This window comes from Kogia breviceps, chromosome 6, assembly GCF_026419965.1.
Source record: "Kogia breviceps isolate mKogBre1 chromosome 6, mKogBre1 haplotype 1, whole genome shotgun sequence".
In the NCBI taxonomy this organism is placed as follows: domain Eukaryota; kingdom Metazoa; phylum Chordata; class Mammalia; order Artiodactyla; family Physeteridae; genus Kogia; species Kogia breviceps.
Genome location: NC_081315.1, coordinates 25,377,454 through 25,510,349, shown reverse-complemented (window position 1 = coordinate 25,510,349; position 132,896 = coordinate 25,377,454). Strand labels below are relative to the sequence as shown.

The 132,896-nt window shown below is 40.9% G+C and overlaps 1 protein-coding gene across 8 annotated transcripts; it reads right to left on the bottom strand.

Annotated features, from left to right (window-relative positions):
• Positions 1-15,038: 15,038 nt before the first annotated feature.
• SMAD1 (SMAD family member 1) lies at positions 15,039-115,767 on the bottom strand. 8 transcript variants are annotated; one of them, XM_067035607.1, is made up of 9 exons: positions 115,466-115,766; positions 114,255-114,422; positions 90,941-91,045; positions 84,302-84,879; positions 56,072-56,329; positions 53,403-53,519; positions 50,054-50,275; positions 43,771-44,027; positions 38,604-40,025 (listed from the first exon to the last, which is right to left on the bottom strand). In XM_067035607.1, exons 4-9 carry the CDS (start codon positions 84,699-84,701, stop codon positions 39,882-39,884), a joined length of 1,398 nt encoding a protein of 465 aa, XP_066891708.1. In that variant the 5' UTR covers positions 84,702-84,879; positions 90,941-91,045; positions 114,255-114,422; positions 115,466-115,766; the 3' UTR covers positions 38,604-39,881. The 8 variants fall into 8 exon arrangements, with proteins under 8 accessions (XP_066891710.1, XP_066891708.1, XP_066891704.1 ...); XM_067035603.1 differs by lacking the exon at positions 90,941-91,045; XM_067035605.1 differs by lacking the exon at positions 90,941-91,045 and having other exon boundaries at positions 114,325-114,422.
• Positions 115,768-132,896: the final 17,129 nt, after the last annotated feature.

The following is a 132,896-nucleotide window of genomic DNA, read 5'->3' as shown; positions in this document are numbered from 1 at the left end:
AGTTTTACAGCTTCTAAGGTCATAATTCTTGCCCTTTGAGGATGCTGGAAACCCGTTTCTGCCTCCCAGCAGGTGGCACCAAATCAATACTTGATAAGGTGCTGCAAAATCACTGTAATTTTCTCATCCTGGTAAACATTTTTCGATGTTGCAGACTGGCTTTTCCTAGCTAGAAGAGCAAAAAGAATATTGCCAGATTATAAGAATTTATATCAATTTATCAGCTAGTTGGGATAGTATATTTATGTGACTAAATTTTCTTAGATTGTTATATTAATGTCATCCCTTGTCTCTCACAGAACCAAAAATCCATTTGTAAGCAATTTTGTTGGAATAATACTCAGTAATGCCCTTATGTTATCTCCATAGATAAATAATACTAATTGTTTAGAGCCATTAATTGGCTGATAATCCATCAACAGCATAGTATTTTAAAATTTATGGGATACAGATGAAGTATTCTTAGAAGAAAAATTTATAGCATTCTCATTCCTTTATTAGAAAAGAAGAGTTAGTGATTTAAGTTGAGGTCAGCAAAATGATCCATGGGCCAGATCTGGGGCAGACCCTGCTTTTGTTCACCCTACAAAACTCTTAACAAAATTAATCAAAAAATAAAGAGACAAATTACCAGTACATGGAATGAAAGATCACTAAAGATCCTATAGACATTAAAACTCTGATTCTGTATCAGAGCTGTTTTGTCCCCAAGGAACATTTGGCAGTGTCTAGAGACATTTTTGGTTGTCTCACTATCAGCATGCAGTGGGTAGAGGCCAGGGGTGCTGCTCAACATTCTACAATGCACAGAACAGTCTCCCACAGCAATTTTCTTGCCCCAAATATCAATAGTACCGAGGTTGAAAAAGTCTAATTCAAATCATGAAAGGGGAATATTATAAACAAATTTAGGTCAGTATAATATAAGTTAGAATAAATGAACAAATTCCTTGAAGAACAAACTTTACCAAAACTGGCTAAGAATAAATAGAAAAGCTGAGTAGTTGTACGTTTACTACAGAATCTGAATTCATAATTAAAAACCACTTAACAAAAAAAACTCCAGGCCCAGATGACCTCAATGGTGAGTTCTTTCCACATTTAAAGAACACATAATGTCGATCTTTTATAAACTCTTTGAGAAAATAGAGGAGAGAATACTATCCAACAAATGTTATAATGACTGCATAACCCTGATAGAAATATCTGACCAAGACATTAGAAGAAAAAAATCACAGACCACTATCACATCTATGAATATAAATGCAAAAATCCTATACAAAACACTAGTAAATTGGACACAGCAATATAGAAAAAGGATAAAATACAATGGCTGGGTTTTTCCCAGCATGCAAGGTTTACCAAATCAAACAATGTAATTTAATGACACTAATAAAGGAGGAAAAAAATGTGATCATCTCAGTGAATTTAGGAAAAGCAATTTGACACAATTTATTTCCATTTAATGACAGAAACAGTCACAAAATTAGAAATTAGAACTGAGTTCATATTATGAAGATATCTACAGCTACTATAAGACCAATAGCTACTATCATACTTGGTTAGTTAACCCTAGGATTAGGAAGGTGAGAATGTCTGCTCTCACCACTTCTATTCAACTGTGTATCAGAGGTCCTAGATGGTACAATAGGCAAAAATTAACACAAATGATAGAAGGTATAAAGATTAGAAAAGAGTAAAACTTTCTATTTACAGTGGTCTTCATAGAAAATCTAATTTTAAACTATTAATTGCCTTTAGATTAATAGATTTATCTAGATTGTCTTGTTTAATATTATTTTTTACATTTATTTATTTTATTTTATTCTTTGGCTGCATTGGGTCTTAGTTATGGCACGTGGGCTTCTCTCTAGTTGCAGCGCGTGGGCTCCAGAGCAAATGGGCTCTGTAGTTACGGCGCGCAGGCTTAGTTGCCCCACGGCATGTGGGATCTTAGTTCCCCCACCAGGGATCGAACCCGAGTCCCCTGCGTTGGAAGGCGGGTTCTTAACCACTGGACCACTAGGGAAGTACCTAATTAATTGTCTTTAGATTAATAAGTTGTCCATGTAGAAAATCTTTTAAATCTACTAGAATTAATAATTGAAATTAGTGAGCTCATAGGATAAAAGATCAGTATATGAAAATCAATATTTCTATATATTATCAAGCAGCAATTAAAATATGAAATTTTAAAATGTACCATTTATAATAGTATTATAAATACCTAGGAATAAATTCAATGAAAGGTATGCAAGAGCTATGCTCTGAAACTACAAAACATTGCTGAAATGAAAGATCTAAGTAAATGGGGATATATACCATATTCGTGCATACAAAACATATACCACATTCTGGGGAAAAACACGTCTCCATTCATTCATAAGGATTCAAATCATGCAAAATTTGCTCTCTGTCCACGATGAAATAAAAATAGAAGTCAATAATAGATTTCTGGAAAATTCCCAAATCTCAATAATCAAAGGCATAAATTTTCAAGACTGCTTGCCTCAGAAGTTCAGGTTGACACTGAAGACATTTTTCTGCTTTGCACAGGCACTTGAATGACATAGGAATTGATTACGAACATATAAATGCCACATTCTAACCAACTGCGCTAACCTGGCACCGCCCTGAGCCTGGCTGGGTAGGCTGGGAGCAGCGGCAAACGGCTGTTACACACTGGGATACCGCACTGGGAAACAGTTACAGCGTATTTAAAATTCATAAAAGTGTTCCATTTCTTGCTTTCTTTCCCTCATAGTCTGAAAATGCTGATGGAAAATCTGGGAACAAGACTGTGGGTGTAGTTGACAAAACAGAAAATCTGTTCCCGGACAGCTTTTGATGAATTTAATAAGTAGAAAGATAATGAACATAGACTACATTTGCATAATGGCATAACAAAAACTTATTGAATGAGACGAACTGAGGAAACTGCGGTTTGAAAACTGAATGTAAGATTATGGTTCTGGGGACTTCCTGGGGTGCAGTGGTTAAGAGTCCGCCTGCCAGTGCAGGGGACATGGGGTCAAGCCCTAGTCCCGGAAGATCCCACATGCCGCGGAACAACTAAGCCCGTGCGCCACAGCTACTGAGCCCGCGGGCCACAACTACTGAGCCCATGAGCCCACAACTACTGAAGCCCGTGCGCCTAGAGGATGCTCCACAACAAGAGAAGGCACTGCAATGAGAAGCCGGTGCTCTGCAATGAAGAGTAGCCCCCGCTCGCCACAACTAGAGAAAGCCCGTGCGAAACAGCGACAACGAAGACCCAACGCAGCCAAAAATAAATAAATAAATAAATTTTATTTAAAAAAAAAAAAAAAAAAAGATTCTGGTTCTGGCAAGATTTCCCATTCTATTCAATCATGATGCATTGTTTTAAGGTGGGGGGCGGAATACCGCATATACTTTTTTCTCACTGATCTTAAGTATCTTTTCATCCTATTTTTCTCATCAAATAGTTAAAATTCATTTTTAATAGAAAAATGTCCAACATCCAGGTTTGTCCTAAGTGTATCTTTTCCAAGGATTTATAAAAGTAAACATTTCTCTTTAATAGAACTTTGAAAGGATTGGGGGCTATAAATCATTTTTAATATTTAAAAGATTTTTTCCACCCTTAAAAAGGATTTTAAGTTACTCCCCCCGCCAATTTTTTATTTTGACTGTAAATTATGGTTAATTTAGACATAATTTTCAAATTTCACTTTGTAGGTAGAGTTTAGAAGACATTTTTTTCACAAGTTCCCTTCCTTTTTTCTATAAAAGCATTTTTATTTAAATGTTTTTTTCAACATCAACATTTTGTGGCTTTTACCTTCATGCTACTTCTGATCATTCTAAAAATAATTATGCCATTTTGGTATAACTTTCTAAAAATCTCAGGGGAATTATTCTTTCCTGATACTCTTTTCTATCCTGGGTTTGGATGTAAAAGGAAAACCAAATGTGATGGTTTGTTAACAGCTAATGATAGCTGATATTATTGAACTGTTTGATGGCCATTGTGCTATTATCATAATAATAACTGCTTCTCTGAACATCCCTGTGAGATAGATGCTCCTGGTATCCCCATACTCAGGAGTAAACTGAGGTTCAAGGAGATTAACCTGGCACACAAGGTCATATCATTAGAAGTGGTTTGAGCCAGGGTTTTAGCTCATGTCCTTGACTCCAGTATCCGCATGCTTAATCATTGGTGTTTATTCGCTCCCATTTTGCTGTGTATTTACTAAACTAACAGAATTATTCCCGATCCCTCAACTTATCATGACCTCTCTAATTTCAGTGTTGTCTCTATGTAAGATGTGATATGGCATCGTGTCTCACTATATGTGGCAGATTTTCCCATGTGATACACAATTCCACCACATGATGGTGCCAGTGAAGTGAGAAGCCATGTGATCCTAGTATTTGACATTAGGCTCAGACCAAAAATATATGTCAACAGAATGTAATTAAAGGTGTTAAAAAAATAAGAATTTTTTTTTAAAAGAAGCCATAAAGAATTAGTCTAAAGTGTCTTTTTAAAACATAAGGAATGAAAAGATCACAACTATAAAAAGGGCAGGAGTAAATGACTCATGAAAGTTAAAAATAAAAAGATAAAAGATGAGCCTTTGTATTTATAAAGAAGTATGTGGGACAGATGTCAGAGACTTCCCACAGGAAGGAAAACACCAAAGGAAATGAATTAAATGAGAGCAGGGGACTTACCCAAAAAAATAATAAAGAAAGAAAGAGACCAGCTGTATAGTGATGGAGCTCCAGGGTCAAATGGATGCCTGTTCCAGTAAGATTCCACAGTAAGTGCAAATGGGTTAGCAAAAGCCAGTGACTAAAAGATTTTAGAGAACCTTTAAATAGACATCACTACTTCCTTTTCCAACCAGGTTAAGCATTACTATTTTTTCCCTGCAATATCAAAGATATAACCTACTGTGGAAGGAAGAAACATTGCTTCTCAGAAACTTATTGAAGCAAATCCTTATGCATTCTATTAATTACAGTGATTCTAGTGACTCTCAAAATGTGGTCCAGGCACCATCAGCATTACCTGAAGTTATTAGAAATGTGAATTCTTTGCCCCGCCCCAGACTTACTGAATCAGTAACTCTGGGCAAGGGGCTCTCCAGGTGCTTCTGATGCACCTGAAAATTCAAGGTCCACTGTATTACTGGAAAAAAAGAAAAGAAGAAAAATTCATCAAAGCATTATTAACAATACAAAGATATTGAAAATGATATTCTATCATTAAAGGAATATTTAGTAAACAGTAGAATGTTATCGAGGCATTTAAACATGAGCTTGATGGATAGTTTTTAAGAATGGAAAATGCCTATGATATAATACTGGAAAAATCAGAATACAAAATTGATCTCAATTGTGTAAAAACAATTCTTGAAAAAAATAGAAGGAAACAGGCAAAACTACTTAATAGTGGTTGCGTTGGAGTGATGGGATTATATGTACCTTTTTTTTTTCCTGCTTAATATTGCAGATGCTGTTTTCAAATTTTCTGTGAGAAACCATTTTATTCCTATTAAATTCCTATTTTATTCCTATATTTTATCAATATAATGATTAAGGAAGAAATAAAGAGAGTGAGGGACTTTCCAAAGTCAAAATACTAGTTAGAGATACCATTCTTGCCCAGTTTTTCCCCTAAACATATGTTTACTAGGAAAAGAGGGACACGGTGGCCATCCAAGGCATAAAGAAAAAGCACAGTCATCACGTTACCTACTGGAGAGACAAGACACAGAAAGACCATAGTTGACATGTATTCAACTGTGGCAAAGTTGATATGTATTTAGTTTGAAAGGGGTACAGGGAATAAAAATTTGACAGAGAAAATAATCTTGTTACAGACACTAACCATGTTTTTTACTCTTTCCAGTATCATTAGTTAGTGAAAATATTAAGTATTCTAAAGTAATGTAAAGGAAAATGTCTTCAAATTTAGAAAAGCATAGGCTTCAACGTGTTATCCCGAAGAAGATTCATATTCTATACCTGTGTCATTTGAATTAATGACCTGACAGATCAAGTAGGAAAAAAACCGCTCAGATGACTATAATTTTAAAGATTGGTATCTATCTATCTACCTGTCAACTATCTGATTATGTATATCTTGAATGTTAGACCCGATGTATCACTACTTCTTTTTGACAAGGATCTATAAAATATATGTTAAAATGGATATACATTAAGCCACCAAAAACCTCAGTAAATTTTTTTAAAATCTGAAACTAAACAGGTCACATTCTCTAAAAATAATAAAATACAATAAAAATTAATAATAAATGGTCAGGGACTTTCCTAGTGGGGCAGTGGTTAAGAATCTGCCTGCCAGTACAGGAGACATGGGTTCGAGCCCTGGTCCGGGAAGATTCCACGTGCCGCGGAGCAACTAAGCATGTGAGCCACAACTACTGAGCCCGCGTGCCACAAATACTGAAGCCCGTGCACCTAAAGCCCGTGCTCCACATCAAGAAGCCACTGCAGTGAGAAGCCTGTGCACCTCAACAAAGAGCAGCCCCTGCTTGCCACAACTAGAGAAAGCCAGCGCACAGCAACAAAGGCCCAACGCAGCCAAAAAAAGAAAAAAAAAAAAAAAGATGGATTCAGAGAGCACATGTTTAAAAATAATAATAATAATAAATGGTCAAACAAGAAGGAAAAAAGCAATCCTTTGGAAACTGAGGAAGGAAATTATTCCAAACAAGTCTTAGAACAAAAATGAAATCAAAACTACATAGATCCTTTACAAAAGAAAGATATGAAATAATAAAACTAATGGGATGCATACAAAGATGAACTCAAAAATAAATTCATTATTAAATATTTTCAATATTTTTTTAAAAAGCCTAGGGCTTCCCTGGTGGCGCAGTGGTTGAGAATCTGCCTGCCAATGTAGGGGACACGGGTTCGAGACCTGGTCTGGGAAGATCCCACATGCCACGGAGCAACTAGGCCCGTGAGCCACAACTACTGAGCCAGTGCATCTGGAGCTTGTGCTCCGCAACAAGAGAGGCCGCGATAGTGAGAGGCCCGCGCACCGCGACGAAGAGTGGCCCCCGCTCGCCGCAACTAGAGAAAGCCCACGCACAGAAATGAAGACCCAACACAGCCAAAAATAAATAAATAAATAAATAATTTTTTTTAAAAGCCGAAAAGTAAATGAACTAAGCATTCAAATCAATAAGTTAGAAAGAATTTTTTTTAAATGAGAAAGGAAATAAAGGTAAAACCAGAAATTAAAGAATCGTGAAATAAAAACTATTAGAATTATAAATAGACCAAGAGTTATACATTTGGAGGAAAAATAATACAAAAATGCCCTGGGAATTTCTAATTAAGGAACACACACATGCAAGCACATTAATATATTAGGAATGAGAAAGGGAATAGAAACACAGGTTGAATATAATCTTTTTTTTTAATTATAAAAGACCTCCATTTCCCATAATATGGAAGGCTACATTACTTAGACCAACCCTCCCAGCTGGAGGGAAGAACGACTTAAAATGATGAATAGCACATAAAAGCAAGTTCTTTAAAGCAACAGGCATTTGATGGGATCATAAGAAATTTCCAGGCCAAAATCTAAATAGAGAAGGGACCCCGGAACTATAAGCAGAGCACTTGAACTGCTTTTGCCTTAGGAGCATTTGCTAAACCAGGGAAATTTTGGCTTTAGTAGCTTTGTAGAGCATGGAAAAAGAAATGAAAGCCAAGGGTTTACCCAAGGTGAAGATCTAAAAGGAGATCCTTACCCCATAAAGCCAAGATACCAAAGGGAAGGACAAGCCAGCAGTGAACATGCCCACTTCTGCAAGGAAAGTTGCCTTGGCTCTGACCAGAGCAGGGGTGGGAAATAAAAAACATTTCTGAAAAGTTGTAACCATATATGAATGCTTCAGATCAACACTGATGGATCACAAAAACATCATATTTAGTGAAAGAATCTAGATATAAAATACTTTATGCTATATGATTTCATTTATATAAAGTTCAAAAATAAGCAAATTAAACTATAATCTATGGATATTACTTGGGTGGGAAAACTATTTAAGAAAAAAAGTAGAAAGGTGATTTTTTTCAAAAGTCAGTACAGTCTGCCCTCCATATCCATGGATTTCCAATACTTGGATTCAACCAATCTCAGATCAAAAATACTTGGAAAAAGAATTCCAGAAAGTTTCAAAAAGCAAAACTTGAATTAGCCATATAGCTATTTACCTAGCAGTTACATTGTATTAGGTATTATAAGTAGTCTAGAGGTGATTTAAAGCATACAGGAGGATGTGTGTAGGTTAATGTGCAAGTACTACACCATTTTATGTAAAGGACTTGAGTATCTGAGTATTTTGCTATGTGTAGGGGTTCTAGAACCAAACCCCTGTGAATACTTAGGGACAACTTTATTATGTTGCCTTTAGGAGTTGGAGTGGGTTGTGTTTGGGAAGAGCAATGAGGAAGGCTTCTGGGAATCTGAGAGCATTCTATTTCTTGACCTAAGTAGTGGCTATATGACTAGTTACATCATTTTTTATTATTTATTAATCAGTACACATATATTTCATGTACTTTTCTATGTTTATATTATATTTCACAATAAAAATATTTTTTACTATACAGGTCATGTTTCTCTGACATTTCAATTCAGTTAAGCTGAGAGGGCAATAAGAAAGTAGTAGAGGGAATTCCCAGTGGTCCAGGGGTTAGGACTCCACGCTTACACTGCAGGGGCATAGGTTTGATCCCTGGTCAGGGAACTAAGATCCCACAAGCCACACAGCACAGCCAAAAAAAAAAGGAAAGAAAGTAGTAGAAAATTCCCATATGTTTGCAAAATAAATCACTGGAGAAAATGTTATAGTGGAAACTAGAATATACTTTGAAGTGAATAATACTCAAAATAGTACATAACAAAAAGTGATGGGATGCAGATAAGCTATACATAGAAGGAAATTTACTGCCTTAAATACTCAGTATAAGAAATGAAGAAAGGGTGAAGATTAATGAGTTATATACATCATCTCAAGAAGGCAGAAAATACTAACAAAATAAATTCACAGAAAGTAGAAGGAAATAGTAAGAAGACAAGCATAAATAAATGAAATAGAAAACAAACATACAATGAAGAGAAACAACAAAGGCAAAATTTGGATCTTTGAAAAGATTAATAAAATTCTAAACCTCTGAGGAGAGTGATCAAAAGCAAATAGATATGGCACAAATGATCAATACAAATAATATAAAATAGAATATAAGGGAGGTTAAAGATACTATACATAATAATTAGAGGGTATTGTGAACATTTTATCTGTTATGTCAACAGATTTGAAAATTTAAATGAAATGATGAATGCTTTAAAAATATAACCTCAACTTACACAAGAAGAAATAGAAAACTTGAATAGTCCTATAGCCATTGAAAAAACTGAACCAGAAGTCATATATATTCCCATTTAAAAAAAAACCTTCAAGCCCAGATGTTTTCATCAGTGAGTTTCAGCAAACAATCAGAAAAAAAAAAAATCCAATTTCACACAAACATTCCCAGAGAATAGAAAAGAGGGAGAACTCCCATACTAATTTTAATAGGCTACCATAACTTGGATATGAAAATCTACCAAAAACTTTTCAAGAAGTGTATTTACAGACTGGTCTGAAACATGAACTTAAATGCATACATTGTAATTGAAACTAACATCAAATACAGCAATGTATAAAAAGTACAGTAATTCAAGACCAAGTGGAGGTTCTCCTAGAATGTAGATTTGGTTTTAATTAGAAAGTCAATTATTGTAATTCACCACATTGACAATTCATGAGAGAGATACTGAAAGCCAACATAAAACTTAAGGCTTATTCCAGAAATACAAAGATATTTTAATGTTGACTATTAAAACTACATCAGCTTGGTCATGTTAGGGAAGCATCTTATTCCTTGTTTACTATAACTTTAAAAATATAATCAAGAATGAATGATAACTGTTATCAAATGTCTTACTTTTTATCTAAACAGATGGTCATGTGGTTTTTCTCCAATGATCTATTTGATTTCCTATCTTACATTATATTTATAAGGTATAAATACTGACAAGGTGTGACCAAACTATTTTTATTTCCTGATGGTATTATTGTCTACCAAGAAAATTAATTTTAAAACTACTATTAGTTAGAGAGTATCGTCTGAGACTCTTGATAAACCTTATTATCATCAGCAGGTCAGTCTTCATTCTTTCCCACAGGAACACATGGGGTTAATAAACTGTGACACATTCTTAACTAAGTCACACTAAGATTTGTGTGTTCCTTCCCAGAAAATAAGTTACACATAATGCAACACGAGAAGATCATTTAATGTTTAAAATATTCTTGTTAAAGATTTTATTTGTCTAGAAATTGTGCTTCTTGCAATTTAACACTTAGAGTTTAGGTATACAGGTTAGCCCGAATGAGGTTAAAGTTGTTTTTGGAAATCACCACTGAACATGTTTCAGTGGTAAAAGTCTTGAGACTGAAGGATACCTTGAGCACACAGGTTCTGACCCAGAGGACGTAGTAACAGGGGTCGGCACAACCCCTTTTTGTGATGAGTAAGGCAGTGGTCCTAAGAAACCGCTTCTTCACAAGAAGACTGGAAGCAAGAAGGGGATTGTCTGAACGTGCTTGATCGTATGTGATGAGGAACAAAAGGGAAGCAGAATCCCTTAATTGGTCTCCATTTCTTCGTGTCATAAAATTTCCACACACTGTGACCAGATTTTAGAGCTGGAATAAGGCCTCACCGAAGATGGAGTAGCAGTTGGTAAGTTTGACAAGCTTTTTACATAGAAACTTTACTAAGGAAGCCAAAATAAAACAAATTGATAAACATTGATAACTTTCCTTTATAACAGCAAAACTAGTTATTAGGCACAATAAAAAATGCGTGATTCACAATATCAAAAAAAATTTGTGGACTTCCCTGGTGGCTCAGTGGTTGAGAGTCCGCCTGCCGATGCAGGGGACGCGGGTTCGTGTCCCGGTCCGGGAGGATCCCACGTGCCGCGGAGCGGCTGGGCCCGTGAGCCATGGCCGCTGAGCCTGCGCGTCCGGAGCCTGTGCTCCGCAACAGGAGAGGCCACAACGGCGAGAGGCCCGCGTACCACAAAAAAAAAAATTTGTACATAATAAAGGTGGCATCACAAATAAATGGGGAAAGGAAGCATTATGTGATCAATGGGCTGGGGAAAATGGGTTAATTAGGAAGGGAAGCAACAGCAAGGCATTATGTGAAGCTGGGTTGTCACTGTTCGTCCTCTTTGAGGTGCCTGGTAGAAAACAGAGAAGATGGCAGATATTTTTTTTTAATTTTTATTGGAATATAGTTGATTTACAATGTTGTGTTAGTTTCAGATGTACAGCAAAGTGAATCAGTTGTACATATACATATAGCCACTCTTTTTTAAGATACTTTTCCCATCTAGGCCATTACAGAGTATGGAGTAGAGTTCCCTGTACTATACAGCAGGTTCTTATTTGTTATCTATTTTACATATAATAGTGTGTATATGTCAGTCCCAATCTCCCAATTTATCCCAACCCCCAATTTATCCCAACCCCCCTTATCCCCTGCTAACCATAAGTTTGTTTTCTATATCCATGACTCTACTTCTCTTTTGTAATAAATTCATTTGTACCCTTTTTTTTAGATTCCACATATAAGTGATATCATATGATATTTGTCTTTCTGTGTCTGACTTACTTCACTCAGTATGACAATCTCTAGGTCCATCCATGTTGCTGCAAATGGCATTATTTTGTTCTTTTTTATGGCTAAGTAACATTCCACTGTATATATGTACCACACCTTCTTTATCCATTCCTCTGTTGATGGACACTTAGGTTGATTCCATGTCCTGGCTATTGTAAATAGTGCTGCAATGAACATTGGGGTGCATGTATCTTTCTGAATTATGGTTTTCTCAGGGTATGTGCCCAGGAGTCGGATTGCTGAGTCATATGGTACTTCTATTTTTAGTTTCTTAAGGAAACTCCATACTGTTCTCCATAGTGGCTGTATCAATTTACATTCCCAAGGACGGCAGATTTGAGAGTCTTCTGCCTCGGTTATCAAATCTCCCAGTAATGTGTGATTCCTAGATCTTCGTCTATCTAATTTAGTTATTTAAAGGTTGGAAGGGAATACACAGTGTTAGCAGTGGCTATCTCCCAGTTTTATGTTTTCACTTAATATGCAAAGAGCACTTTTTTACTTTTTTCAATGAAAAGTAACATTTAATAATGACAGCAGAGACATACTCTGCTTCTGGTTTCAGCAAGATGATGAGATAGCCTTGTTTCCCTCTGCCCCTCCCTGCTAAGGACAACTATAAACCCCAGACACAAGGCAAGACACAACCAAAGGAAAACTCTGGAAATGTAAAGAGGAAATGAGCTGATTTAGGACCCAGGAAAGGAGGACATCTAACACCTTTCCCCAGTGTTTCTTTGTTTTGTTTTAAATCAGAGAAGTCTGTTTCTAAGTAGCTCTAAGAGCAGGTAAACAACTTTACTGCAAAGAATTTTTAAGCAAAAAACAAAAAAACTCCACAAAGCCTAAATTAGGGTTGCCAGGTTCAGTATTTGTGTGTGTTGTTTATCTGAAATTCAAATTTAACCAAGCATCCTCTATTTTATCTGGCAACCTAACCTAAACTTAAATGCATTTTGAATTTATAGAATTTTGATGGTTACATTACCACAATTATTTCTTAGGACAGTAGTTCTTAACTTTGATGTCAGATTATAATCAACTAGGGAGCTAGAGTCTCAGGGGGCGGGGAACAGGGTATCAGTAATTTAAAAATTGACCCTTCTCCACCCTCTCCACCGTCCACCTCTCTCCCAACCAAGTGATCCTAATGTGCAAAGCTTAGAAAAACTGATCAATGTTTTCAGGTGCTTAAATATTCTCTAGATTACAGAAAGTTATGAAAAATCAAATTTCCAAGATAATTACCATAATCTAATTTGATGTCTTTAAATACATTGTCTTAACTGGACAGTAATATATGTGATATATGTGACATGACCACATCACTCTATAGGCAGCCTGTTTTTCACTACATTTCTCTGGAAATTTCAAGTTTTTTTCCCCCCTCTCATTTTGGAGAAAAATTGCTAAAGATGATGGTATAAAAGCAAGTAAAAACTCTTCCCTAAGTGGAGATGAAAAGCAATTCAATGTAGTTTTTTTTTTTTTTTTTTTTTTTTTTTTTTTGTAGTACGCGGGCCTCTCACTGCTGTGGCCTCTCCCGTTGCGGAGCACAGGCTCCAGACGTGCAGGCACAGCGGCCATGGCTCACGGGCCCAGCCGCTCCGCGGCATGTGGGATCTTCCCGGACCGGGGCACGAACCCGTGTCCCCTGCATCGGCAGGCGGACTCTCAACTACTGCGCCACCAGGGAAGCCCCCTATGTAGTATTTTTTAAATTGTATTTGGTGACGGACTTTTCTTTCAAGGAGAAGGAAAGAAATTTATAAAAAGCAGATTATGTTAAAAGTATGAGCCCTTGCCTTCTAGCATAATTCAATATTTATCAAATTCTTTGTGTATTTCTGCTGAGCTTGGAAAGAGTAGCTTTGGGCTTATGATTAATCAACTGTCTGTGGCAAATATTCTTAGTCCCATTTACACAAAATTCAAGCATGCTTATTTCTTTTTCCTTTCAATTTCACAAGAAAGGGAGACAAGACTGAACTGCTGAATGTTTCTTTTTTGATCTTATGCACTATTTCAGCTTGTTGGAATAAATGAGAAATGTCTGCATTCCATTGTCTGTGTTAGCCTGTCTTCCAACTGCTAAGTGTAGGCAACTACACTTACAAAAGGATCAAAAGTTGTGAGCTCAATTGCTCCTTCATTTTCTAGTCTATTGACAGTTCTTGAGAATATCAGCCAATTTTGTTGAAAATGGTTTATTATAAACCTTGAAATAACCATTTCCTATCTCACATCCTAAATCATTATTTCCTCCCTAGGGATAGTTGATGAGGTGTCTTCCAAATATCTCACGATCATTGGTTAATGCAAACTGCGGATCGGAAAGAGAACTTACCCTAAAACGGGTGGTCTCATGGAGAGAGCCTGGGGCCACCCTGACGGGTAGGTACTGGGGTACCACCTGGGGTGAGTGCTCCACCCTCCATCCAGAGCCAGCCCTTGACCTCACAGACTTGATTTCTAATCTCTCAGGTTAAACACACTCTTACAGATTAATGTGTGTGACCAGAATGCCAATTTATTGATCGGTTATAAAAATATAACATAGATTGGTCAACAATTCTCTCCACAGGCAAATTTCCATTTGAGTCCAAATTTCAATCAGAAGAGGGGTAAGATGATATTAAAACCTGAAACGGCACCTCCCTTTGGGGCTTTTATCTTCTACATCGCTAGTCACCAGCTTAGAGCCAAGTGTTGCCAGGCAAGGGTGTATCTCTTATCCCTGTGGTGATCTTGCATTATTGATGAACTGATGCTTTATAAGCTTTTAAATATAGGGCTGGTCAAAAAGTTCGTTCGGCTCTCCCATAATATCTTATGGAAAAACCCAAACGAACTCTTTGGCCAACCCAATAGTTTACTCCAGAGTTTAGCTATATTTTTATCTTCTCATATTCTGAGGAGGATCTCGACTCTAAGCCGCATGAGAACAGAAATCTTGTCTGTCTCAGGCACAACTGTACCCCAGGGCCTAGAACAGTGCTCGGAACATAGTAAACACTAACAATGATAGTAATAATCGAAAGCCTGTTGTCTCTTAGGTGCTCCTACACTACGCAAATGTTGTTAGAAGAAAGAGCATATACTAAGTACCCATGGATTATTCTGCTTTTCGAGGATCTCAAAGAGAATAACTCACAGAGCATTTGCCCTTGAACAATCAATTTAAATTAGACTTCCCCCCCCACACCCCTTTATTATTCTCTCTCTCATCCTTCTTTTCCTTCAGCACTTACCGTAATCCGTAGTTTGCAATTTATATGTGTTTACTTATTTCAGGTCTGAATCATAAGCTCCAGAAGGCAGGGACTGTGTCCGTTTCATTTATCACCTGTATCTATAGCCCACCTGTATGCTGTGGGCTTCATGATATTCAATAAAAATCGCCTTGAATTTTATGAGCTGCGTCTGTCTTGCTCCTAGGAGAAATCACTAATGACTTGAGGACTTTGGATATCAGGCCAGTTGGAGGATGAGCTATTCTGGAAGGCAGGCAGCCCTCCCAACACCCCGAAATCCCACCCCGTAGGGAACTGCTGGTCACAGGCAGACTGTGGATCATCGGTGTTCCCAGGCTGTCTACAGAAGGAAAGAGCAAGGAAACAATTTAGTTCGTGTTCATTTTGTAAATCTGAAAGTTAAGATTAATTTATCATTTGGATAGGGATCTAGCTGCATGCTTAATAATCACTAACATTTGTTCATCTCAACTAACATTCAGTTAGTTGATAGTGCACTTTTGCCTTGACTATTAAATTTTATATATTTAAATGCTATTTACATCTAACTTCACATTTTTATTGTGTGTTATGATAGACAATTCACGTGCTTAGAGGTAGTTCAGTAAAATATAGAGGTAGTGATAAAAACGGTAATGTAATAGAACAACAGTGTAAATGTAAACAGTGAACAGGAGTCCAATGCAAATATTGAATGTGAGGCTGTATATGTTAGAACAAGTGAATCTTGATGAATATGTGAAGATTGGATTTTATCAGACCAGCAATCAATTTGCCTCTAGTTTCTATTACATTGTCTCTTACAAAACTTTGTTAAAGAATGGCAAGAAGCCACAGAGGCTTTTGCATTGCTTTCAAAGTATCATGACCTTTCTGATAAACCAATTGAGTTTTTCCTGAACAAGCACAAAATAATGCTTTCTAATATGAAATTGATCCATTTTGTCATTTAAAGGTGGAAAAGAGACCAAAACTAAAGAAACATTCATCAAAGTTGTACGCCAAACAAAACAAAACACACCAACCAACAAACAAAAAAACAAATATAGAAGTCACGCATTGCTAAAAAGTTTACAAATCCAGCTATAAGGCTAATGATAATTACTATGCTCAGGAAGCAAATTTAATTGGCTACTGGGAATTTCAATCCAAGTGGACTGTTGAACATCGTATAATTTTTTGCGGTACCCGGGCCTCGTACTGTTGCGGCCTCTCCCGATGCGGAGCAGAGGCTCTGGACTCGCAGGCTCAGAGGCCATGACTCACGGGCCCAGCCGCTCTGCGGCACGTGGGATCCTCCCGGACCGGGGCACGAACCCGCGTCCCCTGCATCGGCAGGCGGACTCTCAACCACTGCACCACCAGGGAAGCCCCCTGAACGTCGTATAATATTAATGGCATTCAGCAAAGAAGGGCCATGTCTATCATGAGTGCATACTGGTAGATATTTGGCCTACGTTTGGAAAGAATCAGATGTCCAGAGTATCAGTCAATGCTTGGCAGAAATGTGCAGAAATATATAAAAGGGAAGTGTTCTGTGACCTACTGGTTAGTTTATTGCTCCACCCCCATGCTAGAGGAGATTTTTTCATGTAGTTGACAATGATTTTGTGAACCATGATGTAGGCCGGAAGGATACTGCCAGCGCCAGTTACGAATTCAAGGAGGAAGTGCTTACTTATTTGGATAAAATGCTTGTATCCTTATCCCTTGCTTCCTCCCCAGAACATAGTTGGTGAAAGTAGTTAATACGTTTAAACTGTGGTCACCAAGTGTTTATCTTCTAAGCATACTTTGTGAAGGAATTGGCGCTAAGTACAAGCCTTCTTTTCCACACAGAAGTAAACTGTTTATCAAGATGAAGGTGTTTAAACAAGCGTTTAAAATCAGGGATGCAATAAAAGCATTTCTTCATGACACTAGTAATGCCATTTTTTAAGTAGTTTTTTTCAAGTAGTATATTTCAATGATATATTCTGTTTTTAAGAGCCTTAGTCTATCATGTCAGAGTATAAATTTTTATCATTTTAAATATTGTGGTGCTCAGGATGTCTTAAGAAGATCAAACTATGGTATAAATATCTTAATCAACAAGTTTGATTTTAACACGTGATTTTTTTCATTCATCAGAGAAATCCAAGACATTATGGGATGTGCTTATGTGTTATATCCCTAAAAATAAGATAAATAAAAGAAACTAATTCAGATGCTGTCCCCAAGCCTGGAGAAACACTTTGCAGAGCCAAATGAAATCAAAGTGGAGACCTACTCCGTTTACCATCATCTCTGACGTTGCAACAGAGAACGTTCCAGGTATTACATGTGGTGTTTTGTGTTTTTTTATCCTAAAATTTTTTTTTTTATCCTAATGACTGACTTACTGCTGAGAGAGAAACTACAACATACTTTCTGGGTATATGTTTGAGCTGTAGATTTAGAAGTATCAGACAGAGGTCGTGAACAATTTTGCGAATTCTGATGACCAGTAATTATGGTTAGGATTTTCTATTTCAGTAGAAATGAGTAATAAAAAAAATCTGGAGCGTTCCCTGGTGGCCTCGTGGTTAGGATTCTGGGCTTTCACTTCCGTGGCCCGGGGTTCAATCCCTGACTGGGGAACTGAGATCTTGCAAGCCTTGCAGTGTGGCCAAAAAAAAAAGAATCTGACTGGATGTGGGCTCTAACCTGTGCCTCCCGTGCTCCTTCTTTTAGAGGGTTAACGAAACCTTGGTGAAAGATTACAAACAGTATTTTCCCTTTCCCTGATACCATAATTATTATTATTCGCTGAAAGCTACTTTGTTTCAGATGAACCTTGCAAACATTATGTGAAGTGAAATAAGCCAGACGCAAAAGGACAAATATTGTATGATTCCGCTTATATGAAGTACCTAGAATAATTTCTAGAGACAGAAGGTAAACTAGAAGTTACCAGGGATGCAGGGGTGGGGGGAGGGCAGTGGGGAGTTCGTGTTTAAGGGTTCAGAGTTTCTGTGTCCGGTGATTGGAAAGTTCTAGAAGCGGATGGGAATGATGGTTGCATAACAAAGTGAATGTACTTAATACCACCGAGCTGTACACTCGAAATGGTTAAAATGGTAAATATTATGTTGTGTGTATTTTACCACAGCGAAAACAATGTTTTATTACTATTTTAGATCTTTATTTTTTTGCCACACTGCACGGCTTGTGGGATCTTAGTTCCCCCACCAGGGATCGAACCCGCAGCCCCTACAGTGAGAGCACAGAGTCAGACCACTGGACCACCAGGGAATTCCCTTATTACTATTTTAAAACGGTAATAAAAATGCATTTCAACATACCGCACGTGGTTAGTCATGCGTGGAGCAAATGCCCAAAGAGCAGCCCGTGCATGTGGGAAGTCAGCTCTGGAAACTCCCACTACAGCCTTTTCAAGCATCAACGCTGCGGTCTAGAGGAAGTGAGAACTGATTGGCAAAGGCCAAGAGGAGGTGGCCTTGAAGAATGAAGGCCCGGAGGTGGAAGTTGGAGCCCCCGGGTAGTTTGCTGCGGAGAATCCACTCTCCTCTGGAGTCCAAAGAGGAACTGAACGTTTGGTTTCCTCCCCACTGAGAATTCTGTGCAGTGTCAGGCAACAGAAGCACACTTGTTGCTCTTTGTTTGATAGTTTATTTTGCACTTTAACTCATTAGGCATATTCAACTGAAAGCCTTTGGCTGTGGAATTTCTTCTTTAGGCAACTGCAGTAATGGAAACAAGAGGCCTTCGGGGCTTAAAGAGGAGATGCCCCTAGGCCTTTACTGGAAGACAGGCTCCTAGCGTGAGCCATGGAATGCTAGTAAGTGTTTCATGGAAAAAGGTATCTGTGGTCCAGTAAGTAATTGCTGCTGCAGGTTTCTCCACTTGCAAAACTTTCCAAAGTGGTTTTTGAATTGACAGAAGGGTGGGTCCTTTCTTTTCGTTTTTAACATTTTTATACAATTTTTAAAGGTTACTTTCCATTTACAGTTTTACAAAGTATTAGCTATATTCCCCGTGTTGTACAATACATCCTTGAGCCCGTCTTACACCCAATAGTTTGTACCTCTCCCACTCCAGGTTAGTCCTCTCTTAAATGTTGCTGACTTCGTGGTAGGTCTTCAAGTCGACCTCCTTTATTTTTTCCACAGGGTATTTTGTGGCACGTGTGTTCTCGGGAGCCCACCCTGGGGGAGGTTAGCCCTAAGGAATTGTGACACTGTGATCAGAAATCTATATTTGGCTTTCCTCCCCATTTCTGGCACAGAGCTCTTAAAGTCCCTGGGATCTTCTAAGTGATAAGAATGATAAAGGTGTCTTTTAAAACATTTAAGTACAGTTGATTTACAATATCATGTTAGTTTCAGGTGTACAGCATAGTGATTCTGTTTTTTTGCAGATTATACTCCATTATAGGTTATTATGAGATAATGGGTATAATTCCCTGTGCCCTACAGTATATCCTTGTTACTTACCTATTTTATTGACGTTATATATAGTAGTTTGCACCTGTTGATCCCATACCCCTAATTTGTCCCTCCCCACCTTCTCTCTCCCCTTTGGTAGCCACAAGTTTGTTTCCTGTAGCTGTGAGTCTGTTTCTGGTTTGTGGAAACATTGATTTGTATTATTGTTATAGGGTCCACCTGTAAGTGATACCATATAGTATTTGTTTTTTCTCTGACTCATTTCACCTCCTTCTCTAGGTCCATCCACGTTGCTGCAAATGGCAGTATATCACTGTTTCAGGCCCACCCCTTGACTTCTGGAGATTGCATCAGTTGTCAGTGGCCGATGATTTAATCATCCCTGCCTATGTAACGAGGCCTCAAAATGATAGGGTCAGAGAGCCTCCCTGTTGGTGAACACGCAAGCATTTCATGCTAACCATATGCTAAATGCTAAACCGTAAGCATTTCTAATCACATACTTGGAGACTTGGGGATAGTGGTGCTCTTGGAGGGCATGGAGATCTGCATCCTTTCCCGGTCTCTTACCCTGTGCATCTCTTCCATATGGCGGGTTCCTGAGTTATACCCTTTTATACTAAATCAGTAATATAGTAATTAAAATGTTTCTCTGAGTGCTGTGACTGGCTCTAGCAAAGTAATTGAATCTAAGCAGTGGGGTCGGGGGTGGGGTCACTGGAATCCCTAATATACAGCTGGTCAATCAGAAGCACAGGGTACAACCTGGACTTGCACTCGTGTCTCGTGGGTGAGTGTGAAGGGAGGTGAGGGGAGGTCTTGAGGGACTGAGCCCTGAACTTGGGGGAATTCTTGGTAGATAAGCGTCAGAACTGAGTGAAATTGTAGCACACACAGCTGGTGGTGGAGAATTGCTCGCCGGTGGGTGCAAAACCCATATGCTGGAACTGGTGTCAGAATTAAGAGAATCATTTAGACCGTTATTTCTTTGCTTCTCACTCCTGTTTTATATGATCACTGCAGGTTATCTGTCAGTGGCTCAATTGCTCTCAAATATCTTAACACTTTTTGTTATATCTTAAGTTTAAAGTAACGTTTACTGTTTTTCTCCTTATTGGAAAAAGCAATGAAATCTTATTGAAGAAAAATTGTAAAACACAGATCAGCAAAAAGAGTAACTGAAACACCCATCTAGAGGTAATCACTGTTAACAACTCCTAGTTATCAATTCAGCTCTCTTATTATTATAAATATATACATATTTATTTATTACAAAGAGACCATTCTGTACACATTTATTTAAATCTGAGTTTTAAGTTAACTGTCTACCACAAACTTCTTCCCATTCCAATAAATATCCATCCACAGTATAATTTTTAATGGCTAAAAAATTCCATATTTATAAATATATATGCATAATATTAAAATGCATTTCTGAACTATTGGCACAGACTTTGTAGGTTTAGGAAATACGTAAATGCATTCACTTATTTTGTCTCTTCTGTGTTGCATTTTAATGCAATTATAAAGAAAGGATTTCGTCCACCTTTCCTAATCCCTCCACAGCTGCATTTTGACTGTTTGGATATAGCTACAGCTGATCGAGGTTATGTATGTTGCTATTTTTGCCTATACTATAGTTCTCAGATGAATCATGGAAAGTGACTATAGTTTCTAGAGACACCTGTTAGCAGTTCACGTGTATTTATTTATGCACTGATCATCAACTCGTTGTACACTCAGGACTATAGATGGTGGTTAGCAACTGAAACGCAAAGTTCAAAAAGGAAAATGGGGAAAATATAAAACTTCTGCCGGGAAAGGAATTTGGCTTTTGAATTGAAACCTGTAGATAACACCAGCACTTTTCCAAAGATGTGCTACCTAAGTATTTCCACTTGCTACCCAAAGCCTATCTGTAATTATGTTCATATTTCAAAGGCCCTCGGAGATCAAAAGGGATTGAGGACTGCATTCGGCTGGCAAACCCCTGTTTCTTGGGAAAGAAAGAATGTCGGTGAAAGGAGCCGTTTCTCTCTTGACTTTTTACAGTGACCCAAGTGAGTCTCCTCCCCTTGTCAATCATGTCTCCTCTTCTCACTGCCTCAATATCACGCAAAGAAATCACAGTAGAGCAACGTTTCCTGTGAGTTCAGCTAAACTACACCTGAGTTCCCACTCCATCCTTGATGAGACGGACCGCTCCACTGGTGAAAGAAAAAGTTCCCTTCAATTTGAGGACCAAGTCAGCCACCAACTAGAAGCTCTGAAGTCTAGAGGGTTGAGTCCGATGTAGAAATTAAAATTATGAACATAGTCAAAGATATTTTGACATTAAATTAAATTTAATTTAAAATGGTGTGTATATCTTTTTTTTTTTTTAATATATAGGCAATAGATTCACTGGGAGATATTACTGTTTCTAAACCATAAGCATTTCTAATCACATACCAGAGTAAGCACAAACTGATAAACAAAGGATCAAAGATCACACACTTCAAGAAACAGAGCTAGTCTAATTCTAAAATCTATTTTGGTTCATTTATCACGTATAACTTTCCCCTTTCAATTTTCCAAATCATGCAGGCCATTTCTAAGGGTATTTCTATGAACTTAGAAAATAGATCTTGTTTTTCCCCCAAAGAGGTCTTTTGTTACCAGTAAATGAACTACACACACACACACACACACACAGGCACACACAAGCTTCCATCCAGTTTCCAATAATATTTCCAGAGCAGTTGTTAACACTGTTGCATGCTAACATTTTAGAAACTTTCACAATTTAAAGGGAAGCCAGGATTCTTTTTTTTTTTTTTTTTTTTTTTTGCAGTACGCGGGCCTCTCACTGCCGTGGCCTCTCCCGCCGCGGAGCACAGGCTCCGGACGCGCAGGCCCAGGGGCCGTGGCTCACGGGCCCAGCCGCTCCGCGGCACATGGGATCTTCCCGGACCAGGGCACGAACCCGTGTCCCCTGCATCGGCAGGCGGACTCGCAACCACTGCGCTACCAGGGAAGCCCCAGGATTCATTTTAAAAGTCCCAATTGAAAAAGTCCCAAAGGAATACTTAATTACTGCTCCAAAAAGTAATTGTTGATTGAAACCCTGTTCTTCAGTGAACGCATCTCCCAGAAACAACAAAAAATATGTATTTGCTGACATAGAAATATATTTCTATTTTCACTTAAAATGACCCATCTTACATGTGTTTAGTCATTTTTTAAAAAATTAATTTATTTATTTTATTTATTTATATTTGACTACATTGAGTCTTCGTTGCTACATGCGGGCTTTCTCTAGTTGTGGCGAGCGGGGGCTACTCTTCGTTGCGGTGCGTGGGCTTCTCATTGCGGTGGCTTCTCTAGTTGCGGAGCACGGGCTCTAGGCACGCGGGCTTCAGTAGTTGCAGCATGCAGGCTCAGTAGTTGTGGCTCGTGGGCTCTAGAGTGCAGGCTCAGTAGTTATGGTGCACAGGCTTAGTTGCTCCGTGGCATGTGGGATCTTCCTGGATGAGGGCTCAAACCCCTGCCTTGGCAGGCAGATTCTTTTTTTTTTTTTTGAGGTACGCAGGCCTCTCACTGTTGTGGCCTCTCCCGTTGCAAAGCACAGGCTCCGGATGCGCAGGCTCAGCGGCCATGGCTCCCGGGACTAGCCGCTCCACGCGCTGCATGTGGGATCTTCCCAGACCGGGGCACAAACCCGTGTCCCCTGCATCAGCAGGCGGACTCTCAACCACTGTGCCACCAGGGAAGTCCCACATGTGCTTAGTTCGCTCTCTTTTCTCTCCTCTCTCTCTCTCTCCCCCCGCCACACACACGCACAGACACACAATTAGATAATAAGTACCCCCCAAATATTTCTGGAACAAATGATCCTTTCTTAGGGTATATGCACATGACCTGAGCAGAATTATTTCTTAAATCAAGACCCTTAAGAGAGACAAGACTTTGAAAATGTATAAATTTTGAGAGACTTTTAGAGCTGGTAATGACCTAATAGATCCTTTCATCCAACTCCTTCACTGTAGAGATGAAAAACGCCTGCCCAGGAAAGCTAAGTTGAGCTTCCCAAGGCCATGCAGCCATCTGTTGGCAAAGCTGACGCTGAAACTCCCCAGGCCTCCCAGGTCTCCCAGCACCCATGCTGAACACTTTTCACTCCTACTCTATCATCTTTCATGCAGTGCATGCTTCATGAAATCTATATATGCAATAATAATATACATACATGTTTATAAAATATACAATGGCATTTATTGAAAATTATGCTACTCATGAGTCAGTTCCTTAGAGAAACCTTCACCTACCTCTCAGACTTTGTCAGCAAGCCCCCATTCACTGTCATAGATTGACATTCCACTCCTTCAAAGCACTAACCACAGATGTAATTTTACATTTACTTGTCTGATCATAACAGTGTAAACTCTATGAGGGCAGGAAATATATCTACTTTTGCTCACCTTTATATCCCAAGCATCCAGCACAAAATAGATCTTAATATATTATATGGCACAAAATAGATGCTTAATTAACTACTTATTCAATGAATGGTGATCATTTGTGCTAATGATTTAAAAAAATTAATGCTGAGTTAACATATACACACATAATTATATATCTATATTCCTCTCTCTATATATGTATAAAATGTTTCTATTTTATATATAATATTCCTATTACATATACAATAGGAAGATTTTATATATAAAAAAATATATATACTAGGAATTGGCTCATGCATTATGAAGGTCAAGAAGTCCCATGATCTGTTGTCTGCAAGATGGAGAACCAGGAAAGTTGGTGGTATAATTTGGTCCCAATCTGAAGATCTGAGAACCAGGAGCACCAGTGTCCAAAAGCAGGAGATGATGGATATCTCAGCTCAAGAAAAAAGAGCATATTCACCCTTGCTCTGCCTTTTTGTTGTATTCAGGCTCTCAGCAGTTCAGATGATGCCCACCCAGATTGCAGTCTCTCACCTCTGCTTCCGTTGTCACATCTCCTTCTCTGATTCTGACTCTCTTTCCCTTATAAGAACCTTTGTGATTACATTGGGCCCATCTGAACAATCTCTCCATTTCAGGATCTTTAACTTCATCATATCTGTGGAGTCCCTTTTGCCTTGTAAGATAACATATTCACAGGTTCTAGGGATTAGGACGTGCCTAGCAAAATTGATGGAATCAATTGAATAACTCCTAGAACTATCATTGTGAATTTAGCACAACAAAGATAAAAGATTCCAAAGGCTTCCAGTGGTGAAAAATAACAGGTCATCTAAAAAAGATTGATAATCAGGCTGGCACCAGTTTCTCACCAGCAGTCCTAGATAACAAGGAAAAACTCTATCAGTGCTTTCAAAGTTTTTAGGGGGAAATTATTTTCAACCTGGAATTCTGTACGCAAACTGTCCATCAAGGGGGAGAGCAAAATGTAAAACATTTTCTCAAAGTTTACCTTCATTTTTTTAAAAGGAAATAACTTGTAGTAGAACTCCAACAAATTGAGGAAATAAACCAATAGACAGGATGATATGAATCCAGGAAACATAAGTTCAACTTGAGAGAGCAGTGAAGGGAAATCCTGAGAAAGTGGCTGTCTGTTAGGAGCTCGAGAGTGATGTCTGTGGATTGGAAGGGGAGGGAAACAGCTCCAGGAGGGAAGGCTCCAGAAAATGCGGCATTTGTTGGACTAAACAGTCTGATGAAAACACTGGTAAATTTTGAAGTTGTGATAAAGGAACAGAAGGGTTCAAGTAGACAAGCAGAACCAGTTTGAGATGATAGAAGATTGACAGATAACAGATGAGACAGATAGATAGACAGAGATGGAGAGATGAATAGCTAGAGAGATGGATAGATAGACTGATTACAAAGGAATTGGCTTACATGATTGCGGGGGCTGGTTACAGAAGTCTCAAATCTATAGGCCAGGTTATCGGGAAGAAAATATCATGGCAGGCTTGAAACCGTAAGCACAGACTGAAACTGTTGTCCATAGGTCCAAAGAAATTCTTTTTCTCTGAGGGAAACGTCACCCCACCCACTTTAACCTCCCTTACTTAGAATCAACTAATTGGGGACTTTAATGATCAAAATCTCTTCAGAGCAACACCTAGATTAGAGTCTGAATAACAGAACTCTAGGCTAGACAAGGTGACATATGAAAAACCTCATCCCATGTAGGCAAAATAAAAGAGAAGAAAAGGAATCAGAAACTACAAGAAAAAAATTCACATCGTCAGAAAGTTATGGTCTACTACTGTACAGCACAGGGAACTACACTCAATTTTCTGTATTAACCTATATGGGAAAAGAATCTGAAAAAGAAGGGATATATGTATACGTATAACTGAATGGCTTTGCTGTGCACCTGAAACTAACACATCATTGTAAATGAACTATACTCCAATAAAAATTAAAAAATAAAATAAAATTCTGATTATCTAAAAAGAAAACAAAGTTATGGTCCAAGTAAAAATCAAACTAAGATTAACTGTTACTTTGATTACACGGTAGAACACAGAAAAGGAGAATCCATTTGAACTTGACTGTAGAAACATTTTCCATTCAGGGCCACAGTTGTTGTGATATTGGAGGAAGCCTGGTGATCTAGGCTCACCACTTGGCTCTGGATGGATACTATTTACCTAGTTATGATAGTAAACATTGTTTACTGGCTTGGAACATGTAGAATCAACCTGTGGGCAAATCACAGGAGACTTGACTCTGTTTAAGGAACACAGTGTAAATGCCATCAACCTTGACATTTTACCAACAGAGGTGCAGGTAACAAGGCTGGGAGGAGAAGTTAAGGGCAAAGTGAAGGAAACAAGAATCGTGAAATTGCTACACTGGGACTGTAATAGGGAAGAACAAATCTGACTCCATATTGGATCCATTTCTTTTACTTGAACCTTTGTATTCTATTGCTTTTGCTCCAAGTTAATCGCTAAATGGATGTTGCCTATAATTTAAAGTATACATAAGGGCCCATCTCCTGGAACCCTTCCTCCCGTGCCTGAGCATTAAGCTAAAATACCTTTGTTTAAGCTCACAGGAAACATCCTCACCAGGCTCACCTGCATGGCTGCAGGAAAGAAGAAATTAACACATCCCCTCCTGAGTCCCGCCAGAGGCAGGAAACATTTGCAACAGCTTATCATCTTGTTTACTTTACCTCCTCACGTCCCCTCTCTTTGCTCTATAAGAGAAACTAGCAGCCAAACCTGGTCAAGATGGTTCTTTGGGACACTATTCCACCATGTTCTCGGTCTGCTGTACGAGCTTGGACTCGGTAACAGGAGAAGGCAGGAAGGGGATGTGGGAGCCATGTAGACTAGCTAAGTCCTCTATCCTAGTGAGAGGGATTCAGTAGGATAATCAAATAGCTTGGAAACGCCATTAGGGGATTGCAGATAGGGAGGGAACTTTAGGGGGCTTTGGGAGACCACAGTAAGATTAATGATCACTCAAGAAAGTAATGGAAAAATCCTGAAACAATGTGGGCTTGCTTGACTCATAAAGCAGAACAAGTCACTTAGCATCAAAGCCAGATTGGCTAGCTTAACAACAAAATAAAGCTAACTTGATTAGCAACAAAATAATCGCACAACAGAAGCAGAGACAAGCCCCCAAACAATAAAACAATGGTGGCATGAGACCTACATCCTGCCCAGTGAGCTCAGTAAGTTAATGACCTCCAAAACATGCTCTCTGACCCCTAGGACATGCTCTTTGCACACACAAAAAAACAATCATTTGTGGAAAGGTGACATTTCAAAGTGAAAGATCCTCATTGCACCGAGACCTGAAATAATTTTTCCAAAGTGCCGTGACAGTCCTGGCCTGACCATGTAGGGACAAAAAACCCAACCTGGAGGAGGAGCTGATGTTGAAAGCATGATGTCTACTCAAGAAAGACAAAGAAGGTCCTCTCCTCCTCCCCTCTCTTCCTTTATTATAAAAATGTAACCCACTAAGTACTCGGGGGCAGTGCAATGCTTGCCTGCCGCTTGTAAGCCTCACAATCATCCTGTTCTAATAAATCACTTCTCATCCATCACTTTGCCTCTTGCTGAATTCTTTCTGCACTGCGACAAAAGGGCCTGAGCCTCAGCAAGTCCAGACATCAGGTGAGTGATTCTAATTAAAAGACCGTGGGTTCAAGTCCCAATCTAAGTTACATCAGTTTCAACGGGAGGGAATCAATAAATGAGGTCTAGAATTGATAAATCAAGACATAGAAGTAGAAGCTTATTATTTAGAGCTGCGGAGATGGCAACCAAAAGAAAACAACAGATGGAACCGTGGTTAAGCCTGGGCAGCAAAATCAAGAAAGGGGAGAGCAGAGTCCAGGATAGTTGCTTTGCAATCATGAGTCCTTCTGGACTATTTGATTGTTAATTAATCATGTGCATTTTAACTTCATGAAAAATGTAAACAATTCTGTCTGTCAACAGAATCTCAAACCAAAGGGCCATGTGAGGTTGGTAAGAGATGAAATTAGGGCTTCCCTGGTGGCGCAGTGGTTGAGAGTCCGCCTGCCGATGCAGGGGACACGGGTTCGTGCCCCGGTCCGGGAGGATCCCACGTGCCGCGGAGCGGCTGGGCCCGTGAGCCGTGGCCGCTGGGCCTGCGCGTCCGGAGCCTGTGCTCCTCAACGGGAGAGAGGCCACAACAGTGAAAGGCCCGCGTACCGCAAAAAAAAAAAAAAAAAAAAAAAAAAAGATGAAATTAGACACAAGAGAGCACTGTTGATCACAGCGTTGACAACAGGAATCCAGGACTACAGCCTAGTCTTCTATTGCCTGTGTCCTCAGTGAAGCCCCCCAGGATTGGTGTTTGGGGGTGAAGGTTCAGCATGGTGGTGCACACACCCAGCCTGGAGAATGGGGAAGAACACCAGAGAATAAGTCAAGTATGATGCGGTAATAACGTCATATCTGACCCCTAACCATTATCAGAGGGCGTGTCTCCAATCTCCAGGCTTCTCAGGCCACATACAGTTACCTCAGAGCAAACAACTACTTGACTACTGTGTGAAGGAACCCGGGGAGAGGGGACCATTTGGGGAGTGAGCCCAATTCGATTGGCGTGTCACCCCACACTGCAGGTGATTAAGGCTCTCCTTGAAACCGTCCCAGGTTTTACTTCCTCTGTGCAATTTCCCGGCAGCCCTGCTCCAAGGCTAGATGAAATCTTGACTCTTGCCAGAAGCCATTTTCAGTAAACATTTGCTGGGTAAATGCTCGCATACCTGAATGAATGAATGAATGATTGATTCGAGGCTAGAGGAAGAAGCTTGCAAGAGGGGTTTGGAAACCAGCAGGGTAGCAAGTGGGCACCTGAGTCTCTTTGAGGCTGTGGGTGCCTGGTGGGCTCGTGAGGCATGTACCGTGGGGAACAGCGAGTTGGGGGCAGACAACAGTCTTCTCCTTTTCCTCTTTTTGCTGTCAGCTCTGGACTCAGCTCCTGTTTCTCTCCTGCCTCGGGTGGCTTTGCCCTTGGCCTGGGCTTCCAGGGCCCCCCTCCTGTTCTACTCCATTCTGTTCAGTATTTGCAATGTACACGCAGCTGTCCCTCCTACATATGTGATGCTAACTTTATATCTCCACATTTCCATAAGGTTCCTGTCATTTCCTTTCTGGCCTTCCTTCTTCCGAAACATCTAGTCATTTTTAGGGATCCCTAGAGAGAGAGGACAGGTGTTTCAGAATGTTAGTGACATATCTCATTGAGCTCTCTGCACCTGGGAGCTTCTTCTCCCTCTCTCTCTCTCCCTCCCTTGATTGATTTGAGCCCTCTGAGTGAGACTATTTTAGCAATAATTCCAAGTTTTCAGTAGAATCACCACAAGCAGTTGTGCAACCTGGGAAGAACTCCTGTTCTTTAGTACTATTTAAAAGCCAAGGGAAACGGGGTTGGGGGAGGGATGGAGTGGGAGGTTGGGATTAGCAGATGTAAGCTATTATATAGAGAATGGATGAACAACAAGGTCTTACAGTATAGCACAGAGAGCTATTCGATATCCTATGATAAAACATAATGTAAAAGAATATTTAAAAAGAATATATATATCCACGTATATGTATGGATGTATGACCAAATCACTTTGCTGTACAGCAGAAATTAAACAACATTGTGAATCAACTATACTTCAATTTAAAAAACCAAAAAAAGCCAAGAAAACCAGCATGTGACGAAAGACCATTCTTGTCGCTTTTGACAGCAATTGCACCAGGGCAGTAATTCTAAAGAGGGTCCCATTCCATGAGGAACAGAAACACAGAACCTCTTTTTTTTTTTTTACCATCCCCAGCCAAAGAGCCATGATGTTCCTCTTTCTAAAAGCATAAAAATGGAGTCAAGACAAGAATTTTCCTGGGAACTTCTCATGGTCATTTCCAACAGAGAAAACAAAGTAATAAAATTCATAGTCCCTTTAAAAGAGTTAAAGAGCTTGGCTCATGTATAAATAAAGCAAGTCATCACAATTTTAGGAACCAAGAGCCTATGAAACTGCAATTTTAAAAGCTCAAACACAGCTCAGTAACTGTATTACAAAATTTGCATTCTGACCTGGAGGAGAAATGTAAATGAAATTTTAAAGTGCCTCCAAAGTTTGTGTGGGGAAAAAAAATGGAGGTATCCAATAGCACTTAAAATGGGGGTCTGTTGAGGGTAGAGCAATGGGAGAATAAGAGAGGGGCAGCCAACACTGCCTGAGACGGACATCAGGGAGGCTACACAGAAGAGGCGATGCCTCAGTATTTCTTGATGATGAGTTCGGATTTTCCAGGCAGCAGAAGGGCCTCTCAGGGAGGGGCTGTGTGAGAGCAAGCCACTGTCATGAGTGAGGATGACAGGTTTTCCAGTGTGACTGGAGCTTAGGGCCTGTGTGGGGACATACAAGGGGATGAGAGGAGCCAGACTATGAAGGGTCTTTGCCTGCTCTGCAAACAGTGGCACTTTTATTGGGTTCATGATTATGCACGTCATCTGCGGCAATAAGGGCTTACCGGAGCATTTCCGTCAGCGTAGAGAGGTAACATTGGTATTTTAGAAAGAGGGTGTAGAGGATGGGTTGGAGGCGAGGGAGGCTGGAGGCAAGTTAATTACCACCCTTCACGCACATCTCTCTTTGCATACTCTCTGGATAGATTTTTACTCACCTAAGCCCGATGCTTATACTCCAATTATTGATGCTGATAATTTGCTTGTTAGTAACAGTTTGCTGGGAGTCATCTGACCTCATGTTCATCCATTATCATTTTGTTTTAACCCCAGTTTGAACAAGATCTCACTTTTCTGAGCTTTCATGCCCTGCACACATGCCCACAAATATATAATAGTTTCACTAAAACACCACACCTAGTCGGAAAATAAGAGCTTGCAAAATATTGTGAACATCCCTTTCAGTCAGCACTAATTTGCAGTCTCTGAAAGGGTGAGCATGGGTGCCATCCTTGCCACAGCATGGGTTCAAGTGTCTTAATATTTTATTTCATAATGCAAAACCTTAGAGTTTTAGCTCTTTATATATCACCAACAAGATGCTTTACCTTGCCTTATCTTATTCATTCTTTCATTCCACAAATATTTACTGGGCCCCTACCATATCCCAGGCAATGTTCAAGGCACGGAGGATAGATACACTGTGGCATAGACAGAAAAGGTCCCTAATCAGGTGGTGACAAGGGCTAAAGAGAATTCAAGTAGGCGGCGTGACAGCGAGTGCCTCGGGGCCACGCCTGCCAGAGAGGTCAGCAAGGACCCTGGAAGTAAAACTCAAGGAGGCGCCATCCTGCAACCAGCAGGGAGGAAGCGCTGCAGCAGGGAGTGTTCGCGCAAGAGGGAGGGGCTGGTGCAGAGGAGCTGGGGGAAGGAAGGTGCGTTTGAGGATTTGGATTGGGGCGGGATAAAGTGAGGTGGGAGAGGTAAGCAGAAGCCAGTGCATGCAGGACATTGGCTCTCAAACTCGAGACCCAATGCCTCCTGAAAAAAATATATTTTATATTGCCCTTCCTCCTGCTGTAAAATGAAGTTCCCAGATAACATGGGTTTTTTTCCACTTTAACTGTTTTTTAAATTTAAAAACATATTAAGAAGACAAAAGCTATCTGATTCTCCTAGGAAACAAAAGTGATGTTAAAACCGAAATTCCAGCCCTGAGTTTGTGGGTGGTCCGTAAATTAATGGACCTCATCCACAATTTTTCTCATGAGAAGAGTAAGACCCCTCCTACGTGGCCCATGTCAGTTATTGGTTATTTTGTTATAAGGTTGTTATGACAACCATACTCCATGCATTGGGAAATAATTTGTGCTTCATATCCAAGGACCCTCATCTCATCCCTCAATGGATGAATATAACTAGTCCAAAATTTTTACTCTTAAGCTCAGACTGGTGTCATCCACCAATGACTAATTCATGCTAAAGGAATAATTTTAAAAAGCAGTTTATAACAAACTACTACTTTTGTATCATAAAAGTAGCAATTAGTGTTTGCATTAAGGGCAGGATACATAAGGGACAACTTGGGCTCCTGTTCTCATGAAAAGCTACAAATGAAGTCCTTTAATCAATATTTACTGGTCACCTACAGAATAGGCCCTGAGAGTTTTTGGTTTAAAAATCACTTGCGGGCTTCCCTGGTGGCGCAGTGGTTAAGAATCCGCCTGCCAACGCAGGGGACACGGGTTCGAGCCCTGGTCCGGGAAGATGCCACATGCCGCGGAGCAACTAAGCCCATGCGCCACAACCGCTGAGCCTGTGTGCCACAACTACGGAAGCCCATGTGCCTAGAGTCCGTGCTCCGCAACAAGAGAGGCCACCACAATGAGAAGTCTGCGCACCGCAAAGAAGAGTAGCCCCCGCTCGCCGCAACTAGGGAAAGCCCGCGCGCAGCGACGAAGACCCAACGCAGCCAAATAAATAACTTTATTAAAGAAAAATCACTTGAACGTTTTCTAAGGGAATTTGATAGATCCCCTTGTGTAAATTTAAAAAATCTTTCTTTTTTGTACCTTTATTGAGATGTATATACAATTTTCATACCATACAACATTAATATTGTTGAATTTGAAGGCAGTTACTGTGAATTTTCAAACAAACCTAAATAAATTAAAAAATAAATCACCCCGCGGGCTCAACCAAACATAATAATGGCAACTACTGCTTATTGGGCATCAATTCAGGTGACAGGTATGGCAAGCAGCACTTTACACAATCGTTCCTAATGTTTACAACATCCCTGAAGAGTTTGTTTCCCACTTTACAGAGAGAAAATCTGGCCTCAGAGGACCTGGAGAACTTCACAGAGGTCACCACGAAGGGAGCCCCGGGGCCAGGATCAGGATGCAACTCTCTGACCCAAAGCCTTTCTCTCTCCCTCACTTCCTCCTGCACCCAGTCTCCCCCCAAACAGAAGCTAGAGGCTGGAATATATATATATAGAAACCCTCCACCCATTTTAAACATAGATCAATGTCACACCCCATCGGGACGGGCTTCTCAAGGGCTCAAATTTTAAAGCGTTTTAGCGTCCTACGGGGATTAGCTTCAGAGACGGTGTTACCTTTAATGCCTTATGCTTAAGTAGAATTACGTATCCTATCAAGGTTAAATTGGTTTATCTTGTCTCCTTCCTCTCAAAAGGACCTATGTTAATTGAAGTTTCTCAATATATTTAGGCAAGCAAGGGGTGGGGTAGGAAAATTGGTAGGGCCCTGAGTTAATGGATTTTTACTAGATACAAGTGAGCTATTAATATCTGATGACTGGTAGGGGTAGAATCTGCTGTGTACTTAGGCAGACACCCAGGGCAGAGTGGCTGCCAGTTCACCCAGTTAGGAATCATACCCTTCCAGAAGTAGAACAGGAGCCTTCCATGTCCACACCAGCGGAGACAAAATTACACTACCAAAATAAATCCTTGCCTACAAAGGGATAAACAAGAATCTGGAATGTGGCACTACACAGAAGGACAATGGCCGAAGTTGTGGCAAAGGCTGAGAATGTACGTAGGATGAGAATTCCCAGTGGCGCGTTCTTTCAGCAGACGGAGTAGAATCTGGGTGAAAGCAAGCACGGAAGAGTGGCTTGAACCCTCTGAGGTTAGCAGCACCCTAAGACTGGTGGTGAAAGTTACAGGTCTGAGATCAGGTGTGGCAAACATTCAAGTAGAAATGGAACCAGGAATAAGAAATATTTTTAGAATTAGAAGTCACCAGGCTAAGAGATGTCCTACCAAGGAGTCAGTCTCTAAATTAGGGGTGACGTAGGGAGTGATGTCAATGAAAATCAGTATTTATAAGCACCTCGACAGCACAAGTATTTAGCAAATAGGAGAAAACTTTCAATATAGTCACCTCAAGCTTCTTCAGTCAAGAATCCACAGATGGATATCACTCATTTGGAATCTAAAAAATACAACAAACTAGTGAATCAATCAAAAAAGAAGCAGATTCATAGATACAGAGAACAAACTAGTGGTTACCAGTGGGGAGGGGGGAGAGGCAACATAGGGGTGCAGGAGAAAAGGGGGTCGTTATGGGATTATATGAAATCATGTGTGTGAAACTTTTGAAAATTGTGAAGCACTATAGAATTTAAAGAATCTTTCATTCAATTAAAAAAAAAAAGAAAAAAAAATGCAGAAAAACAAAACAAAACAAAGACTCCACAGATGGGATTCTTGTTGGAGGAATCAGGGGAAAATGGACAAGATTTATGTTTTATTAACATTAGTTATGCTACACACTGGGCATTTCTTTCTTTTTTTTCCTTTGCCAGAACCCACTGCATTTTTCTTTACTAGAATGTTTATTATTGTTATGGGGATTTGAAAAATTCTTGCGGGTTTCAGGTCATCTACCAACTCCCAGAGGTACCGAAGAGCCTACCACCCCCCTTTATTGAGAGGCCCACTGCATTTATGAAGCCCACTGGGTCAGCATCACCAATGCCACCAAGCCACTACTAAGCATTCACAGCATGCCTGGCTCTGCACCAGGCATTCAGTGTGAATCACACAACCTGTGAGAACACGGCTCTTATTTTCCCATTTTACAGACAGTGAGACTGAGGCTCAGACATTAATTCACTTGCCTGAAATGACACAGCTCGCAAGTGATGGAGCAGGCATTAAAACAGGTCCCTATAACTCAGGTGCCCTGACTCAGCAGTCACATCCACATGGGATGGAAATAAGGTGGAGGCGACTCTGACCCAAGACCCAGGGAAAGGAGAACATTTTCTTCCTCAGGTTCTCAAAGGGTATCTAGTCCTAAAGGGTAACAGCAGCTCAATTTCCATTTTTTTCTTCTCTCTTTTTTCTCCTTTTTAAAACTTACTCTATGTTTAAGGGATAAAGGGAGCTGAACTGTGTTACTTGGATTTGTTTGGTTTTCCGATCAAGGGGGGAATTTACACATTGTCAGCTTTTCACGAAGTCTTCCTTAGAGAAGTCAGTCCCTACCTTTTAAATATGATACAGCCCTGCCTGTTAAATATCATGTTACGTTTCAACTGAAGTGGATTATGGCCTCTCAGTTGCCAGCACCGAGCTTCCAGACCTGCCCAAGAGGTTTTCAGTTCCACTGCTTGGAAACTGCGGCCCTCAGGATTCCCTACAGCACCCTCTTTGGGGACCACTACCTTGAAAACCACTTAAGAATGATAAGAGTCACCAGACTCAATAAAAATGGACTTTTCAGTAAACTGCCTACAATTTTTCCAATTCCACTTCTCCCAGAAAAAAATAAGAAATGTATATGGAACAAGTAAGTCAACTGACATGGAGGCTAACAGCTCATCTACTATGTTGGGGGAAACCTAGCAGTGAAATCTCAATCTAGTACAATAACTTGCGAGGCTTGGGCAAATTATTTCTTTTTAATATAAGTTCTGCTAGTGTAAGAAAACACTGTAGACGCAATGCAGGCAATACACGAAACATATTCTTTTAAGAAAAACCTACTGCTCTAAATGATTCAGCTGGTATTGTATCAGCCCAGAAATTACCTGAAGTTGCCACACCCATGGTCCCTAGAGCTGGCAGTGGGCGAGCAGCTCTTCTACTGGACTCTTCTTTCGCCTGCTGGAAATCTGGTGCGCTTTGGGAAGTGGGGGAGACTGCCCTCACATTCTAGAGCAGCTAGGATCACCATCTGATCTGTCCTGCTATTGTGTCCGTCCTACTGCCTCCCATTCATTCCGCTTGCTGACCCTGCTCTTATTCCGCCCATTATCGTTGACATCGTCTCATCTGGGGAAGCAACTGGTCTATAACCTGAAATACAAGAAATAATTCTCCCAGGAGCCCAGAATTCTATCCCCGGAGCTTCATCAACTTCACTCCTCCCCACACCTGTTTCCTCTCTCTTGAGTTCCTATTTTATTTAACTGTATCACGAACCCTATGAACCGAGCAAGACATTCTTCAGAAATCCTTTCCAAAACCTCAGGCACAGGGAATCTTGAAAAGACACAGATGACCTAAATTTGTGTGTGTGAAATATGCCAAGCACTGGGGAGAAGGAAGCTTTTCACCTTTCACTTTGCTCCCTTCTCAGATCCTGGGATGAATCGATAGACGCTCCTAAGTCTCTCTGGCTTTCTTTCCCATTTGTCTTCCCTTGAAGACTGATGTTCTTCTGGATTCTTTTTTCTCACTACAGTAGTTCTGGGGGTCCCTTGCCCTAATTCCACTGTAAGCCCCTACCTACACTGTCTCCTCCATCACCCTAAATGACCTCAGTATCCATATGCTGTTAGCCCGTATCATTCATTCATTCATTTTTTACGGAGCACCTATCACAGGTTAAGCACTATCTGGTGATACAAAGATGGGCAAAAACACTCGTTACCTAGTCCAAGCTCTTAATTGCTTCTTAGCCGGGACCACCTAGGCCACCACTCCAATGATGGTCATTAGTCCCCTTGAGTTTCCCCAGGACTGCCTTGTCAATAATCAACTCTGGGAGTTTTGCCGCAGTCATTTTCTCTAATCCTGCCCCCGATTCCAGAGCCTTTATGGAACCGTGAAGACGGGATCGACTTCCAGGCCATGACCCCCACCTCAGCTTTGCCAGTGATGCTCTCCCAGGGCTCGAGCTTATTGCTGGTTGAGTCCTCTGTTCAGCACGTGCCGTGGCCTTTCCACTCTTCCTCAGCCCAGCCTTATCCTCTTGGGGTGGATGACCTCACTGAAGAGGCTCACATCGTCTCACAGGCGTGCGACAGCTCTTTGCTCTAACACAGCCTTCCTCACATCCTCTCTCCAGCCACCATTTATTTATTTATTTGGGGCTGTGTTGGGTCTTTGTTGCTGCACGCGGGCTTTTCTCTAGCTGCGGTGAGCGGGGGCTACTCTTCGTCGCGGTGCACGGGCTTCTCATTGCGGTGGCTTCTCTTGTCGCAGAGCGTGGGCTCTAGGCTCACGGGCTTCAGGAGTTGTGGCTCGCGGGCTCTAGAGCGCAGGCTCAGTGGCTGTGGTGCACGGGCTTAGTTGCTCCGCGGCATGTGGGATCTCCCCGGCTCAGGGCTCGAACCCATGTCCCCTGCATTAGCAGGCAGATTCTTAACCACTGAGCCACCAGGGAAGTCCCACTGCCTGTTTTTAACAGATGAGGAAATAGGTGCAGAAAAGTTCAGAAACTTGCTGGAGGTCTGATTCTATGAAGACGTGGGGTGAAGCAGTGGCTTCAGGGCCCTCCACTTCTCAGAAAACATGTCTACTAGGAAACAGTTCACATTGCCTTTTTTGTTTGTTTGAACTAGCTTAAATTTTTTCTAGTAATCCAAACAAATGGTTGCTTTGACTTTTTCATTCCTTTCATTAAAAACTTCCAGGAGACTTCAAAGCCTCCTATGGCTGATGACAACAGTCCTAGCTAGGATTTCAACAAAAATACAAATAATTGCAGTTGTACGAGGACCACACTGTCCAGCTCCTAGCGTCGTGGACCCAGTGCGTTTCAATCTCCTGGAGAATCTGGGGGTCTCACCTGGTAGCTCTCCAAGCTGGCTGCCGGCATAGCTACACCAATTAACCCCTTGCATAATTGTCCTAGCAGGCAGCCCCAGGAACTTGGGGAAAGCAAAAAATAGCTGTCCACTGGGAACAAGGTGAGAAATCCTGACCTGAGCTCTTTATTCTTAGACAATTTCCAGTTACACTTCGTTGCTGAAGCCTGATAGTTTTATTAATCTCCTTTTATTACAGCTCACCAATCACCATTGTGTATCCAGATCACCTGTGCCAGGAACGACAGCAGGTAAGTGAGAAAACTGAGTACGGGGGGGGGGTCAAAGAAGAGTGACCCCATACCTGCACGGCAGTTATGTTTGCCAGGTATATTCAAACACATTTTTCTTCCAATAGATCCTCCCCTCAACCTGTGATGAGGACACAACGACATTATCTCCATTTGACAGAGGAGGACACAGAGGTTCACAGAAGTGAAATGCCCTAGCAAAGCGTGACTGTGTGCTATAACGGAGGTCTTCCATTCAGGGCTTTCTACACTTACACCATGATGCTTTCGGAGGCAGCAAGATGCAGCAGAAATTTCTGCTTGGTCACAGTTTGGGGGATAGAAACTGGGGGGATACCTCTGGGAAAGAGGTATGAAAATGTACAGGAGAAACAGGGGCATCTCTCTGGCCGCGGAAGAATGTGAGTCTCCCCAAATCTGTGTCCTTCGTGGGCAAACTCCATTTTGGGGGTGAGGTGGGGCTCAGAGAGGGAGGATGGGCTCATCCGAGTCGGCACAAGTAGATGGCAGAAGCGAGCATCCTGTCTCGCTGCAGTTTTAGCTCCCCTTCTTCCTCCGATGTTACAGCCTTTCACATTCACCCTTGCATCCTCATCTGAAGTTGAGAAACTGGGACTTTTGGTGGACTGGGAGGCATCCACCAATAATGGCTGCTCACACGAGAAAGCTTGTACGTTTAGGTCTGGAATTCCAGGTTACGCAAGTTAGCTTTTTCTTAATTTTTCAAGTTCCGTATGTCTTTTCTTTCCTGATTTAAAGTGACTCTGCTCTTTTCGTGATTCAGTCTCCCTGTCTCTGCAATTTAGGTTTTCAGTCATCTGGTTTGATATGTTTGGCAAAGAATATTTGAGAAAAATCCCTCAAGAGAGTGGTGAACTTTATTAATCTTAAAATCTTGTGCGTGAAGAAAGGAAACAACAAATTTGTAATCAAAGTAAGCAATAATGACAGGTTTATTTAAAATTTCCAGTAGAGAAAACCCACTAGTTTTGGAATAAAAGTCCTCAATGTACGAGAGCGTTAAGTGAATATAAAAGATTAGCAGAAGAAAAATAAAACCAAACATAGTACAAAAAAACTTAAAAAGTCTGAAATGGATTTAAACTGAGATGGTTCCTTAAATCCTCCAAATATTTAAGAGTTACTAGGTTTGGCAAACAATTCACTTGAAAATTAAAGCCTATTTCTGGGTTGTAAACTCCATAAAAACTCCTTATTACATTCAAGCACTCCATACAATTGGTACTGAAACATACAGGCAGTCAGTTTCAGAATAGCAGGAATTATTCATTTGCTCTCACAGTTATATGAATTAACCAGCTGCATAACTGTTTTTCGGAGAGGATGGGACAGAAGATGGAAAACAAAAAAAGGTAGGATAAAATCTCTAAAAAAATTGAAACACAGCAAAGTTCAGACATCAGTTTGTTTCTTTAAACCAACAAACTGAATTTTTACAGTATATTCTACATTTGTCATTTCCCTCTCCCCCCGCCCCCCAATACTCCTAAATCCACTAGTCTAATCAATTCTTAACTTCCAAATATTCTGTACACACATATTTAGCAAAGAGCATATGCCTAACATTATTCTGACGGCATTATGGTCAGCATACAGTTTTAGAAAGATTACTATGTATATCACCAAGATTAACCTTTACTTAAAAAAACGAACAAACAAAAACCATTACTAAACAAATAGTTTTAAAATATTATGAAAACCCAGGCGAGAAGACTCCACATGGGCTCTAAACCTGATAAAAACACACGTCAGAAAGACTATCAATGCTCAGCTTCTGCCAAACGATGGCCTTAAAGTGCCAAACACAATAGAATCTCTTAGGACCGTTTTTCCAATAGATGATTTGTCCCTGGCTGGGCCATCTCTCCTTTAACTATACACGAAGTCCTGCTAAAAGTATGCATTTTAGTTGATTTTACAATAGAATGTTACAATGTAAACTAAACAGGTTCTTGATATCAACAGTATGTTACCCAGGTTTTTAAATTTCTGAATCCAACAGTTGGTCACAGAGGTCAAGTATTATCAAGGCTCCTTTGTCAGTTCAGATGGTGTCTGACTCATCCATCCTTCAAGTACATGCAAGGCTCAATAGTTTTCAAGAGGCAGAAGCCCGAGGCCGTTTTAAGACACAGATGAAATAGGATTATGAGGTGAACCCATCTGGGTAAGAACTTTATCCAGCCACTGGAGGGGGCCATGCAGATGGATCTCAATCCAGCAGGGGGTGCTAGTAACATCCTGGCGGTGGTATTCTGCTCCCCAACCCTAGAAACAACATTGGAGGTCATTTAACTTGTTTGGCTCAGTGGTTAAACTTACGAAGTAAAAAGAGCTCACATAATCAGACACTCCGATTAAAGACCTGGTTCTCTCCACAAGACAAACATGCACAAATGTGCACACGTGATTTGGCAGGCAATTTCACAGCTCCCAACGTCCGTACATGGATTCCAGATTAAGAAGTACTGGTCTTGGGGAATGAAAGTCTTAAACTACATTGTAAGGCTGTTGTAATAAAGACACTTTCTAACTTTCATTTTTCTTGCCCATTATCTCACCGATACTATTGGGACAGATGCTGTTAAATTCTCATTTCATCATCAAGAAAATAAGGAAAAAGGTATGTAAGACAAACTGACATTCTGTTTCTTCCTAGTGAGCCACTGAAGTCTCTACAAACACAGAGCTTGACCTTTCAATCTCTAAGCAAAACTGGCAGGAGCACCGTAAGTATCCAAAAAATGTTAGTAACACCTAACCACTGTCTTGAATCAATTAGTAACACCTAGCCATGGCCTTGAATCATTTGTACAAGAGGGCAGCTTGCCAGGCATCTTCAGGATTACTGAATTAGGACTTGAAAGCTGACAGAAGCAAGTCCCTGTACAAAAGAGAAAAATGGTTTTGCCATTGCAAAGATCAAAACCTCACTGGTATGGTGGGCGACGGCACACAAGGTCCTGATAAAGCCTTGTTTCCTGAGGGATGTCAGACAAGGCCAGGTTCTATTTCTCTCTGTGACCTACCTACCCCAGGAATTTCAAGAAATGTATCTGAGTATCAGAACATTCAGGAGGAAGTTGTGATACATGAACTGCATATGTATAAACATCCATGCATTTGTACATATATCAACAAACTGCTAAGTTTAATCAAAAGATTTACGTGCATGTTTCCTACATTAGATAGTAAGTTCTTTGAAGGCAGAGGCCAGGTCTCATTTACCTTTGATCCCAAACATCCAGCACAGTGACTGGCACAAAGCAGCGGCTCTAGAAACACTTGTTCAGCTGAAATGACCTGGATTTTTCAGATATGCAGCGTTTACTGTGCAGATAATTTATAAAGTGTGTGTTTTATATTAAAGTCCAAAAATGATCATCTTTAAAAAACAGTACAAAGTTGGCTACTGATATTAGTAAAACGTTCTATATCCTTTCTCTAAGATTCTAAGATGCTAAGTGTGAGAGGGCAGAGTATGCAGTCCTTATGATAATAAAGAACAATGCTGTACCATGTGCAAATTTTTTGTTGCTCATGTATAATAAAGCAGCTGCCCTCTATCATGTCAGCAGGGGGTGTGAAATAAGATGTTTAGCTCTCCAAATCCAGCTTCCTAGCTATGTCCATTACAGCCTGCATAAGCCTTCATTCCAATACTTACCACTTTATTTTATAATTAAACACAGACTGGGCCATCAGCATCTTGATGCTTAGAGACTTTAGGTGCTTTTTCATCTTTGTATTAATTCTCTGGAATGGTGCTAAAAATGTTCGCTGAATAAATGAAATCTAATACATTTTTAATGCATATCTTTGCATTAGAAACACTTTTAATCAGCGTAACGGTGGTTTTTACTTGTGTGAAAGTCAATAATTAAAAATGTGTAAAAGTAAAATCATTAAAATTGACTGGGTAATCCGTAAGAAATAAGTTTGAGGAGAAAGCCAATTGGAGCATTAGAGTCATAAATTCTCCTAGGGTGGTCCTTCGCTAACAATAGATTTATCAAGGGACCTCAGTAATGATCACCACAGTTCCCCAACTGCAGCCACCTATTTTAAAGATAATGAACGTGCTGATCGGGAAGGAATCCCTGGGCCTTAATCACACACATACGGAACTAGGACCTGGATCTCCTGACTCTCAAGAGGTCTTCTTTCCTCCGTATCAATAAAAACAACAAACACAAACAATGCTGGCAAGTCACTGTCCTCATTTTAAAATTCATTTCAGTCAAAATGCTAAGTCAAAAATTAAACAGTGCACATTAATAATGGCTGAGAAAGCTCTTTGTAGTCTCATAGGTACATAGCATATAGGTAAACCTCTTTAAAACGTAAAAAAAAAAAACCTCCTTCAATACTAAAAAGGTTCCGGACTCAGCTATAAGAAACTGTTGAATTGTGTTTCAAGAAAACAAACACTAAGAAAACACACTGAAAATCTGCTAATGTGACTCAAAGAAGTAGGGAAAAAATGATATTCAGGGAAAGATATCTTTGACATAAAGGATGATTAACAAAGTAAGGTTCCAAAGTTACCCTCTGTAATAAATACATCACAGAACAGGTTTAACAACAAGTTCTGTGAGCTTCTGAAGAGAGGATATGAAAGGTGACTGCCTCGCCCAAATATATAATTAGTTTTGTTTCTCCGAGTAACAGAGGAGGAAAATCTATCTTTGAGGATTCAGAGCCAAGTCAGTCAGCCACTAGAATAAGTTTCTGACTCATAAATTTAATCAGACATATGAGTTTCTTTTTTCCATTTCGATGGCATCTTAAAACTTTTTATTTCTCAGAGGCAGAAGAAGAGGCAAGAAAGAGATCAGTTCTTGTGAGCAATGTCTGTAACCTTCACCCTCCTCGAACCTCACAGCACAATCCTAGCACTGAGGCAAGGGCCTTATTAACTCTTGAATATAAGAAAATCGGGGGAAGGGGAGGCTGGGATGTAGTGAGAGTAGCCTTGCCATATACACACTACCAAATGTAAAACAGATGGCTAGTGAGAAGTGGCTGCATAGCACAGGGAGGTCAGCTCGGGGCTCTGTGACCACCTAGAGGGGTGGGATAGGGAGGGTGGGAGGGGGGAAGACGCAAGAGGGAGGGGATATGGGGATAGATGTATACGTATAGCTGATTCACTTTGTTGTACAGCAGAAACTAACACAACATTGTAAAACAGTTATACTCTAATAAAGATGTATTAAAAAGAAAAAGGATGAGTGTCATATGGGACAGAGCCACCCCCAGTGGCAATGCTACTAGATCAGTGCATCCCTTGCTCACCCATATGTACCTGAGCATAAATTATTGTTGTTTGGAAAAAAAAAAACCAAAACAGAAAATCATAAGCTTTCCTGGAACCACTAAAAAACTGACCAATCAAAAATAAATCCCAGCGTGATGAACTTTTACTTTCACACACAAAAAAGACCACTTGCTTATTGTTGAAACAAAAGTAACAAGTGTCACCATCCTAAAAGTACTAACAAGCATAGCATTAAAAAAAAAGAGGGGTGCCGTTTATAGAACTGATCTCTGGGAATTCCCTGGTGGCCCAGGGGTGAGGACTCTGTGTTTTCTCTGCCGAGGGCGAAGGTTCAACCCCTAGTCAGGGAACTAAGATCCCTGAAGCCATGTGGCACGGCCAAAAAATAAATAAACAAAAAAATAAAGATAAAAAGAACTGATCTCATAAGACAACCATGCATTTAAAGCATACTCTTTATATATATACATAATAACATATTCTAATAGTATTACAATGGCTAAAATAGTGCTACTTGAATAAGGAAAAGTTATTAAAGCCTGCTACTACTAACATTTAACACAAACACTCCTATATTCCAATGATACTTTCCTCATAGTTGACATCCTTGTTAAAGGTTAAAAATGTCTAGATAATAAGTTGGTGTCTATGGACACATATCAAGAGGATATAGATTTACATATAACATGGAAGTGTGTTAAACCCTGACCAGAGGAATCAGAGCTCACTTACCTTCACAAAGCTCATGCGAATAGTACACATTTTTGTGAGCTCATAGACTGTCTCGAAGCCATGGTTCACAGACTGTGCCAGTAACTGAGCAAATTCTTGGTTGTTAAAAATTTTCAAACTACACCCACTAGGGATCTTGCAAACAGTAGTGGGATGAAATCCGTGATGGTAGTTGCAGTTCCGACTTTGCACAAAGATACTACTGTCACTGAGGCATTCGGCATATACCTCGCCTCCAACATAATAAAGATGAACTCCTGCAGGGAGACAAAGCACAGAGTGTGGTCATGATCGCTTTTCACGGCTGAAAAGCATCCGTGTGGCTTCACAATGTAAATTTACATGGTTGATTCGATAAACAGACATTCTCCAAGTCTTGAACAATTGATAAAATCTTAGTTAACTGTATTAGTTAATACAATGTCCATATGTCAACATGCATGTCTAGAAGGTTGTAGGAAATAACACAACAAAATCTCTTAAAAATAAGTAAGAGTGCAGCAATTTCATTTTGAAAAGCATTTGATGCCTATTTGGCCATGGATTGAGAGCAAATTCTCACTTAAAAAGCATAGCACAATAAAGCTGAACTTGATTATGGGATCCTACGCATATTCGTTATCTCTTGTATTTATTATGCAGCTAAGCTTTTCGAAAAATTTTAGGGTAGGGGAAGGGAGGATCGAGAGGAGTAAAAGAATTAGAAAACCACAGGTGGAGGAAGTATTGCTGAGAAGTGTAAGATGTAAGGTCCAGGCAAAAATAAAAAACCTAGAAAGAATAATTCATACTGTGTGGAATCTGATCTCACTCAACTATTATCTGCTCCAAACTTCTTCCTGTGAGACCTAGAGTGCCAGGAGTGTCAGAAATTGATCTTACCCAGCCTTTAAAAAAAATGAAAGGGGAAAAAACCACTCTGACAAACCCCCACACCATTATAGGCCACCCAGCAAACAGAGTCATATCCCATGTGGCTTTCAGTGATGGACCTTGCAGGTAACTCTGGCAAAGCTTAGTCAATGCTAGAACTATTGTCTCATCCAAAATACTATGTGCTCATATATGGAATCCCCAAAAACCAGTACTGATAAACCTAGGGGCAGGGCAGGAATAAAGATGCAGATGTAGAGAACGGACCTGAGGACACAGTGGGGGGAAGGGTAAGCTGGGACGAAGTGAGAGAGTGGCACTGACATATATACACTACCAAACGTAGGGTGGATAGCTAGTGGGAAGCAGCTGCATTAATAGCACAGGGAAATCAGCTAGGTGTTTTGTGACCACCTAGAGGGGTGGGATAGGGAGGGCAGAAGGGAGACGCAAGAGGGAGGGGGGGGATATGGGGATATATGTATATGTACAGCTGATTCACTTTGTTGTACAGCAGAAACTAACACAACAGTGGAAAGCGATTATACTCCCATAAAGATATTAAATAAAGAAAGAAGGAAAAAAATGCAAGTCGAGCTGCTGGCTGTGTCTACAGGGCTGTCATGATTTGAGTGAACTAAAGTATTATAGAAAAATGAAAAAAAAATACTAAGTGCTGTGTTGATATGTATACACAATGGCTAAGACCGCTGTAACAATTAAATAGCCGCTGGAGCAGAAGCCCATTTTTCTGTCTGATGTAGAGAAAACAATTTAAGGGTGTGTGTGTTTGCTACTTTTTTCCTGATTATAAAAATAAGGAATTTTCATTTTAGAAAATTTAGAAAGTAAAGCAAAATATAAAGAAGCAGAAAACATCATTCCTTTAGTGGCCCAGAGGCAGTAACTGTGAATACACATCATATTCGGTCTTGAGTATCATTAAACTTTTTTTGCAAACATTTAACATATCTCCACCATTGAATGACTACAACAATTTATTTAAAGGATTCTCCCATTATTGGACCATTCTGTTGATACTAATTTTCTGCTATGATAACAATGCCATGATGAATGTCTCAGCATAATTTTTGATAATATCGTTAGGAGCAATTCCTGGAAGTTAAGTCATTGGATCAAAGGCTCTTGATCCACTTTGCCAGAGCGCCTGTATCAATATACACTCTCTCCAGCAGCAGATGAGTGTCTTCCTCACTTCACCTGCGCCACTACTGAGTCTTAGTTTAAAACAACAACAAAATTCCCCTAATTTATAGCTGGAAAACAATATTGTTTTAATTTGCACATGAGCCTTAATACGCTCTCCTCTGTTTACTAGCCATCTGTGTTTCTCTTATGGATTTACTGTTCATACTTCTTATTTATCTATTCCTCTGGGGTTCTAGTATTTTTATTATATTTTTAATGAGCTGTGCATATAGGAAAGATATAAATAATTTATTTCTTATTTGTTTCCCCGTTAGTCCTTCATCTTTTAATTTTGTTCACGGTATTGTTTTTCTTTAACCTACAGAAGTTTGAAATCTTTAAGTAGACAAATCTCTTGCAATCTTTCTGTTGTTTTTATGCTTAGAAAATCTCTGCCACTCTTTTTTTTTTTAAAGCATTTTCCAGTCTATCTCATGTTTTTTTAAAAAATTTATTTAATTTTTGTCTGTGTTGGGTCTTCACTGTGGCGCGTGGGCTTTTCTCCAGTTGCGGAGAGTGGGGGCCACTCTTCATTGCGGTGCATGGGCTTACTGCGGAGTAGTTATGGCAGGCGGACTCAGCCGCTCCGCAGCACGCGGGATCCTCCCGGACCAAGGATCGAACCCGTGTCTCCAGCATTGGCAGGAGGACTCCCAACCACTGCGTCACCAGGGAAGTCCAAATCTCTGCCACTCTTGATCAATATATGTACTTCAAGCTTTTCATTAGCTTGCCTTAAAAAATAGTTCAACTCATTAATCCATTTGCATATGTTGAATGAGGTCAGGGTTTCTACCCCCAGCCTCCCCCCAAAGCTAACTTTGTTATTGCAGGACCACTGGAAGACTCTACTAATTTGTTATGCTTCACTTATCATACATTAAATTTTTAAATACAGTATAGTCTGAGTTTACTTTATTCTATTGTTTTGTCTATACACCGATTTAATTGTAGTTTCATAATCTTTCATTAATCCTCACCTTGAGAATTTTTTCTTTACTCTTCCATTGAAAAATTTAGCTATTTTCACTTATTTATCCTTCTGGGTAATATGCAGAATACATCTTCCAACTTTCAAAAAACAAAACATTTTGATTCTGACATGGATTGTTTAAACTATGAATTAAATTAGGAAGAATGAATATCCTTAAAATGTTCTCATAATATTAAGTCTTTTCTTTAAGGAACACAGACTACCTATTTATTATTCAAATTTTCTTTCGCTCTCAGTGAAATTTGGTTTTCTTTACATAATTCTCATATATTGCTGGTTCAGATTATTTATGCATTCTGTTGCTACTGAGAATGTAATTTTCCTCTCCATTATATTTTCTAACTGGTTATTGCCAGATTAAAGAAAACTGATATATAATTTCTAAAAACAGAGTTGAGGCATCTGGAACAATCTGAAATAACATCATTCCCAGAATCCTTATTTTCTTCCTAATTGTTAATAAAAATGTTCCAGAGTACAATGGCTTTTTACTACGTTGGAATAATAATGGTCAACTTTAGAATATAATGAAAACTATGTCCCTCTGTCCTAAATGTATGCAAAATTGTGTTTATATACAATTTCAGGGGTTTACAGACCACAGGAAAGATACCCATACGATATGAACCTGAGTTCTGACATTTCATCATTAGATGTGCAGTTTAGGCTTATTTTTTTTCCTTAAGCATACTAAGGAATTATCTATCAGTTCCTGTTTTAAGAGTTGTTGTTTTTGTTTCCAGGATTCAATGTTAAACTTCATCTCAAATGTCTTTTAAGCACCTACTGAATAACCTTTTAATTTGGTCTAAATTTCATAGTAGGTCATTTAAAAAACCTGTACTCTGGAAATAATTTCACAACTTACAGAAACAGAACAAACAACAAAGAAAAACAGAACAAAGAACACGCCGCACAACCATTCTCCAGATTCACCTGTTGGGACAGTTCACTCCACATGCTTCATCATGGGTATCTCTGTCCTCTCTATTCTTCCACACACACCCTCATATACACACACGTAAATACGTGTATACATTCGGACACAGGATTGTTTTAGGTGGATAGATATCTCTATCTATAAACATAAGATACATATATAATTTCTCCCTGAACCATTTCATCATGGTCCTTTACCCCTACATACTTAAATGTGTATTTCCTGAGAATAGGGGTCTTCTCTTACAAGCCACAACATAATCAGCAATGCCACTGCATTTAACACTGATGTAATACTTTTATCTTATCTACCACTCATATTCCAATTCTTTCTGCTGACCCCAACAATGCCCTTTGTAGTATTTTTCCCCTGTCTGCTGCAGGATCATGTGCAGGGGCAGATTATTACATAGAGCTGTCATGTTTCTTTAGCCATTTTAATGTGGAACATTCTCACACCTTTGTCTTTCAGTATTTTGGAAGAATACAGTCCCTTCTCACCCTCTGTGCCCGGGGTCTGTCTGAAGGCGCTCTGAGATCCGATTCGGACCTGCATGCTCAGCTGGGTTTCTGTGTAGGTGGCGCTACCCCCTCCCCAGAGCACCACAGCTGGAGGCTCACGGCCTCCCATCTGCCTCTCGCTGGCGGTGATCATTCTCATCGCCAAGTCAAGATGTTGTCCAACTTCTCCACTAAATAGTTACTGATTTTTATTCTCCCATGTCAGTAATAGGCAGCCTGGGAGGAGATACTTAAAGACCATGAAAATACCCTGATTCTCATAAAAAATTCTCTCTATATTTAGCATCACTGACTATTCTTGCCTGATGGCTGCAAAATGGGGACTTTCTAACTCCACCAACTCACTCTGCACATTTACCAGTCAGCCTTCCCCATTCATTTATTTATCTATTATCGGCATGGACTTATGAATTACTATGGTTTTCCAGTGGTTTAAAACTCACGACTATGGGCTTCCCTGGTGGTGCAGTGGTTGAGTCCGCCTGCCAATGCAGGGGACACGGGTTCATGCCCCGGTCCGGGAGGATCCCACATGCCGCGGAGCGGCTGGGCCCGTGAGCCACGGCCGCTGAGCCTGCGCTTCCGGAGCCTGTGCTCCGCAACGGGAGAGGCCACAACAGTGAGAGCCCCGTGTAATGCAAAAACAAAAAAAACCAAAAAAACCCCTCACGACTGTATTTAATTATTTTGGTGCTCAAACCATGGTCCCAGAGTTGGCCAGTGGAAGCCCCTCCAAATTGGCTCCTGGGAAATGCCTCCATCATGTGCATAAGTATTTGCTTACTTTTGGACATAACAGAATGTTTTGGCTCATCTTGTGTCTACCTGTCCCAGCCTTGGAGTCAGCCCTTTCTCCAAAAGCCCTGGTTCCTCTTAGCGGCCATGGAGTTAAGAGACGATGGTCTAAGCACTGTATGTGCTTATTAACTGGGTATCTTTGCCTCTTGGCCCTCTCAGCAGACAGATCAGAAATTATATGCAGGCAGAGACACATCTACATATGCCTTCATACACGTGCATACATACACGTGTACAGGAGTACATAAACATGCATATACACATTATTAAAATCACGATCTCACACTGATACCTCCACAGGGTTTATTTTTTACCCTCCTCCACACTTGTATGTCTCTTCTTATTCCACAGTGAAAACCCAGGTTTCCCCAACAACCACACATTTAGTCATTTGCTTAATATTATAATACATCTTAAAATTTCGTAACTGTCTCCTTCATACTGCCACTAAGTAATCAAGTCTACTAAAAAGAGTTCAGGATTTGTTTGCAGCCGCTCTACCTTACCTGGCTCGGGCTGAGGTTCTATAGCCAAATACTATATATTCATAAGTTATTTTGAGTTCGTTCTTTTTTTTTTCCCCCCAGTGGGTCATGGTATTCATTTGAAATACATTCAGTTTACTTGTTTTCATTTGCTTTTTGCTTTTAGTTTTAGGTTGTAAAGAATTTTTTAACAGCTATTTCATTCTTCGGCAAAACACGTGATAGAATGGTGTCCCCAGATAGCAAATCACTATTCCAGCTATAATTATTATGAGTCAGGAGACCGCAAAAATCGCTAACTGGAAAATGAAGAACTTCCTGATAATAAAAATTGAAAAAATATTTACAAACCGTAGCGGCAAGTGCATATCACCTGGTATTGACTCCAGGAACGACTGGTAAGCTCTGGGGAAAGAGGGACACGACAGACAAACATCTGAGGGAGGTTCCAGTGAAAACTCACCTTTCCCGATATGTCGCCTAGTGTTTTCGATAGTGGAATTCCGGTTGACGTTGGAGAGCAGCCCAAGGCAGAAACGGTTCTTGTTGTTGGAAGGATCGGTGAAACCATCCACCAGCACGCTCGTGGAGGAGGCATGGAAAGCTTCACCTACACGATTATTGAGCTCGTAGTAGACAATAGAGCACCAGTGTTTTGGTTCCTCGTAAGCAACTGCTTGAACATCTTTAAGAAAGAAAAGCTTAGAGTCAACCACGGCGAGTGCCCTGGGCTCTCAAAAACTGAAACTGTCGTGAAGTTGGTTCAGCGTCCTGGAATGAAGATGTGAAAAAGCCGCTGCTATTGTAACGTATAGAGTTTATCTCTGATCTCCGAAGCAGTTACTCCTTGCTAAGTGCGACATTCACCTTTCACTGGAAGATATTTTCTCCAATGGCTATCAGATAACCAAGACACTGGCTAATAAGCGAGCAGACGAGCAGCATGTGCTGAACGCCCTGTAATTCACCAAAATGGAAATGACCCCACCACTGACCCTGGCTCACCATCTAAAGAAAGGCAACAAGTGGCAAGTGGATAAACAAGTGCGGAGAGAACAATAGAGGACAGGAAATATGCCAAAGGTGCTGGCACAAAGAGGAATTACTTTGGACAATGCCTCAGTATGCCGACGCCTTTTCAAAGCAATGAAAATCAGTTTCTAATTATTGATAAGAAGTTACCTTACTTCACATTCGGTTGCCAATAACTCTCACAGCTACAGCTTTGCTCCAGTCCTCAAGCTCAGGAAGAAATCCTGCCAGCTGGCCATTCTTACAGGATGAATCATATCTCTCTCATCCAGATTTCATGCTAACTTCCTTATATTTGCTTTAAGTCATGCAGAGCAGGTGTGTTTTGTCTCTCCATTCCCAGAATGGGCCAACAATGGAAATTACCCAACTTTACTGACAGGATGCAGCTTGTTAAGTCAAATCTCTTAAGACTAACAAATCTCCAAACAGAACATGCTTCTAAACATTTGCAGCTAAAAAGTTCTAAAGATAAGTTCCTTCTGTAGTAAAACCTCTTATACCACTGCTTTAGCAATTCCAGGAATACAAACCATATATATCTAGTATGCCAATATGTAACCATCTGAGGTTTATGAAGACTTAAGTGTACAATATTTAAAAAAAAAAAAAAGAGAAAATCCACATTGGAAGCACAAACCCTGTTAAGGGAGAATGACCTCTGTGTTCTTAACATCAACCTCCAGGAATATTAAAATGAGCTTTACTGTAGAATTTGGTAAAGAAAATAAGGAAAATGATCATTAAGAAAATCCACACATACAGTAACTGCTTTATACACTTAAGCGGGTAAGCTGAACACAAAAACATACACCATCCTCCCTGTTTGCTAAGTGTTATCCCATGTCAATAAGCTGTATTTCAAAGAGCAAAGTTTTAGTGATTTACAGGTGCCAAATCTTAAAGAGGACTGCAACATCATTAAGAGAAGGCTTTTTTTTTTTTCCCCGGCTGTGCCGCACGGCATGCAGAACTTCCCCGACCACAGATCAAACGCGCACCCCGTGCATTGGAAGCTCGGAGTCTTAACTACTGGACCATCAGGGAAGTCCAAGAGAGGGCTTTCATCACCTATCAGGATTGCTCACAGGACTATTCATCCAGGTTGGAGGCTGACAATTTTTTTTCTGTAAAAGGCCAGAAAGGTCTTGGGGGCCACGTGGTCTCTGTGGCCCCTATTCAACTGTGCCCTAGCTGTGCAAAAGCAGCCACAGATAATAGGTAATGAATGAACACAGCTGTGTCCCAATAAAGCTTTATTTACAAAAACAGGCAGCAGGCTGAAGTGGCCTGTGGGCTGCAGTCTGCTGACCCCTGCTCCAGGCAAACCACCAAAGTATAACAACCACAAGGCCAATAGCCCGTCCTCATGAAAATATTAAGTGTAAATTTAGTCTAATGGGGAAAGAATTTTAAGCCATTTAAAGGAAAAATTTTAAAGCAAATTAAAGGTCTATTTCCTGAAATCAGACATTTTGGGCTTAGCCACCATGGCTGCAGGTCCACAGGCTTATAACTTTTCACGTGCTGCGCCTATTCTCTCCTGCTATTCTGTCCCCCAAATACACATCCCAAAGATGTGTGAGACGGGAGTTATTTTCCCCAACCAAAATCTTTGTCAACTCATAATTTTATGTTTGAGAGTATATTCTAGAGATTATCAAAATACAGAGCTAATAAAAAGGATGACATACATAGCCAATAAAAAAGATGTAAGAAATGTTTACAGGTTAAAAAGGTGTAAATTCCAATTTATTACATTGCACACTGAAGGAAGGTTCTTTGAGTTCATCCACAACTTTTAAGAAGTTAAAAAATATCAACAACTGTGACAAAGTCTGAGGTATCTCCGGACCTTTACTAAAAAAGTGATAAGAATGAGGTAAGACATACCTAGTAATGAAATGGCATTTTAACTTCAATTTGCATTAAATGAATACAAATGGAATGATCCATCTCTGCTGCTGCTGAGTGGGCCAGTGAAGCACTTTCCTCCAGGGGAGGTTACCTGGGGACAGTTTCATTCAATGTGTGGTCATGACTTCTTACAGATGCTCAGGGATTCTCCCAATGCTTATTTACCCGAGTTCCCTGCTCGCTTAAGCCTCTGCAGACCTGGCAGAATGATGGCATCCTCCTCTCAGACACTGCCAGGGATCACAAAGACCCACCCCCTCTACCAGAGAAGAAAAGAAGTCAGCTCCTCAGGGTAAGGATAGGAAATACACGTGCCTCCCATCCCCCCTTCTTGTAACAAGGTAAGAAACAAATAAATAGAGCAAGAAGGGAACAAAAGCTATTAGTTTGTTTCAGCTGCAGCTATACATTAGATGAGGCCTAGAAAATAGATGGGGCTTATGAATATCTATCCCAATGACCAAAGAACCTTTTGGAAAACCTTGTTATATGAACTTTAAATTTTGGAAATCACCAGTGAAAACTCTAGTTTTACGTTCTTTTTTCTCCCTCAACATCCTTTGTCTTTCACTTAAAAATACTCTTTTATCACCAATTCAAAAGTATTGAGTATTGAAGTTATAAACAGATGACTGCACAATTATACCCAGGCCTTCATTAGTTAAATCAGTGTGCCTGTTCTTCATATAAAAGGCTTATCTGTAATCCAAAGAATTCTTTCTATTGAGCTTCTCTTTCTAGAAGTGCTCCATCTTTTTCAAATAGCTATCTTTTTAAAGACTAATAAAAATCTGTGAGAGAAAGCAACACTTGGACAGATAAACTTCAGACTCTGAAAGGGAATAAGCAGGAATTCATTTTACCTCCTCTGTTGATTTCTGAGGGCAGTGAAGGCGCCATCATATTTGTGTCCATGGGCTGAGAGCCATCCTGGGTTATGGGATCTTCAGGAGGCAGATAAGCAGGTGGAGGTGTATCGGCTACAAAATTGGGAAAAAAAAGCTTTAGTAAACACACGTGCTTAAAACGTATATTCTCTTCGGTGCCGAAATTCTTAAGAGATTAAGTTGCCATTTCAACCTCCCCATCGGAAGATTAGATGCTACAGGCGCTGGACTTGGTGTACACTTTTTGAAAATTACTACCATCTTACGCAATAAATAATCTCATACAATTGTAGTGAAGATTCAGTGGGACAAAAGCACCATATGCCAGTTCTAGAAGTTGTCCACCTACCGAGGATCATGCCATTTAAAAACAATCAGAAGGGCATCTAAACATGCTTTCACCCAACCCACTTTAAAAGGGCCTCTGCATTTCATCATTTCCCTGGTGGAGGGAAAACCTTCGAAACCTACACAGGACTTCTTAAGAAAAGGAGCTTCAGGGTCTCTTGCATTAAATCTATGGAGCGGCTCTTAGGGATTTACCAACTGAGTTTCATTACAGCCAACTTACTGACTCCAACTGTGAATTTCCCATGACTTCAAGAAATCTGCTAGGACTACCTTCTCCCTACCCACGTAAATATATAACAGATTCACTTTGCTGTACACCTGAAACTAACAATGTTGTAGATCAACTCTGCCCCAATAAAAATTTTTTAAAAGTCTTCTGTACCCATATTAAAAAAAATAATAATCACGAGTTTCAAAATCCCTAGTAGCAGAATAATAGGAAAGAAATCCGTTTGTCACAACTATCTTCTATTTCACAATTTGCATACATGTTTCTCCTGGAAAGCTCACAGCTAACTGGCAAATAAGAGGCAAACAAGTTCCTGTTTTTCCTGTGATGGAAAAACAAGTTCCTCATGGGCTATGGTGAGCTCACCTCGTACCACTTAGCACGTACAGCAGAGCAGGGAACAAAGTTTCACCTTAAAGAACCACCAATAGCTTGGAGAGGTACTCAGGGCAACCATCAAATAGAAAAAGCGAACACTGCTCTTTCAGAGTTTCTCAAGAGATTTCCCAGACTGACTTTCCAGCTGAATCACCACCTGGCCACTTCTACCGTCCAGGTGCTAACAAGCCAGGCCTCAGAGCACAAAGACAGGACTATGGGGACCTGATCTGGATGTATTTTCCACCCTTTCTCCAGCTTTTTAAAATTCAGCTTCTTCCCTGCAGCTGTAACACTGCCTCTGCTTTACTTCCAGCCAGGAATGAAGACAAAGAGCCTCCTCTGAGACCAAATCCAATACCACTTGTGCAAACAAGCTGGTGAAAACTTCATCAAGGCCTCAAGGCATCAGCGTCCCTGGGAGGCACCCCAGATACTCTGGGTGATGCTCTGCTCTCCCCACAACGTCCTCCTCCCACCCCTTCAGCCTTCTCTGCTCCATATTTCCCCTACTTGGCCTGTGCCTTAATCCCTGACAGCCGGGGACAAGGTGTAAATTCAAGCAATAATCTTCAGTTTTTTTCCACTCTTGGGGACACCCTGGGTCTGCCACTGCTCCACAGCCTTCCGAAACAATCTCCTTGCCACTAACCTGTTCCTCAAACCCAGCAGGTCCAGGAGGGAGTGCAGTGGGTAGCAGATTACCAGATGATACTAGTTTGATTTTGAAACAAGTCTATCCCTCACCCTCATCTTAAACCGTTTTCGACTGAAAAACAAACAGTGCAAAATAATAGGCTAAAAATGTAAAAAAGCAATAAATATATAAATAAAAGATAGGAATATCACGTGTGGACCACTTTTCAATTTTTGAGGACACACCAGCTCTGCTGCCGAATTCAAATCTGCCCAGAAACATTTCAAGTGATACATTAAACACGCTTGCCCACTCATTTTCCCTTCCTGCAATGCTAATAGATGTCAAGTGTATCTTTGCTTGGCATATCCTTTGTGAGGTCTGCTGGCGAGAAACTGGGCACTAATCATTTTTTGAGGTGCTCGCTTATGAACCTGTAACTCGAAAAATATAATGTCCTAATTAATCATTTAATTCGACAAACATTACACCACCAGAGAAGTCTAAAAAAGAAGGATAATGGTTCTTTTGTCTTTGTTAAACAAGCAGATGGTTTCCAGTACTCCTGATGCAAGTCTTTTGTTGTTAAAGTGTATGTTTCTTGGGATTACATCACCACTTAAATGAATTTAATTAAGTTGTGTGGTGGGGTGTGATCCCCCAGGAAATATCTTTTCTGAGGCTGCACTTACAACAGGGTTTTTTCCTTGCAGGGGAACAGCAAATGTGTGCAGCACGCTATTTTTTTCCTCTTTCTTTTATCAAGCGCAAAGGCTGGAACAACTATGCCGCTCCCAGAAGGATGAAGCTGTTTTAAAACCTTTCAAAAATCAAAAATGAAAATGTATTCAAGCATCTGTGCCAGACAAATAAAACACTGGCTTACTTGGCTTGAGGTCCCCTTTCAAAGTTGCATCCTGAGTTCTAGAGGTGCAGTGCCACGTACCAGGGCTGGAAAGCTCTCTCCATTCCAGGGAACCCAGCTTTGCCTTAACACTGTGATGACAATTTGGATCTGACCACAGAGCATCACTCAACACTGCAACCTACCTGGCATCTGAAAGGGGCTTCCTGGGTCTGAGCTGGTCGGAGAGTGAGGGTAGGTGCTACTGCTGCTGCCAGGAGAGTTTGGGTAACTGCTACTGGGAGAGTGAGGAAACGGATGGCTGCTGGGTTGCTGGAAAGAATCCGGGAAAGTGGCGTTGAGTGGCATGTGAGGCTCATTTTGTCCTAAGTTCCGGAACTGAGCTAAGAGGCTGTGCTGAGGATTATATTCACTGTGTCTTGGAACCAGTACTGGAGGAAGAACTGGAAAAAGGGAAAGAAAAGAAAAGAGGGACAAAAATGAGAAGGATGAAAATGGTTAATAATGTCACAATAAAACACAATAAAGTTGAAACATAATCTGTAAGTAACAACAAATTATTCGAACACTGTCATGCTGCCAACTCAAAAGCACCATTCAAATGAAAAGACATTTTTCACTCAGGTATAAATGCAGTAAAAACTACGGTCTCCTTAGAATCACTGATGGCCTATGCCTGAGACCTGCAGCATTGACAAACTACCCAAGGAAAAGTCTGCAAAATACATTCTTTTAGGTTAAAAATGTTACAGTTCCCTTATTCTTAATTTTTTCATTCACTAAAAACCAAAGCACAACTAGGAACATATATCGCCACTGACAATTCCAGTTTACATCCCTGGCTGATAAGATTTCACATTTAAGAGTTAATAATATTTATTGAATGCTATGAGTTATTCACCACAAATGCTTTAAATGGACACATTAACTCACTTGAAACCAAAGGAACTGTAGTAAGTAAAGTTGAGAGGGTAAATACAGTGAGCTGTATAAAATCCAAATGCCAATGAAGACACTTAATTAGATAAAATATGATTTGTTGTGGGACAGACTTTATGTTGTGTCCTAGCAGTCACACTTTATGAACATTTTTCCTCTAAGGATCTTAATGTATTTACCCACTTCTCAGTAATCCTTATCACTACCTGATAGGCAAAGGAAGAAACAGGTCATACAATCCACATTTTGCTAACTGAATGAATACTCAAGGTACAAAGGCCAAAAAACACACATACATACCAGTAGAGAAGGAAATAAAACAACTTAAGCCATTCCTAAAAGCTCCGTATGTTAGGAACCTAAGGAGTTAATAATTAGCATGGTCCTCAACCTCCAGAAACCTCCAGAGGCAAAGCCACTACACAAAGGCAATGATAAAGGGAAGGGCAGGCTGGCTTCCAGAGCCGTAACTGGGGTTAGATCCTAAGCTTCTAGCCAGGGTCACCAGATGGCTCCTCCCCATAATAAAGGTCCTTGGAATCCCTACTGTTCCTGTGGCCTTGGCTGGAAGGAGAGAAACAACCCACCTGGTAAACTACATGGGAGGAGAGAGGAGGAGATTTAAAATCTGTTATTGTTGTTGGGAGTTAAGGCGTCAGAATACATTTTCCCAAAGAAACCATATTTAGTGGCATTAGGAATTAAGTAGATTTTTGAGGGCTTTCCAGGGAATCTATCCATGACTGATACCATTTCTACAGGAAAAAGTACTCTTAATGCTTGGATTATCACTAATTTATGAGCTGAAAACTGTTTAAGGAAAAAAAAAAAGTTTTTGAAGGTATTAAAAGTTCTCATGTGCTATATCGTAAATTTCTCCATAATCCTGTAGCAATAAGATTTGCTGATTCCCCTACTATTTGATCCCTTAGAAACAAATCTTTTTAGTAGAATAAATGTATTTCCTTTTTCACACAGTGATGGAATCTGTCCAAATCAAGTCATCAAAAGCATGATTCCTACCTATAGTGGAAAAAGAATACATACATATATATATCAGAATTACTTTGCTGTATGCCTGAAACTAACCCAACGTTGTAAGTCAATTACACTCCAAAAAACCCAATGCCCCCCCTAAAAAAACCCAAGGAGGAAAAAGGTGGGGGGAAGGGAAAAGAAGGCCTAATACCTCCTACCTTTCAGTAGTCATTTGAAATGTAAACCACTTTGCTTTGTTGTCAACAAAGTTCCCAACAGTCACAAAGGCTCCCCCAACACCAAGAGAAATCTATATTCCAAAATAAACACATGCTCTGAAATAGTGCAATATCTTTAAATTACCTACGCAATCAAACACTTTTCTTTTTCTTTCAACTGTTGCAGCTTGAATTACCGCTTCCCAGTTTGCCTTTTATGGTCATCTAGCTACAGCCTCCATTCTGATCCATACCCTTAAAAGGTGGAAAATACTGGCTGCTAAACCCCTCCCGCCAACTACAGCACCAGACAGCGACTTAAAACAATTCTCTCTCTTCTCTCTCCCCCTCTCTCTCCCACCCACACCCCCTGTTTTAGCGACTCTTATTGCCTAACAGAGCTTTAGAACTGGGAATTTACTTCTTCCCACTGACTGCAGGTGACAAGCGGCAGCCGAAGGCAACGTATTTCTGTGCCTCCGGCTGATCCTATGCGCACGTGTTCCTGCGTAACTGTTGCGTGGTGTGCAGTGGTCTGGCTCTAAAGCACCGGGCTGCCCTTAGTGTACACCACAGGTGAGATCAATCGGCTTTTGTACATGACCTGGGATGTGAGCCACCAACTACAACAAAGCAGCACTCTATAGATGACCTTGACGAGATCGATACCTCTTTCTCACATTTGATTATTAAGATAAGATGATTTTGCTGCTTGCTGATATAGATACAGGTATATTTCAATGAACTTAAAAAAGGCATTGAGATATCAAACACATATAATAAAAGGCAGAAATCTTTGTATAAATGAAATTGCATATACTCGTGTGTCTGGCTTCTTAAGTTCAACATTATGTCTGTGTGATTGATTCATCCAATGTGTGTAGCATCTCATCATATGTATATATTACAATTTATTTATCAGTCAGCCCATCTACCCTCCTCAGAGGATAATCAATTTCATTTTTTTGTTTTATTCTTTCTGTGTTTCTTCTTGAAGAAATTAAGCAGATAAATGTTTGCTTTCTTATTTCATCTTTATTACTAAAAAGAAAGGAAGCCTCCTATACAGCCTTTGCACTTAGCTTTTTCAACTATATCTTAGAATTAACTTCATATTAGTTTGCTGAGATTGACCTTATTTGTTTTACAGCTAATAGCACCACAGTTTATTCAACCAATCTCCAATGTCTGTGCATTTAGGTAGTTTACAATATTCTACCATTACATACTATATTGCAATGAATAACTCCAGGCATATATTGCAGTATTGTTAAAGGTGTATCTTCAGGGTAAATTCCTAGAAGTGGAAATACTGGGTAAAAGGGTAAATGCAGGTATAATTTTGTTATTATCAAATATCCCTACATAGGGGTTGTACCATTTTGCATTGCTACCAGTGACAAAAGAGAGTGACTATTCCCTCAAAGTCTCCTGAACAGACTATTCTGACAGGTTTAAAAAAAATTTTTTTTGACAATCTGATGGGTGGAAAATGGTAGGTATTGTGTTGTAATTTCAATTTACATTTCTATTACAGTGAAAGTTGATCATCTTTTCATGTATTTCAGAAGACACATTTTCACCTTTTTTTGGTGAGTTGTCTGCTTGTGCCTTTTGCCCATTTTTCATATATATATATGATATTAGCCCATGATATATTATGTTACAAATATCACAATCTGTCAATTTGTCTTTTGGCTCTGCTTATGTGCAAGTTTATTTTTTGGTAGTCAAATTTATCAATGTTTTCTTTTATTGCATATGGATTTGGAGTGAGAAAAAGCCTTCTTCTACACCCAGACTGTAAGCAGGAATTCATCCACGCATTCTTCCAGTGCGTATAAAGTTTCATATTTTACTTAGATCTCTAATCCATTTGGAGTTCAGTTTATCTATAGTATGAGGAATAGATCTAACTTCATCTTTTTCCAAATGGTTAGCCAGCTGCCCCAGTACCATTAATTAAAAAGCCCAACTCTGTGGAATTCCCTGGTGGCCCAGTGGTTAAGACTCCATGCTTCCATTGCAGGGGTCGTGGGTTCGATCCCTGGCAGGAGAACTACGATGCTCCAAGACACGCGGTGATGCCAAAAAAAAAAAAAAAAAAAAAAGCCCACCCCTGTCCTAGTGGTTGGAGATACCACCTTTCTCATAAATGTCCATGTATGTTAGGGTCTATCTTTAGATATTCCATCCCATTCCATTCTAGTCCGTGCCCCAGTATCACTCTGTTTTAATTATAGAGATTTTATAGTACATGCTAATATCTGTAGGGCTAGTCCCCTCTCACAGTTCTTCCTTTTCAGTGTTTTACTCATATGCTGACTTTTCCATATGAACTTTGGTTATCACCTTGTCGACCTCCAGAAAAAAAGATTATTGGTACCTTTATTGGGATCACATTATATTTAAACATTAATTTAGTAAGAATATATTGATGATGTTAAAATATTCTATTCAAGAACTAGGAAGGTCTGTCAACTCTACTTTTGCATCTTTCAGAACTTCCCCATAGCTACTGTCTGTATTAATTTGCCAGGCCTGCCCATAACAAAGTACCACAGAACTGGGGGACTTAAACAACAGAAATTTATTTACTAAAATTTCTGGTGGCTAGAAATCTGAGACCAAGGTGTTGGCAGGTTGGTTTCTCCTGAGGCCTCTCTTCTTGGTTTGCAGATGGCCACTTTCTTGCTGTGTTCTCCCACAGCTTACTTCCCTGGTGTTCCTCTGTATGTCCTAATCTCCTCTTCTTATAAAGACACCAGTCAGTTTAGGGTCCAGCCCAATGGCCTCATTTTAACTTTCAAAAAACCCTACTTCCAAACAGTCACATTCTTAGGTATTATACTTAATGATTAGGGCTTCAACAGATACTTTTTGCGGGGGACATAATTCAATCTATAACACTGCATTAGGTTTTAAACATTTCTTATAAAATTAAGTATTTTATCTTTTCCATTGCTATTTTAAATGGAGTTTTCTATTCCATTATATCTTCTATCTGGTAATTATTTATATATATGGTTACTGATATTTCCATGCTATTTTATATATTACTACTTGGCTGAATTCTTTTGTTGTCTGAGTTATTTTTATCATTGACTCATAATAGAGTTAGTTCTCCAGCAAATGATCATGTCTCCAACTAGTTTTACTTTTCCCTTTTGAATTGTTTTCTCTTGTCTGATTGCACTGGCTAGAAGTGCCAATACAATGTTAAAAAGTAATGGAGATAGTGAATTTCCATGACTTATTCTTGACCTTGGTGAGAATGCCTCCAGTGTTTCCCCATTAAGCAAGATGCTGACTTTAGGACTGACATATATAAATTATGTTAAGGAAGTATCCATCCATTCCTATAGTTGAGTGTTTTTACTAGGAATAGGTGTTGAATTTTTGTCAGAAGATTGTTCAACATTTCTAAAGATATTATGATTTTTCTTCTTATACTTATTAATATGGTAAATTATCCCTGCATTCTGGCATAAGACCTGCTTGGTGATGCTGTATTATTTTCTTAATGTGGGGCATTAGAGTCTTATAACTAATATTTTATTTCAGATCTTTATATTAGTATTCATAAACTATAATGATCTGTGTGATTTCTTTGTGTGCTATCTTTAGCAGGTTGTCATGTCACTGTTACACTTGCTTCATAAATGTTTGTGTGCTCAGTTTATGTTTCTAAACAGACTCTAAATGTTTGGCAGACTCCCTCTCTTCAACTCTCTGGGATTGCTGCTTTCCTGTGGAGTAGTTCCTTAAAACTTTCTCTATTTATCCTCTGTAAATAAATGTAAGCTTCCTATGTCTACTGAGAATAATTTTGGTAAATTATACTTTCTTCTAGAAAATTATCCATTTCACCTAGGTTTTTAAATTTACTTGCAAAAAGGTATGCTAAGTAACCTTACAGTAAAATTTTGTATTCTCTTTATCAATATCTATTTCCCTCTTATTTCTTATTTTATATTTGTGCTTTCTTCTTGCAACACCTTTTTCTTCCTTTATTAAATTGACCCTTGGGGTTTTTTTTTTTTTTTTTTTTTCCAAACCAGGATTTGGATTGGTTGACTTGATCTGTTGGGTTTTTTTTTTTTAATATTTCATTATTTTTTGCTTTTATCTTTATTATCTTTTTCCTCATACTTTTTTCTTTGGCTTACTTGAATGTTCTTTTCCTAGCCTTTTGATTGGGAATTTAAAATTTATTTTTATTCTTTCATTTTTACTGATATAGGTGTTCAACACTGAATTTTTCTCTGATCACTGGTTTAAATGCATCCCAGATTCTAATACGTAGTTGTTTGATCATTATTTTCCAGAAATTATGTAATTTATATTTTCTCATTTGCCAATAGGTCATTTAATAGAAAAGTTTAAAAATTCCCAGAGAGAAGAGCTTATTTGTTTCAAATTTCTAAGTTTATGACATTGTGATAAGAATGCTGACTGTCGTATTTCTAACTTATGGGACTTGATATTTTCTTTGTGACCTACAATATTATACATTTTTGTGAGTGTTCCTTGCACACTTGAGAAGAAGGTATATTTTCTATTATTAGGATGCAGTGCTTAATACTTTTCCGTAAAAACTACCTAATTAATAATGTTGCTTAGGTCTCCAGCATGGGGGCAGGGGCGGTCAGTGAACTTCTTTTGGAAAGGATCGGAGAGTAAACATTTGAGGTTTTGTGCACTACAGGGCCTCGGTCACAACTATTCAACTCTGCTGTTGTAGTAAGAAAGCCATAGACAATATGTAAACAAGTGGATGTGTCTGTGTGTTAGAAAGCTTTATTTACAAAAACAAGTAACAGACTTGACTTGGCCTGTGGGCAGTTTCCCAACCTCTGGCTGCTATGATTACTTACTTTTTTTCCCACATGACCTGTCTTGTATTTAGACTGGTGTATTAAAGTTCCCATTATTGGTGTGCTTCTATTCGTTTTCCCGGCCATATCCTGCTTTATATAGGAGGTTGCTGTGATGTTTGGTGCATATATGTTGACTTTAAAGTGTTCTCTGTGTCAGTGCTTTTTGGTCTTCTGAATTCTATTTTGTGTGATATTAGAATCACAATCCCCCATTTCCTGCTGTTTAAGGGGAAAGTACCTGATATACCTTTGCCAATTCCTTGATTTTTTAGCTTTTTAATCACTTTGGGGGGGGGGGGTGGATGGGTCTTCTGAATACAGCATAAAGTTTTGCTTTATGAACCAACTTTTATTTTTGGCCATGCCACACGGCCTGTGGGATCTTAGTTCCCTGACCAGGGATTGAACCCAGGCCCTCAGCAGTGAGAGCATGGAGTCCTAACCACTGGACCACCAGGGAATTCTTGCCCACTTACATTTATTGATATGACTGATGTTTGGTCTCAACTCTGTCATGTTATTTTTTTATTAGAGTTATGTAATATTATATTTAATATATTTCTCTATGTGATGTAATTATTTGTCTTTGATTTTTTTTAAAGGAAACTCTAAAGATAGTTTTATATTGCTGTGCTACGGTTATTTTTCTATTTGTATCTTTTAAGGTCTTCCATCTGTTTTTTTCCTTGTTCAACCTCATACTGTCTAGTTGGTCATTTTTAAATGGTACCTTTTAATTCTCATCTATCTACCTATACAATCAATTATCTTATTTTACTTTTTTTTTTTTTTACTTTCCCCCTTTCCCTATTCTTCTATTCCATTTTTACAGTTGTACTCTTTCTACTTTGTCAGAATATCTAAAGTTGATATACTATTCTTTCATCCATATCACTACACTTATTTTAGCCTTATCTCTATGACTGAATATATTAAATGCTCACCACCTGTCCTTCTGCCAAACTTTCCCCAGTCATATCTTAGTTGAATAAAATGACCCCAGCAGATGCCTCAGGAAGAGCAAGCTCATTGTTACAGTATTCCCTGACTTCTTGCACATTTAAAACTTTCTATAGCCCTGATGCCTGAAGGAGAGCTTGGTTTGTCCTTGATTTCCTTGTTTCTTGAAATGCTTTTTCACTGTTGCCTATTTCTAGATGGCACTTTTGAGAAGTTTGATTTTAGCTTTACTTTATTGCCTTTACAAGTAATGAGCTCTTTTTACCTGGAAGCTCTGAGGACTTTCCTTTATCTTTAAAGTCTAATAGTTTTACTAGGATATGTCTCAAAGTTGATCGATCATTTTAGGTGAATTTTCCCAAGTGTAAGCTAAATTCTTTCAATACGTAGCTTTAGGTCTTCTCTAACTTCTGGAAAGTTTTAAATATTAGCCCTGTTCTACTGGCTCTGGGTACTTTGGAGCTCCAGTTATACATATTTTGGATCTTCTTTGTTGTCCTTTCCATTCACTTTCTCTTAGACCCTTTTTATCTCATTTTAAATTTCTTATTCACTCCTTTAGTTTTCTTCCTGCCTTTCTTCAATGAACCTTACTACATTTTAATACAAATCTACTGTTCTTTGCCACATTGAAATTTATTCTTTATTTATGAAATGTTTTTCTTTTAAATTTATTTACTGAATTCCATCAATTCTCCTTGATTTTCTTCCAATTTTTTATCCATTTCTGTATTTAGTTTCTGAATTTCTGATATTTTCCCCACAAATGTTTGTTTAAGGATATTTATTTTGAAGTATTGTCTTACACTTAACACATTGAAGCCATAGACTCAAAGGAAATATTTGCAATCACATATCTGATAAAGGACTTGTGTCCTGAATATATAATGAACTCTCATACTCATTAATAAAAATCCAAATAATCCAATTAAAAATTAGGTAAAAGATGTGAACACATAACCTTCATCAAAGAAATTCTTAAAAGTATTATGCTTAGTGAAGTAAATCAAACACAGAAGGAAAAATATCCTACTTATATGAGGGACTTAGAATAGAAAAATTCACGGACAAAAAGTAGAATAGAGGTTACCAGGGGCTGGGGGAAAGGGAAAAGATGCAGTTATTGTTTAATGGGAACCAAGTTTTTGTTGGGGATGATGAGAAAGTTTTGGATATGAATAGTGGTAATGGTTGCACAACACTGTGAATGTATTTAATGCCATGAAATTGTACACTTATAAATGGTTAAAATGATAAGTATTATTATGTGTATTTTACCACAATAAAATTTTTTAATTAAAAGGCTTAACCATATCAAGTAATGGCAGCAGGGATTTTCTCACACATTGTTGGCTGGAATGTAAAATGGCACAACCAATTTGGACAATATTTTGGCAGTTTCTTGTAAAGTTGAACATGCACTTACCATATATATGACCCAGCCATTCTACTTCTAGGTATTTACCCAAGAGAAATGAAAACATGTATCTACAAAGACATGTATATTTTATTTGTGATAGCCAAAAACTGGAAACAAACCAAATGTCCATCAACACACAAATAAACAAATATGGTACATCCATACAATGGAATACTACTCAGTAATAAAAAGGAATGAAACATTGATTCACACAACAACATGCAACGGTCTCAAAATAATATGCTGAGAGAAGGCAGACAGAAAAAGAGTGTACGTTGTATGATCCCATGCAAACAAAATCTAGAAGATGCAAACCAATGTATAGTGACAGAAGGCAGGTCAGTAGTGGCCTGGGGCTGAGAGTGGGGGCTGGGGGTAGAGACTGAAAAGGTGCAGGAGTACACTTTTGTGGGTGATGAGTATGTTCATTATCTTGTGGTGATTCTTTCACATGTATGTCAAAATTAATCATATTGTACATTTTAAACATGTGCAATATATTCTAAGCCAATTAATCCTCAATAAAGCTGTTCAAAAAATGAATGTGAAGAGGCAATTTAAAATTGTCTTTTGCTAATCTAAAAAAATAGGTAAAATTTTCTATTATCTATTCCTTTCCCAATCCCATCTTCAAGGTTTGCAAACAATTATTCTGAGCTCTCAACAGTACTACATCCCCAATTAAAACAGTTTTATCCTACCACCTCTTCTTCTGGGGCTATATATAAGATGTACATCTCCCAATTCAGAATCCCCATTCAGGAAAGGAATTCCAGTTTGCTATCACAGATACACCAGGTCCTACAGGGAAAACCAACTGAAGATACCAAAAGGAAAGAGCTGCAAGGAAGTCTCACGCTGAAGGAGGTGATAATCTTTAAGACATACGTCTTCTATGGGCTGTTCAAAGTTAATAGGCAGAACTGCAACGCAAAAAAATAAATGGGTATCCTCCTATACACTCCTGGAAGAAGCCATTTCTGTCAAATTTACCTAAAGTTCGACTTAACCCTCTAACATTAGCAGCAACCAGTGCTTCAAACCCTCTCAAATTACCCGTAGGATGTTTCTGAAAGACATTTTCCCAGTATTTCTCAACATTCTCCACCAAGGAAGGTAAGCATCAGTGACAGAGGAGAGTGAATTCACCCAGAGTCCCAGCAGCACCACTGGAACTGAAATTACAACGACATGTTGATTTATCTTAACCAACTCATACACATTTTACACTCTGCTCTTCACTATTTATCAAATATAAAAGTGATATCTTAAATAATTTACAATCCAGTAAAACTGATCCTCCAGGAAGATGTGCTTGCCATGTTACCTATGGCTTTGGGTAGCTGGTGTGGGACACTGTGCTGAGGTGGTTTGAATGTGTGGATTTCCTATTTACTCAGCGTCACAATTCTAACAAGTTACTAATTTCTCAGAAAATTACAGCGAAAAGTGACTGGTCACAGCAAGGAGGGAGGCAGATAAGATATAAAGCTAGGGCTTCCCTGGTGGCGCAGTGGTTGAGAATCCGCCTGCCGATGCAGGGGACACGGGTTCGTGCCCCGGTCCGGGAAGATCCCACATGCCGCGGAGCGGCTGGGCCCGTGAGCCATGGCCGCTGAGCCTGTGCGTCCCGAGCCTGTGCTCCACAACGGGAGAGGCTACAACAGTGAGAGGCCCGCGTACCGCAGGGAAAAAAAAAAAAAAAAAAAAGATATAAAGCTAGACTCTAGAACTAAGAGCATTTATGCAGAAGCAAGGAGATGTTCATCAAATTGGTTTTCAGGTGATCACCAGAATCTACAAAATTCAGATTACCACCAATATTTACTTTAAGCCTGGAACCGTACCGATCACATTATCACACTTTGCAAATAAGAGTTCTAGAGGGATAACTTACCTAAGGTCACAGAGAAAGGGGCAAGAGTTGAGATTCAAACAAAGGCAATGAGCAACTCTCAACCACTGAGGTTCTGCTGTCTCGATTACTAACTTCCAAGAATGCTAAATTATGTCTGATATAGTCTGTTTAAGGGATGGGTGAGTAGAATAAAGTCTAGAAGTGTTTCTGGACAAATTAAAGGTCCGCTCAATCGAAAGGAGAAAACTCCAGTCCAGTTGAGTAAGTTCAGTTATGAGACACTTCTAACTTCCTGATGATGCTAAGAGATGAATCATTATCAAAACTGATTTGTGCTGAAGATTATAAGTAGAGTATCTGTATATCCTGGCTTGCCTGGGACAATCCCAGTCTGTACCTGTTGTCCAATGGAATTATTAATAGGTGACCCTGTCACTCACAAAAGTGTTCTGGTTTAGACACTAAGTTTTATGGTCATCCAAACTATAAACAATTACTGATTAAATTAAGGAGAGGAATGATATGGTTCTGGGGTGTGGAACAGCTGCTAGTCCTAGAAAGAAGTATTAATGTGGAAGAGAAGAGATGGGGCGGGGGGGAGCTAGCTAGGCAGGGTTAGGCCTATATACACAAATTGCTCTAAAACAACAAGGCCCAGGCACCTCGCCTCTGTGGAATCCTAAAGGACAGTGTACTTCCCTCCGAGCTGTCTTCCCCACCCCCCATCCCCAGTCCTTGTTCCTTTCATTTCAGCAATATTTCAATATTAAGGTATGCTTTCTACTGGGGGAAAAGGAAAGAATAAACATACAGACCAATGATCTATGTGTAAGTAAACCTATGTGCAATTTTTTTTTTTTTTTTTGGTCTGTGTTGGGTCTTTGTTGCTGTGCACGGGACTTCTCTAGTTGTGGTGAGTGGGGGCTACTCTTCGTTGTGGAGCACGGGCTCTAGGCACGCAGGCTTCAGGAGTTGCAGCACGTGGGTCCAGCAGTTGTGGCTCACGGGCTCTAGAGGGCAGGCTCAGTAGTTGTGGTGCACAGGCTTAGTTGCTCCACGGCATGTGGGATCTTCCTGGGCCAGAGCTGGAACCGTCCCCTGCATTGGCAGACAGATTCTTAACCACTGAGCCACCAGGGAAGTCCCCCTATGTGCAATTCTTATTTCTTGGGTGAGAGGTTGATTACCCAGCTGAAAGAAGTAGGATTTGCAAACTCTATGCTTGACTCAGGTCAGAAATAGGAAGGGAGAGAGGGTGAGGAATGCCTTCCTCTTAATATTTCTTTCCATGTTTCAGTCTATTCCATTTTACGGAAAACAGAAATATGGGAGCACTGACGTTTCTGGGGACCCTTTTCCTCGGCAACTGAGAAGGTTACTCCTACTTGGCAACTTGAGAGAAGTTTGCGGCATCCCTTTAAGGGCTGCTCCTACTGGTTAATTTGAATTACAAGAATCTCCTTTGAGAGAGGGACTCAGTGTTAAAACACTTTCTTTACACACAGAAAAAAACCTGAGCCGGTTGCACACCACCTCTTCAGGTGTGTTCTAGTAGGGGGTGAGGACAAGGCTCCTCCCTCCACCTACTTGAAAATCTCTCATAATCGCTGTATGTCTTTAAAAGGAGGGAGCTTTCTTCCCCTCTTTTCCTGACCTCCCAGGAGGAAAAAGGTCAGATATCTGCCTTTTCTTAGTGATGTATATCTCTGCTTTTCAAAGTATTTATGTGTCTCTTTTAGTTAAAAAATAATTAAAAAAAAAAATAAGGCTTCCCTGGTGGCACAGTGGTTGAGAGTCAGCCTGCCGATGCAGGGGACGCGGGTTCGTGTCCCGGTCGGGGAAGATCCCACGTGCCGCGGAGCGGCTGGGCCCGTGAGCCATGGCCGCTGAGCCTGCGCGTCCGGAGCCTGTGCTCCGCAACGGGGAGAGGCCACGGCGGTGAGAGGCCCGCGTACTGCAAACAAATAAATAAATAAATAATATCCCTTTTCCAGTCAATAGGGAAACCAAACTAAGAAAGTTTCAGGAGGTATTCTCATTTCAGGAAGCGAGTTTCAGAAGACATTTGTGATTCTGCTACTGAACCCAGCTTTTCTGTGTTACCAGGGCAGAAGGAAAAGGAATGAAAAAGAAACAGCTAACACTGCAGAGAGGGGCTGAGTTGTGAAAAGTATTCCTGTACACCCTCCAGATTTGTGAACATCTTCAAGATTTTGAAGTATTGTTTGAAATTCTATCACCAAGTCAACAGTGTAAAGTAGTCTAGTGACCAGACTAAGGCTGACGAGGTTGTGACCTGCCAAATGCTCGTGGATGAGATTTATTTATTTTTTTACTAACACACAAGAGCGTTCTGACAACAAAGCTGCCAGGCTGTTGCCTGTGTTTGTCCACACAGACATAATGGCAAATAAGCTGGCTGTGACCCAGTGGTACATAAATGTCCTTTAGTTCCGAAGACCTGGAACATGAATTGAGGTAACAGTCGAGACGCCTGAGTTCTAGCCTAGCTATGGTAATTATTAGTTCTGTGACTTTGAGCAAGTCACTTAACTTCCCAAGGTCTCAATTTCCTCACTCTGCAGAGCAAGGGGGTCTGAATTCCGAGGGCCCTCCTTGCCCTAAACCGTGTGAGTCTGCCGCTGCCGCTCGTGGACATCTGGAGCATCGCAGTGCACAGGTGTCAGGCCACATCTCACCTGGGTCTCAGAACAGCCAGTGAGGTCACCCAAGAGCAGGAAGGTGGCCCAGGGCTAATGGGAGAACAGCCTGAGAGCTGGTCCAGCGGCCACAATTCTCATTTGAAAACAGGTGGCGGGGGGGGGGGGGGGGGCGCGGGGAGGGAAAAGGGGGACGGCAGCCAAGCTGCCAGAGCAGCTGTGCCCAGTATAATATCTATACTAGACAGATGTCCCTAAATATGGTGTGTGTTCATGACCTTCTAAATAGAAGCGTTTCCAGGAGAGAGTGGAGGAGAGGGTAAGACTACTTAAAAGTTAATAGTATATGCATTTATGAAATAAAATTCCTAACCTCAGGATATGTCAGGGAAACTATACTGAAAAAAAGATTCTCATAACCTTTAATCAAGGTGAAATTTTAATGCAAATATAGCCCCAAATCCCTGAGTGGTGGCCCTTTATCTTTTTGCGTGCTTACTAGCTGTCAGGCAGCAGAAGGGAGGGTTTGAAGTAATATTAGATACTGTTCACTGGGCACTACATACAGGCTCATCGAATACTGATCTCAGGGCCAGGCTCTGGGTGGGACATGGCAGGTGCAGACGTCAGTGGGACAGCCACTGTCCCTGCCCACACAGAGTTTATAACAGAGCCCTGAACCCTCACAGATGAGGAAGCAGGCTCAGTCCAGCTCCATGACACGTCCAAGGTCACACAGCTGCTAAGTGGAGGGCCAGGGTTTGAATCAAGGTCTGTACATAATAGCCACCAGACTATGTTACTCAGTACTGCCAAACTGTAAAGAGATTGTGGATTTAAAATTCTCTTTCCATTATTCTGTTTAGTTTTTTGAGGGAACTCTTTTGAAAAGTTAAGATGATTTTGCCTAACGATAGCAACTTTGTAGTATTTGTTTTCTAGGAATATATCAATTACTCTTGAGTACAAATACATGAACAGAAGATGAATATGTGAACACAATTTAAATATAAACAGAGAAATGAACTGTATTCAATAAAAGTATCTGCAAAACAACATGAAATTGACTTAAAAAGAGCCAGAATTGAAATCAACTTCTGAGAACCCAACTTCCTAGATAATTCCAGGCTGGGGATTCTCTCTTTTTTGGTACACCATGGGTGATTCCTTTGAAATACATCTCATCTGAGAGGTTACGTGCCCACAGTACGTCCTTTAAGACTCCACGATCTAGTGCAGATTCAGGGTCCAACCTGTCTTTTGGGGTAACTGCCCTGTCACCCCACTCTTCAGCAGCCACCCGAAGGTACACCCTTCTAATCTCAGTTCTGTCATCTCCTTTATGGTATCTTTCTTGGTTTTTCTACTCACCTCCAGGAGAAATGAATTCCTCTTTTCTTTGTGCCATATTGTGGCTTAGATCATCATGGCATCTGTAACATTTTATTGCTAATTTGACTTTACCTCACCCAGACCATAAGCCCCTTGGGGGCAGAATTGAGTTTTCTTTCTTCTGTATCATCCAGTGCCTGGCATATAATAGATCCCTAATAAGTGCTTTTTCAATTAATGTATGTTTGTGAATTATATTACTATTCTTAGATTGCTTATTATAACCTGATTAATAAAGATCAGTCTTGCTCAAAGTATAGTCCTTGGTGAATTAGCAAAACACTTGTTTAAAGGCAGATTCCTGTACCTCATCCCAGACACAATAAATCAGGCCTCCCGGAGTCTGGATGAATACAGCCTGGGTGGCGAAGATGAGGGGTTACCATATTTGTGGGCAACACAGCCCCAGGCCTCTGGCCCTGTCTACGTCTCTAACTAGCTGTGGAGCTTGAACTGCAATTTTCTCCCCTTAAGTCAGATGTCTAGAAATCATCCCTTTCACCTCTAGAACTCCACACAGCATCAGTCCCAATTCTCAGGTATACAGATTAAATTAGAATGATACAGAAAAGACCAGCATGGCCTTATGATACTAAGTTGACAAGAAAATTCACAACGTGTCCAGTTTTTCTGGTCAGGTGTCTTGGTGCCAAGGAAAAAGCACTGGCCCTGGATCAGGAAGCCCAGGGTCCTGGCTGCACGGATCAGACGGCACAGGCCTTTGTCTCCTTGCAGGGCCAGTGACCAAGCTCTGGCAGGTGGCATGTGGCAGCCTCTCAAACGCTGGCTCCTCTTCCCATCCTTACCCCAGGTTCTTTTCCTTTGCCAGATACTTATTTGCTTAACTACCACAGAAGGAAGATGTTCTATTATTAGAGACTTCATAATTTGTTAGAGGTAGAAACACTTCAGGGTGTCAGCTAAAAATACCAGGAGAGGAAAAAGTCCTTCATAAGGCACACTGGAAGCTTAGGAACAGTTAGAGGCCGGCTTTAGTTTTGGACTTCTGGATAGAAGTCTAGTTCAGTTATTTACTAGATGATTAACAGGGAATTTATTCTTTACACTGAACTTCTTACTAGTAAAATGGGAAGAGTAGTACTTCTCCCAGATTTCCTTTTCATTTAACATTTACATTGTGCTTACATATCCCAAGGGCTGTACCAAATGTTCACTCATCTAATCCTCATAACAACTCTGACCTAGGGTGGATACCGAGGTAGAGATTAAGTGACTTGCCGACAAGCATACAACCAGGAAACAGTGGAGGGAGGCAGGTGTCTCTCAATGTGGCGCAGGTTAGTTTTAGCAAGTTCCTGGGCTCTGGTCGACCTTCGGCCTAGCACGCCTAATCATCTATCAGACGCTATTGATATGGAAATGGCCATCCCCAGGTGCCAAACCAAGCAGCCTGGCTTCATTTCTAATTGCAGCTGAATGTAATTACTTCTCTCTCGGAGTTCAAATATATTCTAGGAAACAGACACTTATTATCTAATGATGAAGATTGACCAATGGGAAATAAACACAAATAAAGCTTCCAGAAGCATCTGAAGCACAGGTGTGGACTCTCAATTTACCATTAGCAACCCCAAATTCAAGCAGCTGTTGCACATATGTATTTCAGATCAAATGCTGTACCACTGAAAATTTTGGATACCTTTCCCCCTTTCTCAGAGAGAGAAAACTGATCAGGGTGGGTGGAGGCAACGACTTCTTTTGAGAAGCAGCGGTGTGGTGGGTAGCAGCATGGACTTTGCATTTAGACTTCAATTTGAATCCCGCCTCTCCCCTTACAAGCCATGTGACAACTTACGTAAACTGCAGCTAAGTGGCCCTGTCGGTGGGTACCTCTACCTTTCACAGCTCAGTCAGGATGAAATGAGAATACACGTGAATCCATAAGCACAGTGCCTGGCACACAGTAAGCGTAAAAAGTAGCCATTTTAATTTCTATTGTTACTATTATTAATACTGTAAAAATTGACCCTTGAATAACACGGGTTTGAACTGCACAGATCCATATACACGGATTTCTTCCCACTAAATATGTACTACATGCAGAACCACGGATATGGAGGTCTGACTATACAATTACACATGGATTTTCCACTGCATAGAGGGTTTGTGCCTCTAACCTCCGAGTAGTTCACGGGTCAACTGTATTACAGTTTTCTGAAGGTCTGTTTAGTGAAAACTTAACATTACAAATTTTGTTTTTATTCTAAAGAAGATGTGCACAAAAGTTATGCTCTTTGTTGCACTGTTTCAGCCACATTATGTTTCCAGAACGCATAAAGCCTTTTCATGTGCATTATTTAATGTAAGCCTCAGCACGACCTTGGAAGGTAAATACCATCGCTCCCCATTTCACAGGTTAGCAAACACAAGTTCAAAGAGGACAAGCAACTGGCCCAAGGTCAAATATACCAAGTGCCAAAATTTTAGTCCAGGCCTTCTCACCTGAGTTTCCACCCCACCATATTTTAACCTTACAGCTACAGAGAAGTATCTCCTTTAACAGTCCCCATTTGTGCTGATTTTCCTGAAGAACTCCACTCCACACGTACCAGCCGGCAACCAGCATCCTACTGTAAGCAAGAGTAGAATGAGTACTATCACCACGGATCCCTGTTTTCATCCCCCAGTGGCAGATAATTCACTTCTGCCCTTAAATATCCTGTTGATCAAATTGTCTGATTTAGCCAGAAGCAGCCCCTTCAAGCTGACCTCTGTGTCCCTGTGACACGCTCCCACCAGTTTTCTCTTTTAAAAATAACTCATTTTAAAATCAGCTGTTCTTTTTCCTATTTAAAAGCTGTTAAGTGTGATGTTTCAAAAGCGTTTATCCACAACTGTTTCCTAACTTGACCATCGTAATTAAATACCTGTCCCGGTACACCACCATACCCTGGAGACACTTTTTAGATGCTCAAGGAAAGGGTACTGCCACAAAAAATACTGCTGAATCTGCTACAGAGCTGGTCAGATGTAACTAACTGTCAGGAATTTATAGGGAAACATACAGGAAAAAACACACAAAGGAACTCCACTCTGTTGTCATATATATGTTTACTTTCAGTTTACAAACAGCTGCCCAAATACCACTCAAAAAATTATAGGCTGGGGCTTCTCTGGTGGTGCAGTGGTTAAGAATCTGCCTGCCAATGAAGGGGACACGGGTTCGAGCCCTGGTCCAGGAAGATCCCACATGCCGCGGAGCAACTAAGCCTGTGCACCACAACTACTGAGCCTGCGCTCTAGAGCCCGCGAGCCACGACTACTGAGCCCCTGCACCGCAACTACTGAAGTCTGCACACTCTAGAGCCTGTGCTCCGCAACAAGAGAAGCCAGCACAATGAGAAGCCCGCGCACCGCAACAAAGAGTAGGCCCCCGCTCGCCGCAACTAGAGAAAGCCTGCGTGCAGCAACGAAGACCCAAGGCAGCCAAAAATAAATATATAAATAAATTTATATTTTTCAAAAAAATCATAGGCTCTCCTTTTGCCTTATTCTGACTGAAGATCCCATACAGGAGCAAGTGGGAGGTGGTCAGGTGACATATGACTAACGTAAGCCAGACACTCTGGCTTAGACAGGAAATGGCTTGTTTCATGTGAGAGCGGGGAACTAAGAACAGCAGCATCTCGGAGAGCTGTTTTAGAACTGACATAGTGATGCAGTAGAATGTAAACCTCATCTTCCATTGTAAGGTCTGCTAAAATGCCAGAGTATAAAAATGACCATTTAAAGAACCAGGGGAAAAAGTGCCAAACAGTCCTTTGTGGACCTAAATCTCTTTCTTTAAACATAGTCTCTGTTTCCAGATTCTCATTCTTTTCTCGGGGAGGTTACCGTTACTTCTAGTTATACAACCCATGTGGCTCGCAGCACAGCTGTCCCCAGCCCTTCTGGCACCAGGGACCAGTTTTGTGGAAGACAGCTCTTCCATGGACGGGGGTTGGGGGCATCCCAACCCCCGTAATGAGAGCAGTGGGGGGCGACGGGGCAGATGAAGCCTCGCTCGCCCGCCCGTCCGCCACTCCCCTCCTGCCGCGCGGCCCGGTTCCTAACAGGCCCCGGACCCCGGTTCAAGGCTCAGGGGTTGGGGACCCCCTGCATTGCAGTTTTAGGAAGAGCAGACGGGATGGAGTGTTACGGGCAGGCTTCGGTGCTAAAGGTCATGGGAATGGAGAAGTCCAGCTGAGGCACTGGTAATTAGGTAAGTGAAATGGGTAAGTGGCAAGTTCAGCGTCACCTCCCCATCTCCCACCCACGGGGAAGAGCTGCTGTTGACACAGTGGAAGCCCAGACCAGACTAAACGCAGGGGAAGCAAGTCTGCAGCCTTTCAAAGTAGTCCTGAGACCAGTATCGGAGAGCAACGAATCTCCAGCCAAGCTAGCAAATTAACAGCATTTGGGGTTTTTTTAGTCCTCCCCTTCTCCAGGCCCTCTGCGATTTTTAACACGGTGCTCAGGGTAGCCTCCAGCTGCCCGAAGTCCCCAAGCTCTGCTCTTTAAAAGAAATAAATATCCACTCTTTGTTGCCCCATCTCCTCCCCAAACAAATCTCCTTTTTCCAAATAACAGGGCAGAGGTCTGACGATTTGGCTAATTCATGATTATTAGGCACGATGCCGGGTCTTTCAAATGAACATTTGCATCTCAAAGTGGAAAAAGACAAGGGGTGGGACATACATTTCGGGAAAGAAATGCCCAGGCTTTTCCTTGAGCCTTTGAACAGCCAAGTACCAAGGAGGCTGAAAGTAAAACCGAGAAAATCAGTCTGAGATCGTTACCGAAGCCAACTTCCCCTCCTTTTCTCTCACTTTCCCTGTCTGTCAAGAGCCTAGGGCACTAACAACCCCGGGGGGAAGTCAACTGTGGCTCCTCACCACAATCACACAGAACATTCCCAGACCGACAAGACATCACTGTTTGAGGACTTTCCACACGTGGGGATACAATGCCAAAAAGCAGTACTCACAGGTCTCCATATTATTTCACCCAAAGCTAGTCTTGGAAGTTATTAGCCAGGCTTTTTCCCTTTTGATTTGAAACATTACTGATTTGCAATCAGTAAACTACTTTATGAGGACAAATGTTTTTCTGTGGTTTTCAAAACTGCTTTTTCACCGGCCATGGTTGTGTGTGTGTGTGTGTGTGTGTGTGTGCTTCGTTTTTAACAGCTGCCAGCCGGCTAGTGTTCCTTCAGCCCTATAAACTAGCCGGGGTAGAGAGAAGAGTGCTGAACTTTAAGTGAATCCAAAAGGTCTGAAAATATCTTCTCTTGCCCACCTAATGTTGCAGAGATAGAAAAGGAATGAAGTGGAGGATAATGGTCAGGAAAGCAAAAGTATGAGCAAGATACTCTGTATAATCTATGGAGTATGGTCTTAAAATTTCAGATTGGAGTAGACCTGGCAATAGAAAAATGCTACCCAGAAACAAATCACAGAATTATGGTCTCCACGTCTGCTTCAACTTATGAAATTTATGTACTTTTACAATTTATGTAAAAGTAACATATAGTAACTGCTAAAACTTACCATGTGTTCATCAATTAATAAATAACACAAAACCAGTTGCCCAAATCATGCACTAGGAACAGTTGCTCGGGGAAAAAAAAGATTGGAAATAATAAACTTCACATTTTGCCTTGGATTTGAGAAAATGGAATCCACTAAGAGATCTGGGTATAAAATCCCACACATGATTACATTACTTCATCTGTTTCTAATAATATTTGAGATGACGGTGATGAAATTATCAAACACAAGCCAAATGCCAACGATAATATTTGGGAAATAAGTTCAACATCTAAACTCCACGTCCACTTGGCTGTCCCCTGAACTCGGACAGAAGCAAAAGTAGTAACCAAATGCTCTTGCAAAACAAAACTTCCACACGGACAGGAGAACGGGGCCCTGAGTGGACTATGGAAAAGCAACTGCAAAGTCAGGAGACACTGCCCTCGCCCCAAGGATCCCTCCTGCAGGAAGTCTCTGCAAACTGCCTCAGTGGCTCTACCCACTACCCACCTTCAGGCACAAATGTTCTGAACTACCTTTTACAGCTTTCAAAGCCTTCTTCCTTCTTTTCAATGTCATACACATCTCTCTCCCACACCAAAAGTAGCAGAGAACCATCCAGGCTAGGATCACAAACTTAAAGTAACTAGGCACAGCAGTACATCTGTATCATAGCGAGTCATGGGACGCATACGTGCTAATTTTCCTCTTAGTCTTGACCTACCTTTTGAATTGGTTCTCCCTGGCCTACCTTATTAGTTATACTTTCTTCTTTACTGTAAGTCTTCTTATAAACCAATTTAAATCCTTTGTACGATGAAATATACTATATACTTATATGACTGAACCACCGCACAGGCTGGACCACAATGTCCAGATGCGCTGGAGTCCAGTGAGCTTTTCCATGGCCACGCTCAGGCTGGTAAGAGTTGGCTGCATCTTCCGTCCACACTTCTATCATTCAATTTAGCACACTGTGCTGTACTCACATGCCCATCTTTCTCTGGCAGACCCAGTTCCTGAGGAGTTGTACATGGGCCCCAGATGTTTGAGTGAAGAGGAATTTAGATGTAGATAATGAACACAGGGTGTGATGGTTAATTTTATGTGTCAACCTGACTGGGTTGAGGGATGCTCAGGGAGCTGGTAAAACAGTATTTCTGGTTGTGTCTGTGAGGGTGTCTCCAGAGGAGATAAGCATTGGAATTGGTAGACTGAGTAAGGAAGATCACCCTCCCCACTGTAACTGGACATCACCCAATTGCTGAGCACATGAACAGAGCAAAAAGGCTGGATCACCCATCTTCTTCTGCCCTTGGATATGGTGCTCCTGGTTCCCAGGCCTTTGGACTAAGACTGGGATTTCCACTATCAGACTTCCTGGTTTTACAGCTTGCAGACAGCAGATCATAGGACCTCTCGGCCTCCATACTCATATGAGCCGGCTCCCATAATAAATCTATAATATATAATAGACTTTTTATAAAAACTTTTTTTTTTTTTTTTTTTTGGCTGGGCTGTGAGGCTTATGGGATCTTAGTTCCCTGACCAGAGATTGAACCCGGGCCCTCATCTGGGAAAGAGCCGAGTCCTAACCACTGGACCGCCAGGGAAGTCCCAATAGTAGACTTATTAATAGGATAATTAATAAATTAATTTAAATTTAATAGGATCCTATTAAATATATAGGACCTATGTATGTAATATATATGTATATAATATATAAGATCTCTATATATGTGTGTGTATGTATATACAGAGAGATCAATCGATTGATCTATCCTATTGGTTCTGTTTCTCTGGAGAACTCTGACTATAATATACAGGTCATAATGCTTTATTTTAATTTTTATAGTTGATATTGTTGCTAATTAATCCTAAATCTTCAAAACACTCATCACCATCATATCTTGGTATCTGGTTTACAGCTTCAGTCACCAGACTCCTAGATACAGCCACTCAGATAAACTTGAAGGAAAAGTCAATACGCCCCCCCCATCACCATCCTCCAAATGGATGTACTAATACAAAGACTTAAAAAAAAAAAAAAGGCACTTTAATTAGATAGAGGTTTTTGTCATCCTTGGCTCATGTAAAAACACATTCACAACATGAAGAAACATTAAAATTTTTTGATTTTAATTTTTTAAATATTAATTTTATTAAATCTTGATCCTTGAGTATATGTCTGTCTAATATTCTGTGTGACAATGTTAAAGCACTCACAGAGCACCTCTGCTAAATGCCAGAACACAATAGTTGTTGAGGAAAAGCACTCGATGTGACTGAGTCAACGAGCTGCTTTTTCAAGGAATCACCATTTAAAAAATTCAAATAATGGCAGATTCACATGCAGCTGTAAGAAGTAACACAGAAATCCTGCTTACCCTCTTACCCAGTTTCCTCAAATGGTAACATCCTGCCAAACTATAGAACGTCATCACAATCACGACACTGACACCGATACAGTCAAGATACAGAATGCTTCCATCAACCCCAGGGTCCCTCCCCCATGTTGCCCTTTTATAGCCACACCCACTCCCCTCCTGCCCCCAGCAACCACCAACGCATTCTCCATTTCTATGATTTTAAGGCCTTCTTCTTAAGGTAAAATTTACCAAGCCAGGAATTACCTGGTGACTGAGGCAGCCAAAGGGGCAAAACTTGCATTCGGTCAACAGGTGAAGAGAATTTTAGGTGTATTTTAAACATCTGGGAGCCATGCTGCTGAAAATGGAAGCACCAGGAAGTGAACAGCAGGGTGTTACTTTAAAGATCGAACTGAAATCTCGGAACTTCAAGCTCAGGATCAATACGGCCTTGCAAGTGGATGAAGTTCAAAGTACAGAAGATAATTCTCAGGAACCATGTGAAAAACATTAAAAAACAAAAAAGGCCAAATGACAGGAAGTCTCCATGAAGACATTTTAATGGCAGCAGAGAGCAACTGAATAGCCTTCTCATACCACATTGAGATGACTGACTTTACCCTGTCAGCATTTGCTTTGGTAAAGAAAAAGAAGACCGCTATTTAACCCAACCACTAATAAGTAGCCTGGACTCTAAAGGCTACCAAAAGTCCAAGTAAACAGTCACCTGTTACATCATTAGCAGGGGCACAGTCTTCAGAAACTGCACAACTTCCTCTTTCCTATAACCATCCACACACTTGCAGAAAAAGAAATTCTTACCACTTTCTACTTTCCCAAAGATGCATTTTTCAGAAATGGCCAAGGAACTTAGTACCTTTCACCAAAAGGAAGGTTCGACCCTCTCACACTCTCTCCTGTCACTGCCCATGAGGAACACAAGTTGTTGCAAAGTGTTTCTGTAACTTTCGGTTTTTTCCCCACCACAATGTTTAGACTCTTTTATTTATAACAAAATTAATGGCACAGGTTAAAGAAAAACTACGTTTACTTAAATCCATTAAAATTATTTTTGGTCAAAGAAACAGAGGTAGTAAAAGATACCCCCAAAGAACAACTATAAAACTTCCACTGGGCCAAACAACAAAGCATTCCCTTCTCCCCTCACTCCTCCACTCCCTTTAAGACACCTTTATCACATTGTATCAGAATGCTAATCTTGGGCTTCCCTGATGGCGCAGCGGTTGAGAGTCCGCCTGCCGATGCAGGGGACACGGGTTCGTGCCCCAGTCCGGGAGGATCCCACATGCCGCAGAGCAGCTGGGCCCGTGAGCCATGGCCACTGAGCCTGTGCTCCGCAATGGGAGAGGCCATAACAGTGAGAGGCCCAGGTAACAACAACAACAAAAAAAGAATGCTAATCTTAATGAATATCAGCAGGAAGGGAAATTCTGGAAAGAGCAAGTCAGTTTAATACCCCTAACAAGATGCTAACAAGATGCAAAGTTCAAAATGATGAAGGATTTCAAACTGTAATTCCTTAGCATCTCTTTTCAATAAGAGACTTCATCTTGTCAGCTGGACTTGACCTGCCTGGATACCTTAAAGCAGTGGTTCTCACACTTTAGCCTGAATCAGAATCACCTGGAGAGTTTGTCAAAACAGATTGCTGGCTCCATCCCCAGAGTTTGATTCAGCAGGTCTGTGGAAGGATCTAAAAATATTCGTTTCTACCAAGTTCCCAGGTGATGCTGATGCTGCTAGTCTGAGGACCACACACTCTGAAAACCACTGCTCTAAATCCAGAGACTCCCAATTTCTGCTGAAGTTTTCTCTAGAGATCCCAAAAGGGGCCTTGGCAGAAAATAACAAGTTTGGGAGACCTGACTATCTTACGCTTAAACTGCTCTTTGAAACACTTTATCTGAGGTAAAATAGTTACAGAGTTCAAAGTAATTCAGTGTTGAGCTGCGTGTCCACAGCTTACACTTCCAGACCCCTCTTTTCCTATTTCACGGAAACAATAACCAGGTGTGCTCCATGCTGCATTATAGAGGGAAAATGCCTACTTAACTCTGGGATCGTGAGCGGCTGAGGCCCCACTGCACTTTGATTTAGAGGGGCTTCTCCCATGAGGTGCAGGGGCTGTTTCACGGTGGTCTCTGGAAGAAGTCCAGTTACTCTTATTCCCACCATATTTTCACTTCACAATATAAAAAATATAAGGAAAATCCTGATATGTTCAAACTCAACAGATATTGGCCTCACGGTTTTTTTTGTTTGTTTGTTTTTGCGGTACGCGGGCCTCTCACTGTTGTGGCCTCTCCCTTTGCGGAGCACAGGCTCCGGACGCGCAGGCTCAGCGGCCATGGCTCACGGGCCCAGTCGCTCCGCGGCATGTGGGATCTTCCCGGACCGGGGCACGAACCCGTGTCCCCTGCATGGGCAGGCGGATTCTCAACCACTGCGCCACCAGGGAAGCCCGGCCTCAGGGTTTTTGAGAACTGGCCCGTGCACGGCTCACCAGATTCCTGGCTAAAGGGGAGGGTGGAACGATACTGGTGGAGTCTCACAATGCCCTGTTTTAGCTGGTTTCCCACCTCCTCCCTATCAAGCCTTTTACATGTAAATTATTAAGAGCAACAAAATCACCTCAGCATTAACTTTTAAAAAAAGCCTTTCCACCTTATGTCAGACAGTAACGGCAATGAAATGAACACAAAAGAGAAGATGATGGTTGGAGGACATAAATTGAAAGCTCATCTCTAAACAAACAAACAAAAAGACCATACAGAGAAACTAAAACAGCAAAAATGTATTTAACATTTAATCATTTAAACATTTAATCATTTAAACATTTAATCATTTAACAGCAAAAATGTATTTAACCATGCTCACTACTAAAGGTAGAGATGATAATAATAAACATGGTTCTTGCCATCATGGAGCTTGATTTACTATCCTGCAAGGAAGATTAACGATGGTAAATATAAGTGTGAAGAACATCAGGAAGAAATTCAAATTGCTATGGGAAACACAGACAGGCCTGGGGAGGGGATGCGGGGGGAGGGGGAGGAGGTATCAACAAAGGCTTCTCAGCAAAGTTGGCCTCCATTAAGCTTAGGCCTGAAGGATAAAGAAGAGTGAACTAGGCAAAGAGGGAGGAGAAACGAGGTATAGAGGAAGAGTGCACTGAGTGTCCCCATATGATTCAAGGACAAGAAGCATGGAAGGTGGGAAAAGAAGCTGGCGAGGTAGGTGAAGACCAGAACACAGAGCTGTGTGTAAGAGCAATGGGAAGCAGGAAGATTACATGGCCATAGCGCGCGTCTTCAAAGGACACTCTCTGTAGTGCACTGGTCCCCAGCTGCTGCAGCGTAAGATGAAACGGAGAAACGGAGCAGAGTGGAGGAAGGGGTGGCCGGAGAAAATGTATCCAGTGTTTTCTCAATACTGAACCTTGGCTGTCTGACACACAGGTCACTTAATTTATAGGGACCTCAGTTTTACTGTTTGTGAAGTGGGATTAGAAACTTCCCAGTGTACCTCTTAAAGTTACTATGGGGATCTAAAACCCAAGTACCTAGGCAATCCTGTTTGTACATATTACACACTAAAATTTAAGTCACAGTGCGTGTGACAAGCAGTAAAGAATGTCTAGATTAGAACAAGGAGAATTCAGCAAGATGGCTGGAAAAAAGCAAGTATAGTCCTAGTCCTGAACAACTGTAACAAGATGTAACTTTTAAAAGGATACAATAAAACCCAGTTACCTAGAAATAAATCTAAGAAAAGATGTGCAAGAACTTTATGGAAGAAACTTAAGATACCTAAATAAATTTAGAAAAATACTGCGCTCAAGAGGAGAACTATGTCAATCCTTCCCCAAATGAAATCAATGAAAAATTGATTGAAATTTTTATAAAATCCAATTCCAATAAAATCTCCAGAGGATTTTTCACAGGCCTTGACAAGGTAATCCTAAAGTGTGTAATACAGAAATCACAAATCAATGATGTTGAATGAATATAGCAAATTGTAGAAGGATACTCCAATATCATTACATAATACCTTTAAATATACGAAATTGACAGTACATACCGTCAAGGATTCAAACACATACAGAACTGCTGTGTAAAAGCACGCATGGGAATGATGAACTTCAAATTTAACCATCAAATTCAGGACAGTAGTTACTGAGGGCCACTGGGTGGTGGATACAAAGATGTTTATTATATTATTTCCTAGTCCTTAAACTCTCCTTAAATATTCCATAAGAAACCAGAATGCCTTTTATTTGAGAGCCATGTTATTACAGGATCTAGCTTAGTAGTTCCCAAACACCAATCCAATAGCTCCCATCAGCCCCACCTGGAGTACTTGTTAAAAACACGGATTACTAGGCTATGCCAGAATCAGAATTTCTGGGGTGGGGAGCCACGTGAACCTAATGCACAGCCTCATTTGGGAACCCTTGGTAACCACCAGCTATTAATAACTAATCCATCAACAAAATTGGTTCCAATCTGACAATGAGATATTTGAGGTCTTGAGATTGCCTGATCACTTTCCAATTGATGTCTAGAATGTGGACTCTAATTTGAGGGCAAAACCAAGTAAATTTTAAAGTATATCCTTTACTGTGCTTCTCCCCTGCCCACCGGCCAAGGTCATATATGTAAAAACTAAGAATATCTTATAAAGTAATAGTATCAAATGATTCCACAGCAGAACATAATTCCTTCATATCCTCTACAGGGAATATGCCATAGCAAAATTCCACTGAGATGATAAAAATTGCTATTTTTAAGGATAAAGTGATTCAAGTCACTGGCAACTGCCCTCAAGTAGGTAGACAGCAACGCCATGCTTCCTTCCTTTCCTGATTTTCTTCCCTCACAATAAAATCATAGCTAAATTTGTCTAGAGAAATGCACAGAGCCAAAGGGAAACATAAAGAATAAATTTAGAAAGAAAACAATTTATTACAAGTTAGAGGTATTAGTGGCGGGATAACAGTTTTCACAGCCCTGCTCCTAAGAAATAAGGTTAACTAGAGACTACGCTGTTAGAACGTATGACAAATTCAAGGACGGACAAACGTACCTTTTCCCCTAATATTTAAAAATTACAACTAAAAACATGGAAAGGAATGATTTTGAGAAACAGTACAAATCTGCTAAACGCATCAACACAAAAGACTCACTTACCAGGGCTTTCTACTCGCTTATAGTGGTAGGGATTGATGCACACCTCCTTCTGCTTGGAACCAAAAGGAAACTCACAGCATTCCAGTGGTTTTAGTTCATGGTGGCTCTGAAGGTCGGGCCAGCGCCACACACGGCAGTAAATAACATGAGGCAGCCCCTTCCGGTGGGAAACTTGCAGCCTGCCGTCCAGGGAGCGGGGAATGGTGACACAGTTACTGGGCTGCCCCGGACAGCTCAAGGCCTTTTCCAGTTCCTCCATGGCACCTTTCTTTTTCTTCAGTTTTTTCACCAAAGCATCAACAGCTTTCTCTGCCCATTTTTCTTCTTCATCACCCTGTTTCCACCCAAGAAGTCTCTTCACAGCTGGACTTGTGAAGGAAAACAAACTTGTCACGTTCATGATGGCACCACGTACACTCCTTGTGGATGGAGAAAGAAAGATGTCCCCAAATGTGAAAGGACAGCAGAAGAGGTTTCACTTTATTTACATAGGATTCTCCTTAGCTTCTTCGTGCTGAGGTCCTGAAAAGCAGAAATCACCATTCCTAGTGTTTCCAAAAGTAACCCAAAGTCAGCACCTAGAAAAGAAAAAAGGGAAACACATGTTTAAAATCATCTCTAGCACACAATCACAATTTATTAAACAATTGCCACGGGCCAGATACTATTTTAAGCACTTTTATGTATTACAGTATGCTATGGGCTGAATTACGTCCCCCCCTAAAACTCATGTTGAAGCCCTCACCCCCAGTGTGACTGTATTTGGAGATGGGGCCTCTAAGGAAGTAATTAACATTAAATGAGATCATGAGGATGGGGCCCTGATCTAATTGGATTGGTGGCCTTATAAGAAGAAGGGAGAGATTTCCCTCTCCCTCCCTACATGTGCACCCACTGAGGAAAGGCCTTCTTCATAGAGAGAAGGTAGCTGTCTGCAAGCCTGGAAGAGAGCCCTCACCAGAAACCAAACTGGCTGGAGCCTTCATCTTGGACTTCCCAGCCTCCAGAACTGTGAGAAATACATTTCTACTGTTTAAGCCACTCGGTCACTGGTATTTTGTTATGGCAGCCCAAGCAGACTAACACAGTATTTAATCCTTTAAATAATTCTTTCAACTAGGTAATACCATCATTTCCACTTTATAGATGAATAAACTGAGATGCAGCTTTAAAAAAGAGTATGTTACTGTTTACACGAGTTCTGAGATGGAAGCAACAGACCCCTTAGTGCAAAAAATGTTCAAGTCCTCAACAAATATTGTGATGTTTTATATTTAGATTCATTTCTAGGCTCTAAGATATATATTTCAAAATACACCTCAATCAACAAAAACTGAAAGCAAAAGGAAAAAAAAAAATGCAATAGTCTTGGGCTTCCCTGGTGGCGCAGTGGTTGAGAGTCCACCTGCCGATGCAGGGGACACGGGTTCATGCCCCGGTCTGGGAGGATCCCACATGCCGCGGAGCGGCTGGGCCCGTGAGCCATGGCCGCTGAGCCTGCGCGTCCGGAGCCTGTGCTCCGCAAAGGGAGAGGCCACAACAGTGAGAGGCCCGTGTACCGCAAAAAAAAAAAAAAAAAAAAAAAAAAAGCAATAGTCTTAACATCTATTTTGGTTTGTTCCTCAAGTATGTCTTACACTATAAAAAAGATAGTTATATTTACACTATATAAATGTAGCAACATTTTAGGGTATTTATTCAGTAAACCAGTAAACAAGCTTATGCCTATGGGCTATCAGGCAAGTAAGGTAGGAAGTTATCCCCTACTTTTTCAAATTTGCTTTTTATTGATATGAAAGGAATGAAGCACTTGAACATGTACTGTACCAAATACTTTTGTCAAGTTGTCTCATTTAAACTTTCTAGTTACTCTCCACCAGATAAAAACACAAACAGTGAAAAAGATTAAAGATGATAACTTTGTACCAAGTCTGGCTAAGATTCAGCAGCAGGTATCAAACCAAACCTCCTCCCCAGAATAACTATAAAAGCTGAATAAAATACAAATGAACAAACCAGGGGGAAAAAAATCCCAACTTTTTAAAGGTATCAAAGAGCAACCAAAGTACGCAGGACATGAGGGGCCGAGATGCTGGAGAGATGTGAAAAGCAATGAAGTAATAAGCTGAACACTCTTCATTGCTTTTCTTCTCAAGGCATTTATTTGCTAATGCCTGTGCTGTGAGTAGCCAAGCAGAAGGAGGCTAAAGAACCCAACAGAGATTTCAGTAGTCTCATAGTGCTGAGGAGACCAAAAAAAGAAAAATGGAGTTGAGGGCCTGGTAAACATACCAGGCTTTCAGTTGAGACCCCTGAAGAGGTATGTCCTAGTGTGCAAGGGCAAAACTGAAATGGACCAATGTTTACAAACACTGAAACACAGGCTAGAATCATCCTAATAGAATCATCTTAATACTAGACTGGAACAAGATGATGGGAAAAGAGGAGAGAAAAACTGTGAGAGAGGAAATATTTGTAGATACTGGCCAAAGATTTTCCAAAAGTGAAAACAGATGTCTAGCCACAGATTCATGAAGGCCTACAAATCCAAAGAAGGAGAAAGGTATCCACAAGTTTTAATGTGTCATATCACAGTGTAATTGCTGAAAACCTACCACAAAAATCTTTAAAAAGACACAATACTTTCAAAATGAGTACAATAAGGCTGACAGCTGACATTTCAACAGAAACAATGGAAACCAGATGACAGTGAAATGACATCTTTAGCCTACAAATAAAAAGCTGGAAACTCAGAATTCTATACTTAGTGGAGAAAAAGCATTCAAAATGACTGTGAAATAAATATGCTCTCCAACAAACAAAATCTGAGAGAACTGGCTTCCAGCAGGAATTTTAAGGCACAAGGGAAAAGCAAGAAACTGCAGGAAAGAACGAAGAGCTCCAAAAGGGTACTGACTTTACAGAACAATTATAGGAATGTCTTGTGGTGTTTAAAATACAGAATTAACATGCGTAACAAAAAAAAGCAGAAGGGGTAAATGAAGTCAGATTTCTAAGGTCCTTGTATTACCCAGGTTGTGGTAAAGCATTAAAGTATTGTTGATATGTTATGAATTCATGTCATAATAAAGCAACAACTGAAAGAATTTAAAAACCATAAAAAGGTAATAGAGGAGTTAAAAATACGGAATTATTTTTTTAAATATGCTTAATCCAAAAAAACTTAAGAAAAAGGAAAAAAGAGCACATAACAGATGGGACAAATAGAAAACAGTAAGATTCGCAGCTAATCCTCAAAAAGTCTCAAGAATTACTTAAATATCAAGAGACTAAATTTGCCAAGCAAAAGACGGGAGTAGGGGTGGGGACACCACTTAACTATACTGTACTTACAAGAGACACACATCGTCAAATATAAAGACAGAGAACGACTGAAGGAAAAAAAATATGGAAAGAAATATACTATGCATATTCTAACCAAAAAAGCTCACACAGCTATCATATCAGGCAAAAGAAGCTGTAAAGTAAGAATCATCACCAGGGATAAAAGAGGGACATTTCATAATGTTAAAAGAGTTGATCCACCACAAATACATCACAATCCCAATTTTTTATCCAAGTAATCACAGTTTTAAAACACATAAAGCAGAAACTGACAGAATTAAAATGACTAACAATCTTAGTGGGAGATTAACACAGTAAATGACTAAACAAGCAAACAGAAATCAACAGATATAGAAGATTAACAACATGTTTAAAAACTTGACCCAATTCATGTATGTACCCAACAACTGTAACATACGTAATACTTTCAAAAACACATGGAATACTTATCCAAATTGACCATATAATGAGCCATTAAGCAAATCTCAACACGTATCAAAGGAATAAAACCATACCGAATATATCCTTTGATCATAGTATAACTAAGAATAAATGCCAAAAGTATTGTTATTGAAAATAATTACACTTTTAAATAATGCATGGGTCAAAAAAGAAACTACAGGAGAAATTAGAAAATATTTTAAACTGAATGATTATAAGAATGTGACACATCAAAACTTGTAAGATGTAGCTCAATCCATGCTTAGCAGGAAATGTGTTGTCTTTTTTTTTTTTTTTTCGGTGGTATGCGGACCTCTCACTTTTGTGGCCTCTCCCTTTGCGGAGCACAGGCTCTGGACGCGCAGGCTCAGCAGCCATGGCTCACGGGCCCAGCTGCTCCGCGGCATGTGGGATCTTCCCGGACCGGGGAACGAACCCGTGTCCCCTGCATCCGCAGGCGGATTCTCAACCACTGCGCCACCAGGGAAGCCCAAATGTGTTGTCTTAAATGCATATATTAGAAAAGAGAAAAAGCTGAAAACTAATTTTCTATGTATCTATCAAAAGAAAAAAAAAGGAACAGCTAATTAAACCTGAAGACAGTAAAAGGAAATGAGCAAAAATTAAATATATATATACAAAATAGAGAGAACCTATAAAATCAAAGTTGGCTCTTTGAAAATATGAATAAAATCAGATAGTCCTCTAAAAAAACCTATAAATCAATAAAAGAGAAGGCACAAATTACCAATAACAGGAATAAAAGGGGGAAATCATTACTGATCCTCAGAACTCAAAGGGATAATAATTATGTTTGTTTGTTTATTTGTTTTGTGGTACGTGGGCCTCTCACTGCTGTGGCCTCTCCCGTTGAGGAGCACAGGCTCCGGACGCACAGGCTCAGCGGCCACGGCTCACGGGCCCAGCCGCTCCGCGGCATGTGGGATCCTCCCGGACCGGGGCACGAACCCATGTCCCCTGCATTGGCAGGCAGACTCTCAACCACTGCGCCACCAGGGAAGCCCAGGGATAATAATTATGAACAGCTCTCATAGCAAACTGTGCATGTCTATAGCTACTTTGTGGTACAGACATACAGCTGTGCATGTCTATAGCTACTTCCTCACTAGAGGAAAATGACTCAGGAATTCTATCTTACTGTCTTCCTAGCTTTGGAACCTAGCCCTGTAGCTGGCACATATCAGAGGCTCAATAAATGTTTGATGAATGATTTAGCTCCATGAAGGAATCAGAAGGCCAAGTGTGGAGCTTTACTTATTCAACAGGCTGTAGTGGGTCAGTTGTTTCCTTTTGTAAAGAGTTTTACCAGTGTTTTGAAGCTGGCGTTATTTTCATTGAACAGAAAAAGAGAAAACAAAACTATGCTACCATCAAAGTCAGAGTGTACCTCCTGAAATGATCATTTACTTTTACTAAAGGTTAATTGTGCCAAAGAACAAGAAAGACAACTTCTTTTCCTTGTCCTCTAGCAACAATTTATAAAAGGAATACATTTCTTCTTATTCTCTATGTCCTTTTCTTTGACTCCAAAAACTGCTTTTTTATATTTTGGTCAATGGTTTTCAAATAGGGGGTGAGTTTATATCAAAATCACCTGGGGCTGTTTCATACTCTAGCACTGATGGGTTTGTTATAGAAGGTAAGCATGGGGGGAGTTGGGGAGATTAAGGACCACCGTTGCAGACCTTTGCTTTAACTGCTCAAAGTGACATTCATTCAGCAATGCTGCACTGAGTGCCTGCTAAGTACCTACGGTATCCACAGAGGATGGAAGCTGTCTCCATCCTGAAAAGCCAGTGTGTAAACAGTGAACTCTCCTGAAGCAAATTGGTCCCCCTGCATGCCAAGCTAAGGGACTGTACTGTGGAGTCCTGGGTCAAGTGCAGACCTCAGCAGGAAGCAATGACAGAGGACTGTAGCAAGGTGAACCCTGAGTGCAGGAATAGAAAAGGTGACCCATGTACCATGCATTTGCCCACCATGAACCAACAATAACACTGTGTGCAAAAGCTCTACGACAGGTATAAACGATAACGTATAAAAGCAGAAAAGGAGAGAAGAGTTAATTCCAGGGATTTCAGGAAGTTTTCCCAAAGAAGAACTATCAAACAAGCATTAACGGATGAGAATTTTGCAAAACAACAGAGCTAATATTCTGAGTGACCGTTACTTGATAGACACTGTTCCAAGCACTTTATATCTACGAACTAGTTTCACCTTTGTGACAAACCCTCTTTAGTGAACACTCCTATTTTCCTCATTTTACAGGTAAGGAAAGTGAAATACACAATAGAAAAGTTAAGCAACTTGTCCGAGGTTTTATGCGCACAGGTGTAAGCGGCGGGGCCAGAGTGAACCTATGTTGTCTGGCTCTAGAGCCTCAACTTTTAAACCACTTTTCTAAATTGCTCATTCTCACCAACATCAGAGAAATGCTAGGGTTCAAGGTTGTTGTAGACGATACAAGGCTGATAAAGGCAGGGCAAGACTGTGAAAGGCCTGTCATACATCTTATCCTGTGGACAAATGGAAGGCTTTAAATCAGGGCATCAGTGGGATCAGATTTATGTTTTAGAAAGACAGCTAAGGTGACATCCTCAATACAAAAGGCTTCTCCACACAGGGAATGAAAAATGAAAAAAAAAACCCTACGGTCTCCAAACACCACAGGGCCAGTTGGGGGGTTTGATGCCACTAAAAACATTAAAATGACAAGATCACAAACTCTTGCATATAAATGTGCATATGAAACAAAATACAGGCTGATGACGGATTTTTGCCTACTTGAGTTAAGCATTTATTTTTAATATTCAAGTCAAACAAGTAACCTACCTCCCATCAGGAACTCAAACATGTCCATGACACTATGGCCTTGGCAAGGCAACTCATTCTTTTTCTGCACCTTTTGGTACTTCCTGCTTTAGTTTATGTCAAAAGCTAAGTGGCGTTATCAGTTTAAAGTGCAAAACAAAAACATGAGTCAGCAAACAGAGATTTCCTTCCCTCTTCTCCAAATACAAACGTTTCACACTGACAAAGAAGCAAAAGCATTAAAGAAGCCCCTAGAAGCCTTAAAAAATAGGGAGATCTTTGTTCCGGCAACTTCACTTCTAGAAATTTACTCTAAGGAAACACTCTGCACTGGAAAGGTAAAAACGTTTTTGCAAAATGATTTTCATTAGTGCATTCTTTATTATAAGGAAAAAAAGAAATATCTAAAAGTTGGAAAATAAGTAAGATGTAGTATAATCCACTCAATAGAATATTATGTAACCCTTTCAAAATTATGTTCATAAAAATAACTGGGAAAAAACCTTAAGCAGAATGTAAAATGGTATATACAGCATGAACAACTATGTAAATATACCAAAATAACGGTATGCATAGCATGAACAACTATGTAAATAAACCAAAGCATGTAATGGTGGCTGGGTCTAGAAGGGTAATAATCTCTCTCTCTCTCTCTCTCTCCCCTACTTGTTAAAACTTTTCATACATTCTTTAATAAAAAACTGTTACTTGCAAATTTTTTAAAAGCCTCTATACACAAATATTTGCAAATTACACACAAAAAACAAAACAAAACCTCAATTCATTAACTCAAGCCACATACAAAGTCTACTTATAAATCAGGTTGCACTTACAATGTGACCCGATTTTGGAAGTAATAAAAATGCAGTTTAAAATAGGGTTCTAAAGTCAGGCCCTTTCCCTATGGAGTCTCGCCCACGGGAAGCATTTCTATTAGGAATGCCAGAACCAAATGAGAAAAATACTCTTATAATGCTCCTTTCGACATGGCCATTGAATTCTGCAACTTATGTGGTATTCCTTAATGTTACAAGGAAAAAAGGAAGAAGTTGTAAAATTCCTTTAACTGCTGTGAAACTCGTTCTATACTGAAAGGAAACCTCATTAGCCAATTGCACAACAACGGCATTTTCTCCATCTAGCAAAGAAACATAATTATCCAGCTGTGTGAATATCAACAAAATACATTCTGCCATGCAACACCTCAGATCCCAGATTACCACTGAAAGTTTTAAAAGGAAATTATTCTAATTTGTATCTGAAGCACAATAAAAAGGCCTGGGGGTGAGGGGAATGTGCTACAAACCAAGTACCTTTAACAGGAGGCGGAGAAGGAGGGGAGACAGACAATGGCCAGCCGCCCTCTACAGCTTCAGACCAGTGCTGTTACAGTTCCTGCACTGGCACGCAATTCAGTGAACTAGACAAAACCACTGATTCCTTTAAATACTGAGGGAATAATGAGGGAATAATGAATAATAAAATCAGCATGAAATACAGGCTCCAAAAAAGTGACTGGGGGGAAAAACATCAAAGATGCCCCGCTAGTACCTTAAAAAAAGTAGATAAATGGTCTACTGTCAATGAAGCAAGCAACTCTCCCCCACCCCCGACTTCTTGTTCTTTGGTTCATTACTGTCTTAACTCTAATGGTAAAACATCAAGGCATAAAGATCAAAAGAATCAAGGAACTAAACGCACAGGTATTGATTAACTTCGCTGTGGAACTGTTTAACCGTTGGATGTGTTACTTAAGAAAAACGAAAACTTTACAAAAATTATCTTTCTGTAAAAAAATGCCTGATCCATTTTGCGGGGGAAACAAGTATTTCCAAGTAACTAAATAAACTGTATGCGTATTTCCTGACTTATACCACTAGCTCTTCTTAAACAGAAGATCCTGTGAAGAAACAGAAAAAGTAAGACTCTAGTTCCTGAAGAAGAGCTACTGTGCGGCTTTAGAGAAATCACAAGCAAACTACATGATTTCTGTAGTTCGGTAGTTGTAGCTAAATTATTTCACCAAATACCTCACCAGAATGCCATGGAGATGTAAAGTACATCAGAGGTGTGTTGTATAAAGTGACTGGTGGCAATATTAATTAGTTCTGTGGAAAGGTATGTGTCATCTAGCCTAACATCCGATTTCAGATAGGATTCAAGGCCTGATGAGAACTCTTGCCTCCCCCAGCTTAGATAAATTAAAACATCAAAGAGTCAGAAAGTTAACATACCAGGGGATCTGTAATGTAACTTTTCATTACTCCAAAATGGACTATTTTTTTTTTAACGTACTTCATTTCATTCAGGTACCCACATCAACCATATGTATACTCTTAACCAAAAGCAGAATCATCAAAACAGATCATGATTCCCAAGGAGGATAAAAAAAGACACTCAAACATTCCTGACACTCACAGGAACCACAGAATCACAGACACACACTATACATTAAGGTTAAAATTGCTTAAAAAGATGAAGGCTGAAAAGAAATATTCCAGAGACTCAATACCAGCACATATTTTAAAACAAAGAGCAACCCATCATTAAGCCAAGAACTGCAATGAGCTTTGCTGGTAAGAGTATGATGGAGAATTCACAAAAAAGGCAGGGTTGGGGGGTGAAAACCATAACCATATTCATTAGGCCTAAATAAAATTAGGCTACAGAATTAATCCAAAGTCCTGAAGAACTGGGAACTACCGAACTTTTGATAAAGCTAAAATACTTATTACTTAAAAGTAGAACCACAGACACCCCACATACTGGCTGAGTAGGAAGGCTTCCAGCTGGAGAACCAACCCTGTGAACGGTACCCAGGGAAACCAGTAATGAGGACAGGTAGAGACAGTACTCTGGACATACAGGACACAACCAGAGCAGTACCAACTCCAAACAGTTCCTAATAAAGCACCATCAATTACTGATCCTACAGCTCCTCAAAGAAAATGATACACCTTTATCTACCCTTAAGGCAAACGGAAAAAAAAGAGTTAAAATTTGCTACACAAGTATAATGCCATCACAATGAAAATAAAAACGGAGATGGTTTTTCTCCAGCTATTTCAGTCTCAGAAAATATCCCAAAGCAAGGACAGAGGTCTGTGGATCTGTGATTCTGTGATGTCCGTTTCAACAAATAACCTGTTCAAATGTTTCTTTTCCCTGGTTACTCCAATTAGGAACTCATTTGGCTTTGACATACTTGTCTTGAAGGAGAAAACAGGTGAAGTCCCTCTGCATTTCCTTTTCCTGTTTTAAACTAGCAGTTAGCCCTGGACCTTCACTCAACATTTCTCAATTTCAAACGGGTCAAATGTAGCTAAATAAAGCTCACCACTAACCAAAATAAAGGGGAAAACAAAATCCTAGAACAAGAAGAAAGTGAGGATGAATCAAACCTCTCTCCAGTTCTTTTACAGACTTGAAAGCGCTTTTTAAACTACCTACTTCTTTGCTGAGAAGTTGGGCTAACAGGAACTCTACTCTGATTGAGTCCTCAGAAAAAGAAAATATATTTAAACCAAGTCCCTACACAAGAAAGCGATACGAAGATCCACTGGAGGGTAGGGACAGATTGGGAGTCTGGGATTGACATGTACACACTGCAGTGTTTAAAATGGATAACCAACAAGGACCTACTGTATTGCAGAGGGAACTGTGCTCAATATTCTGTAATAACCTAAATGGGAAAGGAATTTGAAAAAGAATAAAGAAAAAATTAAAAAAACATTTTTTAAATAATACTTTTTACAAAAAAAAAAAAAAAAATCCACTGGCGATCACAGAATTCTGCTGGTCTTACAGCAAAGTCCTGCTGTCACAAACGTCCAGAAGGCAGACTTCACTTTCCTGAGCCTCTTACTATAAAGCCTTGTTTTGGTTACTTCCAAACATTTCCCAACTTTCTAAATGTCAGTTTCATGACACAGAATAGCTAGTTTGCCTCTTTTTCATTAAAAAATTGTTTTCAGAGGTTAATTTTCCAAATCTGGAGAAACTAGGGGGTGAAGGTGGAAGAGAGGACCAGCTCTTGAAAGCTATTTTTCATAATGAAGTCATGCAGGTACCGGTGCCTTTAAAACACAGGCACTAACAGCCGGTCTACCAGTCTCTCAGGTGTGACCTGAGGGACATGCTAGCAAGGGCTGCCGTGATGTGGTCCCCTCAACAGTGTTAAGTGAGTAGGAATCTTTGGAATCAAAAAGAAGAGCTTACCACCTACCACTTGGAAGTTCACCGTGAGCAGTGACATTTCAACCAACAGCAGCATCCCCTTGATGACAACGAAGCAAGGAATTTAGGGACGTCACACTTAGATGCGTCTCTAAGGACAGGGCCATAGTTTATGCGTCTAGTTGCACCAAGTATGCTATTTAATATATGTTCATTGTGTTAGAAAATCCTTCAAGACAAGAACTCTTTCTGGTTCTACTCTGCATACACAAGTCCTTCCATCCTGACGAATTCAGGCTGCTGACAGGGCACCTGGTCAATTTTTCTTAGTCACAGAGCTTCCCTTATAGAATAACATGTGTCAGTTCTGTTTTGTTTCACTAGACGATGACTTGTTTAAAGTAGACTGGAGACACTTAAAAGTTTTCTTGCTGTCCTCAACTTCAACAAACAAGCTTGGCTTATTTCTACATCTCCTTACCACTTCTCTAAAAGTTGTATAACATTCCTTAATCCCCCCCTGAATCCCTGTTCTCGAATTCATGCTTGTAGTGGAAAGCTGTCCTTCAGCACGTGGTGGCCTTTCAAGATATCCAGGTCCTAAAGGCCTCACTCTGATAAATCCCATCTGCAGTCACCTCAACTCAAAAACTGTACAGACTCATTTGGCTCGCAAGAGCTTACTCCTCAACCACTGGAAACTGCAGAGCAGGGACATTTGCAAATTTAACTGGACAGACTGTAAGCGGAAAAAGTATACAGTAGCTGTCTGTCAGAAAAAGACTCTTCGCTTTGAGTCATTGTTATCGTAGTATAGCAATTTTAATGACTGCAAAGCATGCTACACGCGGTAAATTCCCACAAGCCTCCAGTTAGGAATGATTCAATCATTAACAAATGAAAGAAATTATTTTAATTGAACTATTACCTTATGCAAGGATTATATTGGTCGTTTTTACAAACACGATCGTATTGACTTCTTATAGCAATATTTCAAGATGTATAGCATTCTCTCAATTTCAGTAATAAACCTAAGGATCAGAGGTTAAGTAACTTTTTCAAGATCATATTCTAGTAAGCGGTAGATTTACGCTTGAAACCAGAACAGATACTAAAGTCTATGAATCAGGTTAAGAAAAAAAAAAAAATCAGTAATTCAAACGCCAAATTCACAAATGAAAATGGAATAGGCCGAAGGATGGAATAAAACTGTCCCTTTTATTTAAAAAAGAAAAATAGTCTGCTGTATTTCATTTTTTGGAACATTTCTCCTGGCAGGTGTTATTTATGACAACAAACATGCACATCTGTAGGGGTGAGCTGACACCCACAAGGCAGGACAGCCTGAACCCTCTCCCTATATTTAGATCCTCCAGCTCCGTGCTTAACTGAATAATTTAATCAGGACCCTCTAGAAGGGAAACACATCCATATTCATCACAGGCATCAAAGGAAACATCTTTACAAGTTATATCCTTTTACAAACCAACATATGGTCTCACGCCATTCTCCCAATTGTTGAACTCCTCCTCTGGGAAGAGCATGGAATTTTCTTTCTTTTTATCACTTGAAAAAATCACTTCCCTCCTAATTCAGTAAAACTGGGTGGAGGCCACTTCCTCCACAGGTGAGAGAAATAAAACTTGTTGCTCTGTCATTGTCAGGAATTTTAAAGTGAACCATTTATTTTATGTGCTTTCCAAATGGAAACAAAAGGCAGGCGAAATCTGGAGTAAGAAATCAGGGCACAGTCTCCAGGCTTTCAAATAAGACCCCCACGATGTTTCTGTCATTTTGAGATGCTTCTAAATGAGAAAGCAGGAGCCCTTCACTTGGAATGAAAAAAGATAGGTCTGAAGAGCAGCTTTCCACTTAGCAGCTAGCTGCTCTTTGAACAAAACACCTCTCTGAGCCTCAATTTGCTCTTCCATGAAATTTTGATTTCACCACCTACCCCACTGGGCTGGTATCAGCCTTAAATAGGAATATGTGAAGTTGATTTGAAAATTATAACATGCTGAAAAATGTAACATATTTACAGAGCTGGTTCACAATAAGCTAATTCTAATATTTTGTTTATACAAAACGAAGTTTGTGTCCTAGCTTCTGTCTGTCCAGTGAAGTTCTAACTTTGTACAAAAAAAGGAAAGAAAATGATAAAAAGAAAGGCTGATAACCACTACAGTCATTCAACTCATTCGACAAACACCCACAATATGCCAGTCACTATTCTAAGCACTGAACAAGAGACAGAAACAGCTTTTTCTCTTTTTCAAAAAGATCATGCCTTCATGGGACCTACATTCTAGTGGTCAGGGAAGGCCTCACTGAGGAGGTGATATTCTGACAGAAGCCTGAAAAGGTGAGGGATGGAGCCACGTGGATATCTAGGGAAGCAGTTCGCAGGGAGCAACGGCAGAGGCCAAGAGGCAAGAATATGCCTGAGATGTCCCAGGGGCAGCAAGGAGTCCAATGTGACTGGGATGGAGAGAGCAAGGGGTGGGGGTGGGGGGGTCGGAGCAGACAGACAGGAACGCCCCAAGGATTCTGTAGCTTTCCCTCCGATGAGACGAGAACGGCTGCCGGCTGGGAGCAGAAATGCCAGCGTGATCTGCCTTCTAGCTTAGCAGGCTGACTATGGTATGGCTGGGCTGAGAACGGTCCGAAAGCATGGAAGCAGGAGGAGGACGAGTGATAGTAGTAAGAAGGGGTAAAGAGACCAGTTACGAAGCTATAGCAGTTGTTACACAGTTCAAGATGCTAAAGGTTTGGATCAGCCCAGCAGAAGTGGTCAGATCCCAGCTACTGCGTACTCTGAAGGTACGGCTCTGAACAAATACACTTTATTGCTTAAGTAAATGAGGAAAATAATTAACCATACAGTTGGTGAAATCTGTTTAATTTTTAGAAGTGCAAAATCCCATATTATGGGCCGATGAGACGGAGTCCCTGAGCTGGGGTCAAAGGTCACTGGAGAAGTAGACAAGAATGATCATAGGAGCAGCAGGAAGGGACTAGAGACACTAAAATCCGGTAGGAATTGGGGTGGAGGAGGAGGAGTGAGGCAGTAAGTGAACAAGGAGGGGAAGTGTGGTATAACCTGACAGGATAGTCAAAGGTGGGTGTTTTTATGGAGGATGGTGGAAGAATGGTCTGAAGGAGACAATTAGGAGGCCCCTACCTCCAGCAGGCCCTGAGGTATGAGGGTGATGAGAGAAAACAGCCGCAGAAACAGCTACCAGGGAAGCAGCATCCTCAGATGCGTTTGATCTGTGTTCAAGATCATTCATGTTCCACATAACCCAGGTATCCAACAATAATGGAATGATTAAATAAATTATAGTACATCCGACAATGATGTAACTGTCAAAAAAAAGGGGGCGGAGGGAAGGACAGTCTTCCGTGTCTAACATGGAAAGAAAACCATACTGTAATTGTTCAGTTAAGAAAAGCTAGAGAACCATACACACGGTACAATCCCATTTTAAAAACACAAACAGAACCGAAACCTGCACATGTATAATATACGCACACCTTTAAAAGCCAGGAAGGAAATAAACAAATCTGAACAAGTGGTTACCTTTAGGAGTGAGCTGGCAGGAGGGGAGTTCAGGAAAGCAGACCGTTTTTATTTACAACCAATTACGGTTTTCAATTTTAAGACTCTAACAATAAAAACAAATAAAAACTGCAAGTAGGTAAGAGATTTATTCTACACAGCTCCAGGAGACAGTATTATGACCAACAGGTGACAAGATTTATTGTTTTACGAAGAAAAAATAATAGAAAGTGTCTCTGCACAGAATGGAATTATCACTGAACTAGGGTTTTCAGAGAAATGTATTCCGATACATGGGGTTGGGAGTATGACCTAATTCTGGGTGAATATGATATGGGTGGGAATGTAGTTTTTTATTATACAATTCAGCCACATGATCAAAAAATTCAATTTTACAAAATGGCATATTATAACAAAAAGTCAGTTTCCTTTCCGTTCTAGTTCCTAGTCCCCTTTCCATTAACAATTCAAATCTCCTTCCAATTTTTCAGGGCATGAATTTCTTACCAAAGAAATGTTTTGTATTACTCAAATATCTCAAGAGCAGTTTGGTCCTGTCCCTTTTCCAGTATGTAAATCTGTTATCTGGAAGAATAAAATAACTTCTCAAAATCAAAGTTTACATAACCACCGAAACAAACATTGAGATCAGCCAGAATTCACTCTCCTCCATGATCAATGACATCCTGTTTTCAATCTGCCAAAAACTAAGCTGGACTTACATTCGCTTGGCCACCTCAGAGGAGAAATTGAACAAAGAGCAGCAGCCCTTTTCCAGAACAGTAAGATCTCCCTCCAATTTAGAGCGAAAAGCAGCAGATGCTCCGTCTTTCACTGGGTGAGGGAAACAATGCCGTGGATACAAGCAAGCATCACCTACAGAATTAGGTGAGACCAGCGCCATCAATCTAGATCTCTTCTGCCTCAGATCACTCGTTCAGTCCAGTTCTATCCATTAACCTCCCCTCAGTGGGTTACTGACCAATCGAGATGGAAAAACCTAATAACAGAGTGCTCTTAGAAGGCTTCAGAACACAAGTTCTCCTCCTTTGTACGTTCAACTACTAAGAGGCGTTAGTCTCCACCAATTCACTATTCAACTGAACAGTACTTTAAGTGCTTATCCCCAACATAAAGGTGCGGTAGGAAGAAAATGGGTATGAAACAGTTCCCAGCATCACCCTGCTCATTGTTATGGGGGGCGGGGGGTTGAAGAACCATATTATCAGGTTGACTGTGATAAGAGTCACAGGACATGTTCAGGCTGTTTATCTAACAGACAGTGGCCAAAAACCTGTGCCATTTCTTTACCACAACTACCTCTCCTGTGCATCTTGGGCTTTGTGTTGCCTACCCTGATGTGGAAATCCAAACCAGTTCCGCTGACTATCAACCACCTGCATCAGTGGGGATGAACCACAGAATGGAGAAGGCAAAGCACCTTAATAAAACGTAACCATTGCTTTTCAAATAGGTATTATGCTTTGATCAAAGAACGCTTTTAATTCCTTACCACATGTTGCTTACACTAACCATAAAACTATTATATACTCTGAGAATGTAGTAAATTCTAAAGAAATGCCTGCTCAAGATTCAAATATTGCTGTGGAAAATCTATACGTGGATGACAGAGACTTAACTATAATGGTTTTATGATGTTATAAAAACTTAAAAACATATTTCGTCACATAAATCACTCTATCCTCCTCTGGAAATTCATTCTATTGGCAACCGTCTTTACAGAACGTCTGAAACATCCCAGCTTGAGGACTCCATAAACTCTCAGCCTCATCACCACCTACTTCAAAGGGAGAGAGGGCTGTCATGCAGGTGGCTCTATGGGAGACATCACACAAGAGTGTATCCATGGTCTCTGTCAGTTTCCAACACAGCTCAAGTATTCAGAGGGAATAAAAAATCATTCTCATGTCGTCATCATCACCACTATCACCAATACAGCCACAATGAAACACCAAACACTGTCCTGAGCACTTTATACCTATTCACTCTCTTTAATCCTTATGGGAATCCTATGATGTAGAGACTATTTTAGAGATGATGAAACCGAGGTGCAGAAAGGTTAAGGGCTTGCCAAGGCAACCCCTCTACCACCCTGCTTCTCCTAAATAACCTCTTCCTTTGTCTCATGCATAAAGCAGAGGGACTAACAAGCAAGGATGTGCTTATGGTTTCACTTTAATCCCCCCTGGTTCCTTCTCTCCCCAACTTATTTTTGTTTTCGTGTTGCTTTCCTTCTTGGCATCTTGCCACTTTCCTAGAACATGAAAAAACCAAGAGTTTTATCAGGGCAGTGATGACAAAATTAAATTCATTTTCATCTAAACAGCCTAGAATAGGGATAAGTAGTTATAAGCTATAACTGAACAAAGACAAGGAAATTGGCACCATTACCTCACACCAACAGCCCATGTATGTGTTCAACTCTTAATACTCTTTTCTTATGATGAGGCTGTGGAATATTAAAATTAAACTCCTTTTAAGAAATGCCATTTTCTTTACATTCCCACTGATTGTTCTTTTTTAAAAATCTAGTTTATTTTTACCAGTTACTGTGTAGCGGTTTTTTAAAAAAAAAGACGTATAGACTGTATTTTCTTATCCATTCCTAAAAGGGAGACACTTGTGCTGCCTCAAACTCCTCCTTTATAAATGATGCTGTAAGAAACAGCAGTTTAAAAAGTAAGATTTTAGTTGATAGTCTTTGTTAAGATTGGAAATTCTCCTTTTATTCTGGTTCTCTCGGAGATGGACTGATTGATTGCTTTACTGGATTTATTTTTTTAATGTTTTTTTTTTCCAGTTTTACTGATCGTTCTTAGTATCCTTTACTGAAAACATAAGCAAAACAGAACAAAAATTACCGGCTCACTTTTTTGTGTGTGAATTAATACTGTCCCGTTCAAGCAACTGTAGAGATGGAAAATAACTGAAGGACTCTTTCAAGTATCATGTTATTATAGGTAAAATATTAAAACATTCACTTTTAACGGCTCATACACAGCTGGCAGTCACAATCCTATCTACAGATAAGGGCAAAGAACAGTGCTCTTGACTCTAGAGGATCTGGGAGAGGGGCTAACACAGCAAACAGCATACGGGCGTGGCAGAAACAGCCATCTGTGACACTACCACTTCGGTACCCTATCTGCCTCCTAGTCCCCTTCCTTGTCCCCTATTCCAGGGTTTCTCAGCCTCAGCATTACAGGACATTTGGCAGCATCCTTGCTGGCAGAAACAGCCCTGCCTTCCCCCCAGCTGTGACACCCAAACATTCCTCCAGACTCCGCCAGATAACCTTTGCTAACACTCTTCTCTCCTTTTCTCTGTGTGCTCTTGGTGCCCCAGGTCACAACAGCTTTATTTATCAGCTCTACTTCTAGACTCTAGGACACAAGGAATTGCTGATTCCTTCAAGTAGGGAAAAGCAAAAGCTCTCAAACACACATGTCCTTTCTTTCTATCTCCTCTCAAATTAAAAAAGGGGGAGCAGAAGTTAACCCTCAGAACTACCTGGGTCGTCTGGAGCACCTAGAACAGCTATCACCCGGCACCAAGTGCTGCTGGGTATCAAAGACATAGTTCATATTCACAACAGACCTACAACATACCACAGGTCCTATTTCCCGACGTGTTTTTAAACACATCAAAATGGAAAAATTCACTCATCACTACTATGTGTCAAGCCGACAGTTCTCAATGCTGTTGTACATTAGACTCACCTGTGGTGCTTCTTTAAAAGCTCCCCAACCACAACCCTAGAATCAGACCACCCCCCCCCGCCCCCGGGGCAGGCCCTGGCATTTTTGCGGTGGTTGTCATTCACAGGATTCTGATGTGCAAAGTGAGAACCACTGTGCTAACGTGAAGATCGTAAAGATACTGTCCACATACCCTCAAGGAACTCAGTCTAAAGAATGAATAAGATAACCGTAATAAAAGCTATTAAAACAGAAGATACATTTGACAAGCAGGTTCGTATTTTTCCCCAAAGTTACAATCTCATTGCAAATCCTACATTTATGACCCCTTATCCCAACTTTATCAAGCTCTGTAAAGAGACACTATGAACAGAAGTATCCGTAGAGATGCTCAAAAACTTGCTGAAAGCATCCAATAAGCTGGAGGTGGGCATGGCACAGGAGCTCTACCAACTACATCAGATTTCTTTCCTAATCCCTTGATTCTGAAAGGCTATCCCAATTACTGAAGAAATACACTCAAAATAAGACGCTACAACATGAATAACGATGGCTTGTTATTTAGCTTTTCGTATAATCACAGTCTCCTCTTACCAGTAAGACTGCTTCTGAACAGCAAAAACTGACTTAGATGTTTCTTCTCCCTCCCTGAAACAGAGCCCAGCACTGCATGCATGAAACATTTGCTGAATTGATTAATACTGGCTCAACAAAAAGCAGAACTGCTCAGTGAGGATGCACCAATTTTAAAGGAGGCTTTCCTGGAATACAGATCAACATCTCAGCCTGCACAGTGTGACAAGACAGAACTCTTCAGTGTTTCCATGCAAATAAATGCTATAAATACAGCTTGGATGCCAATCATTTCAAGGATAGTCAAATTAATTTTGCTCACAGTTTAACAGAAGGCCATTTGAAACCAATCAAACGTTCCCTCGTTCTCTCGAGCTTGAACAAACTGAATAGAAGTCCTGAGCACACAAACACGAACACTGGGAAAATAAAGAGGTTGTTATTAATTATGCAGACTGCAAAGCCAGCAACGGACACAAAGCAAAACAGGAAGCCATAACAGATGGGATGGCAAGCTATGTACAGGCAGCTGTGCTGAGCTGTCACAGGCCTAAAGGTGTAATTCCTAAAGCAACACTCACTGTAGCATTACCACTCCCTTTCACACAAAGCTACCCATAAAATTAAAGACCCATTTTGATAAAATTAAGACTCGTGTTGCTGGCATTCATCCTCCCTCCCCAACTTTGCTTAAAGAGTTTGAAGGACGGCTCTGACCAATGCACACCAGTTCCGGCCCCCTACTCCCAGGTACCATCCTCTGAAAGGACTTAAGAAAGAAGACGCGGGGGTAACTGGCCTGTGGCTGAAATTGGTGGTAAGCCTGTGGGTGAAATTCAAAAGCCTTTTTTCCCCTCAACTCTGAAATATTTGCAGATCACTTAAGAGAGAGGAGATGGTGGGTCAGAAGATGCTGATGACTCCTCTTCTGTTGAGTGGCCAGGTAAAATATCAAGGCCGAGTTAAGACTGAGTGTACTTCAGTTAGGTAAGGACCCTACCAATAACCACCTTACGGGCAGCACATGAGAAGCCATTCTTAACGCCCTCGACCTTAACTATTACCCTTAAGAGACAATCTGGGAAATCAAATGCTAATGGCCTAACTTTAAATTTTCTTCACTTTATAAGAGATTTTACTATGTGGGAGAACTTCTTATTTCAATACCATATGAACCAGTCTAGCTCAATAAGCCAAACCATGTTCTAAGACCATCACTGTTTCTCATATGAATAAGAAAATGCCACTACAAATCAAATCTAACACTGCAACTCAGGTGGGAGAGAAAGAGGCCCATTTCGATGTGCTCTATGGAGCACTGGTATCCTTAAGGTTCACTGACCACGGCAGCTAGGAGAACCTGCATAAACTGAGAGGCCCTAAAGTGCTGGGAACACCTCACATTCCACTGAGGAGACTCCTAGCCCAATGTCATGCGGGTAGTGGGGCCACATAAAGGAAATGGGATGGAGATGGCCTGTCTCTTATAACTCCAGCTTACATTCATTGTGTACCTTCTTGTGACCCCAGCTTCTCTTAAGAGGCAGGGAAATTTTGGCTTCCTTTCCTTCAGTGAGAAAAGCCCGGTTTCCCCAGACTGATCCTTCCTGGTCCACAAAGCATGATACAATAAAGTAAAAGAGAAGACATCGTCCCCATTCCAGTGAAGAGTCTCATCCAGGACAGGGCAGAACAGTTCATGTCTAACAGTAGTTTGCATTTCATTCGTTTGTGAATTGTTCCTGTCCTTTACCAATTCTTTTTAGGAGCCCAGAATTTCATTTATTTTTTTAAAAATTGAAGCATACTTGATTTACATTTCAGGTGTATGTATACACACACATACATATTCTTTTTCAGATTCTTTTCTATTATAGGTTATTCCAAGATATTAAGTACAGTTCCCTGTGCCATACAGTAGATCCTTGTAGTTTATCTATTTTACATAGAGTAGTATCTGTTAATCCCAAATTCCTCCCCCGCTTTCCCCCTTGGTGACCATAAATTTGTTTTCTACATCTGTGAGTCTTTTGTAAATAAGTTCATTGTATCATGTTTTTAGATTCCACATATAAGTGATATCATAGGATACTTGTCTTTGTCGGCCTGACTTCACCTAGTATGATACTCTCCAGGTCCATGTACCAATTTTTCTGTAGGGGTGGAATTTCCTATTGATTTAAAAAGTTTTTTACAAGAAGAGTAAATTGCTGCAAATTTGAAAGGTTGTATTTTTGTGTGTGGTCATTCAAGAGTGTGTGTTTGGTCACATAAATGTTGTCAAATATATAAATTCTTCCTTTATGGTTTCTGCCTTCAGAGCCATGTTTAAAAGAGCTCTACAGGGACTTCCCTGGTGGTCCAGTGGTTAAGACTCCACACTCCCAACGGAGGGGGCACGGCTCGATCCCTGGTCAGGGAACTAAGATCTTGCATGCCACACAGCGTGGCCAAAAACAAAAACAAAAACTAAAGAGGCTCTACAGGCAGCTATTAGTACCACCCCTGCCCCCGTACCCCATCTCTTGAAAATGACAATTCACTGAATCAATGACAATCGAGAATCCATCTCCCCCTTTCCTTCTGACACTATGACAAGAATCCACACCAGGGGCTTCCCTGGTGGTGCAGTGGTTGAGAGTCCGCCTGCCGATGCAGGGGACGCGGGTTCGTGCCCTGGTCTGGGAGGATCCCACGTGCCGCGGAGCGGCTGGGCCCGTGAGCCATGGCCGCTGGGCCTGCGCGTCCGGAGCCTGCGCTCCGCAATGGGAGAGGCCACAACAGTGAGAGGCCCCCGTACCACAAAAAAAAAAAAAAAAAAAAAAAGAATCCACACCAGAATCTTTCTTCACTGAGTGTGTATTCTCTGATGAAAAAAAAAATTTTTTTAACACTAATAAATAGTATAAGAAAAATCCATAGATAAAGTCACAATACTTACTTTTAAAAGCTCTGGGAAACTTTAAAAGCTTTTTAAAATCATTAAAGGGCATTCTTCTCTCAGTTCAATTACTATACTTTTCTTAAAAACCTTTAGCTGGCATTGTCAGGGAAACGCTCCATCTACAAATTCCCAAACTTGATATTCCACAATTTCATTATTGGGATTCCCACTGCTTAACCCTTCTCAGTTCATTTAATCCATTAGACTCCTTATAACTTGTAACCCCTTATCTACATTGGATTCGATATTGCTCTCATTAACATTCTAGACTCTACAATCACATTGACTCTCTTACAAATATTAAATAGCTAACATTTTCCAAATGCTTATTATGTGCCAGGTCCTAGGCTAAGTCCTTTATGTATTCTGTACTCCATGACTGCAAGATGTACCCTCTCCTAACCAGGAAATTTACAGTCAGTGGTATGTTGTGCCTAAATGATGGTTTTTTCCTCAGTAGTATGTGAAATAACATCTTACAATTAACAGCATCTTACATGAAATACGGAAGGATAACTCACCTCCTCTTTCTATCAATCCTGAGGCTGATACTATTATCTCTATTTTTCAGATGAGGAAAGTGAGGTTCAAAAGTTAATGGTCACAACATTGTAAATCAACTATACTTCAATTTTTAAAAAATTAGAAAAAAAAAAAAAGTTAATGGCAGCTTTCCCAAAGTTATAAAAAAGCAAGTCAGTGCTGGGGGCTGGGACTTAAACCCAGGCAACCTGACTCTAGAACCTCATTTCTTAGTCTATTTTCTATCCCTCAGCCAGAATCATCTCTGCCAACATTTCTCTCCAATCTTACTTTCAGGCCACCAAGTTACACTAAAAAGCAATTACTAGTCTACTCTACAGCCACATCAAACCTCACCCCAGGCTTCCTCCGAATGTTCAGCCTCTGAATTCACCATAGATTTCCTGGCACATCACCTACAATGGTTCTTCCAAAACTTCTCCATTATTCTTAAACTTCCAGTATCATTTTCTGATTCTCCCGTCTCACCATCCCAATGAAGGGACTGACTTGCCTCCGACACTACTGGGAAAACCAGTGCAAGCTGACATGAGCTCTGTGCCATCTGCTTTCCTCTCCGGGACCCCATCTTGCTTCCTTCTCAGACAATCTCCCTCCTTACCATGACTAATGTTTTGTCACCTGCCTTCCAGATCACTAACTCCATCATCTCTGATTGCTTTCTGTCCATTAACTTCTTTCCCTCAACCTTCAAATAAGAAGTCGTCTCATCAATTTTGAAATATAAGTCACTCGAGGACATAGAAGACTCTGTTTCTCATTTCTTAATATACTCAGTCTCTTCATCTCAGCTGCATTCACTTGATTACCCTGACCTTCTCTCCTTCAACCTGAACCATACAACATGTCCCCCTTTGAACCTTCTTCTGGAATCTCTCTTCCCTTGGCTTCCTGGTTTAACTTCTCCTCTGACCCCACACCTTTCTTCCAGTTCCTTCTTTTATCTACTTCAAACACGCCTCTCCTTTCTACCACTTCCTAATTGTGGGCATCAATGGAAGATTCAACCCACCAGCTCTCTGTTGCTCTGTTCATGATCCTCTCCAAATACCCATCCATTCCCGGACGTTCCACCATCATTCCCAACAGATCACTACTTGGCATCTCCGTAAAGCTCCAAGCCCTCCCCTAGGCTTTAGCTTAGTTATGGATCTCCAACTTATCAATCTCCTGGCATATGGACTCTACCCTCTCCAACCCAAACTGCAAGTTCAAACACTTTCTGTGGCTTCCCAGTGCTTCCTTATTCTGGCACGCTGAGGTCCTCAAACCCTCCTCAACTTAACCTTTCCAAACACCTCTCCCAGCTCACCATACAGGACCCCATCAGGAATACCCTCTGTGGTCAGTCAGAGCTGCAGGCTGGCCGCCAGATCTGTGCTGTCCCATGTGATAGCTCATTGTTAAACAGGTGGCTATTTAAACATAAATTAATGAAAATTTAAAATGCACTCCTCAGTTGCACTAGGCACATTTTATATGCACAACAGCCGCTAGTGGCTATAGTGCTGGACAGCACAGATACAGCACATTTCCATCACTGCAGGAAGTTCTATCGGATGGCGCTGCTCCTAACGCTCCTGGTTCCCTTGAGTCTTCCACGCCACTACTCTGCCCACATGTCTCTTCCTTCTCCCTGTGCAAACCCACACGTCCTTGCACATCACAGTGGGCCTCATGTGAACTGTCTGTACAACCTACCCCTATATTACCCTGCAACAACTCTTGTGATGTTGCATTTAATTTTTCATTTTTGTGGGTCTCCTCACTAATTACTGAGCCACTCTGAACTAACAGATTCACTAAGCGAAGCATATGCTCATTACCACACTGCATCAAAATTATCAAATAAGGAGATATTTAATACCCCTCTCCTCCATTAAAGACATGTTTTCCTTCAATCTAAACAAAAGATCTTGCATTTAGCTAACTAAATAATGACTTAATTTAATGCCTAATTATAATACTTGAAAGATAATTAGTTCCCTTTTCTTCTTGTGGTATTCGAAACTGAAAGAAAAAAAACTATAAAGGTCTGAAATACTTCCACTTTGCATAAGCACACCACAAAGAAACCACAAAAGATAGACGCGGAGAGGAAAATGAATGAATAGTTTGAGTAACTATACCCTAACTATCTGGAATTGTAGGAAAAAATATAGTACAGCTGCCCTAAAATTAAGGGGAAACTACAAACAAAGTATTAAAAAATTACACGTATAAATATATTTTTGAATCAAAAGTAGACCCCTCTATCCTCCTTTTCGCAAACATGACATAGTGAACAATTTATTTTCATCGTGAGCTCAAAAGCATATAGATGCATAAGTAACTGCTGTGTATGTTGTATGTGTTCCTTGAAATCCAGGCATGTTTGTCTCAAGGAAATTAGTTAAGAAATCAATCCACCAACCACAGACCTGGGTTCTATATAAGGCTCCTATGTGAATACTAGGAACCAAGCAGAGAGATTTGGGAGAATTGCCAGGTATGGATTCCCTCAAACCTTAGAAAGTTTAATGCTTTATCTTCAAGAGGGAATGTTCTCTGAAGTTCTGATTTTAGCTAATTTAAAAAAATCACAGGGCTTCCCTGGTGGCGCAGTGGTTAAGAATCCGCCTGCCAATGCAGGGGACACGGGTTTGAGCCCTCATCCGGGAAGATCCCACATGCCGCGGAGCAACTAAGCCCATGCGCCACAACTACTGAGTCTGCATGCCACAGCTACTGAAGCCCGCGTGCCTAGAGCCCGTGCTCCACCAACAAGAGAAGCCACTGCAACGAAGAGGAGCCCCCGCTCATCACAGCTACAGAAAGCCCGCGCGCAGCAACAAAGACCCAACGCAGCCAAAAATAAAGTAATAAATTAATTTTTTAAAAATCACAAAGATGTTAGATTAAACTGCTCAAATACTGCAATTCCCAGTATCAGCCTAAAAACCCGATGCAGTCATTGAAGTTGAACTGTTTTTGAAAGATTGGCTTTTCCCATCTGAAAGACAGCTTTCCTCCTTATGCACATGAATGTTCTACGGGGCTGCTCATTTCTGCAAGTCAGCCAGCAATAGCTGTAAATGTTACTTTTTTGCCTAGGACTAGTACTACATCTCTAAAACTGACATTATTTTAATAACGAACACCACAGTGAAGATTCTGACTTAGATTTTAAGCAAGCACATTCATGCAACTTAGCTTTTTTTTTTTTTTTAAAGGCAGTAACTCCAGAAGTATTAAAAATACTTCAGGTATTTTTGCAGCAAATCAGATGACAGGTCACCAGATTAGCCTAAATAGTTGCAATATGACCGTAATAGCAGAAAAGGGGGATAAAGAGTCAAGAGATTTCAATTCGAGGCAAAATGCAGATGCCTCTGTTTGTTACCAAAGCACTTCCTGCTAATCTTGGTACCAAAAATTAAGACCAGAGCCTCCAGGCTGGTGAACACATCAAGGTGCTATGCGGGTACGGCGCCTGGAGGGGGCATGGAGCTCACGGCGCCCTTCCCCCACACCTTGCCCCGTGCATCTCTTCCATCTGGCCGTTCCTGAGTTGTATCCTTTCATAATAAACCGGGAATAGTAAGTTTTTAAAAAAGAAAAGAAAAACCACATACAGAAGTACAATTACACAGAACACTTCATCAGCCTCAATGTCACTTTATAACTTTATATTTCATTTCTAAATTTTTATATTTAAATTATTCCTTTTCTCCTTAGAACTCTCCAATTCTCTCCCTAGTACCTTCTAACTCCTTCCCTAAATACCCCAATCTCTGACTTTTGGTGAGGAATATGATTTGTTTTTGAGAGCCAAAACAGGAGATTTGTACAGCAGACTTGCCTGATTTAATTTGAACTTCGCAGAATCTCGGATCTACCATTTTCTAGTAAGGTCCCATTGACTAAATCAGGCATAAGGCGTTTCTTTTCCATCTCTAAAATTTTTTTTAAAAAATCAATTTTAATCTGTAAAAAACATCTCTCTGAGGTTGTCAGACTTGATTCATACTCAGCTCAAACAATGTTGGGTACAAAAAGTTAATATCTTGCCAAAAAATTCTTCTTTCCTCCCCTCCCCAACTAACACTGGATATGCTCAGACCAAAGGCCCAGGAGCACAGCGAGTGAGGAAGGAAAAAGCAAACAAATGGGAACTTGACAATGACAGTGATCCAGGTGCAGGCTCTCCCTCCTCCAATCACTGGATGGGTGACTTCAGGCAAGGCCACTATCTTCCCTGGGCCTCGGATTGCTCAAATTGATAGGAACATCAAAGTAGCTTTTAACACTCAGTATCTCTATTCTTTGTAAAGGAAATTACAAATCAGTGTTTATGAACGCACTTGGCAAGGCAGTCCCATGGACGTCCTTCAGCTGAAATTTGGGTACTTCTGTGCACACACAAGCTTAGCAGGACATACAAGCATTTCTGGATTAGAGGATGGGAGCATGATAGGGGGTCCACCAGGGTTTCATCAAATTCTTAAATAGCCCTGACCAAAAAAAATAAAAATAAAAATGACTGAACTGTAAGACTATACAAAAATAGACATAAATGTAAAAAAAGAAAAAAAAATTCCAAGGAATTTGCAATGAACTATTTGCATCTCAAGGTGCAGTGTTTACCAGCTAAAGAAGACTAATTTTAATGAGATAAACTGTAAACTGAACTACTACAACTATCTTTTTTAGTACCATCAGCTTGTGATTATACAAGAAAAAAGCAAGGGGAGAGTGACAGGAATTATCCAGAAAAGCAGAGATAAAACCAATTTGGCTTTGAAATGCATTACTTTCATGTCAGATTTAGTCTTCCAATTATGTTCTGCTTAGAGAGGTGTTAACATTATGTTTCCTTTCTTAAGCACTTAGAGGAAGACAACAGAAGATGGCCCAGAAAAGCACAATAGAAGGCAAAGTTGTCTAAAAGACTAAAAAATAAAAGTAAAGTCATGTCTATACCAGAATAATAAAGCCCAGCAGAACAATGATTATTCAGGTATTCTAGATAGATATATATATTTAAAAGTGAGGGGGCTTCCCTGGTGGTGCAGTGGTTAAGAATCCACCTGCCAATGCAGGGAACATGGGTTCGAGACCAGGTCTGGGAAGATCCCACATGCCGCAGAGCAACTAAGCCCCTGCACCACAACTACTGAGCCTGAGCTCTAGAGCCCATGAGCCACAACTACCGAGCCCACGCACCGTGACTACTGAAGCCCATACGCTTAGAGCCCGTGCTCTGCAACAAGAGAAGCGACGCGATGAGAAGCCTGCGCACCGCGATGAAGAGTAGCCCCTGCTCGGCACAACTAGAAAAAGCCCGTGTGCAGCAACAAAGACCCAACACAGCCAAAAATTAATTAATTTTTTAGAAAAGTGAGGCTCTGGAGTGAGCTTGCCTTGTTCACTTCATGGCTAAGAATATAATCACTAGTTATGTAGCCTGAGGCAAGACAATGAATCACTCAGAACTCAGTTTCCTTACCTGTAAAACGTGACAACAACAGTACTTAGGGAAGTTTCGATGCTTAAATGAGATATGAGTATTTCAGACAAGGACACAGTAAAAACTCAGAAAAAAAATCAGCTACAATTATTTCTCCTACCCAAAGCTCTAAATCAAATTAGAAGCCATGACACCAAAGATAAATATGATTGACAGAAAAGTCAACCTCATTTTATGTAGCAGCTTCAACTGTCACTTCCAAACTCTTTTATTTTAACAAGAGCAACTAGGAAGTAGCAAAATTAACTGACATTTCTTTCTCCCTTCCACCTCACAAACTCATCCACAGAGGTAACAAGTAGAAAAGCAGCTGAAAGGTGAGTAGAAAATGAGGATGAGGAGAGGAGAAAGGTCTAGAGCAGCACTGTCCAACAGAACCTTCTGTGATGATGGGAATGTTCTATGTATACATTCTCCACACTAGCTACTGAGCACGTGAACTGTGGCTAGTGCTACTGAGATGAATTTTTATTTTAATTTTAATTAATTTCAACTTAAATACCCACACATGGTTATGGCTACCTAATTGGACAGCACAGCACTAGATGACCCATAAATTGAATAAGGATTGCCAGAAATTTAAGCAAAAAATAAGAATCTTCTTTTCCTGAATTGTTTATATGTTCAATTCAAATATCTGTTTCCAGTGGAGACCTCGTAAATATGATTAAAGAAATAACGTATCAGCGTTTGCATCAATACAGTGCAACTCAGTGTTAATAAAAGGATCAGAGATGTGAAATATGTGGTCCTCTGATATTTTACAAGGTCCCTAAGGCCAAGTTAAATTCAAGCTCACATAAAGCATGATTCAGTGCATGGATCAGTGCTGCAAAGGTCCTTATCGGCACCCTCAAAGCATCTGTTTCTCCACTACCAAATGGAAAGCTACTTAGACAATGCAGACTGAACATCCCTTAATCTAGCTTCAATTTTTTCAGAAATTCAGAGTTCTGTAAGCCTTTCCCCTTTTCAGAAACATTAGCGTTCCTTGCCAGTTTGGCCTTTCCACTATAAACAAAATCCATGTACCACCCATATCTGAAGGATAACGCCAGACTCCTGCTTAGCTGCCCCTGTAATATGGTTTAATTATGATGACTGAACTAATAGGCTGACATCATAGACTTTTACAGGCTGACCCCATGTCATCCTGATGTATCATTTTGCACCAGTTCAGTGCTGTAAATCAATTTAAGATCTCAAGCAGGTTGAAAAGGCTGGTAATGATGCTTTCTCTGCCGTCTCTGGAGACTCCACATTATACACAACTTACATTATTTATAAAGCCGCAATGATGCTTCCATTAGCCTGTAAGACTACACAAATGAGATCTTTTATACACACACAACTTGGCCTTGATTATGTAGGCGACTGCAGCTTAAATATACTCATCTAATTACACCCAAGTTTATTCTTTTTCCACTCTAACCAAGTTACTACACCCAGAATTACTAGAAATCAAAATTACAAACTGCAATTTAGTTTCCAACTAATAAATGTATTTGGAAAAATGAGACTTACTTCCTCTTAGTGCTTTAATGAACTTAGTAGAAAAAAAAATTAAATTCCAAGAGGTGTAAGAAGTTAATATTTTAAATTGCCTAAAAACTGTCATTTCTCTAAAATGCAAAGATCATCAGCTCTTCAAGGGTATAAAACCAAAGGATACTGCAAAAAGGAAAAATGTATTTGGTTACATACCTATGCTTGGAGGGGTCAAAACTAAAGCAAGGACAAATCCCTACCCTCAGAAGAAACCTGATCCTGCCTGGATCCTCCAGAGGCTCAGACATCGCCAACCTCTAGAAAATCATCTCCCACGACCCTGGTTACAGTTTCCTAAGAACTGCAATATTACACAAATGTACACCACCTGCACAGAAATATCAAATAACTGCAAATGGGAAAGAGGGAGAGAGAGAAGAGGACAAACATTTAAATCAGTTACAGCATATTTAGGCCTGGCACCTCCATCAGAATTAACACTGATGCAAAATATTTATACTAATTGAAAATCCTGGGGCAGTGCACATTGATTCTGCCCCGATTCTTTTTAAATCGTGGTTCCAATACAGCTCAGCTACCTCCAATAAAGCGTCAAGTGGTAATGAGAAACAGGATGAAAAATCAACATGGGCAGAGAACAGTTTTCTCATTGTGCTACTGAATGCAGGCATGTTATCCACGACAGGTAACGCAAGCGAGAAACGTTCTGAAATAAAGGCATTTTGCGATTGAGCTGCTTGCTAGGAGTTTCAGTAGGAGAAGCACATACAGAGATCAGGCAACTTCTGTATCATTCCACCTACTCTGAAATTTCAGCTACAACGGCTAGAGAACCTCAGGGAAAAGAAAGAGGCCGGCTGTCACAGCACTCACGACAACGATGTTTTCTCGGGAGAGGGTTCGGAGACGCGCCTCGATTTTCAGAAGGGAAGCGCCCGGCTGGGGATCTTGCAAGTGCACTGAAACATCGTCTGCGCCGCAAAATAAACAAAAGCCGCAGCTACGGTAGTTGTAAGATCCGGCAGGCATTTGTTCCCCCTCCCTTCCCAAAGTACATCAGTGAAACGCTCTCCCTGGAAGCCTTCATATATATTAAGCAACTAGAAAAACAAGCCCACGTCTGTCTCTCTCACACCCACCCACCCCCCACCTTCCTGCAGAAACAACCCCGAGAAACACTAACAAAGACCGAGAGCAGAGTAAATGAGCAGTTGCTGCACAGCGAACTCACAAATACACATGCAGTGAGGCAATCGAATCCGGGAAAGGGAAAGGAATGAGACGACACTCGGAGACTCCCGGGGGTGTAGGCGGAAGAGAGAAAAAATAAATAAATAAATAACGCGCGCCGCCGCCGCCAAACCTTTGAATAAATGAGAGGGAATTTCACTGCGAACTTTCCTTGACCTCGACCCCCAAGACGCTGGTGGGGGGCACAGGAAGGAGCCCGCCCCGAACGCAGAGGGACCCCGGGCACCGGGTGTCCCCCTTACAACAGCCCCGCTCAGCGGAGGGGGCAGCGCCGGCGGCCGCCCTCCGACTCCCGCAGGGGTCGCCCGGGCCGGCGCGGGACACAATGGGCCCGCGGGCCGCGCCGACGGCCCAGGCTCGGCTGCAGGAAGGGAAAGGGAAGCGGGCGGCGGGCGGAGGAGGAGGGTGGCGGCGGAGGGCCAGCCGCGGGCAGGGCCGGGGACCGACCAACGCGGCTTCCCCACCGCAGACCCAACAAAGACGCGGGGGGCACACGGGCCCGAGCCTTGCCCGGCTGGCCAGGCGCGAGGAGAGGAGGAGGTGGCAGGCTTGCTCCTCCGAGCGGCCGGGAGGCGCCATCATGGGGGGGGAATCCCCGGTCCGCCCCACGCGGGGAAGAGCCCCTTCCCCGCCGCAGACCGCGCCGCCGGCCCCGCGCGCGGTCGTGGCGGCAGCGGCCACGGCGCTGGGAAGCCCGGGGCGCCGAGGGGAGGGCGGGGACGCGACGGAGAGGAAAGTTGGGTTCGGGTCTGTTTCGTTTTACCGGGTTGGCTGCGCGCCTGTCCACGAGGGCGCACGAGTTGGCCGGGCGAGCGGGGTCCCCCGCGACCCCGGTCCGGCCGGCCGGGAGCTGCGCTCGCAGGGTCCCTCCCCACGCCTCGGCCCGGGCTCAGCGGCTCGGCCTCTCCTTCCTCCGCCCGCCCGCCCGCTCGCTCGCACACTCGCTCGCTCGCTCCCGGAGCCTGGATTGATCTGGTCGCGCTGGCGTCAGGGAGTCGGAGCCGCCCAGCCTCCACTCCTCAGCTGCCAATACCCGGCGCACTCGCCCGCCCGCCTGCTCTTTAGCTCGCTCACACGCGCACTTGCGCGCGCCGCCGCTCTCGCCGTGGCTGCGCGACCAGGGATCCTCTCCAAATTCCCGGCCCCGCTGGAGCGAGCGAGGGGCCCGCGCCGCCTCCCGCGCCTCCAGCCCCACGCCCCGCTGGTTCCAAGGAGAAAACACCACAGCCCCTGCCTCCTTTAGTCCCGGGGGAGCGGTCTCGGTACCTTACCTGCGGGTGAAGTTCCGCGTTCAATGTTTATTTTTTTGAAATGTTCCTTGAACATGTCCACCGGGCCCACCCAACCGCTTTATAAACGTGGAGTGCGTTTTGACAATTACCTTTCGAGCCTCGCCTTTTTATGTCTAGTTTCATTGCCCCTTGCTTACTACTCAACGATTTGCAAGCCCCAGAAGTTGCACGTACCCCACAATGGATAACCTAGTAACTATTGCATGTGCTTGTAACAAACCCTGAATCAACACGTGTGTTTTATACCAATTCGGGATCTAATGATTCCAGTTGGTTACCTCGCTGCTCCAAATAATGACAGATGCCACAGTAGAACTTCAAATTTTTTTGATCCAGTTTCTACCATCTTTTAGATGACACCAACTTCCCAAAATAAAAACGAACTAGCTCCCAGATACGTGATCTGTGTAGACATTGAAAATATTTTTTTATAAGATTTCATTTTTCTCTTTTGACCAGCTCTCTGGAAGCTGGCATGAAATCTTGGATAATTACCATAATGTTGAGTTATGTTTAGAGGCGAATAATTATTCTGAGGAATAAATTTCACATGTACCAAAAGAACCATTACCAGCAATATTTTTTTTTAAATCCAATTAATGGCACTTTCCAATTGTTCATTTACTTTTACACGTGCACATTCCATTTAAAATTCTTATTTAGGGCTTCCCTGGTGGCGCAGTGGTTGAGAATCCGCCTGCCGATGCAGGGGACGCGGGTTCGTGCCCCGGTCCGGGAGGATCCCACATGCCGCGGAGCGGCTGGGCCCGTGAGCCATGGCCGCTGAGCCTGCGCGTCCGGAGCCTGTGCTCCGCAACGGGAGAGGCCACAACAGTGAGAGGCCCGCGTATCACACACACAAAAAAATAAATAAATAAATAAATAAATAAAATAAAATTCTTATTTATTAACTATTTTTAAATTTCTGCATTCCATGTTTAATTATTTTAAGGAAATGCAACAAGTCCCCCCAAACACATAAAATACTGTTTATATATAGGTCAGAATATTTCTGCTAATTTCTTCATTAAACGATTTGAGCACTTACAGGTCAATTCTTGGGCCTCATCTTATTTTCCCAAAAAATCAACTTCTGATATAGTTATTCTCTACTCCTCAAAACAGCAGTTGGAGTGAGTCTCCTTACACGCCACTCCCATCAGATCTCTTCTCTGCTCAAACCCTCCTTTGATAAATAGAATGTGCTATATCCATACAATGGAACATTATTCAGTCATAAAAAGGAATGAAGTACTGACACATGCTACATGGATGAAACTTGAAAACACTATGCTAAGTGAAAGAAGCCAGACACCAAAGACCACAAGTTGTAAACTTCCATTTATACAAAATATCCAGAATAGGCAAACCTATAGAGACAGAAAGGAGAATGGTGGTTGCCTTTGTTTGGGGGAATTGGAAAGGCTGGGGGTGGGGGGTGGTGATAGCTAAAGGTTATGGGGTTTCTTTTGGGGGTGACAAAAATGTTCTAAAATTCGTTGGTGGTGATGGTTGCCCAACTCTGTGGATATACTAAAACCCACCGAATTGTACACTTTGTGGGCAAATTGTATGACATGTGAATTTCATTTCAATAAAGCAGTTTTTAAAAAAAAAGACATGACAACTAATCCTTGTTTGGATTCTGGATTGGGGGAAAAGCTATAAAAAGACGTAGAACTGTTCATTTTTTTAAATCTATAGACGACCTTTCCCAGTGCAGCCTAGTAGCCCCAAATGATAATTACTACACATGCTGTGAAATTTGATTTTACCACTCACGCCAGTTATTTCTTTCAATGGTAATAGAAAATTGGACTGTTTTCAAAAGGACATTATTGGGACAGTTGTGAAAACTTGAATGTGGGTTGCATACTAATATCATTGTATCCAAAAAAATCCTCCCTTGGTTCTCCATTTCACTCAAAATAGAAGTTCTCACGACGTGTACAAGACCCTACATGAGCTTTCCTTCCCGTCTTTCTTTCCCACTCTGACCTGGTCTACTTTCTCCCTTGCTCTTTCCTCAAGTCTCTGTGGCCTCCTCCCAAGTCCTGGGACCACTGGGGCACACTCCCACCTCAGGACCTGTGCAGTTTCCTCCCTGGAAAGCCCTTTGCGCAGATGCCCTCATGGGCCTCTCCCTCACCTCCCTCGGGTCTTCACTCAAACATTCCTTGCTCAACGAGGCCCACCCTGGCCATTCTATCTAAAATCTCACCCCCACGCCCCCAGCCCACCATATCCCGCCCCAATACACACATTTTATGTCCTCTTTCCCGGCCTGGTGTGCATGTTTCGCTTATCACTACCTAAGTACTTCCTTCACCAAAACAGCAGGATTTTTTGGTCTGTTCTGTGCATTGCTGTACCCTCAGTGCCTGGAGCAGAGTCTGGTACCTGTTGAATAAAGGAATGAGTGAATGAATCAGTCTAGCACTGTTCAAGTCACAAGGGATATGGTGCAAACAGATACAAATCCCTCAGGGGGAACAAATAATGAATAAATACACAAATATGCCAGGTGGCTGTACATGGGATGGAAGCCAAAGGGTAATAGGGATGGGCGATGGGGGCGGCTGCTGTGTCCATGCGGGTAGGGAAAACCTTACTGACAAGAGGTCCTAGAGGAAGAGGGAACGTATCACATGATCTGCAGGGAGGGTTGCCAACTGCAAAGACCCTGAGGGTGAGTCTTCTTCCCCCTTTCACAGAAGAGCCGAGGACCAGAGCTCTGAAGCAGGGAGAAGCTAGCACAGAAAGGAAGGCAGTGTGTGGGCCCAGATGCACGAGGGCTGGTGGCTGCAGAGCTGGGAACACAGGGACCTTCTCTTCTTTCTGCTTCTCTTTTCTTGGTGAAATAGCCACGGACCCTACTTCCAGAGAAATGGTGAGGGTGGAAGAGATGCTGCAGGTTGGAAAAGAGAGGAGCACATATGAAACAGTTATCTTCTGGGAGAGTTTGAGAGCAAATGAACCATGGAAATGTGGTAGGATTGCCCGGCAGCACTATTAAGTGCCCATTTGAGGTTAGTGGTCATGGATTTAAAGCAAGGCCAGTCAGCATGGCTGTGGCTTTTCCTCCAGCCTCGGTCAGCCTAGAGGGGCAGAGCTGGGGTTTGGCAGGTGGGTGTGATGGAGGGAAAGAGGGTCAGAGAGCAGAGGGTGTAGGCAGGGGAGTAACTCTGGGGAACTGTGATAAGCAGAGAGGTGAGGACACGGGAGAGTGTGATGATTATGGAAAGATGAGAAGATCAAAGGGATAAAGGGAGGAGGGGAATCCAAGAATTGCTGGAGCAGGGAACCACCCCCCAAAAGCTGGAGAACAGTCTGAGAATGGAATGCTGGAGATTAAAATCATGGAGCTGGGACAGTGTGGGATAATGCCAAGATCTAGCAGTGTGATCAGAGAAAATGGATGGGCTGAGCTAGGGAGGAGGACAGGATCCTCAGAGAAAAGGAGATATCGAGGGACTGAAAGCAAATTAATTATGCTATTTAAGCAGTTTGTCTCCCCCTGCCCCAAATCAACTACTAATCATTTACAATAAGGTGAGTCCTTACAATCGGCTGCAAATTTTCTTTTTTTTTTTTTTTTTTTGTGGTACGCGGGCCTCTCACTGTTGTGGCCTCTCCCGTTGCGGAGCACAGGCTCCGGACGCGCAGGCCTAGCGGCCATGGCTCACGGGCTTAGTTGCTCCGCGGCATGTGGGATCTTCCCGGACCAGGGCACGAACCCGTGTCTCCTGCATCGGCAGGCGGATTCTCAACCACTGCGCCACCAGGGAAGCCCCAAAAACTTGTTTTAAGAGTTGGTTCTACTCAGAAAAATAAATGCAAGGTAGAGTTTGTGTATCAGCTCCTTAAATGAATTTAAGTGAATTAGCTTCCCCGGAACAAGCCTGCCAAGGATCACTGGTGTGGTATTCTTCACATTAAAAAGGGATACTCCTTTTATTTTGTATCTAGGTGAGAGGAGGGATGTTCACTAAACTTATCGTGGTCATCATTTCATGACGTATGTAGGTCAAGTCATTATGCTGTATGTCTGAAACTTATACAGTGTTGGATGTCAATTACATCTCATTAAAACTAGAAAGAAAAAACAAGGCAGGAGGCAAAAAAAAGGGGGTGTGTTCCTGTGGTAACTGTGGTGGGGGGAATTATATATTTTTGATGTTGAAATCCCTTTATTCTCTCATCACACTCTTTCCTCCAGAGAACTTTGAACTGTTTGTAATTATAGACGTACTTAGGCATGTTGTTGACTATTCGTGGGAAGACCCCATCAGCCTTCTAAGTTGTGTGTAGGTGGGAGCTCTATCTACTTTGTTTCCCACTACATCCCCAAAGTTTGCACAGACCTATCACAGTAGACACGCAAATATTTGCTGAAGGAATAAATCTCTAATAGAACAGCTGTGAAAATTTCAATTGGTGTCTTTTTTTTTTTTTTGCGGTATGCGGGCCTCTCACTGTTGTGGCCTCTCCAGTTGCGGAGCACAGGCTCCGGATGCACAGGCTCAGCGGCCATGGCTCACGGGCCCAGCCGCTCTGCGGCATGTGGGATCCTCCCGGACCGGGGCACCAACCCGCGTCCCCTGCATCGGCAGGCGGACTCTCCACCACTGCGCCCCCAGGGAAGCCCTGGTGTCTTTCTTAAAGTAGAGCATACTTCACAGTAATGGTTCTTTCTCATTATTATCCTCACTCTCAAGTCTAACTTTCAGATCTAATTATGATTCTAAGAATTTGCAAGAAGTTGTTAGCCTTCTTTCTAAGAGCTTCAGAACAGTCTGTATACTATGTAAAAGTTCTATGCGAACATTTGATGGTAAATATCATGGTGACAGTAGAATTTTAGATGAATGTCAACAGTTTCTTAAGTCTGTGGGGCATTCTATAATCCTTGCTTAGAATTATTCTCTGAGACCACATTTCCAGTCAGGGTCAGGTAGTATTTGCAGCATGTAGACACAAGCCTTGGAGGACTGTCCCCTCCTCCATTTTCCTGCCACATAGAACTTCAATGTTGTTACTCCCCAAAACTCACAGTGAATATTCAGGCTGCTGAACTCCTAAACTGTAATAAATCGACAGCATTCTTTTTGCTTATCTGACCTCTATTCATTCAACCATTATTAACAAGGCTGATCCCAAATTTTGTGAGCTTACTACCTACCATTCAAACTGTTTCCAGGGCTTCCCTGGTGGCGCAGTGGTTGAGAATCCGCCTGCTGATGCAGGGAATACGGGTTCGTGCCCCGGTCCGGGAAGATCCCACATGCCGCGGAGCGGCTGGGCCCGTGAGCCATGGCCACTGAGCCTGCGCGTCTGGAGCCTGTGCTCCGCAACGGGAGAGGCCACAACAGTGAGAGGCCCGCGTATCAAAAAAAAAAAAAAAAAAGCAAACTGTTTCCAAATTCACCTAACAAATGTCCAGACCCCCAGTTTCTTCCAGGAATGAATGGCTCTGCACTAAACTGCTGAACTGTCACATCTACTCCTTGCCAATTAAATCATACGGGAGAATTTCCACAGGTTCATCCCTTCCATGAGATATTCACTTCCCTCTTGAAACCCTCTCGTGTCCTTCCTTTCCCATGCTCCTAGTTACTTTGATCTCATGCCTAGACCTCTAAGGTGGTCCCGCAACCGTCCTCCATGCCTCAGGTAACCCTTATATCATTCTCGTTGCTGAAATAATCTCCCAAGGGGAGTGGTTTGAGCATGTCATTCCCCTGCTGAGAAAAGTTCAATGGCTTAGCAGTGCCTCCCAATAAACTTCTAACTTCAAGGCCTGGTACCCAAGGTTCTCACGGTATGACCCTGACTCACATTTCCTGCCTGGTCTCACTCATACTCTCACACAGACGTGGGCAAATTTGCAATGGTATTCCCCCAAACCATCTAAAGAGTATATCCTGCGTTCATACTTTGGTGTATGAACCAGAAGCTCCAGTTTTCAAAATGTGACCTATTCTTTTTTTTTTTTTTTTTTTTTGCGGTACGCGGGCCTCTCACTGTTGTGGCCTCTCCCGTTGTGGAGCACAGGCTCCGGAAGCGCAGGCTCAGCGGCCATGGCTCACGGGCCCAGCTGCTCCGCGGCACGTGGGATCCTCCCGGACCGGGGCACGAACCCGCGTCCCCTGCATCGGCAGGCGGACTCCCAACCACTGCGCCACCAGGGAAGCCTTGACCTATTCTTTAAGGTCCAACATCATCTCTTAGATATTAAAGAAACAAACAAAATTACTTTTTAAAGTCGGGGTAGATGATGTATAGAACTCAGAATTCTCATTTTAACAAATGAAGGAAATGAAAAGTTAAGTAATTTGCCCAAGGCCAAAAAACGAGTAAACGGCAGAATCAGGTCCAACTCCATGTCTCCTGGGCCAGAGTTCTCTCTTCTCTACACCAAAGCCCCATCCCGAGGCCTTCTCTGTTCCTTAGCTCTTGCCATGCCCCATATACTTGGTTTTTATCTATTGCATGTCAAATATCACTCATCCTTTGACATATTAATTATATATCACAAGGCACCATAAGTACATTATAGGGATGGATGAATAATACTAGCCTTCTCTCCCACAAAAAAAGCTAATTTTTTCTCCACACTGACACAATATTTCACTAAATTAGTGACACAGATCTCACTAAAGGGCCTCAACTGACTGCTGTTCTGTATCGAACTCATAATAGCCAGAGTTTACTGAGTATTTACCTGGCACAATGCTAAACACTTGAGAGGAATCGTCTCATAGCTTCAGAACCTCCCTATGAGATAGATGCTCTTACCCTCATCTGCTGGTAGTAACAGTGCCAAACCAATAGGGTTTGTGGGGAATAATAATCATGGTAATAATAACTAACTCGTAGTGTTTCCTATTTGCCAGGCATTGTTTTGAGCACCTTACATATATACTATTAACTCTTTTATTTTATTTTATTTTTTTTTGCGGTATGCGGGCCTCTCACTGTTGTGGCCTCTCCCGTTGCGGAGCACAGGCTCCGGACGCGCAGGCCCAGCAGCCATGGCTCACGGGCCCAGCTGCTCCGCGGCATGTGGGATCCTCCCGGACCAGGGCACGAACCCGTATCCCCTGCATCGGCAGGCGGACTCTCAACCACTGCGCCACCAGGGAAGCCCAAACTCTTTTATTTTTCAAAACCCCTCTATTATATAACTATTATGTTATCTCCATCTTATAAATGAGATGAAGCACCAGGATGTTGAGTTGCTCAAGGTTACACAGCAAGTATGCCGATGCCTCTACTGTGCTTAGCACAGTATCTGGTACATTGCATGTGTTCAGTAACAGTGGCCAAAATTCTCTTCACTGGTGGTTCATAGTGCTGTGCTGAGAATGCAATTTCTGCCTCTAGAGTCAAGTATTTTAGGTAGACTCATTCCAACAAAATATTTCGTAGATTGGTCAGTGTTTTTTTAAAAAATATAAATTTATTTATTTGTTTGTTTTTATTTTTGGCTGTGTTGGGTCTTCACTGCTGCATGTGGGCTTTCTCTCGTGGTGAGCAGGGGCTACTCTTTGTTGAGGTTCACGGGCTTCTCATTGCGGTGGCTTCCCTTGTAGTGGAGCACAGGCTCTAGGTGCACAGGCTTCAGTAGTTGTGGCACATGGGCTCAGTAGTTGTGGCTTGCAGGCTTTTGAGCACAGGCTCAGTAGTTGTGGTGCATGGGCTTAGTTGCTCGGTGGCATGTGGGATCTTCCTGAGCCAGGGCTCGAACCCATGTTCCTTGCATTGGCAGGCAGATTCTTATCCACTGCGCCACCAGGGAAGCCATGATTAGTCAGTTTTTAAAAGTTTTGATGACGGTGATTTCCAGGAAAAAAAATATTTTAAACAGTTTTGCTTCTGGTAGCAATTTCTCTTTACTAGGTCTGCATCTATTGGTGAGTTTGCCCAAGGTGAAAGGCTGGCTTTTGCTGCCTTTGACACAAAACCTAAATGACAGTGGTTTAAACAGTATAGGAATATATTTTATTTCTTATTTTAAAAAAGATCAGAAATAAGAACTCCAGAGGTGGTAAGGCACGTCAAAGATGTCAGGGCCAAGATCTCTGTGAGTTCCTTGTCCTCTCTCCCTAATTGTTGATCATAAAATGGCTGCTGCAGCTCCAGTCATCATGTATGCATTCCAGCCAGGAAAAAGAAAACGTAAGGGTAAAAAGGATGAGCTGAGTCTGAAGCTCCTTTAAGGAACACATCACTAGTGCCACTCCCACCATGACATGTGCCTACTTCTCATCAGCACATGCTGTCTTATGGCCTATTTGCAAGAATGACTAGGAAATGCCTTTCTTTTCTTTTTAATCATAGAAAATTGCCGGTACAACAAAATGGAATTTCTGCTAGTGATGAAGAGGAGGAGGAATGCAGTGATGTGCTCCAAATGGCTCACTCTGGCTTTGTGAGAGCCCATGGTTAAATTTTCAGGGGTTTTTTTTATAAGGTGGTTGTTAAACACATTGGTAGCCTGAAATTTGTCACAATGGGAGCATTTACAGCACAAAAATTGGCAAACACCAAAAAGTTTAGGCTTTCCTTTTTTTTTTCTAGAGCCAGTTGTTAGACATATACCATACCACTGAATATTGGATGAGTAGCTAGAAGACCATGCTATAGAAGGCTTTTCATCTAACTTACTACACTTTTCATTTATCTCTGACCATAATGGTTGAGGCTTACGAACACTTAGGCAGGTAATCTTTTGAAGTACTTGGTATATTAACAATCTCCCTCTTTTTGTTCTGTAGAGATGTTAGGCGTATCCATTTGTATTGGGTTTTAGTATTTTCCCAGAGACTGTAAAAGTTGTTCGTCAGTATTAAGCTAGGGATGTCATAAAACAGTCAAATTTCTGTCCTGGCACTTGAAAAAGTTTTATGTAAAAATATTCTGTTCTGGTAAGACTCATACATGTGCAGAAACAGCCCCTGCATTTTGTATTTGAGGCAATCGTCATCTCAAGCTGTTGCTATGACTGACCAGCTTTTCTAAGTTAAGGTATAACTTTCCTGAGATATAAAAAAATTTTCTTTAAAATAATTTCTTCTTCCAAAATGTATTCCTGGAAAAAGTGTACAGTGGAACATTTTCTTCTCCTGATTATAAGGAGGAATTGATAGCTTTTCACTCTTAAGAAGGAGACTCCTTGGTAGGATTTGGTTTGGTTTGGTTTTGCTTTTCTTTTGAACACAACCAGACACTTGAAAACACAGCACTGAAGGGACAAAGAGTGCCTTCCCTCTGGAGGGATAAAATAAGAAGAGTGATTTCAGGAGTTGAACCAGAAGCTGAAAAGTAAATCTCAAGGGCTTGTGAACATGACCCCATCTAAGGGGTTTCACCTCCAAAATACAACTTAGAGTATTTAGAAGTGAAAACCAGAAACAAAGTCACATATAAATTGAGTTTGAGTTGCCAAAAGTACCTTTAGATTTTTCTTTATCTTTTTCTTGTGATAAACTAACAAGACTGACAAAGAGAAGCCTTTGAAATTTTGCATTAAACTTTCCTTTAACTTTTTATTTCTTTGGATGATATCTTTTATGACTGGAATTTTTAGTGTTGTTTTATCACCTTTAGAGTCCATTGTATAAACATAGTAAAGCTTTTTCTTGTACAAGAGATTTTTCTTTTAAAAATCTTGCTTTTTATGATTTGCTTTAGCTAATGTCATCTGACTGTAGAGGTTATGATGAAGAATCTTATTTGAAAATAAAAACAATGATCAGTAGTGATCTATCTCTAAGGCTTGGGTATCCAACTGAATCAACCACATTTGAGCCACTGTCTGTTCAGGGGTTTTTGGAGGATGGTTGACAAATAACACTTCCTTTGCCTCCTGAGTATGGAGACAAATAATAACCAAACCCCAAAGTCAGGCAGATGGAATTCAAAACACCATCTTTATTATCTATAAAGTAGTTTGGAATATTTAGCCATAGATCTGTGGCCAATTGTCTTGCTAATACTTTACCTCCAAATTAAACAGTCTTAGGAGCTAGCATAGTGGGACAGCCACAGGCTGCAATTTATTTGTACAACTGGATAGAAGGGGTCGCTCCCTCACAAAAAATACCCTTCTTCTGGTTTCCTAAAGGATTCTTGCACTCTGCATCAGCATATACACTGAGTTATCTCATCTTTCAAAAGAAAGGCTAATGTTGCACTTTTCCACTTGAGACAGCGTGATCAGGTTTTTTTCCAGTTAACTCAGGGATACTCCACTTTGCCTATATAAAGCTCCTGAAATTTGCATTTTGTTGTTAAGGAGTTTAAACCCAAATTTTGTCCGTTTCAAATTTTCTGCAGTTGTATTTATCCCCCAAAGTCATAACTGTTAAATTGAAATGCTTTGTGTAAAATGAAAGGAGGGAAAACAAGAGGTAAAAGGATGTGAAGATTACTATAGCAGGTTCTTCCAAAAGTCAAAGAACAATATTAATACAGTTACCAAATGTATATTGAGTGTCTACTGTGTGCTGGGCATTGTTTAAGGCACCGGGTTTACTACAGGGAACAAGAAGTTTTCCTTTCAGTTGGCACATATTTTAATTGGGGAGACAATGAACTAAGGAACACAAGATAAGTGAAGATGGGATCATTTAGGCTATGAGGACAATCAAACAGGGTGCTGTGACAGACAGTGGCTTTAAGGAGTAGGCAGTGCTCTGTTTTAGGTAGGGCAGCCAGAGAAGGTGCCTTTGAGCCAAGTTATGAACAATGAGAAGGAGGCTGAAGAAGTTACAGATCAGCATTTGCAAACCCTCATAAGGACTTTGGAGTCTTTTCTAACTGCCATAAGGAGTCATTGAATGGTTTAAAGCAGGGGAGAGGCAGGATCTGAGTTATATTTTCCTGGCTTCTCTGTAGCAAAGTGGGAACCACAGAAAGTTCACAAGTGAAAGCACGTAGGCCAGTCTGGGGGCTACTATAGTGGTCCCAAGAGAAGATGGTGGCTTGGACTAGGCAGTAGTGGTAGTGATGGACCAAAAAGGATAGAATGCTGTAATAAGGATAAATGCCTCTTATACTGTAAGCTTCAAGGGGACAAGGATGAGGCCAGTGAAAGTTGCCTTTTCATGGTGACTTGAGTTCCTATAAATTTCAGGAAATGTATTTTTTAAAAGATGCTTGTTACATGTTATATTTTCTAACCATACTTCCAACAACCTTAAGAGTCTTCTCTTCAAAAATGAAGAATTACAACATCTCTCTGCAATCAACACCTTCTTTTCCTCTCGTTTGAACTCTTTCTCTTTATGGCTCCTTCCCCAAACAATAAACATGCTGTGATATCTTCTATTCTACAAACACATTTGCACAAACATTCATAAACATATAAAATAGAGCCCCCTAAATAAAATCCCTCTTGTTCCCAAATACTTATCTAGTTACACTTCTGTGTCCCTTCTTGTCCAACTTCCTCGAAGAGTAGTTTATACTTCCTGTTGTCTCCTTTTCTCACATTCACCCAGTGACCCACTATAATCTGATTTCAGTTTGCACCATGACATTGAAACTATCCTTGCTAAGCTAGGTTCTGCATGCTGCTGGGTAGGTTGTGTGTATACATCTTAGCCCTGGTTAAGATTTCATTGATCTTTGTATTGCCAAATCTAGTGAATACTTTAATATCTTCTATTGGATGGCTCAGATTCGTTGGACACAACTAGTCATTCCTTCATTCTCAAAAACTTTGGCTTTGTAAAAGATCAGAAACAACCCAAATATCTGTTCCTCAAGGACTAGTTGAATTAACGTAATGGAATACTTTGGAGCTGAAATAAGGAATCAGGACTATTTTTTATATGCTACATGGGGTAATCTTCAGGATATCTGGTTAAGTGAAAAAGTAAGGTGGAGGGAATTCCCTGGTGGTCCAGTGGTTAGGATTCTGCACTTCCACTGCAGAGGGCATGGGCTCAATCCTTGGTCGAGAAAGTAAGATTCTGCATGCCACACGGTGTGGCCAAAAAAATAATAAAATTTAAAAATAAATAAGTAAATAAATAGTAAGGTGGAGAATATTATGTACAGTATGTTATATCTATTTCAAGAAAGTAGAGAGCTATGAATATATATTTATAGATATTTGCTCATAACAAAGCAATACTGCAAGGATAAACCAAAAGTATGGTTGTTGTTTTTTCTTTAAGTTACATATAAGGGAGAGAAAGAATAAGGTGGTAAAAACAGGGATATAAATTAGTTTTCTCTGAAAATACCCTATTTATGAATTTGGTTTTGGAGCCATGGAAATGTTTTACCTAGTTATAAAGCAAAAGTAATTTTTTAAAAAGAATCAATGAAAATTAAAATAAAAATGAGACAAATGAACCTAAGTATAAATCAAAACTGTGACATAAACACACAGAGGTGAATTATTTCAAATGACAAAAACAAAACAAAACAGTAGTTTAACTATAAATCCCTACTGGGATATAATTTAAGGACAAAAAGAACTAAACAAAATCTTAAACTATTTTCAGGAGTCTTGTTATTAGTAATAATATTGGGCATTTTTATTCTGAAATTATAAAATATGTGATTCTGAAATATATAAAATATATGATAGAAAAAAACATACAAATACTAATTTAACTAAAAATGCTTAATCTTAGTTTGGAATTGGGAATATCAGTATGAACTCATGATGAATTTTGTCTAAAAATACATATTCCTGGCTCTTTTGAGGAAAAAAATCCTAGAAACAATTACCAATGCAGTAGCAATGAGCACCTTCATCATCCAGATTGTGGTCTCTAAATACCATTCCCCATTAAAAGAAAATAGAACTTTTTGGAGAAATAAGGAAATGCAGATCTGGAACAACAAATGCATGAAATGACTATGGAACATCTTGTCATACCAGAAGGCAAGAGTGAGCAAATGCTACTGGAGTTATCTCAAAAAATTCAGGAACCAAATTTTTTTTTTTTTTTTTTTTTTTGTGGTATGCGGGCCTCTCACTGTTGTGGCCTCTCCCGTTGCGGGGCACAGGCTCCGGATGCGCAGGCTCAGCGGCCATGGCTCACGGGCCCAGCCGCTCCGCGGCATGTGGGATCTTCCCGGACCGGGGCACGAACCCGTATCCCCTGCATCGGCAGGCGGATTCTCAACCACTGCGCCACCAGGGAAGCCCTAGGAACCAAATTTTTAAAGATCCTATGGGCTTAAAATGGGACAATTTGTACATTTATAATAATTGCAATACACTGAAACAAAAATTTAAATAAATGACTTTATGATAATACTTTGAAATATTCCTTTTTAAACGCTAGGAAACCAACTTATTATATTTTAAAATGGTTAATACAAAGAAAGGATGTAGCAATTATCCTGCCTTTCTTGTATAACTTTACCATGGGTAAACGAATTGTTGATATGGGAAAGTTTCTCCCTATAAAAGTATTTCAATTAATAAATGAAAAGAGGAATAAAGGAAAAAGAATGATAGAATCAGAATATTGTAATTTCTAATAAAATTATGTGTGTAGATTGTGACCATCAATGATTGCTATATCACAAAAAGAGAGATAACCAGAAGTGCACAATATCTCCTGTGAAGCTATTCTTGACAAAAAATGGAACTTAAATCATTCAAGCCTCATCTCTAGATCTAAATTATGAATACACAGGAAATAAAGTAGAATCTGCAAAATCCAGAATGTGGAAAATTCTGCAGGACCCAGTTTTTTTCAATAAATAAGTAGCCAAGAAAAAGAGTAAGGGGGTAGGGTGAAAACTTGTAGGTTAAAAGGGAGCTAAGAGACATGTCAACTAGTTGCATTGTTTGGACCTTATTTGGCCCTGCATCAATCAAAAAGAAAAAATGTAAAACAAAACAAAAAAATGATAAGACAATTGGGAAATTTTGGATATTGACTGAAAATTTGATGATATTATGGAATTGTTGATTTCCTTCAGTGAGATAATGATATTATTGTGCTATTTTTCAAAAGAGGTCTTATCTTTTAGAGATGTATACTGAAATACTTGCTAATGACCAATAAGATGTCTATTATTCATTTAGAAAACAATACGATTTAGTTGGCAGGAGGGAGCGGGTGGAGATGTAAGTAAAAAAAGATTGGCCATGAGCTGACCGTTGTTGATGGCTCTATGGGAAATCACTGTTATTCTTTCTACTCTTTTTTTTATGTTTGAAATTTTAGATAATAAAAAGTAAAACAAACAAACAATAAAACACCCTGAGGGCTTCCCTGGTGGTGCAGTGGTTGAGAGTCCGCCTGCCGATGCAGGGGACACGGGTTCGTGCCCCCGGTCCAGGAAGATCCCACATGCCGCGGAGCGGCTGGGCCCGTGAGCCACGGCCGCTGAGCCTGCGCGTCCGGAGTCTGTGCTCCGCAACGGGAGAGAGGCCACAACAGTGAAGAGGCCCGCGAAACGCAAACAAACAAACAAAAAAACCCTGATTCCCATGACAGTGCACTCCCCCTGCTCTCTCCTACCTCTCTGACCATTTCCTTTGTCCTCCTTCTTCTTTACCTGTTCCGTAAAACATGGTGCTTCACTCTTATCTCACGGCTCTTCTCACTCTACCTACTCCCCCTGAGCAATTTTATTCAGCAAACTCCTGGCCCTATCCTGGCTCTAACTACCACCTATCCACTTGGATTCCAGTTTAGAATCCAAACTGGTATCTCTGGCCCAGAACTCTCATGCTCTGGGCTTTAGATTCTCATATCCAACTGTCGAATGATTTTATTCTCCTGGGACTCTCACACATTCTCCAAACGCAATATATCCAAAACCAATCACCATCTCTACCCCAAAGCTGCCCTTCATCCTGTAGTATCTACCACTATTCATGGTATCACTGAAAGTTATCCAAGCCAGAAACCTGGAACTCAGTCTTTTTTCTATCTCACGTCTACATCATCAGGTAATGTCGATGTTATCTCCTGAGTATTTCTTGAATCTATTATTCACTTATTCATTCGGTGAATGTTTATTGAGCACTTACTATGTGCTACACCTAATCTAGGTGGTGGAAATGCAGAATTAAATAAGACAGACAAAATTCCTGCTCTCATAGAGCTTATACTTTAGTTCTAGAGTTTGCTTTAGATGTTCCTTTTAAAGCGCTTCCCAAATTGCTGATATTAGTCTTCCGAGTGGTCTCCAGCCTTGCCCCCTTCAAATACATCTTCTGTAACAGTAGTGGTGGCCTCAACGTGTGGTGCCAGGAGCCACGGCAGCATCACCCAGAACTTGCTAGGAATGCAAGTTCTCAGGCCTCACACCAAGCCTACCTGATGACAAACTCAGGGAATGTGGCCCAGCCATCTGTTTTATTTTATTTTATTTTTAAAGATTTTTTTGATGTGGACCATTTTCAAAGTACTTAATTTACAATATTTCTTCTGTTTTATATTTTGGTTTTTTGTCCGTGAGACACGTGCACACCCCCTGCATTGGAAGGCGAAGTCCTAACCACTGGACTGCCAGGGAAGTCCCCGGACATCTGTTTTAAAAGTCCTCAGGGTGGGCTCCCCTGGTGGCGCGGTGGTTGAGCGTCCGCCTGCCGATGCAGCAGACGTGGGTTCGTGCCCCGGTCCGGGAAGATCCCACGTGCCGCGGAGCCGCTGGGCCCGTGAGCCGTGGCCGCTGGGCCTGCGCGTCCGGAGCGTGTGCTCCGCAACGGGAGAGGCCACAACGGTGAGAGGCCCGCGTACCGCAAAAAAAAAAAAAAAAAAAAAAAAAAAAAAAAGTCCCCCGGGTGATGCTCATGCATGTGCTGAAGTTTGAGATGCGCTGCTGTGGAAAGCTATCAGAAAACATGTATCTGAAACATAAGTCTGGCCATGTTGTTTCCCAGCTTAAAACCTTTCAGTAGAATCTCCCCGAATACAGTGAAAAGCCCAGGCTCCATGGGAAGGTACACAGGGCTCTCCGTGATCTGGTTCCTGCCTGCTTCGTCTCAACCATCAACCTAATGCTCATTAGTCTTTTAGGGCTTCCTTCTGGCCTGGCTTCCTCCAGGACGCTTTCGCTCATTGTTACCGCCACCCCAGTCAAAAGCCCTACTTCTGTGTTTTTATAATACTGTGTGTGTGTCTGTCATTTGCATGCCCATCACTGTATATACTACACGGAAGCAGAGGAAAGCTTCAAGGGCTCTGGAGCCACATTAGCCATGTGAATTTGGGTCAGAAACTCATGCTCTTGGGCTTCCCTGGTGGTGCAGTGGTTGAGAATCCGCCTGCCGACGCAGGGGACGCGGGTTCGTGCCCCGGTCGGGGAAGATCCCACATGCCGCGGAGCGGCTGGGCCCGTGAGCAGTGGCCGCTGAGCCTGCGCGCCCGGAGCCTGTGCTCCGCAACGGGAGAGGCCACAGCAGTGAGAGGCCCGCGTACCGCAAAAAAAAAAAAAAAAAAAAGAAACTCATGCTCTTTGCTTCATCTATAAAATGGATTAATAGGCCCTCCACGGTAAGATTGTGAGATTATGTATATTGCTGTCTGGCACTTGATAAGAGCTCAGTGTCACCTGTTTTGTGAATTATCTTTGTGTGAGCATCTCCTCGCTAGATTATGAGCTGCTAACAAGGCAGTGCCTGCGTGTTATTCAGCAACATGTTAGAAAGACCTACTACAGGATCTGCCACATGACCGGTACACAATACACATTTGTAAATGAAGTAATTTCCCAAGTGTTACTTTAAATTCAGAAAGAAAACTCAATAAGTCTCTGTTGTTAAATGATCAATATACTATTTATGGTGAAACATTTATTAATAAAACAATATGCAGAATCAAAACTGAAAAATATGACAAATACACGTGTGATCATTTAGTTGACTCAAGTCAACTTAAGTTTCCTAAATGTCAATAATGCTAATTGTGT

What these genes read in the sequence shown, in the direction of transcription:
- SMAD1 (XM_067035607.1), bottom strand. Translation starts at nt 84,701, where the DNA reads ATGAACGTGACAAGTTTGTTTTCCTTCACAAGTCCAGCTGTGAAGAGA. An exon ending in AAGCCCCTTTCAGATGCCAG is followed by an intron (nt 53,520 to 56,071) that starts GTAGGTTGCAGT and finishes CCAATTTTGTAG; the next exon opens with CCGATACACCTCCACCTGCT. An exon ending in TTCGCATGAGCTTTGTGAAG is followed by an intron (nt 40,026 to 43,770) that starts GTAAGTGAGCTC and finishes TGTTGTTTCTAG; the next exon opens with GGTTGGGGAGCAGAATACCA.